This window comes from Lathyrus oleraceus, chromosome 4 (genome assembly GCF_024323335.1).
Source record: "Lathyrus oleraceus cultivar Zhongwan6 chromosome 4, CAAS_Psat_ZW6_1.0, whole genome shotgun sequence".
Classification (NCBI taxonomy): domain Eukaryota; kingdom Viridiplantae; phylum Streptophyta; class Magnoliopsida; order Fabales; family Fabaceae; genus Lathyrus; species Lathyrus oleraceus.
In genome coordinates this window covers 350,771,093-350,915,271 of record NC_066582.1, presented here as the reverse complement: position 1 = coordinate 350,915,271, position 144,179 = coordinate 350,771,093, and the positions used below count along the sequence as shown (strand labels likewise).

General features: G+C 39.3%; 1 protein-coding gene across 1 annotated transcript; it reads right to left on the bottom strand.

Annotated features, from left to right (window-relative positions):
• Positions 1 to 41,427: 41,427 nt before the first annotated feature.
• On the bottom strand, positions 41,428 to 44,016 carry LOC127137392 (uncharacterized). Its single transcript, XM_051063859.1, has 3 exons — positions 43,962 to 44,016; positions 43,873 to 43,878; positions 41,428 to 42,314 (listed from the first exon to the last, which is right to left on the bottom strand). The coding sequence occupies exons 1-3, from the start codon at positions 44,014 to 44,016 to the stop codon at positions 41,428 to 41,430; spliced, it is 948 nt and encodes a 315-aa protein (XP_050919816.1).
• Positions 44,017 to 144,179: the final 100,163 nt, after the last annotated feature.

The following is a 144,179-nucleotide window of genomic DNA, read 5'->3' as shown; positions in this document are numbered from 1 at the left end:
CATTTGAACCTCTGTGTTTTTTGACCTTCGCCGGAGCTCACCGAAGAAGACGGTGGCGCTGTGTCGCATACGCGAAAAACAACCGGCGGGAAAAAGACACAGAGCCGCCACCGTGCGTTATTCATCCCAAAGGAGGGAAAGGAAACGCTCGAAGTAACCTTGGAAAGGAAATGGTCTTACGACCAGAGATTGCAAGGATCGGGAGTCGGTTACGCAAGGGGAAGGTATTAGCACCCCCTCACGTCCGTCGTACTCGACGGGATCCACGCTCAGAAAAATAGAATAAGGTTGCTGAATAACTGCTCAAAAACTGCACACACACTGGAATGAAACACAGATGAACAAAGACGGAGAAAGCGGACTCGGCAGGATGTCGCATCCTGGGCCTACGTAGTTTGTCAGAAACAAACATCAGAGTCGACGTAGTTCGGGGAACGGGAAACGTGCTCGCTAGGACGTCGCATCCTATGCATACGTATCTTCTCTAACCAGAGTAAGAATCAGAGCACTCGTAGCTCAACTAACGCACGCCGAAACAAAACACTGAAAAAGACGCTGAGACGTCAGAGCAAACACACAACTGGAAACAGAATGCCAATGGCTGGTCTTACATCTGACTCCGAACAAACAAATGCAAATAGGAAACCGAATGCCAATCGCTGGACTTACATCAGACTCCGAACAAAGAAACGCAAACAGGAAACCGAATGCCAATCGTTGGACTTACATCAGACTCCGAACAAACAAACACCAACAGGAAACCGAAGGCCAATCGCTGGACTTACATCAGACTCCAAACACACACACAAAGCAGAAGGGTCTCGATTGCAACCAGGGCAAGAGAAAAGGAAGGTCTCGATCGCAACGAGGGCGAGAGACAAGGATTAATGTTAGTCGTCAGTCAAACTCGACAAGACATCGCATCTCGTGCCTACGTATCTCATATGGGCATGAGAATCAGAGTTGTCGTAGTTCGGCTAAACTATTTCTATTTGTTTTGTGTTTTTTAGGTGAACAACGTCACTACGTAATATATCGGATGCTCGACCTTGGGAGACTTACTCCCCTGTAGTAGAAGGAGTTAACGTGCCCTTAAGAGAAGGTAATGTTTGTTTGTGTTTTAGGAAAGCTCACGCAAGAAAGGAAGTCCTAGACGAAGGAACCGTGCTACCTTAATTGACATGCAAACGAGACTATGCGAAGTCTAGCAAACCTAGGGGATACAACCACACCACACAAACACATACAGCATGAAGTAAACACACCAACAAGGGGGCTCAAACATCAAAGGTGAGGCTTTAGTCAAGGGGTCATATCAACCTCGACAAACAAGCCGGCACTGGAAGGGTATCTGAGGCTCTTAACCACTGACATTGACCGTCAGGGTGAGCAGATGAAAGGTAATGAGGATAAGACTTCATAGCTCTTAACCCGGGCCTGGGTGAGCTTCAATCAAAGAAGGTGTGGGGGTCCAGAATGTGGAACCCTACTCCACTTGACTGACTCTATATACAAGGATCTTGGGTTAGGTTCAAGAGCCTTAGCACGTGGTGCGAGCTTAATGAACGACTCAAACGATTAGCAGGGGACTGACTGCTAGTCCCTTCTATCTGCCAATTGCCTCTTCACTTAGGAGGACTTGAAGTACATGGCACAAAAGTAAACAAACACAGTCATTGCCTCTTAAGGAGGACTTCAGCCAAATGCCTGCCAAACAGAAACGACAGGGCTTCCAGACTACATAAAGTTAGAGGATGATTACCTAGGTGGTATGCCAACCACAAGCAAAGCAAATCAACTCAAGCAATGAGTTAAAGCGACTAAAGTACCTGTAAGAAAGTCAAACAAGTCAATATTCACATTCAGACAAATCAGGCAGACAGTCAACGGTGTTATAACCAATATGTACATAATGCAAGCCAACAAGCAAACAACCCAAGTGAGTTCATCACCAAGGAACCTACAACACAACCAAGGTCAGTGTATAAAGTAATTTGCATCTCAAGTCATGAGATCAACCTCAACCATTAGGACTAGAGGCTTGAACCTGAAATACAAAGCTCAAAAGATGAGTACAAACCACTAGTCCAAGACTAGGGTCAAAGGCAAAGCAAAAAGTCAAAACAGCAACCAATGTTCAACATGAAGCATATTTATTCAAGTAAGAACATGTCCTAAAAAGGACCAAACTCAAATCACAAGGCAAATCCATCAACCAATCATGATAAGGCAAAGGCAATCACAATGCACATAATTGGACTTCAAGAATCAAAATTCCATATTAAAACAGAAATGAATCAAACAATCATGAAAATTTTTATGTGCATACAACATGTCAAACACATTCATCATGCCAAAAATTAGGATCAGAGAAGCTCAATTGATATGGCAATGAAAATGAACAAGTATAACATCAAATTGTGTGACACACATTGTCACACCATACATTCATGTGCCTAAAACAGAGATGGAAAATGATAAAAAGTCACAACCAAGCCTCAACAATTATGCAACATGTTGGGAATCAGCATACCAAATTTCAAATCAATTGGCCAATGTATGAGCATTTCACAATAGAATGAATGAAGCATGTCACATTTGCATACATGTTCAAATAACAATTCACCATCCAAAATCCAGAAATGATAAAATCAGGAAAATCACACCACAAAATAATAGACATCTCACTGAACATGTAGCAAAAAATTGGAAGTGATTTGGATTAATTTTCAATTTTTTATGAATTTTTGAAATTGGATGAAAATATGTGAATTAATGAATAAAGCACATGATAAAATGGAGGGAAATGGAAATGTTTGAAACGAATTTGAAAATGTGCAGCCAGACAGAATCGAACCACGTTCACATAAAAGATAAGAGCGCTGAAACAAATAAATTCCAAAGTGCAACCGCTGGGAATCGAAGGGAGTATGGAACCAAAACGCATCACTTCATTAATTGAAGTGACGTCCACATCAGCAGTCTAAGTACATGTGGAATTGGTCAAAGAAGCGAGGTCCAATAGTTTGGACAGCGGGCAAAGGCGTGGCAGCTGACTCAGGAAACCCTAGGACTCAAACTAGAAGGCGGAGCAAGCGGTGGTTTCCACCGTCTTCTTCATAGAGACGGTGGAGCTACAGTGAACATGCAACGATTTTTTTCCAGAAAACAGTAATGCATACATCATTGGAAAGGTTATTCAACCAGGAGCATGGATCCATGGTTTATTTGGTCTAAATCTCAAAGAATAATGCAAATCGATCAAAAACATATTTCACACACAAAACTTCAAATCAACATAACTCAACCAAATCTCAACCAATTTTCATGAAATTTATATCAGAATTTTCAGCATGAAAAGCTCTACCTAAACATGGCAATGGTTTGAAGAATTAAGAGATTCGAAATTGGACCAACCTGAACTTGCAGTGACCAAAACAGTAGGTTCAAGCTTCTTCCAGTTCCAGTTCTCCTTCCTCAACCTTGCTATGAAGTCTAGGACACGATTTGATGCTTCAATTGGCTTGGATCTTGCTGAAACTCAAAGCTCCATGTTCATGTTCATGTATGGATTTGCTTGATTCTTCACCAATTTCTTCAAATCAATGCTTGAATCTTACCAAATGATGATCAAGGAACAAGAATATGCAATAAAAATCAAGTGTTATGTGAAGAATTTTTGAATTTGGATTGAGAGAAAAATTGGAGGGAGAATGTGATTCTAGATTTAGAATGTGTTAGAATGAAATTTCTGTTATGATTAAGCCTTTATACCATCTCCTAATTACTTTGCTAATGATACTTAGGCTTGGCTAATGAAATTTTAATGCAAAATAAGGTGTAGTGCAAAATTGGAAAATTCACCCTATGCATGGCAAATATGAACGTGAACAGTAGCATGCATGGTCCAATTACACTTAAAATCATCTTATGAACATGATGGAATGGTTAAAAAACTTGTAGCATCAACCAATTTCAAATTAATGATTTTCCCTCCAAAATGGGCATGCATGGCCAAATGATCATGTAAATAAATTCCATGCAATGCAATGAGGGTTTTGGAAAATATAGGTCATGACAAGAAATATGCAAAAAGAGGGACTCAATTTGGAGTTTTGAATCAAAAGTTAAGGCATTTTGAAGTTTCAAGCACACTTGGCAATGATTTGATCATAACTCCTTAACCATTCATCAGATGCTCATGATCTTGGACTTTTTGGAAATGGGAGAGAAAGATCTTCAACTTTAATGTTGGACAAAATTTCATTTGAAGCTTTTTTGATGTTGGAAAGTCAAGTTGAAAGTGGTCCAAAAACTTGCCATTTTTGGAAACTTGAAATTACACGTCACTTTCCATTTTGGGAAACTTTTGATCTGGCTTCAAAATCTTAAATGTAGATGTTTGACATGATGAATAAACCTCTTTTGGACATGAATGAAGTGTCTCAAACCATTTCTCCACCTCATAACCCTCAGTTGACTTTCAGTTGACTTTTAGGGCCCCCAGATGACTTGAACATGTACTGATGACTTTTGAGCCTCCAACACTTGGTACAATAGCTTCAAAATGAACCTTGATTCATATAAGCTCTCTAGACTTCTCATGTGGCTTTCATCTCAAGGAAATGCTTGGTCTCTTTGCACAGATAAATCCTCTTGATGCCAGTTCTTATTGATATGAGGTGCAATGCAATATGCAATGTTAATGTAATGTTAATGATCTAAAAAATGAAAATGTATGCATGAATGAGGGGTGCAAATTTGAGGTGCTACAGCTGCCCCTATTCAATCAACTGGGAACCTAAATGGATGAGAGCATTGGCTGTCAGACCTTCAAGGTACACAGGGATTGAATACCAAAAGAACCTGGAATTTGCACTCTGCGGGGGATGAACAAAGAAACAGTCGACTTGATATACACTGATATCAAGGAAAGCGGGGCCATTTACCGATGGCGGCTTGTGGAACAGTCGACTTGATATACACTGATATCAAGGAAGCGAGGCCATTTACCGATGGCGGCTTGAACAGTCGACTTGATATACACTGATATCAAGGAAAGCGGGGCCATTTACTGATGGCGGCTTCGACTGGGGAGGAACAAAATGTTTACAACTGGAACCAGACAAGACGTTTACCGACGACTCTACTAGGGATTTTGATATTCATCAAAGAAAGACTACACGACCAGACATTTACCGATGATTGGAAAAAAAGATACACAACCAGACGGCAACGGACGAATGGGAAAAACTCGACGTTTATCGACATCGAAAGATGATGTTTACCGACACCAAAAGAAAGTACGACAAGACATTTACCGATGATTGGAAAAAAGATACACAACCAGACGTCAATGACGAGTGGGAAAAACTCGACGTTTACCGACATCGAAAGATGATGTTTACCGACACCAAAAGAAAGGACGACCAGACATTTACCGATGACTGGGAAAAAGATACACAACCAGACGTCAATGGACGAATGGGAAAAAACTCGACGTTTACCGACATCGAAAGATGATGTTTACCGACACCAAAAGAAAGGACGACCAGATATTTACCGATGACTGGAAAAAAGATACACAACCAGACGTCAATGGACGAATGGGAAAAAACTCGACGTTTACCAACATCGAAAGATGATGTTTACCGACACAAAAAGAAAGGACGACCAGACATTTACCGATGACTGGGAAAAAGATACACAACCAGACGTCAATGGGCGAATGGGAAAAAACTCGACGTTTACCGACATCGAAAGATGATGTTTACCGACACCAAAAGAAAGGACGACCAGACATTTACCGATGACTGGGAAAAAGATACACAACCAGACGTCAATGGACGAATGGGAAAAAACTCGACATTTACCGACATCGAAAGATGATGTTTATCGACACCAAAAGAAAGGACGACCAGACATTTACCGATGACTGGGAAAAAGATACACAACCAGACGTCAATGGACGAATGGGAAAAAACTCGACGTTTACCGACATCGAAAGATGATGTTTACCGACACCAAAAGAAAGGACGACTAGACATTTACCGATGACTGGGAAAAAGATACACAATCAGACGTCAATGGACGAATGGGAAAAAACTCGACGTTTACCGACATCGAAAGATGATGTTTACCGACACCAAAAGAAAGGACGACCAGACATTTACCGATGACTGGGAAAAAGATACACAACCAGACGTCAATGGACGAATGGGAAAAAACTCGACGTTTACCGACATCGAAAGATGATGTTTACCGACACCAAAAGAAAGGACGACCAGACATTTACCGATGACTGGGAAAAAGATACACAACCAGACGTCAATGGACGAATGGGAAAAAACTCGACGTTTACCGACATCGAAAGATGATGTTTACCGACACCAAAATAAAGGACGACTAAACATTTACCGATGACTGGGAAAAAGATACACAACCAGACGTCAATGGACGAATGGGAAGAGAAACCACGACCAGACGTCAACGGACGAATGGGAAGAGAAACCACGACCAGAGGTAAACGGACGAATGGGAACAGACTCGATGTTGACGGACATCGAAAGATGATGTCTACTGACACCAACAGAAAGGAGACCCACACGGGGATCAACACAACACCTACTACATATGCCAAAACAAGGCAGACGCTTGCCGTGGACTACGCTGGGGAGTCAAGCTTTTCTTCCACGGACGAGTGAGGAAATAAACCTCTCTGGGGATTACTAATCCTGAATGCTGTCAAGAGCAACTGCAGCAAATGTGCCATACAGATGTTGAACAATGACCCACTGGGATATGATCCAAGCCTGCAAGATGCAAGGGGAGGAAAACTCCTGCTGGGAAAGCAAGTGGTCACTCTGCTGAGCACACGATTCTGATTCGGTCTTCCAACTCTGTGGGGAGACATAACAATTCTGCTGCGGATACTTACTGATCTGACATTCTTAGAACGGCAGAGAAACCAACTCAACTGGGGAGTCACTTGTTGGGAAAGCAGCAACCTTCCAACCATGCTAGGGAAACCAATTCTGCAATCAACCCAGACGACCCAACGTCACGATGCTAAACTCCTCAGAATAACATCACCGACCAGCTCAACCAATTCTTGAATGGTAACCAAGGCTTAGGGATAGTTTATGCTTGCAATGCTGATGCATGAGTTTTACAGCGTAATGCTCCATACTCATGGAAATGCTACGCAATTAATGATGCAATATGCTATGCTTATCTAAATGATGAATGCATAAAAAAATGTCCCCTTTAGGGACAACACTGGGGAGCTCGAGGAACTCTGTTGAGGAACTCAATATTACTCCACTCTCCACCTTGCTGGGGAATAGCACTGCTGCTGGGTAAAGGATAATCCTCACAGGGGATGATCTCCACTGAACCCGATCCGTTTGGGGACTTCGCTGGGGAAGACAACCAACACACACCCGCTGGGGAAACATCAACCTTTCAGCCTTGCTGGGGAAACGCCCCTCTCAACCTTGCTAGGGACCACAGCAAACTCCAGACCTGGCTGGGGGGACTGCAAACTCAACCCTGCTGGGGATTACAGCACTTCAGACCTGGCTGCTGAGGAACAATCTACCCACTGATACCTCTGCTGGGGATATGGCAACTTTCAGGATCGCTGGGGACCCTAACAGTCCTCAGACTTGCTGGGGAAACACTCTTCTCGACCCTGCTGGGGAAGATAACCAAGCTCAGGCCCGGTTGCCGAGGAAACACTGATCTCGAATCCGTTGGGGAGATAACGACCTCGAACTCGCTGGGGAGATACGACCTATTTAACACAGAACGCCCGTCGATTCGTCGAACACTGGCATTCACCATCCAACCACAGTGTAAACTTTCCACTTTTGAGACCTCCCAGTCTCATATGGTCTCTTCTGATTCATCTCCTTGTATTCTCGGCTTCTCTAGGCTTCGAGACAATCGATCTCCTCAAATTCGGGCCAACTCTCTAGTCCTCAGACTTTGAAGAGTCTTCTTGATTACCCTCTAGGATCGTTGTCATTCTTTCGCCGTCTTTTCACCGTTCCTCAATCCCTTGCCCCTGATCGGACTCTGCGGGGATCTCTTGTCAAAATGCTTCACATCACAACCTGCAAGTGAGTGGAAATATCTAACAACACCTGCAAAAGAGATCGTCAGATAAAAACGTGCCCCAGGCGTGCCAATATTTCAACACCTAGGTCACTCAGGCTTCCGAATAAGATTTCACGTCTTCAATCTCGTAAACATGCATCGGAAGGGACCTCTATGTTTTAAAATGCAAAGATTCTTTATCAAAATAAACGGATGTTTTTGCAATCAAAGCGGTAATGAAAACAAAAACCAAAATTATTTGACTGAACATGCATTTATTGATTGAACCAAAAGTGGCTTGTAACTGAACAACACAAAGGAAGCAATCCCTGAAAAGAGGTAATTGCGCACAAAAGGAAAAATCTATCCTAATGGCAATGTGAAACCGCGATCTCATCGAGTTCCAACCCGGTTACACCCTATATGTCCTAAAGACTCTCCGCACTTTCTTCCTTCTAAACAAGACGCTTCCGACTGATCTTTGCCGGAGATTATCCAGGTGTCATAACCAAAGTACCAATGATCATGCTGGACGCAGTTGTTCGTTTCAATCCCTCTTTTGCCTGGACCGCCCTTTCGGGTTTTCAGTCCACCGAGATACCCTTTTTTGCCCAAGCCGCCCTTGTGGGGTTTTCGACTTGCTGGGTGTACAGTTTTTTTCTTGTTATCCCTAATTTTTGCCCGAACCTTTTCATTCATTTTTTTTGGTTCGCCGGGATGCCTCTTTTTGCCTGGACTCTTTTATTCTTTTCGTCCAGCGGGTCAATTTTTATGAAGTATCTTTTAACTGCGTCCGCATTTTCAGGGGATAGGAAACCCTCACCATCCATGGTCGTCAACAACAAGGCTCTGCCAGAGAAAACCTTCTTGACCACGAATGGGAATTCATGATTGGGTGTCCACTTGCCCCTACGATCGTTCTGAGGAGGAAGGATCCTTTTCAACACCACGTCTCCCACATGATGCCCACGAGGTCGCACCTCTCGGTCAAAAGCACGTTTCGTTCACTGGGTACAACTGCCCAGGACAAATAACTGCCAGCCTCTTTTTCTCAATTAGGCTTAACTCTTCATACCGAGTACTTACCCACTCAGCCTTTTCCAATTTCACATCCATCAGGACTTCTCACTGACGGAATCTGAACCTCAACTGGCAACACGGCCTCTATCCCATACGCAAGTGAGAAAAGCGTTGCTCAGTAAATGTACGCGTCGAGGTTTGGTACCCAGGGTACAAGCTTCATACTCAGCCACCATTGTTGGTGCATTCAAATGCTAGCCGGGCAGCAAAAGGACCGTGGGATCCCCTTTGGCCGAACCAATGCAACACCAACTCTACTTTCATTCATGCTAACGACCCCATCAAACATCAGAATCCGTTCGGATTCAGGGTCAGGCCCCTCCTCCGGGATCGGTTCCTCACAATCTTTCGATTTGAGAAACATGATGTCCTCATCAGGGAATTCAAACTTCATTGGTTGATAATCCTCAACGGGTTGCTGGACGAGGTAATCAGATAGTACACTCCCCTTTATTGCTTTCTGAGAGGTATATTGAACATTGTATTCTGTCAAAATCATTTGCCACCTCGCAACCCATCCGGTCAATGCTGGCTTTTCAAAGATGTACTTGATCGGATCCATCTTGGAAATCCACAAAGTGGTATAAACCAGCATTACTGTCTCAGTCGGCGAGCAGCCTATGCCAAAGTACAACAAGTTTTCTCGAGTAGTGAATATATTAGGCTTGGCTAATGAAATTTCTAGATTTAGAATGTGTTAGAATGAAATTTCTGTTATGATTAAGCCTTTATACCATCTCCTAATTACTTTGCTAATGATACTTAGGCTTGGCTAATGAAATTTTAATGCAAAATAAGGTGTAGTGCAAAATTGGAAAATTCACCCTATGCATGGCAAATATGAACGTGAACAGTAGCATGCATGGTCCAATTACACTTAAAATCATCTTATGAACATGATGGAATGGTTAAAAAACTTGTAGCATCAACCAATTTCAAATTAATGATTTTCCCTCCAAAATGGGCATGCATGGCCAAATGATCATGTAAATAAATTCCATGCAATGCAATGAGGGTTTTGGAAAATATAGGTCATGACAAGAAATATGCAAAAAGAGGGACTCAATTTGGAGTTTTGAATCAAAAGTTAAGGCATTTTGAAGTTTCAAGCACACTTGGCAATGATTTGATCATAACTCCTTAACCATTCATCAGATGCTCATGATCTTGGACTTTTTGGAAATGGGAGAGAAAGATATTCAACTTTAATGTTGGACAAAATTTCATTTGAAGCTTTTTTGATGTTGGAAAGTCAAGTTGAAAGTGGTCCAAAAACTTGCCATTTTTGGAAACTTGAAATTACAGGTCACTTTCCATTTTGGGAAACTTTTGATCTGGCTTCAAAATCTTCAATGTAGATGTTTGACATGATGAATAAACCTCTTTTGGACATGAATGAAGTGTCTCAAACCATTTCTCCACCTCATAGCCCTCAGTTGACTTTCAGTTGACTTTTAGGGCCCCCAGATGACTTGAACATGTACTGATGACTTTTGAGCCTCCAACACTTGGTACAATAGCTTCAAAATGAACCTTGATTCATATAAGCTCTCTAGAATTCTCATGTGGCTTTCATCTCAAGGAAATGCTTGGTCTCTTTGCACAAATGAATCCTCTTGATGCCAGTTCTTATTGATATGAGGTGCAATGCAATATGCAATGTTAATGACCTAAAAAAATGAAAATGTATGCATGAATGGGGGGGGGGGGGTGCAAATTTGAGGTGCTACACGTTGGCCACCGTCTTATTGCCAAAATGATTGTGAGCCATTGATCTCAATCTCCAGATCTAATCTCCACGCTCCATTCTTATGACTTTTTTAAATACCATGTGTAGTTGCATTGACCGTGGAACATGTTGGACGCGCGCCTCTGGATGCTTGGATCTGCCAGCTCAATTAATGAGCTCAGATCCAAGGGCTCACGCTTTTTGCCATTTTTTAATTCTGATTTTATTTTCTATTTCATTTTTTAATTCCATTTTATTTCTAAAATCCATATCTCTTTTATTATTGGTCCAAAAAATATGGGACTAATTGCCTGATTTCTCTTTTAATTTCTAGTTTCTAAAAATGATTCTTAATATTTTTTATTTTATCATTTGCTATTTTTTAAATAATTTTCTCTTTTCTGGTTATTTTTAATTCATTTTAAATAGTTTTTGATATTCAAAAAATACAAAAATATTTTTCTAACCTCTTTGAATGATGATGGATCTATGAAAAATATTCTCATCAATTTATTAATTGATTTGAGATTTATTTGAGATTTTAGTTCAATTAGGTTATTTTTATTCATTTTTAATTGATAAAAATAGTTTCTGACTTTTAAAAATGCTGAAATTTTTTGTCAAACTTTGTTTGACTATGTTGAACTTGGGATAATTCACTTGGACTTTTTAAAGTTGATTTGAAGTGAATTTGAAGTTTGACCTTTCTTTAATATTTTAATTCAAGTTTATTATCAAATATTAAAATGCCAAAAAATATTTTGTTTATTTCTTGACTTCCAATCTTCATCCCATTTCTATTTTTATGGTTTGACCTTGATCTTCCCTATCTTTGGTCAACATTTATGGATTGGTATATTCCTTTTCATTTGATGCATTTTATTTTCTTCATTTCCATTATCCATCTTCTTCTTCTTTTTCTTCTCCTTCTTTTCTATTTGATCAATGAGTTAAAGGTTGATAAGTTAGCATTGATTAGGGATGTTTAATCTTCCTTGATTCAAATCTAATTCATCTTGATCAAATGATCAAGTGAATGGCTTTGCATTAAGGATAGGTTGCTTCTTAAATCATGCAAAGGACTTAAACCAACACAAGATCATTTCTCTTCCTCTTTTTGGCATGGCAAGTTGTTGGAACTTGGTTCACTAATCAAGACTTCTAACTTGTGTTGTTGCCTACATTATTATTGACCGGCCTCAGATAGTTGTGACTTCTACATAAGTCCAATTACGATTGCTTAACATAGCGCTAAATTTGCCTTATGGCACACTAACTACTAACATTAACCATTAACAATTAACATTTACTTTTTGCTCTTTACTTTTATGAAATTTACTATTCTTGTACATATTATTCATTTGCTTTTTCCTTTGCTCATTTGAGCACATGTTTATGTTAATGCAATTTGCCTTTTGCTCACTTGAGCACATAATTGTGTATATATTATTGTGCTTGTGCTTTTGCTTTGATTATTGTGGACCAAAATGCAAAGAAATGGACAAATGGACTTAGTTTCTAGGACTTTCCCTATGCAAAGTGGAGTAAAAGGATCTTAATGTGAAGATGGATTAAAAGGACCAAACCTCTAAACTCACTCTTGTCCATTCTTGATTTGTTTCATAAAACTTTTGATGTGTGTGCTCTTGTGCTAGGGAATCCTATGAGAGCTCAAATTGAAGAACCATTGCCATGTTCATCCAAAGTGAGAGATACAAGATGCATTGAGGATCTCTTAAGAGACTTGTTTGATTGTTGCTTGAGCTTACTATTATTTTGCTTGCATATTCCAAAGGATGGGAGCTACTTGGATCATCAATATGATCTCAAGAGAGGAACTCCATTTGTGGTCTTGTTTCTTATCCCTTATCTCTTATATGATTAGGACCTTAGCCATTCTTCTTCTTCCCTCCACTCTAACCCAAGCCAAAACTTTTGTGCAAACATTTAACACTTCTTTTTCAAACATTAGAAACCTAAGCCTTATGCTTTTGATTTTTCAAACATACTTTTCATAACACTTATTTTGAATTGAACTTCTAAGACAACTTTGACCATATTTTGTACATACTTTTCATTGGTAAATATAACCCACTCAAATGTCTTTTTGTGGTTTCAATGGCCACTTTCTTAAGCAAATTTTTCATAACCTTTAGCTATTAGGTTTGAGTCATCCTTGAGGTAGATGTAATACTCACCTATATCCTTAGTGATGGACAATGAGTCTTCCATGCTTATTATAAGGTTAACCCCTCACTAGCATGTTGAAGCTATCCTCACATGGTGGATTTGTGGTTTTAGGTTGAGTTTTCTCCCTTGGATAACAAAAGACCTTAAGGCTTTTGGACCAATCAATTCACCAACTCATTTTTTAGATTTTTACCCCGAACTATGAGGTTTTGATCCTAATCTTTTTTAAGATGGTACGTAGGCAATGGGTTTATCCATCCAAACACAAATTGTAAATAAACTTGTACATTCTCTTCTCATCTCTTCAATCATGTTTGCACAAACAAATTTTCACAAAAAATACCAACCTTACAACAAGTATGAAAAGGGCTCCCTACGAGTACCTAAGATGTTTTGGGTGCTTAAAACCTTCCCATTGCATAACCAACCCCCTTACCCAGATCTCTGACATTTTTACTAGTTTTTGATTCGATAAAACTTTTAGGTTTTTGTTCGCTTTCTAACCATTCCTTTGGATAAATAGAAGTGCGGTGGCGACTCGACTTGTATGGTTTACCTTGGATTTAGTCAATATCTCTAATGGTAACGAATACCCCGCTACACCACCCATTGCGGATACTCGGAGGTAACAAGAAAACCAATGTCAATCTGCTTCTGCACTTCCTCTTTGATCTTCACTACCATATCAGGACGAGTTCTTCTCAACTTTTGCTTGACCGGCGGGCATTCTGGCTTCAACGGTAATCCATGCTCCACAATCTAAGAATCCAACCCAGGCATATCTTGATAGGACCAAGCAAACATCAGAATAATCTCGAAGAAGATCAATCAACCCATTCTTAGCTTGTGGACACAGTTGAGACCCAATCTTGACTTCTTTCGCATCATCTTCGGAACCCAAGTTGACTAGTTCAACCTGCTCTTCAAACGGCTGAATGGCTTTTTCCTCGTGCTCAAGTAAACAAGATAATTCATCAGATACTTCTTCATTATCAATCTCTTCCTCAGCTTCAAACACAGGGAAATCAAAGTTTAGAGAGGGAGTATGATCATTGTATTCAATGGGTTTGAGAACCAACCTGCATAATGATTTGATATTTTGATTTTAGAGAAGTGGAGTGCGAACAAATATTATGCAGATGGAAGATTATTATTTATTTATGTTTTTTTTTGTGATTACCATTTAAAAAAAATAAAAAAGTAAAAATAAAACATCATAGATGTGGATAAATAAAATTGTATTTTATTGATGATAATAATAAAAATGCCCAACAATGTTCACTTCTCCCTTAGGCATAGGAGAAGGATTTTTCTTAAAACAATAGAAAACAAATTACTTAGAGCGATGAATAATAGTAGGGACATCAACAACAACCCAATTGTTGCAAGTATGGCCGCATGTCACAAAGTTGTTGCAAGCTTCGTCTTCATCACCACTGTCCTCAATAATGGCAGCTGAGTGTTGATCATTCCCATGAATGAACCCTTCACTGTGGAAAATCAGTTGCATAACTTTGACTTTGGCGTTGAACGACCCTGGTTGAAATCCCAATCCGGCTCTGTTCTTGTTCTCGGTAATCTCTGTAACACCCCGATAAAATAAGATAATTATTTAATTTAAGTTAATATTATATTTATTAATTTAATTAAATAATTTAGAATATTATTGGATTTTATTATTGGAATATATAAGTTGGAATAAGAAAAAGAGTTTCATTTGGTAAAGAGGGTTTTCACGTGAAAACAGAGAAGCGGCAGAGAAGTGGAGAAAGGGCAAAGAGGAAGAGCAAGAGAACGAAGGTTGGAGAAGAGAAAAGCTTGAAGCTAAAGGATTGCCGGATTAACTCAGGTAAGGGGGGTTTATCGTCGTTTAATGGGTATTATGGGTTAACATGTAATGGGTAGTGATAAGCCGTTGATTTGACCCTAATTGGATTATGAATGTTGAAAAATTGTGATGAATAGATGATGTGAAAACTGTAATTGAATCTGTATTTGGGTTAGTTGTGATTTTCCGAACGTATAGCTTTTTACGGAGTCGGAATCGGAGGTCCGAAAGTCCTCCAACGGTGGAAAATGCGGAGAATTCTGCGTCCGTTTCGCTGTTAGCGCAGGGACAACTTTCTGTCTTGCGTTAACCGGTTAACCCAGGGCGTTAACCGGTTAACACTGTTTTGAATTATGGAAAAAATTGCTGTCTGTCCTGTGTTAACCGGTTAACCCAGGGCGTTAACCGGTTAACACTGTTGAGTTTTGTCAGAAAGCGTGTTCTGTCCTGCGTTAACCGGTTAACCCAGGGCGTTAATCGGTTAACACTGTTGAGTTTTGCCAGAAAGCGTGTTCTGTCCTGCGTTAACCGGTTAACCCAGGGCGTTAACCGGTTAACACTGTTGAGTTTTGCCAGAAAGCGTGTTCTGTCCTGTGTTAACCGGTTAACCCAGGGCGTTAACCGGTTAACACTGTTGAAAAGTCGGAAAATTGGTATTTAAATGTTGTGTACATATTTGATGGTTGGCCTATATCGGTGTGTGATATAGTAGGGATCATTTCCCGTTGTTTTGAGTAGTATAGGTATTAGTAGAGGGTGCTAATACTGTGATTGACTTATTTGGCATGACATGATATGATTATGTGATAAATATGCTGATGATGTGTGAAAATATGCATAATGTTGTGAATGTATATATTATGTATGTAATTGTGGATGGACTGTTTTATGGCTTAGAGTGTGAGCATATGTCCATTGTGGATCGTTGTTGATGGTTGTATGCTAGGTGATTTAGCATGCATAGTGTGGCCTTTATGGTGGTAGCTAATTCCCATGGTGAGGAATTAGTGAGTTAGTCATTGTGGACTGTTGTTGATGTTTGCATGCTAGGTGATTTAGCGTGCATAGCATAGCCCTTGGGGTGGTAGCTAATTCCCATGGTGAGGAATTAGTGAGTGAGTCACTAGGTCTCAAATGAGTGGGACTAGTGAGCTTGGTAGCCGTACCTGGATTTGGTCGGTGAGGTTGAACTATGTGTTCACGAATAGTCGGTACCGCATGCATGGAGTCTCATTGCATAATGTATGTATGGCGTATAATATGAATGGATGTGTTCCAATATTATACGTGTGTTTTGTGGTTGTGTTGAGTATGAGTATGAGTATGAGTATGATTATGAGTTTATGTTGCCGTTGCTGAATGTGTGATATGATTAGGGTGATGAAATGTGTTAATTTACTTAACATTACATGATATTTTATAATGCTTATTATATCGATTGAGGAACTCACCCTTACAACTATTTTTCAGGTAACGAGCAGTGATTGAGTAGGAGCTAGTACTTGGAGTCTAGTGTAGTTCCTTAGTGGGTCATGCTCTGGTAGATGTAACATCGGGAAGGGATGTTTTAATTGTTTTATTGTTGGTTGTTGAACCAGTTTACATGTAATGTGTTACATGTTTTGTATGATTGATTTGATTTCTATCCGCTGCGAATTATGCAATGTTTATTTTGATTAAATAAAGAGCATGACAGTTATTTTGGTGAATGGTGTGAAGTGATTGTGTGACACCCTTAATTGCATATCTACTCTGATATATATTTGTTGTTTTAATTAAATATTTGGGGTATTTTAGAAGGGTGTTACATTAGTGGTATCAGAGCATAGTCGGTCGAGTCGAGTCGTAATTATTCTGTTTCCCCTGTACGTGATAGGTGTTGTGTAACCCTATCAGTACTTATTGTTTTATCTTGTTGGGTTCTCAGAATAGAGATGGCTGGAAGAGGTAGAGACGATGCTGCGATTGCTGAGGCTCTGGGTATGCTAGCTGGAGTACTTGGAGGGAATCCGAATGTTGTGGGAATGGGAGCTGCTCGTCAACTGAGTGAGTTCCAGAAGAACAATCCTCCAATGTTCAAGGGAGCATACGATCCAGATGGTGCTCATAAGTGGTTGAAGGAAATCGAGAGGATCTTCCGAGTGACTGAGTGTGCCGATAACCAGAAGGTCAGGTTCGGTACGCATATGCTGTCAGAGGAAGCAGATGATTGGTGGGTTGCTACCCGCTCTGAGTTGGAAGCTGCTGGGGATGCTGAGATCACTTGGGCTGTGTTCAGAGAGAGATTCCTGAGGAAGTACTTTCCAGAAGATGTCAGAGGAAAGAAAGAGATAGAGTTCTTAGAATTGAAGCAGGGTAACAGGTCTGTTACTGAGTATGCTGCTAAGTTCACAGAGCTGTCGAAATATTACACTCCCTATGATGAGGCTACTGGGGAATTTTCGAAATGTGTGAAGTTTGAGAACGGGTTACGTCCCGAGATCAAGCAGGCTATTGGGTATCAGCGGATCAGAGTGTTCTCTGACTTGGTTGACTGTTGCAGGATTTTCGAACAGGATACCAAGGCCAGAGCGGAGAGCTATCAGCAGAGGGTTGATTGGAAAGGCAAGAATCAGAATGATCGTGGAAAACCGTATGCAGCTGGCAAAGGTTTCCAGAGGCAGAGTGGAATGAAGAGGCCTAGTGGGGGAGACTCCAGTGCTCCTACTAAGTGTTACAGGTGTGGTCAGGCTGGACATCGTATCCATGAGTGTACCAGTATTGAGAAGAAGTGTTTCAAGTGTGGAAAAGGTGGTCACTTGGCTGCAGAGTGCCGGTTGAAGACTGTGACTTGTTTCAACTGTGGAGAGGTGGGTCATATCAGTCCACAGTGTCCTAAGCCGAAGAGAGAGAACCAGTCGGGAGGCAAGGTCTTTGCTTTATCGGGTTCTGAGACTTCTGCAGATGATCGTTTGATCCGAGGTACATGTTATATTAATGGCTTTCCTCTTGTAGCTATTATTGACACCGGTGCGACTCATTCCTTTATATCTTTGGATTGTGCTGTGAAACTTAAATTAGAGATATCTGAGATGCATGGAAGTATGGTGATTGATACTCCTGCGAAGGGTTCAGTGACTACTACTTCAGTTTGTTTGAATTGTCCTTTGAGTATTTTTGGTAGAGACTTTGGGATGGACCTTGTGTGTCTTCCACTAGTGCAGATTGATGTTATCCTGGGTATGAACTGGTTGGTGTTTAACCGAGTTTATATCAACTGTTTTGATAAGACTGTGATCTTTCCTGAGATTGAGGAAGGAAAGAGTTTGTTTTTATCAGCAAGGCAGGTGAATGAGGCAGTAGCAGATGGGGCAGAGTTGTTTATGCTGTTAGCGACTTTGGAGGCTAAAGATAAACTGGTGATTTGCGATCTAGCCGTGGTGTGTGATTTTCCTGATGTGTTTCCTGAAGAAGTGAATGAATTACCGCCAGAGCGTGAAGTTGAGTTCTCGATTGATTTGGTACCTGGTACTAGGCCGATATCGATGGCTCTGTACCGTATGTCTGCTGTTGAGTTAACTGAATTGAAGAGTCAGCTGGAAGATCTGTTGGATAAGAAATTTATTCGTCCGAGTGTGTCACCGTGGGGTGCAACAGTGTTATTGGTTAAGAAGAAAGAAGGTACTATGAGGTTGTGTGTGGACTACAGGCAACTGAATAAAGTGACGATCAAGAATCGGTATCCTTTGCCGAGGATTGATGATTTGATGGATCAGTTGGTTGGTGCGAGTGTGTTAAGCAAAATAGATTTGAGATCGGGGTATCATCAGATACGTGTGAAAACTGAGGATATTCAGAAGACTGCTTTCAGAACAAGGTATGGACACTATGAGTATTTTGTAATGCCTTTTGGTGTGACTAATGCGCCTGGAGTATTTATGGAGTATATGAATAGGATTTTCCATCCGTACCTAGACAAGTTTGTTGTGGTATTTATTGACGATATTTTGGTGTATTCGAAATCTGAAGAAGAGCATGCTGAACATTTGAGAGTGGTTTTAGGGGTTCTACGAGAAAAGAAGTTATTTGCTAAACTCTCTAAGTGTGAATTTTGGTTAGAAGAAGTTAGTTTTCTTGGTCATGTGATTTCAAGAGGTGGTGTTGCTGTTGATCCTTCTAAGATAGAAGCGGTATCTAAGTGGGAAGCTCCTAAGTCTGTTGCTGAGATTCGAAGTTTCCTTGGTTTGGCAGGTTATTATAGGAAATTCATTGAGGGATTTTCTAAGTTGGCGTTACCGTTGACGATGTTGACTAGAAAGGGGCAAGCGTTTGTTTGGGACTCAAAATGTGAAGAAGGTTTCCAAGAGTTAAAGAGAAGGTTAACTACTGCTCCTATTCTGATATTACCAAGGCCGTCAGAACCATTTGAGGTTTACTGTGATGCTTCATTGTTGGGTTTGGGTGGTGTGTTGATGCAGAATAAGCAGGTTGTAGCTTATGCTTCGAGACAACTGAAGGTTCATGAGAGGAACTATCCGACACACGATTTAGAGTTGGCAGCTGTGGTGTTTGTTCTGAAGTTATGGAGGCATTACTTGTACGGGTCAAGATTTGAGGTTTTCAGTGACCATAAAAGTTTAAAGTATTTGTTTGATCAGAAAGAGCTGAATATGAGACAGAGGAGATGGTTAGAGTTTCTGAAGGATTATGACTTTGGTTTGAATTACCATCCGGGTAAAGCAAACGTAGTGGCTGATGCATTGAGTCGGAAATCATTGCATATGTCTATGTTAATGGTTAAGGAATTGGATTTAATTGAGCAGTTTAGAGACTTGAGTTTGGTGTGTGAGAGTACTCACAATAGTGTTAAATTGGGAATGTTGAAGTTAACGAGTGGTATTCTGGATGAGATTAGAGAGGGTCAGAAATCCGATGTGCTTTTGGTTGATAAGTTGACTCTAGTGAATCAAGGTCAAGGTGGTGAATTCAGAGTTGATGAGAATGGTGTTTTGAAATTTGGTAATCGGGTGTGTATTCCGAATGTTACCGAACTTAAGAAGAGTATTCTTGAGGAAGGACATCGTAGTGGCCTGAGTATTCATCCTGGAGCTACGAAGATGTATCATGATTTGAAAAAGTTATTTTGGTGGCCGGGAATGAAAAGAGAAATTGCGAGTTTTGTTTATTCTTGTTTGACTTGTCAGAAGTCAAAGATTGAGCATCAGAAGCCGTCTGGGCTAATGCAACCGTTGGCTATTCCAGAGTGGAAGTGGGATAGTATCAGTATGGATTTTGTTTCGGGTTTACCGAGGACGATTAAGAATTTTGAAGCTATTTGGGTGATTGTTGACAGATTGACAAAATCGGCTCATTTCATTCCAATCAGAATGGATTATCCGTTAGAGAGATTTGCTGAATTGTATATTGAGAAAATTGTAAGTTTGCATGGTATTCCGTCGAGTATTGTTTCGGACAGAGATCCTAGATTTACATCGAAGTTCTGGGAAGGTTTGCAGAGGGCTATGGGAACTAAGCTGAGATTGAGTTCTGCATATCATCCGCAGACTGATGGTCAGACTGAGAGGACGATTCAGTCACTAGAGGATCTTTTGAGGGCTTGTGTTTTGGAAAAGGGAGGTGCTTGGGATTGTTATTTACCTTTGATTGAGTTTACCTACAACAATAGTTTTCATTCGAGCATTGGTATGGCACCGTTTGAAGCTTTGTATGGTAGGAGATGTCGGACACCTTTATGTTGGTATGAGTCCGGTGAGAGTGCTGTGGTTGGACCGGAGATTGTTCAACAAACTACGGAAAAGATTAAGATGATTCAGGAGAAGATGAGAATTGCTCAGAGTCGTCAGAAGAGTTATCACGACAAGAGGAGGAAGTCACTTGAGTTTCAAGAGGGAGATCATGTGTTTCTTCGCGTTACTCCGATAACTGGGGTTGGTCGAGCTTTGAAGTCGAAGAAGTTGACATCTCGATTTATTGGTCCTTATCAGATTTTGGAGAGGATAGGGGAGGTAGCCTATCGTATCGCTTTACCGCCGTCACTTGCGAATTTGCATGAGGTTTTTCATGTGTCTCAGTTGAGGAGGTACATTCCTGATCCGTCGCATGTGGTCCAAGTAGATGATGTACAGGTGAGAGATAACCTGACTGTTGAAACATCACCTATGAGGATCGAGGATCGAGAATTGAAGCAGTTGCGGGGTAAAGAGATTGTTTTGGTAAAGGTAGCTTGGGGAGGACCAGCAGGTGGCAATGTGACTTGGGAACTTGAGAGTCAGATGAAGGAGTCTTATCCCGAGTTATTCGCTTGAGGTATGTTTTCGAGGACGAAAACTCTTTTAGTGGGGGAGAGTTGTAACACCCCGATAAAATAAGATAATTATTTAATTTAAGTTAATATTATATTTATTAATTTAATTAAATAATTTAGAATATTATTGGATTTTATTATTGGAATATATAAGTTGGAATAAGAAAAAGAGTTTCATTTGGTAAAGAGGGTTTTCACGTGAAAACAGAGAAGCGGCAGAGAAGTGGAGAAAGGGCAAAGAGGAAGAGCAAGAGAACGAAGGTTGGAGAAGAGAAAAGCTTGAAGCTAAAGGATTGCCGGATTAACTCAGGTAAGGGGGGTTTATCGTCGTTTAATGGGTATTATGGGTTAACATGTAATGGGTAGTGATAAGCCGTTGATTTGACCCTAATTGGATTATGAATGTTGAAAAATTGTGATGAATAGATGATGTGAAAACTGTAATTGAATCTGTATTTGGGTTAGTTGTGATTTTCCGAACGTATAGCTTTTTACGGAGTCGGAATCGGAGGTCCGAAAGTCCTCCAACGGTGGAAAATGCGGAGAATTCTGCGTCCGTTTCGCTGTTAGCGCAGGGACAACTTTCTGTCTTGCGTTAACCGGTTAACCCAGGGCGTTAACCGGTTAACACTGTTTTGAATTATGGAAAAAATTGCTGTCTGTCCTGTGTTAACCGGTTAACCCAGGGCGTTAACCGGTTAACACTGTTGAGTTTTGCCATAAAGCGTGTTCTGTCCTGCGTTAACCGGTTAACCCAGGGCGTTAACCGGTTAACACTGTTGAGTTTTGCCAGAAAGCGTGTTCTGTCCTGCGTTAACCGGTTAACCCAGGGCGTTAACCGGTTAACACTGTTGAGTTTTGCCAGAAAGCGTGTTCTGTCCTGCGTTAACCGGTTAACCCAGGGCGTTAACCGGTTAACACTGTTGAAAAGTGGGAAAATTGGTATTTAAATGTTGTGTACATATTTGATGGTTGGCCTATATCGGTGTGTGATATAGTAGGGATCATTTCCCGTTGTTTTGAGTAGTATAGGTATTAGTAGAGGGTGCTAATACTGTGATTGACTTATTTGGCATGACATGATATGATTATGTGATCAATATGCTGATGATGTGTGAAAATATGCATAATGTTGTGAATGTATATATTATGTATGTAATTGTGGATGGACTGTTTTATGGCTTAGAGTGTGAGCATATGTCCATTGTGGATCGTTGTTGATGGTTTTATGCTAGGTGATTTAGCATGCATAGTGTGGCCTTTATGGTGGTAGCTAATTCCCATGGTGAGGAATTAGTGAGTTAGTCATTGTGGATTGTTGTTGATGTTTGCATGCTAGGTGATTTAGCGTGCATAGCATAGCCCTTGGGGTGGTAGCTAATTCCCATGGTGAGGAATTAGTGAGTGAGTCACTAGGTCTCAAATGAGTGGGACTAGTGAGCTTGGTAGCCGTACCTGGATTTGGTCGGTGAGGTTGAACTATGTGTTCACGAATAGTCGGTACCGCATGCATGGAGTCTCATTGCATAATGTATGTATGGCGTATAATATGAATGGATGTGTTCCAATATTATACGTGTGTTTTGTGGTTGTGTTGAGTATGAGTATGAGTATGAGTATGATAATGAGTTTATGTTGCCGTTGCTGAATGTGTGATATGATTAGGGTGATGAAATGTGTTAATTTACTTAACATTACATGATATTTTATAATGCTTATTATATCGATTGAGGAACTCACCCTTACAACTATTTTTCAGGTAACAAGCAGTGATTGAGTAGGAGCTAGTACTTGGAGTCTAGTGTAGTTCCTTAGTGGGTCATGCTCTGGTAGATGTAACATCGGGAAGGGATGTCTTAATTGTTTTATTGTTGGTTGTTGAACCAGTTTACATGTAATGTGTTACATGTTTTGCATGATTGATTTGATTTCTATCCGCTGCGAATTATGCAATGTTTATTTTGATTAAATAAAGAGCATGACAGTTATTTTGGTGAATGGTGTGAAGTGATTGTGTGACACCCTTAATTGCATATCTACTCTGATATATATTTGTTGTTTTAATTAAATATTTGGGGTATTTTAGAAGGGTGTTACAATCTCCACCACACGGCCCCACTAATCAATGTTGCCAGCCTGAATAGCCTCTTGTGCATCCTTCATAGAAGACATGGGCGCCCCTGTTTTCTTCATTTCATCAGCAACATACAAGGCTTGGAACGACGTTCCAACCTCCTCCTCAGCATCAACATACATGAAATATGACAAATGAATCACCAACAATGCCTTCTCTCCACCAACAACGACAAGCTTGCCATTCTTCACAAATTTCATCTTCTGGTGTAGAGTAGACGTCACTGCTCCAACTTCATGAATCCATGGCCTTCCTAACAAACAGTTATAGGCGAAGTGGATATCCAATACCTGGAAAGTAATCTGGAAATCACTCAGACCTATCTTCACTGGAAGGTCCACTTTACCAATGACAGTTTTACGCGAACTGCCGAACGCTTTGACAACCACGCCACTATACCTCATCGGGGCGCCTTGATAAGAGAGTCTTGACAAAGTTGATTTCAGAAGCACATTCAAAGATGACCCAGTTTCAACCAACACATTGGACAGAGCGTCCTCCTTACAATTCACTGAAATATGCAATGCCAAATTGTGATTTCTGCCTTCCTCAGGAAGCTCTTCATAACAAAAGCTCAGACTATTACAAGAAGTAATATTGGAAACTATGTGGTTAAACTGATCCACGGTAACATCATGCTCAACATAAGCATGCTCCAACACTTTCTGCAATGCCTCCCTATGTGCTTCAGAATTCATCAGTAATGATAGCACAAAGATTTTTGATGGAGTCTGGAGCAGCTGCTCTACAACATTGAACTCACTTCTTTTTATTAACTTCAACACCTCTTCATCATCGTTACTCTTCAACTTGCTGAACTCACCAGACTGACACGTTAGAGCACTAACTGGATTTGCTACTGGAATCTCTACTTTCTTACTTGTTGTCACATCTTCTACTACTTTTGGGAAAACTGGACTGAATACCCGACAACTACGGGTCACCTTTGCAATATCGACAATATTCACCACTGAATCTGCGACTGGTAGAGGAACCTCTTGAACATCTTCAATCATTATGGCATTATACTGATATGGCACAACTTTATCAGATGAGTAGGGGACAGGGCCCGCTAACCGTATAACCAACGACGATACCGATCTATTGACATTGTTGCTGCTACTACTATCAAATTGAATGACTAACCGCTCAGGGGTCTTGAATACATGCACAATCACATTAACATCACCTATATCCCTCGACTGTTGAATCTGGATTACATTCTCATCCATCAACTTCTGGATATCCCTCTTGACAACCATACATCCACGAGGGTCCACGCTACAGATTACACAACCATCATGGTCATGTTCACATTCACTGATCAAACACAAGGTTCTATGCATTTCCACCAACGACGTATGGATACGTCTCTTATCGAATACTCGGAAATTCCCTGGACAACCGTCCACCATGTTGATAGTAGCATTACCATGAGCAGGCAATGGATTAACTTTCACATTTGGCACTTTGTCCTCAAAGGACACCATACCACTCTTCACAAGCTTTTGAACTTCATATTTCAATGGATATCAGTTTTCTATGTCATGGCTAGGGGCTCCCTAGTGAAAAGTACAGTGTAAATCAGGTTTGAACCACCATGGTAGTGGCTCAGAGATTTGCGGAGGATTTCTTGAGAACCAATGATGGGTACAATTCTGCATATGTCATAGGAATATGGTCAAAAGAGACCTTCTTCCTCTCAAAGTTGTTGATGATGATGATTGTTGTTGTTGTAGTTGGTTCTTTGTCGCGGTTTTTGATGTTATTGTTGTTGAATTGGAACTGATTGATTAGAATTGTTGGAAAAAACCAGAATTACTAAAGAAACTTGATGTTGATGTTGACGAGGTTGAGAACTCTTTCTGACATGAGGCCTCCTCTACCTCGTCACTGACACTGAATTAGTCTATCCTTCCTTCCTCTTAGAGAAACTCCTACCGTACTTCTTAGTGGATGATGCTTCTTTCTTTGACAGACGTCCTTCACGGACTCCTTCCTCTAGACTCATCCCCATATTTACCATTTCGGTAAAGTCATTGGAGGAACTTGCAATCATACGTTCGTAATAAAATGAACTCAGTGTCTTCAAGAAGATTTTTGTCATTTCCTTCTCCTCAAGAGGTGGACTTATTTGGACAACCAACTCTCTCCATCTCTGGGTATACTCTTTGAATGTCTCCTTATCTTTCTGAGATATTGACCTCAACTGGTCTCTATCAGGTGCCATATCTATATTATACTTATACTACTTGACAAAGGCCTCACCTAAGTCGTTAAAAGTACGAATGCTTGCACTGTCCAACCCCATATACCATCTTAAAGCATCTCAAGTCAAACTGTCTTCGAAATAGTGATTCAACAACTGATCATTATCGGTCTGAATAAACATCTTCCTGGCATACATCACACGATGGCTTAGTGAGCAAGTGTTCCCTTTGTACTTTTCAAAGTATGGGACATTGAACTTCATCGGGATTTTAACATTGGGGACCAAGCAGAGTTCAACAACACTCTTCCCAAACAAGTCTTTCCCTCTCAGAGTCTTCAACTCTTTATGCAACTCGAGGAATTGATCTTTCATTTCATCCATCTTCTCATACACATCTAGACCCTCAGACGACTTAGAGTGGTAGATAGTGTCCTCAACACGAGGTGGAGTGTGACCAACCGAAGGTGGCACTGACATGACCAGGCTAGATTCCGACATAGAAACAAATGTGGGTGCATACACTTCTGACACAAAATTTGGTGGCACTCCCCAAGGGAATCCAACAGGCATGGATTGACTGGTAGCAGCAATCAGAACCGTTGAGGCAGCAACCTTAAAAATGACAGTTCTTTGAGGAGGAGGAGTTGCAGGAGTTGGTGAAGACTGATTCTGTGCAGCAATGACAAATTCCATCAGCACCGTTAATTTGGCGATCTCGTCCTTCAGATCTCGGTTCTCTTGCTCTAGATGCTCCATGATTCTCGGGTGATTAGTGCGAGTATTGTATCGGTGAGTCAGCTTGGCTGATGCACAGAAGAAGAACTGATAAGACATCTGGCGAAAGAAAAACCTGTTATGCAAATGATGCATGAAATGCAATGTTTTTAATTGTTTTTATTTTCAAGGAACACATGAAGTCCTATTTGCAAATATAATAACAATAACAATAATTCAATTGACCATAAAATTTAGAAGGATTACACTGAGTAGAATTTCAGAAACCAAACTACAAATACAAGAGAAAAGGAAACTATCATCCTAAGGGTCCCTAGCAAATGCGCCAGATGATCAAGCTATGGGTGCATAGTTCCTTCGGATGCGTCAAATCTCGGACTCAATGGATATCTTCATCTGATCCTTCTCAAGAACTAGCTGATCAACAATCTTCTTCCAAGCACCGGAAGGTTGAGGCATACTAGAGGAAGGTAGAACCTCTGGCTCTCTCTGCCTCTTCACTGCTTGGTCTTCAAGAATCTCAATAAGCGCAGCCTTGTCTTTCGACTCAAGTTGCCACTCTTCATGCTTTCGGCTCAAAGCATGGAACCGTTCTTCCCACATATCTTTCTCTTGCTTTATCTTGGCAATTGAGTCTTCCGACTTCTCTACATGTTGATTAGGGAGAGTTGATGGCTCAACCATAACCACAGACATAGGTGTCATACCCCAATTTTGTCCAGGCATTTTTTTTTTAAATTTTCATAAATTAGAATTCATTTTCAATTTGCATCATATGAATAGCATGAAATGCATTTCATCATGAATAAACATCAGTCAAAATATATTATTGAAATACAGACAAATTGGTTAAATCATTTCTCAAATGCATGCAAAATCAGCGGGTAAAAAGTTTCAAAATTAAACTCACAGAAGCCAGTATTATTAATCTACGGTTCGCGTAGTTTAACTTGGTGTGCTCATTATATTTTTCAGCGACTCTTTCAGTTTCATTTTGATCCGTCTGAACCTTTTAACCGATGATAAATTATTTTAGAATTAAAAGAAACGCTGTATTTTTCCAATAAGTATATTTCACGTTGATCATTTTAGTGCATCCGATTTAATTTTTCGAGTGAATTTTGTACCCGACTTTTATCCATCATTGATCCATCTATTTTTACCTTTTAGCCGAAATAATCATTTGAATTAATTAGAATTAATTGGGTGATTAACTCGACTTATTTTAAGCAGTTAATTTTATTTTCAATTTAATTGCTATTCAAAATAACAAAAGATGATAGAAAGCATTTGCATTGGATTCTCCTTTCACACATTCTTCAACCACGTGACAGAGTTCCTCTACCCATTAGGAGAGTGACACGCGTCCCTTAAGGGTGGGGGGATTGTAGAACGTGGCAACTTGATGATTCCACTCATAACGGATCCCACTTCTCTCTCCAATAGAAAGAAAGGACAACTGACATCCACTATCATACAAAATACAAGGGGGGCAACTAGTAGAGGGGGAAGAAAAAGAGAATTGGCTGTGGGAGCTGATAACAGCTCATACGGATACCAAAAAAGAAGAAAAACCTCTTCTTCTCCCAAAAATGGAACTCTCTCTCTCTCCAAAAGTAAAGAAAAGAAAACGAAAATGAAAAATTGAGGGAACAACATTTTCTTCTTTCCAAGGAAAAAAAGTTTTCCTCTTCTTCTCCACAGCGCTACTAAATTCCAACAAAACACCATCCGCCTCCAACTACCTCAAAACTCCATCAAATACCGCCACCGCATCAGCTACCATAAACCCTCTGTCAACGCCGTCACCACACGTGCGTCTCTCTTCCCACCTCGCCTTCTCCACCACGAACAATCCAAAACTGACCCACAACCTTCATCCACCAACTTCGACGGATACCACCCACAACAACAACTACCATCCACCGTCCTTTCTAACCTACTCTCCACCTCACATCCCCCACAAAATGATCTTCGATGATGACATAACACTTTCGTCCAAAGCCTTTGCCTCACCACCGCGAACTTAACCTTTCACCCTTCTTCTTCGCTGCTTTCCGCAGACGAACGCATCGCGCCAACATTCTCCTTTCGCCTCCCTTAAGACCTTCGTCATCCCTCACAAACTTCCTTCGACGAACTCCTTTTATCGCGATCCGTGCCGACCTCCGTCTCACACCGGACACCCCCCATTACTCTTTCCTCTTCAACAACCACCACTTTGACAACCACTGCATCGTCGTCAAATATCTCTCTGCACCGCCGAAAAAGTGTCTGTAACTCTGCCGTCATAACCACCATATTGCAGTCGATATATCGCTTTCTTCAAACCTCTTTATGTTCGTTTTCCATCATCTTGCTTGATGTGTTGATTATTTATGGGATTGAGAGAGAATATTGTTCTTTGTTGTTTCTTCGAATTTGAGAGAAAAGATGAGAGAGACGAGCTTGCATGTTATTTAGATTTTCTTTTCAAAATCTTTCTTTCATTTTTAATGTTTATTTTCATTTTAGTTAAAATAACCATTGTGTTTTGTAAAATAGCTATTGAAAATTAGAACTCAGTTTTTTTACATACAAAGTTAATATCTTTTTATCATCCATCCAGTCATGTTTTATTCTACCGGTCTATTTTGGGATATTATCATGTTTGTTTCTTGCTAATGATGTTTATTGGAGTTCTGGTTGGCACGGTTAAGCGAACTCTAGGTCCTGGATCGAATTGGTGTTAACCAATGTGGTGAATCAAATCATCACTATTATATTTCCATGTAAATTTTCAAGTTTATAAATAGATTTTAGGTTGTTGTTTGATATCGTTGCATCTTTAAATCAGACTTGGTACTACGGATACGACTATTTTTATGCCGATATGCCGTCAAAATTCAAATACATTAATCGAACATTTTCACCGCGTTACGATCCTGCGTATGACACTACTCATATTGTCATTTCGCCCTAACTGGTTCTTGAGCACAATTTGTAACCGATTCTATTCAATTTTGTAAATCAACATTATCACATTTTTTCATTCTTTTAATTAAATTCATTAATCAATTAAAATTTTGCTTAATTAGTTAATTACTATTAATTAATTTTAATTAACATGATTATTTGGCTTGAATAAATAATTTTGATAATTAATCTTAATTAAGTTAATTAATCGATTCAATCAAACTTTAATTAATTAATTTAGTTAATTAAATATTGATTGATTTATTTCACTCCAATTCATCATCAATTCAATCCAATTTCAAATTAAAATCACACAATGCTTGATTTAACATCCAGTCCATTTTCCACACCCTTATAAGCCGATTGCTTTAAGCATCGCCATCGACCTCACATAGCTTACTCTTGGACTTTCTTACAATGAGACCTATTTGATTTTAACTAATCGATTAGATGATTGATTCACTAATTAAAATCCAATTTATCTACAAACACCAATTCAAACCTCGGTCCAACACCAAATAATTTTTCTTAAAACATATTAATTCTAATAAATTCAAGTTCAAAATATTTAATTAATATACTCTTGAAAACTATTTAAATTGATTTTGGATGAAAAGGAGAATAGTGAGCATCCACTTCACTATCTCTCGATTGTTCGAATAATTGGCGTTCGCCATATTGCTCGAATTTTTGTCATTCAATTAAAACCCAATTAAAACTTTACCAAATTCAAATCATCTTCTCATTAATATGATTTCTAAAACTTTTCAATTTAAACTTCAGATGATAAAAGGATGGGAGGCGTTCGCCTCACCATCTCTCAAATAATTAAATGATTAGCGCTCGCCATATTGCTCAAATTATTGACTTTCGATTAAAACACGCTAAGTAAATTTGGATAAGGGAATAAGTGGCGCATGCCTCATTATTCTTTGAATAAGCAAGTGGGAGGCACACACCTCACTACTGCGCATATTCAAATTCCGCAAACAAACTTTCAATAATAATTTAAACGAAAAAGGAAATAAGAGGTGCTCGCCTTATTATTCCTCGAAAGAATTGAACGATTGGTGTGCACCACATTGCTCAATCTTTTGTCGTTCTTCAAAAATGTCTTAAACACATTAAATCTATATGTCTTCGCCCCCGAGCGATCAAAACCAGTTAAATAAAATATCTAACATATCAATTCAACTTGTCACCCCCGTGTGACCAAAACTCTTTTTAAAAAAAATGTTGTTAATCCTTTCTAATGCGCACAACAAACTAGTGCTTAAGCCTCCGCCGAGAGTAGACAAGCCAACATTTAGCCTTTAGAACGCGATCTAAATAGCCGTTCATTAAAAGACACCAACCAACCGTAGTTCCCCGAACTACGAATGCTATGATTTCCTTATTGCACCATAAGGATACGTAGGCACGAGATTGCGAGATCTTGGTGAGCACACTAATAAAAAACCTCCCTTTTCCCCCCTTCTGAGGTTTCCATCCATCTCTATTTTTAATCCTTTATTCACTCGAAGAAAACAAACAAAATAAGCTAACATTCAAATCGCAAATTAGACTAAAAGGTTCCCATTGAGTACAACGGACATGAGGGGTGCTAATACCTTCCCCTTGTGTAATCGACTCCCGAACCCGAACATGGTTGCGACGACCATTATTCTATTTTCAAAAGGTTTTATCGATATTTTCCTATTCCTTCATTGGAATAAATAAAGTTCGGCGGCGACTCTGTTCGAACATAATATTTTCCGCGTCCATCGTGAGGGATTGTATTTTTTTTCGAGGTGCGACAATAGGTCTTTCACAGGCGTACGACACGACATCTTCATCTCAAAAGCTCTCTTCTTCACCCAAATAGTGTAAGCTTCCAAAGATACACAGTTGCACGGACTAAGCTTGGATCTTCCTTTCCTATGCATATTATCCCAAGCATGTATCATACTTTTCTTCAAATATTGGGGATCTTTACCCTCTTAATAGAAAATACCTTCTAACTGAGTGTTATTAGGTTTATCTCTCAAGGGGAACCCAAGTTGACGATGAGCCAAAGCAGGGTTATAGTTGATTCCTCCTTGTGGACTAATGAGAGACACATTAAAGAACTCACGGCAACTATCAATAATATCCAAGCTACCCAATACAGAATCATACCAAACAATATCATCATTAGTGAGAGACATAAGTCTCTGAGACCACCGTAGACATTGTCGATTTTCCAAGTAAGCAGGTGCCTGAGACAAGTGTGAAATAAACCACTTGTATAGAAGAGGAACATAACACACAATAGTCCCACCACCTTTAGAATTCCTCAAATGCAAAGAGAAACACATGTCACCCAACAGAGTAGGAACATGATTTCCAATCAAGAAGATTCTAATGGCGTTAACATCAACAAAATCGTCAATGTTAGGGAACAAATCTAAACCATAAATGAGTAATACAAAGATGGCTTCAAAAGCATCCATGCTACCGACTTGAGCAAAGATAGTAGATTTACCAATGAGGAACTCAAAAGTCAACCCAAGAATACCTCATTTCTTCACCAAATAAGCATCAATCTCAGATTTCTTCAGATGAAGAGCTTCAGCTATGATATGATATCTGGGAATCTCCTCCAATCCACTAAAAGGTACCTTGTCAAATACGGGTATTCCCAGGAGATGGACATACTCCTCTAACATAGGCACAAGCTGATAATCGGGAAAAGTGAAGCACCAGTAAAGAGGACATAAAATTGAACCAAAACACTCAAAAGTCCTTCAACCACATCAGCAGATAATACAGACAAAAGCTTGCCATGACGTTGCTTGAAGTCCAAGGGATCTAGTACAAATGAGGACAACTTCCTTAACTCTTTCAAATCAGGACATCTGAAGTTGTACTTCCTAGTGTTCCTTCGTCCACAATCCATGGTCTGAAAATATTTGCAAATAAGACCTCGGTTCCTTGAAATTTTATTTTTCTGTGATGAATGCCATGATGCGCATGTATGCATGAATGCAACAATCACACACGAGGTATCACACACTAGGCAAACATAAACAAAGATCAAGGGATGGATCGAGTCATCATCAAGATCAATAATCCATTTTGGTGGATTAGGGTTTTCACCTTATCAACACCCAAGTTCCATTGATATTAACAAGACTTGATCCGATCAACCAAGAATCAAAGGGTTTGTTGTGAGTCACGAGCATGGAGCCACGTTAAGAACCATCCCAATGGAGTGTACTAAGGATAAAAACTTGTAGATCATGTTATAAAAAGTTCCCAGAGTTTTAATCCCATCTATTAGATATTATAGGTTATGATGACTGACTCATCAACCCATAATATTCTCAGGAGAAACTCGTCTGAGTATAGTATCACGTAACAACTGTTATCAGGTCTACACCTGAACAGTCTCCACACTACGTCCTAAATAGGCCAAGTTGGGTTAAATGTTCTACGGTCCTCAGCTTCTTGGACCCCAAATCAGAAAAAGTAATGCCTATCCACAAATAACTTATGTGACATCAGTAACTCCAAAAGGGTCTCCACTGAGTAGATGGGTCTCAAGCCAACTTGTTAAGGACTACTCCACATAAGTTGAACATGACTATACTATCCTTCTATCTTAATTGCACTCAAGTTAGGGTTAGAACTTATCTCACCACTCAGAGATCACCAAGCACAACAAACATATTACATCATACAAACAAATATACAAACATTAAATATACAAATACATACACATAACAAAGTAGGTTAAACCCACTAAGGACTACTCCCCAGCAGAGTCACCATTAATTTCTGTAGCGGTATATTCATGACAATCAAGCTATGGATAAACTTGACGTCAATAAAACCAGAGTCGCCATCGCGCTTTTATTGTTTCCAAAGGAAAAGGGAAAAGTACGAACAAAACCCAAAGATAAGAAGTTTTCAAATCAAAACTAATAAAATGCCAGAGATTATAGGTAAGGGGGTTGGTTACACAGAGGGAAGATGTTAGCACCAAAGTGTCCTAGGTACTCCCAGGGAGCCCTTTTTTATGTGTGCATATGTGTTTGGTATAAAAGATGTTTGAGAAAAATAGAGTGTGGGGATGAGAAAATAATTCATTGATTATATTTTTGTGTTTGACAAAACCTTCGGTCTTGTGCCTACGTACCAACATAAAAATGAGGGATCAAAACCTCGTAGTTCGTGGTAAAAATTTCAAAGTTGGTGAATTGCTTTTAACAAAAGGATTAGTGAGAAAGGCACAAAGGGACACAAGTTTGAATGAAATTATTAGTTCTTTTTGTCTTTTTTGAAATTTTAAGTCAATATGATTCAGTTTATTTACAAATTTGATTTTAGAAAGAGTTTGAAAATTCAATGGCATAAGGCCAAAGTTTCTAATCATTAAAATAAAGTCTAAGACTACAATCACATGCAGAGAAGTTTTGAAAATTGGGGGGGGGGGGGGGGATTTTGAAATTTAAGAAGTGGAAGGAGATGATGAGACTACCCTAAGCACAAACTTAAAAGTTAAGAGTTGAAACAATCTGACCAATGAGATGTAATCCAACTGACAAGAATGTCATATAGAAACCCACTTTCCCTTGGACTTTAATCAAGCAATAATCAATAAAGCCATTAGCAATATCCATACATTATGAAGATTAAGGAACCAAATAAATATAGCCACATCCAAACAAGAAATCCAAAAGCTAGTCGTCTTCTTTGTCTTCTTATGTATCAGACTAAATATTCCTTGATCAGCTCAGAGCAAAGCATCAGGCACAAGATCAAAATAACAATTAAGCACAAAGATAGAGTAGCAGATGAATTCAAACAAATCCCAAGGCTTGCATCATATGGAGGCTCAGTTCACAATAACTCAGTCTCAGAATGTTGGCATTGGCCAAGTCCTTTTGCATAGGGAATGTTGCCTAAATCTAATTTCAAGAGTTCAGGTCAAGATCAACAGTCCACCAGACGTTTTTTCGTTTTTTTTGTTGTTATTAGGTGTTTTAAGGTCCTAATACCACAAACAAAGTCAAAACACATAAAAAAATATATACAATCACAAGATATGGCTCAAATGAGCAAAGTGAAGATGACATAAACATAAACAAGTTAAATGAAATGTAAATGGCAATAAATGATAAATGACTGAAATTTAAATTGCATAAAGTAAATGACTTGAAAGTAAAGCAATATTAACAAGAATTAGTCAAATGTTAGTCAAAAGTTAGTCAAGTGTTAGTGGTGTTAGAGGTGATTTTTAATTGATTAAGTCATTCATTGGAGAACACTCAATCATTCATTCACAAGTATGAATCCTTAAACCAAGACATCTTCCATGATAAGGGCTCCAACTTGGATAATTCAACAAGTATGCCACTAGCTCCCATGAAAGGAAAAAAGGTCAAGTCTCCACAAAATGCCATGAAAAATGGGAGACTTACAATCTCACTTACTATAATGCTATGCCTTAAGGGTCAAATTTAGCTCTATGTTAAGCAATCGTAATTAGACTTATGTAGAAGTCACAACTATCTAAGGCCGGGAAATAAAAATTTAGGTGTTAATGCATGTTAGAGATTTGGTATGAAGAACCAAACTCCTAAAACATACCACACGCTAAAAGAAAGAAAAATCAAGAGGGAGGGATCTATCTCAGTCATACTTGTATTGGTTCATCTGACACAAGGTCATTGATGAACCAATTATCCTTAAGACATTAGATATTTCATTGGTCAAACGAGGGAATGGGAAAGAATAGGGATGAAGATGAAGAGGGAGGGGAAGATAGAAACACAAATTGACCAAGGGATGGACTTTCATCAAATCAAAACCATCTATTCATTTTGGAAGATGAAATATACATTTCATCAATCCCCTAAATCCAATGGTTTTGATCCAACAAAAGTCAAATCAACATTGACCAAGGCCCAAACAGAAAGTCAAACATCACAAGACCATAAAAATGGCTCAACATAATTTTTAAACAGTTAAACAATTAAAAATACAATTAAAAGTGAATTAAAATACATTTTAATTTGGTCAAAACCTAAAATCCCTTCAAAACACCAAATAAATGGCCAAGGGATTTATCATAGGTCAAAAAAGGTCAAAGGACGTTAGACAAAAAATTCACAATTTTTGAGAAGTCAGAAGTATTTTTAAACAATTAAAAATATGCACAAAAATATTTAATTCATGAAAAATATCAAAATTAATCCAAAAAATGATTTTAATTCAGAACATGGAAGAGAAAAATATTTATAGATTTTTGGTGAAAGTCCCATATTTTTTGGATTAATAATGAAATTTCTATGAATTAAATAAAACAAAGCAATTAAAAGTAAATTCAGAAAATAAAAGGAAATTCGAAAACACGAGGGCCATCAGATCTCCCTCATTAATTGAGGTGGCAAATCTGATGGCCAAACGCATATCATCCACCATAGTCCACAGTCAACGCACATGTACAAGTGGTATTCAAAAGCAATGGCTCAGATTAAAATTTTCAAACATGATCAGATGGCCAGGAAGCATACCAACACACCACCGGAGTTAGCGCTCCGGTTATCTTCTTCAGTGAACCTCATCGGACTGGTCCAACTTCATCTCAATAAAAAATGAAAAACAAGGACACCATTTCAAATAGAAAATGCTCATGATCTCAAATCTGACCTCAATTTTCTCTAATTCCAAGTATATCAAAAGATACAGGGATTTGAATTTTGAGGATCATGAACTGAGTTGCTTCGATTTAACCTCAAAGCAACTCAATCTTGTTGCCTACATTGGTAGGACTTCATCCAACCAAAAATCAAAGAGAATGGTGAAGAATTGAGAGAGAATCGAAGAGATGAATTTCTGAAAAATCACCTTCGAGGGAGCTTGAATCTTGCTTCTAATTAGCATTGGCTTGACTTCAAATGCTTGCAGGAAGTGAAATGGATCAAGGAAGGGCTTGGATTCTCGGAGTTTCAACTTCAAAACTTAAGTGAAATTGAAACTTGATTTTCAATTGAAAACCTTTAAGTTTATCCTCTAATGGCAAGGGTTAGGATTACAGGTTCAAAGCTTGGGCAAGGTGTCCTCAATTCCGAGCATGAGAGGTCTTATTTATAGGCTATGCATTTGCTTTCCACACACTTTATTCAAAATGCCAAAAATAGAAATCTCACTTGCATGGATGCATGGGCGTGGGATAGGCCCATAAAATGATGCCAAATGATCCTTAATTCTATGTTATTGAACCTGAAATGATGTCACATAGCCATGCATAAAGGAAATGAATGTTGAACATAAATCTTACCAAATGGAACCTTGTGAAGAAATCATGCGCAAGTCCCTTAATTTTTGGCCAAATGAGGTGATCTTGGACATTTTGGAAAGGTGAGATCAAGGGGAACAACTTTAATGTTGAAAACGTTCCCATTTGAATCTTGGATAATGATTAATTTTGAGGTGGAATTTTGGGAAATCAAACATAATTAAAATTTTTCTAAGTCCTAAGTCAAATGTTCACTTCGTCCACCTTGAACAACTTTTGCTATAGGCTTCAAATGGAAAATGTTCCTTCACCAAAGTTGTATATTTTTCAAACCTTTTAAATTTAGTCACAAATTTGACCTCATTTAGATTTGGCATGAAGGACTTGTGCATTTTAGAAGTTGAGGAAATTCTCTTGTTCAATGGTAATGACCCAAAGTGACCTATAACGTTTCCTCTTGGCACATGCATTTTCAAGTTGAATTTTAAGTTACTCAAAGAATAAAAGTTGTATAGAACATCTTGAATTTGATCATGAAACTTGAATGGACTTCATATCATAAATATTGAGCAAGTTATGGTTCTTGAAAGTTGACCTCCTTACTAGGGTTCAGACAAAATGAGCTATAATCTTTCACCATAAAAAATGACTTTCAAAGAAAAACTAGATCTTTAATTCAACATGAAAGTTGTTTGTAATTTAATAAGGAGTAACTTTTATCTTATAATAATTTTTATATGACAAAAATTGTAGGAGATAGGGTCTAGGGAACCACAGTTTTGACCAGTTGACTTTCTCTGGTCAACCACCATGAACCAACTTGCAAACTTGAAGTTCTCTTGATATCTTGGACCTATGTAGGATTATATATGTATAATATTATGTAATATGAAGTATCCATTGAAATATTTGATCAAATGATGAAGAAACTTGCTGAGGAAGTCACACAAGGTACCTAGATGAATTTGGGCTTCCAAGGCAAACAAGCTTCAAACTCTTAATGAATTCTTGATCAAAATGATAAATGAAGATCATGGTGATCCATATATGATTTCTAGAACCAATGTGAACCATATTTTGATTAGTTTCCTTGCATTGAGGGTCTCAAACCCTAGTTATAAGCTTGATGAGGCCTTGGTGGATGCACACACTACCTACAAAAGAAGTAAAACTATACATAGACATATTTTTGGAATTTTGGTTAGTAAACAAAGAAAATAAAGTATGATACAATCAAATGTGCTTGGTGACCTCTCCCAATACAAACCCAATGAATGAGGGGGTAAGGAGGATGCCAAGGTGTGATCCCAAAGCCAATGCATATGATGAGATAGCATGAGGGATCTTAGGGTCAAAATTGGGTTCTTACAAGACCCACATATCGTTTCCTCTGAGTATCATCTCTGAACACAACGTGCATGTCAACGAAACTCTGCATCCTGAAAAACAAGGTTAGTGAAGAATGCTATCGAGGGCGATGGAATCTGAAACCTGAAATGTAAATAACATATAAGTCAGTCCTATTAAGCACATAATAAATAATAAATAATTCACCTTTTCGACATTAATAAATACTGATGCATGAATAACAAAAAAATAGAAAGGGCCATGGGTTGTCTCTCACACATCGCTTGTTTAACGTCGTTAGCTCGATGATTAAGTGGTTTACATAGTAGATGTAACTATTGGTGGTTCGATCATAGTATGACCAGAGTAGTAGGTAGGGATGTCGCCTCTGTGATAAAATTTTAATCTTTGTCCGTTCACTATAAAAGGACTACACGAATGATCACAAATTTCTATTCCCCCAGATTTTAGGACTTTGGTGACCTCATAAGGGCCAGTCCATCTTGAGCATGATTTACCAGGAAATAATTGCAATCTAGATTTAAAGAGAAGTACGGGGTCACCTACGTTAAATTATTTTTTAACTATCTTTTTGTCATGTCATGCTTTGGTTCTTTCTTTATAGATGATGGCATTTTCGTAAGCATTTTGACGTAGTTCTTCTAATTTATGGATGTCTAGAATGTGTTTTTCACCGGCTGCTAAGTAGTCCATATTAAGAGCTTTTATGGCCCAATAAGCTTTATGTTCTAGCTCAAATGGTAGGTGGCAAGATTTTCCGTAAACCAATTGATAAGGGGTTGTTCCTATAGGGATTTTGAATGCGGTCCTGTAAGCCCACAATGCTTCTTATAATCTTAGGGACCAATCTTTCCGGGATATCGAAATAGTTTTCTCTAAGATTTGTTTAATCTCCCTATTTGATACTTCCACATGAGCACTGGTCTGCAGATGGTAAGGTGTTGCTACTTTGTGTTTTACTCCATATTTATTTAAAAGGTTATTAAATATTCTCGATATGAAATGTGATCCTCCTTCGCTTATAACGAGGCGAGACACTCCAAATCTAGGAAATATGTAATTTTAAAATAATTTGATGACTATGTGAGTGTCGTTTGTGGGTGAAGCTACAACTTCGATCCACTTAGACACGTAGTGAACGGCTACTAAAATGTACTTATTTTCCATCGAATATGGAAAAGGTCCCATAAAATCTATTCCCCAGACATCGAAGAGTTCTATTTCTTGGATATTTTTCAAAGGCATTTCATCGCGTCTTGAGGCGTTCCCAGTGCGTTGACACCGGCCACATCTGACAATATAGGTATGGACGTCGTGCCATAATGTTGGTAAAACACGGCCTGCTTGGAGTATTTTGGCGCAAGTCTTAGACGTGCCCGCATGTCCACCGTATGGTGCAGAGTGACATTATTTGATTATATTCTCTACTTCCTCTTCAGGGACACAACGATGAAATATACCGTATGTGCCTCTCTTGAATAGGAGGGGATCATCCCAATAGAAGTGTTTTATGTCGTGAAAGAACCTCTTCTTCTGTTGGTAATTAAGGTTGGGGGGTATGATATCGGCGACTAGGTAGTTTACAAAGTCGGCATACAAGGTAGGTTTGTTAATACAAGAGATTTTTCAATGTCTGGTTTTAAATAAGAGTCTAGGGCATCATAATTATTGGTTCTAATTTCCATATAAGTCTGTCATAGGTACATTCATCATTTATTGGGATAAGATTCGATTTTAGGTATTTGAGCCTCGAGAGGTGGTCAACAACCATGTTCTCGGTGCCTTTCTTATCACGAATCTCTAGATCAAATTTTTGTAGCAAAAGGGTCCAGAGAAGGAGTCTAGGCTTAGTGTCCTTTTTGCTTAATAAATATTGGATGGTGGAGTGATCAATGTAAACTATGATTTTAGCTCTGACTAAATAAGATCGGAATTTATCGATGGCGAAAATAATGGCGAGGAGTTCTTTTTTGGTTATGGCATAATTAAGTTGTGCAACATCTAATGTCCTACTAGCGTAGTAAATTACATGAAGTTTTTTTATCTTTCCTTTTCCCTAACACAACACTCATAGCGTAATCAATTGCATTGCACATGATTTCGAAAGGTTGGCTCCAATCGGGCGGTTGCATAATAGGTGCAGAGATTAGTGCTTGTTTAAGGTGTTTTAAAGCTTGTAGGCACTTATCGTCGAAAATGAATTCAACGTCTTTCATTAGAAGATTTGTTAAAGGTTTTGTTATTCTTGGAGAAGTCCTTAACGAAGCGTCGGTAGAAACTGGTGTGTCCAAGGAAACTTTGGATCTCTCTAATTGTCTTAGGTGGTTGGAGGTTTTCTATAACCTTTATTTTAGCCTTATCAACTTTAATACCTCTCTCAGATACTATGTGTCCTAACACTATTCCTTCGATGACCATAAAATGACATTTCTCCCAATTTAGAACGAGATTGACTTCCACACATCGTTCCAGATTTTTCTCAAGGTTAGTTAAACAGTTTTAAAACTGGATCCACGTACCGAGAAATCATCCATGAAAACCTCCATGATATCGTCGAGGAAATCTGTGAAGATTGACATCATAGAGCATTAAAAGGTAGTTAGGACGTTGCATAGTCCGAATGACATTCGTCGATAGGCAAATGTTCCATATGGGCATGTAAAGGTTGTTTTCTCTTGATCATCGGGGTGAATGAGAATTTGGAAAAATCCTGAGTATCCCTCTAAATAGCAAAACTAAGAAGGTCTTGCTAGGCGTTCAAGCCTTTGGTCTATGAACGAGAGCGGCAAATGGTATTTCCTAGTTACTTTATTAAGTTTTCTATAATCAATACACATACGCCAACCGCTTTCTATGTGTTTAGCTACTTGTTCTCCTTTTTTGTTTTGTACTACTGTGACACCTCCCTTTTTAGGTACCACATGTACAGGGCTTACCCACTTACTATCGGAGATTTGGTATATTATTCCAGCCTCTAGTAGCTTCAACACTTCTCTTTTTACCATGTCACTTAGTATAGGATTTATCCTTCTTTGATGTTCTCTAGAGGGTTTATAATCTTCCTCCAGCATAATCCGGTGCATACACACGGACAAACTTATCCCTTTGAGATTATAAATGTTATATCCTAGAGTTGTGGGATATTTTCTTAAAACATCTAAGAGTTAATTTGTTTCATCACCATTTAAGGTGGCACTTACTATGATGGGATGATTTTGTTCTTCATCCAAAAACTCGTATCTTAGATTCTTAGATAGCTCCTTAATATCTATTGATGGTTTCTTAGGACATGGCATATGGTTTGGGGTGAGTGCTAAGCATTCGTGAAGCCTGTCATCTATATAAGGGTCTTTAGATTCGCCGCCCTCCATTATGGGGGTTAAAGGTAATTTAATTGTTTCAACAGGGTCTTCTTGGTCTAACGCTCTTATGTATTTGTTGACGATGTCGATGACATAATATGAGTTGTCTATGGATGGTGCTTTTAAGAATTTTGATAATATAAATTCTACTTTTTCATCACCTACATCAAAATTCATTTTTCCTCTCTTGACATCTATTATAGCCCCAGTTGTTGATAAGAAGGATTAGAAGGATAGGGATTTTGTCGTCTTCTTTAATGTCCATGACAACAAAATCTATAGGAATATAAAGTTGGTCAATCCTAACTGTGATGTCTTCTAAAATGCCTATTGGATACTTAACGGATCTATCGGCTAATTGAAGGGACATTCTAGTCAATTGCATTTCTCCTAGGTTTAACCTATTACAAACGGCTAAAGGCATTAAGCTCACGCTGGCTCCTAAGACCAGGAGTGATTTATCGATAACATGATTTCCTAAAACACAAGGTATAGAAAAACTTTGTGGATCTTTCTCCTTTTTAGCGAGTTTATTTTCAGCAATAGAATTGCATTCTAAGGGTTTATGATCATTAAGTCTTCGTTTGTTGGTTAGGACGTCCTTAAGGAACTTGGCGTAAGATGGTATTTGGGTGATCGCTTCGGTGAATGGAATCTCGACATGGAGTTTCTCAATCACTTTTACAAACTTTTTATATTGGTTGTCTAATTTGGTTTGCTTAAGTCTTTGCGGAAATGGGATTGGTGGTTTGTAAGGAGGGGGTGGTACGTAAGATTTAGTATCTTTTTCTCCTTCCTTATCTTTAACTTCTTCCTCTTTTTGTTTCTCAGGTTCTACTAGTTCCTCTACTTGTTTCTCGGGTGTGGTCACAACATTTTTCTTGGGGAGGGGGGTTTCTGGTTTATTCAACTTAGGGTTTACGGGTTCATCGTAAGTAGTTCCACTCCATAGGGAAATTACGTTAGCATGCCCCTTGGGGTTAGGTTGAGGTTGTCCAGAAATTGTCCTCCTGGTGTAGTTTGAGTAGCTTGTTGCTGTGCCATTTGAGATATCTGGTTTTCAAGAATTTTGTTGTGGGTAATTACAGAATTGAGCTTGGTGCCCAATTGTGTAATTAGTCCATTTATATTAATGTTTTGGTTCATGAATTCCTTATTTTGTTGATTCTGGGTTGTGATGAAGCTCTCCACCATTTTCTCAAAGTTTGACTTTGGTGTAGCGGTAAATTCGTGACCATCAAGCTATGGATAAACTTGACATCAGTAAAACCAGAGTCGCCACCGCACTTTTATTGTTTCCAAAGGAAAAGGGAAAAGTACAAACAAAACCCAAAGATAAGAAGTTTTCAAATCAAAACTAATAAAATGCCAAAGATTACAGGTAAGGGGGTTGGTTACATAGAGGGAAGGTGTTAGCATCCTGTTGTACCCCTAAATTTTCCCTCCCCTATCTCACCTATGCATCCAATCACTAGATCAGGAGATGACTTGCATACATTCATAATTCATCCCCATGCATCATTCCTCATGGATTCAGAAGAAGCTTGGGCCCATAAAGCTAGGGCTCACACAGGTATCAAAGTCCAAAGGCATGGGTTGATCACATCATCAGTATAAGGAATGTGAAACCCTAATGAGGTTAGTGTAGGCTTGATTTCAACAAAGGTGTGGCCAATCTTCTAGGGTCTTCAAAGCCCTAATTACTCAAGACATGATCTCATGAAGCTTCCCTAGCCCTTGTCTGGGTTTTCAAAACCCTGATGTAAGAGGATTGATGATTGGAACTTATAACTTAATGCAAGGGGCTTGCTTGAGGGGTAAGCCTCAGGGAAATCCTAATCTGGGAGAGGATGAATCAGATAAACTTGGTGTCCCAATTGTGCATTCATGACCCTTCAACCCTTTGTCAGTTTTGCTTGGCTTAACCATCCGTGGGGCATGTTTTGGTCCTAATTCCTTGATACTCTCCATATGGTGGAGGATACGCCTTTGGTCCTGATTCCTTGTGCTTCAAGCCATTTTGTTGGTCATGCCATTGTTACATGGACACAATGTCAAAACCCTAATCTTATGGTATTACTTGATGGCTTTGTTCATGTACATCATCAGTCATAACACAACAACATCATCATAGCATGTCTAACAGCTAACATAAAGCCATAATGACAAAGTTCATGAGCAGACTTGCAGTCTTTTGAAGAACCAATCCACTACAGCAGCAGAGTGAGGCACATTTGGTTCAGAGCAAGAAGCATTAGTCACCTCTCATATCCATATTCAACATGTTGCATAAACATAGCAAGGCATGTCAACAGAATACCTACAACATTCCCCCACTGGCCATTGATGCAGGTTTAGGGAAGAGCAACATAAGGTTGTCCAACATCACTCAATCTCCATGGCCAACTCAAGAGGTTATGACAGCCTAGTTAGGGGACACAATGCAGTCCACCATCACCAGTTATTTGCATTGGTTTGCAGCACAAGGTGCATCAACCATGGTATCATGGACAAACCTGGCATTAAACTGGAGCAGGTTGGTAAAAGGCCAAGAGCATAATGCAAGACACATATAAACCAAACCACACATCATGGTCCAATCTAGCCTAACCTAAACCTGCAACACATCACAAAAGCTAACAACAGGTATAATATTCACAAGTTAAATCCAATTTGAAACCAATAGCATGGAAAGCTAACCTTTAGTTCCAACCTTGACATCATCAACAACATCAAACCAATAGTGCCCAACCATATGCCAAGCTCAATCCATCACATAACCTGCTCAGACCAACACCAAATGCCTAAATTCTAATGGCCTACCTCATCCTTCAACCAAAACCAAACATGTCCTGCAACATGTGGAAAAGACCAACCTGGTTATGCTGAATGAACCATGACCAAAGCCAAGCCTGCATTAACAGTTCAACAGTTATCATTCAAGACAGTATAACAGCATCACAAACCACCATACAAAACCAGTCAACTGAACCTACACTTGAGCTTTTGCAGACAATGGAAAACAGGGATATGTGGTGACCAACATAGACAAAACCTGTAAAGCCAGAGTACAATGAAATCAGACATGGAATTGGCAAGGCTAAAGGATCATAAGATTCAATACAATAAGACTTGTCATGCTGAAACATAACCATTAACCTACCAAACTGATGCAGCATGTGAAGCACTGTGTAGCGGGGTATTCGTTACCTTTAGATTTATTGACTAAATCAAAATTAAATCATACAAATCGAGTCACCACCGCACTTCTATTTATCCAAAGGAAAGGTTAGAAAGCGAACAAAAACCAAGAAGTTTTATCGAATCAAAAACTAATAAAAATATCAGAGATCGGGGTAAGGGGGTTAGTTATGCAATGGGAAGGTTTTAAGCACCCAAAACATCCTAGGTACTCCTAGGGAGCCCTTTTCACAATTTGTTGTAAGGTAGGTTGGTATTTGTGAAAAATTATTTGTGCAAACATGATTGGGGGGATGAGAGAAGAATGTACAAATTATTTACAATTTTGTGTTTGAATGGATAAACCCATTACCTACGTACCATCTTAAAAAATATTAGGATCAAAACCTCGTAGTTCAGGGTAAAAATCTCAAAACAAGTTGGTGAATTGATTGGTCCAAAAGCCTTAACGTCTTTTGTTATCCAAGGGAGAAAACTCAACCTAAAACCACAAATCCACCATGTGAGGATAGCTTCAACATGCTAGTGAGGGGTTAACCCTATAATAAGCATGGAAGACTCATTGTCCATCACTAAGGATATAGGTGAGTATTATATCAACCTCAAGGATAACTCAAACCTAATAGCTAAGGTTTATGAAAAGCTTTGGCAAGAAGTGGCCATTGAAACCACAAAAACATTTGAATGAGTTATATTTACCAATGAAAAGTATTCACAAAATATGGTCAAAGTTGACTTAGGATTCAATTCAAAATAAGTGTTATGAAAATAAAGTTTGAAAAATCAAAAGCATAGTGCTTAGGTTTCTAATATTTGGAAACAAATGTTAATGTTTGCACAAAAGTTTTGACTTGGCTTAGAGTGGAGGGAAGAAGAAGAATGGCTAAGTCCTAAGCATACAAGAGGTGAAGGAAGAGAAGTAAAACCACAATGGAGTTCCCTTCTTGAGATCATAGTGATGAACCAAGTAGCTCCCATCCTTTGGAATAAGCAGGCAAATAAGCAAATACTCAAGCAATCAAGCACACAATCAAACAAGATCCTAGGAATATTCCAATGGCTTTTGTATCTCTCACTTTGGATGCTCATGACAATGGTTCTTCAATTAGGCTCAAGTTGGAATCCCTAGCACAAGAACACACACATTAAAAAGTTCCACAATGCAAACAAAGAATGGACAAGAGTGAGTTTAGAGATTAGGTCATTTCAAAGTCTTCAACATTAAGCATTCTAAAGGCATGAGGCCTAGTTGCGCTTTGACATTTATAGCACTCTAAAGGCATGAGGCCTAGTTGCTCTTTGACTCCATTTTGCATAGGGAATGTCCTAAAGTCTAAGTCCTTTTGTCCATTTGCATTTGGTTCACAACAATCAAAACAAAACACAAGCACAATAGTATATACACAATTATGTGCTCAAGTGAGCAAAAGGAAAATTACATTAACATAAACATGAGCTCAAATGAGCAAAGGGCAAAAGAAAATGAATAATATGTACAAGAATATTAAATTTGCATTAATGTAAAGTGCAAGAATTAAAAGTTAATGGTCAATAGTTAGAGTTAGTGTGCCATAAGGCGATTTAGCGTTATGTTAAGCAATCGTAAGTGGACTAGTGTAGTAGTCACACCTATCTGAGGTCGGTCAATCAAAATATAGGCAACAAACACAAGTTAGAGACCTTGACTAGTAAGCCAAGCTCCTACAACTTGCCATGCCAAAAGAAAATGAGAATGATCTTGTATTGATTTAGGTTTTTTGCTTGATTAAGAAGCAACCTATCCTTAATGCAAAGCCATTCACTTGATCTTTGATCAAGATGAATTAGATTTGAGTCAAGGAAGGTTAAACCTCCTATACATCAAGGCTAACCACCAATATTTAACTCATTGATCAAAAAGAAAAAGATGAAGAAGAAGATGAATAAGAATGTACATTAATGGAATTCAAATGAAGTAAGTAAAGTGCATTGACCAAAGATAATTAGAATCAAAGTCAAACACTAGTAAACAGAAGCAAAATGAAACTTAGAAGTTAAGAAACAAATAAAATATTTTTGGTATTTTTCAAAATTAAAATAATACTTGGATTAAAATAAACAATTTAAGGTTAAACTTCAAATCCATTTCAAATCAACTTTGAAAAATCCAAATGGATCATCCCAAGTTCAACAAGGTCAAACAAAGTTTGACAAAAAATTTCAGCATTTTTAGAAACCAGAAACTATTTTACATCAATTAAAAATGAATAAAAAATCACCTAATTGAACTAAAATCTCAAATAAATCTCAAATCAATTAATAAATTGATGAGAATATTTTTCATAGATCTATCATCATTCAAAGAGGTTAAGAAAATATTTTTGTATTTTTTGAATATCAGAAACTATTTAAAATGAATTAAAAATAACCAGAAAAGAGAAAATTCACAAAAATATCAAATGATAAAATAAAAAATATTAAAAATCATTTTTAGAAACTAGAAATTAAAAGGGAAATAATGCAATTGGTCCCATATTTTTTGGAATTAAAATGAGAGAGTTATGATTTTTTGAAATAGAAGGAAATAAAAGAAAATAAAAGAAATAATAATCAGAAAATGAAAAATGGGAAAATATCTGGTGCGTTGGATCCAGTCTCATTAATTGAGCTGACACATCCAAAGGCTATCAGCGCGCGCTCACCAAATGCCTTAGTCAACTAAGACACACGGGGCATTAAATAAAGTCATAAGAATGAGAGGCTCTGATTAGATCTGGAAAACAAATCCAAGTGTCCATGTTCAATCTAGCAAATGGACGGTGGTGTACACCACCGTCTTCTCCGGCGAGCCCAGGGATTCTGGCCAAAGTTGCAGACAACCAAAACTTAACCAAATGAAGCGATCCTCATATCATTGGAAAGCTGGGGTGATGTACATCACCCCTGTACCATTGGTTTTCCTTCTAGATCTCCATAGGAAGAGAAATCAGAAGAGGAAAATAATGGAGTTCAAACTGAATTTGGTGATTTTGCAAAATTAAAAGCACAATTCAAATGCCTCTGATGAGAGGACTTCAGTCAAACCAATAAACACAAGAAACAAGCAAGAATCAATGAGTTTCGAAGAAAAAAAGTTTGGACATCCACCTCTGAAATGTAGATCTATGGAGCACAATTCTTCACAGCTCTTGATTGCAGTTCACTCTTGAGATGGAAAGGAGATGAGGCTAAGGAATTTGAGTCCAAAGAACAACCTGAGATGTTAAAATTTGGATCTGAAAATTGAAAGTGAAAGAGAGAAATTCCTTTAGGTGAGGTTATGGATTCAATTTTGCAACATCTAAGGCGCCTTCAGGTTGAAGAATGATGAAGCTGAGCTCATGTATTTATAGCAAGGCAAGGTGGAAGCATGGAAAAATCATGTGCATGAGTGAAGAGGGCCTCCATGCATGGACCTGTACAGGCGCATGGAGGGCCCAAATTCAATACCAAATGAGTATTCAGGTGTAAAAAAAGTGAATTGGACGTGTACATGCAATTGATTTGGAGTGTGTATGAAGTTTTCAAATGGTTTCCATAATTGTACCAAAATTTTCTCCTCTTCGAAACTAGGCCTTACCAAAATGAAACATGGCCTTATGGGTAATGGTTGGAAAGGTCTTTACATTAGGATCAATTGTTATGTTGAACAAAAATTTATTTGGAATTGGGAAATTAGTGAAAATTGGTCATAAATTTCAAGGTGCAAAACATGTGCATGTGAAAATTTCTAAAATGGACCAACTTCAAGCCCTTATGTTTCAATGATGCAGGTTCCAAATGACAAACCTTCAACACCAAAGTTGTAGGTCCTTTGAAGACAATCAATTTGGACTTAATATTTTCATCATTTGGATTTTTGATGAGAAAGTTATGGGCACTTGAAGTTGGACTTTTTCACATTTCAATGCCTTTGGTCCAAAGTGACCTATAATGTTTTGCATTATCACATGTATTTATTTTAGGATTATGAAAATTTGTTTAAAATAACAAATGAAGTAGACATCTTAAACTTTCCAATGAATTTGATCCCACCTCAAAATCATAAAAAATGAGTGAGTTATGTCTTTGGGAAGTTGACCCAAAATTAGGGTTTCAGTCAAAATGACCTATAATGTTTTGAAATGGATGATGACCTTCCAAGCTTCAAATAAATTTTTGATGAACATGAAAGTTGTTCATATGGTTCTTAAGAACATTGTTTCTCTTGGAGTCATCTCCATTTGACAAACACATTAAAAGTTAGGTCTCAGTGTATTTCAAAATAGTCAGATGAATTGACTGATCAACTTCTCAAGTCTAAACCTCAAATCTTGATGAATTGATGATTGAGGACACTCAAACAAGCTAAAATATGCATGAAATGATGAGTTAAAGAACTTCCCTTGATTGTATTTGATCATGGGCTGAGGTTGCTTCATGAGGAAGGCACAGTTGATGAATAGTTGAATTAGGGTTTCCTTGGGAAACAAGCCTCAAGACCTTTGGTTTACTTTGATCAAATTGACACATTGAGATACTTGGGAGGAATTATTGATGAATGAGAGCTTTGTGAACCATTTTCATGCTTGCTTTCCACTTCATCTGGCCACATCAATGAGCATAGGGTCTCATAGGAGCCTCAGATCTTATGATTGCTCAAGCTACAAAACAAAAGATGTTAGTGACATATTTTTGTGCTTTTGGTTAGTAAACAAAATAAGAAAAGCAATAATATACAATTCAAGAATGCTTGGTGGTCTCAAACCAACTCACAATTCCCACCCAAAGGTTAAGAAACCAAGATGCTATGATCCTTGAGGCAAGTGCAATGTGCAATGATATGATGCCATGAGGGATCTTAGGGTCAAAATTAGGGTCTTACAGATGCCCCTATTTAAGGTCATTCTAGCCGGAGAAGTGAAGGTTAAAATCTTCGTCTCGACGAGGTAGAATGGGCTTAACTAATAACAAAGAGATGAATTTTGGTCCCTAAGAGACCTCATGATGCAAATGTATGTATGCAAAAGGTAATACTCTGTGGAGATATGTGTCCACAAAGGAAAAGACATCAGGAGAAACTGAAAATCCATATGAGTAATACACTCATAAATGGGACGGAGACTCTGGGGAGTAAAAGGAATAAAATGTGTGAGCAGGTCACGACTTAAAACTTGGTGAGAGACACGAGAGGGATTCCATGAAAATAAATCAATGGAAAGACTCGAGCTGACGCAAAGATGCATGTATTGGGGAATATGCCAATATAGCAAAACTGTCCATAAAGGACACTTCAGACTCAGGCTGGGAAAAAAATCCACTAAGGGACTCCGATGGGGAAAGTCTAAAGAGGACTCAGCTGAGGAAACAAATGAGGTATTACCGGTTACTGGGTAATAAGCTCAAAGAGACATGTGATCAAATACCAGTATAAGGGTGGGAGAACAACACGCTCGGGGATAATGAATATCTAAGATCGGTATAAGGGTGAGAGATATCAATCATCCACAACATCTGAGGAAGACCTAAAGAGGTATATTTCAACTCAGGAGATTCTGACTCTACAGGGGATAAAAATTCGTAATAGGGAGCAGAAGGGAAGGAACACCAGGGATACCGGTTACTGGGCATATAATAGGTGACCAACTAGGCGTGAATTGAGGAATGTTTCCAAAACACTCATCATCCGAAAGGAGGGCTGAAAAAGCAAACTCGGTTATAGGATGGACATTTGATTCCATAAGGAAATACGAATCTTACTCGACTGGGGAAGAAAAAGACTTCGATCGAAGAGCGCGTGAGATATATTATCTATTACCGTTAGAACGTAGATAACATACTCGCTTGGAAGATTATCCACAACCGGTTACTGGGTTAATAAAGGATAAATTGACCAAAAAGAAAGGACACCGGGATACCGGATACTGGGTATAAAATGATGACCAATCAAAGGGGAGAAACAATCATTACCAACAAAAGGGGTAAATGAAAGATGACTCGCCGGGGATACATTGCTTTATCAGAGCAATTATCCAAGAGATATATCACCGGTTACTGGGAGATACACTCAAAATGAAGGAATATCAATACTGAATATTGGATAAAGATAACCGTCAAAGAGGGGATTACATCTACCGGTTACTGGGTAGAAAACCACAGAAGAGAGTAACCGTCATCGGTTAGGATGAAAAAAATCAAGGGTTAACTCTGTAAGGGGATAAAAATGGGGTTTACAGCTACCGGTATGAAGGTAGAAAACCACAGAAATAGGACTTACAACTACCGGTCAATGGGTAGAAGGCCACAGATTCCGTCGGGGAAAAGATGGACAATTACTGGTTACTCAGCAATCATTCATCTAAACTACGAGGAAGCACAAAGGGAAATAACAAGAGTAGTCAATCTAGGATCGAACTAGAGAGACACATTGAACAAGACTCAACCTAGTGAGGACATAACTCAGGGGAGTAACTCTGTCCCAATACATGTTTTGGGAGGAAACTGAAATAACAATCATCCACGAGGATATAACTCAGTGGGAAATGTAGAAGAAAGGGGTAGACATTTTCTGCCTATGGGGATGACTCTATATGGAGAGATCAAACACCAACATCTGCTTGGGGAAATATATATCACCAAATAGCAGGAGATAACAAACAAAGATATATGGCAAAGAATGCAACATGAATATTTGAATGTTATAATTATGCATGTATACGCGTAGTTTATGTATGATTAATGCTGACAAACAGACATATCTAACACAAACAGGTCCAAGAATCAATGGACAAACATCCGGTACTACGTTCAAAAGAGAAAGCCAGACCCACTGGGAAACTCCCAATCTGATGGGGGCGATAGATACCAGGAAACACTAATCTCTGCAGGGGAACAAAGGCCAATGCTGAGAATTAAAATATAGTCATTTCCGAGAACAAAGACTACCGCTAGGGAGACAAACAGGATCACCGAGAATCAGAGATTACTGTTGGGGATAAGCAAGGGATCACAATCACCAAAGCTGGGGATCTTCCAACAGTATGCAGAGATAAGGATAAGACCATTCAGAGAAGAAATCTACTGGGGATCTTCATCAGGAAGTGATGTATAATTTTGTGGGGGACAACCACAAAACAGAAGCACACCCAACAAAATTCACTTCCGAACACGGAAGGAAGAATCTCTGTTAAGGAGAAGGAGAAACAGTCACTCCGCTGGGGGAAAGAATTAACATATCTTCCTCAGAAGTTCCAACGCCAAACTGCAATTAGGTAAAGTCTCGGCTGGGAAGCTAAACACGGATAAAATCCACCGTAGAAGCAACTCTACTGGGGAAATCATCAAGGAGAGAGACGAGACTCTGTGGGGAATAACCACCAATTAAAAGTTCCAAAACCTACATATTTCCTCGTACTGCTGGAGAAATTATCTCTGTCGAGGAGAAGAGAAACACCGCTCTGCTGGGGATAGAAAAATACACATTTTCATCACCCACTATGCTCAGGAGGAATCAACAAACAGGTTCTGATCAGACAACTCCACTGGGGAAACACTGCTGATGACCGTACTGGGGAGTTAAATGGGATCAACTCTGCTGAGGATGAACAAAGCCAATCTTGCTGGAGATTAATGTAGGCGAGTCCACAGGGGGTAAGCTACAAACCAAATGTTGAGAATTCCACTCATGCTGGGAATTTCCTGCTCACTCTGCGGGAGAAATCCAATCTGAATGAGGGACGACCAACTTCCTCGAAAAGATAGCATGTCAATTTATCAATTTATAAGGGATTTTAGGTCAATCCACACAAGGGATGACAACCATATAATTGATAACACAAATGCTAGATCCAGCCTCAATTAGGGAGCTAGAAAACTGAGACCAAACTCCAAACCTTCTGGGGATTTGGTGGGATGTTAGAGATATACTCCTCCAAAAAAAAATAGGACCAAAGCTCTAGACTCTCTGGGGATTTGGTGATGCATGATCTTCTTCTGCGCTCGCGGAGGAGACAACCTGAAAGATAATGAAGAGGACACAAGTATGCTGGGAATATGAACAAATGTCTTACCCTTTTGGAAATCATACTATCCTTGGGAGAGCACTGAAGACGTCCCAATTATCTTTTTTGTCATTGTGAATGTTCACTTTATTTAAAAACAGTTTATGAAAATTTTATTTATTTAAAACAATGATATTTATCAATCAAAACATGCAAATATTTGTTGAACAGAAACAAATAAGAGTGCAAAGAATTGGATAAAGGCTCAAATTTATTTGATGGAATGGTAGTCTGCAAATGGAAAGACTATATGGATCTTTACAAGTTTCAAATTGGTGATATATATTGGAAAAGGGATACATTGAACATAATGACAATTTCTCCACCAACTCTGAATCCAATGTATTTGAAGCTTCAGTTGACGATGACTGAGCGAAATCCCTTGACAGATGACAGTTGTAGAACAAACCCTTGTCCGGATGCAGTTACTTGCCAAATCCCTAATTTTTGCCTAGATTGCCCCAGGGTGAGGTACTCAATCTAGCGGGATACATATATTCATTTTTTATGTCTCTAACTTTTGCCTGGATCGCCCTTTCGGGTTTTCAATCCACCGAGACGCTCATTTTGCCTAAGCCGCCCTTTTGGGTTTTCAACTTAGCGAGCTATTCTATTTTTATTTTAGGCGAAGTATTTCTTGACTGCATCTGAATTCACAGGACGAGTGAAATCCTCCCCATCCATAGTTGTAAGTATCAAAGCACCGCCTGAAAAGGCTCTCTTAACAACATATGGACCTTCATAGTTTGGAGTCCACTTGCCCCTGGAATCGGGCGCGAAAGACAAAACTTTCTTGAGCACAAGGTCACCTTCTCGGAACACACGAGGCTTGACCTTCTTATCAAAGGCTTTCTTCATCCTTTGCTGATACAACTGACCATGACACATGGCAGTTAATCTCTTCTCTTCAATTAAGTTCAGCTGGTCATAACGACTCTGAACCCATTCAGCCTCAGTCAACTTGGCTTCTATCAAGACCCTCATTGATGGGATCTCAACCTCCATGGGGAGTAAAACCTCTATTCCATATACAAGGGAGAAAGGGGTTGCCTCTGTCGAAGTGCAGACTGATGTACGATAGCCATGCAAAGAAAATGGCAGCATCTCATGCCAATCTTTGTACGTAACAACCATCTTCTAGATAATCTTCTTGATGTTTTTGTTAGCAGCTTAAACAACCCCATTCATCTTGGGTCTGTAAGGAGAAGAATTATGATGTGCTATCTTGAACTAGCTACACAACTCTTTCATCATCTTATTATTCAAGTTAGATCCATTGTCAGTAATGATCTTGTCGGGCACACCATATCGGCATATGAGTTGATTCTTGATAAACTTCACAACCACCTGCCTGGTTACGTTTGCATATGACGCTGCTTCCACCCACTTGGTGAAGTAATCAATTGCTACGAGAATAAATCTGTGACCATTGGACGCTTTCGGCTCTATCATGCCAATCATGTCAATCCCCCACATGGAGAAAGGCCATGGTGATGAAATCACATTCAGAAGTGTCGGAGGAATATGAATCTTATCCGCATAAATATGACACTTATGGCATTTCTTCACATATTTGCAGCAATCAAACTCCATTGTCAACCAATAGTAGCCCGCTCTTAACATCTTCTTTGCCATGGCATGTCCATTGGAATGAGTACCAAATGAACCTTCATGGACTTCAGTCATCAACAAGTCTGCTTCGTGTCTATCCACGCATCTGAGAAGAACCATGTCAAAATTCCTCTTATAAAGCACATCGCCATTGAGGTAGAAACTGCCAGATAATCTCCTCAAAGTCTTCTTATCTTTAACAGATGCCCCAGGCGGGTAAATCTGACTCTGAAGAAAACATTTGATATCATAATACCATGGCTTATAATCCTTCACTCCTTCTACTGCAAATACATGAGTTGGTCTATCCAAGCGCATCACAATGATATTGGGAACCTCATTCCAGAGTCTCACCATAATCATAGAAGCAAGTGTAGCAAGCACATCTGCCATCTGATTCTCGTCTCGAGGAATATGGTGGAAGTCAACCTCAGTAAAGAAAGTTGAAATCCTCCTTGCATAATCTCTATATGGGATGAGACCAGGCTGATTCGTCTCCCATTCACCCTTAATCTGGTTAGCAACAAGGGCCGAATCACCATAAACATCAAGATGTTTGATCCTAAGATCAATACATTCTTCCAAACCCATAATACAGGCCTCATACTCCGCCATATTATTCGTGCATTTGAATGTTAGCCTTGCTGTAAAAGGAAAATGTGTGCCCTGAGGAGTAATAATCACTGCCCCAATACCATTTCCATACTGATTTACAGCGCCATCAAACACCATGCTCCATCGGGAACCAAGCTCTGGCCCTTCGTCGAGCGTAGGCTCATTGCAATCTTTCATTTTCAAATACAGAATCTCCTCATCTGGGAAGTCGTACTGAACTGACTGATAATCCTCAATTGGTTGATGTGCCAAGTGGTCAGCCAAGATACTACCTTTAATAGCCTTCTTAACTCGATACTCGATATTATACTCAGACGACAACATCTGCCAACAGGCAATCCTCCTAGTTAAAGCAGGCTTCTCAAAGATATATTTGATTGGATCCATTTTGGATATCAACCAAGTCATATGATTCAACATATACTGGCGTAAGCGCTTAGCAGCCCAAGTCAAAGCACAACATGTTTTCTCAAGCATCGAGTATCGAGACTCACAATCAATAAACTTCTTACTCAGGTAGTAGATAGCATATTCTTTCTTCCCTGATTCATCTTGCTGACCAAGGACACAACCCATAGAGTCTTCAAGAACTGTCAGATACATAATCAAGGGTCTCCCTTCCACAGGCGGAGACAGAATTGGAGGCTCGGACAGATACTCTTTAATACTGTCAAAGGCCTTCTGGCAATCCTCGGTCCAATCATGACACTGATCTTTCCGGAGGAGATTAAATATTGGTGCATATGTGGCAGTCGTGTGGGATATAAACCGAGAAATATAATTCAAGCGGCCAAGAAAACCTCGGACTTGCTTCTCAGTTTTGGGCGTAGGCATCTCTTGTATTGCTTTGACCTTGGAAAGGTCAACTTAAATACCTCTCTCGCTGACAATAAAGCCCAATAACTTGCCGGAACAGACTCCAAATGTACACTTGTTCGGATTCAGACGAAGCTTATACTTCCTCAAACGCTGAAAAAGCTTCAACAAGTGCTCTACATGTTCAACTTCCGTTCTTGACTTCGCAATCATATCATCAACATATACCTCGATCTCTTTGTGCATCATATCATGACACAAGGTAGTCATAGCTCGTTGATACGTGGCTCCGACGTTCTTCAAACCGAAGGGCATCACTCGATAACAGAATGTTCCCCAAGGTGTGATGAATGTTGTCTTCTCCATATCCTCGGGTGCCATTTTAATCTGGTTATATCCGGAAAATCCGTCCATAAACGAGAAGACATTGAATTTAGGTGTATTATCTACCAACATATCAATATGTGGTAGAGGAAAATCATCTTTCGGACTAGCTTTATTCAAGTCTCTATAGTCCACACACATTCAGACTTTTCCATCTTTCTTAAGCACGGGCACAATATTGGCCACCCATTGAGGATATGTAGAAGTCACCAGAAACCCCACATCAATTTGCTTATGAACTTCTTCTTTGATCTTCATTGCCATATCAGGATGAGTTCTTCTGAGCTTCTGCTTCACAGACACGCACTCAGGCTTCAAAGGCAGGAAATGTTGCATGATATCAGTATCCAGACCAGGCATGTCTTCATATGACCAGGCAAAAACGTCGACGTATTCTCGTAGTAACTCAATCAAACCCTTCTTCACAGATTCTTCCAGGAGTGCCCCAATCTTCACTTCTCGAACACAATCTTCAGACCCCAAGTTGATTGTTTCCAGATTCTCAATATGCGGCTGAATGATCTTCTCTTCATGCTCAAGTAGACGAGTAATCTTCATCAGGAATCTCTTCAACATCATCTTCCTCCGCCTCAAATATAGGGAACTCAAAGTTGGGAGATGGTGTTGGATCATTATAATCAATGGGTTTGATCAACCTGCATAATGATTTGGGATATAAAAGAGATTTTAGAATTTAAACAAGGCAAATCATTATGCAGATGAAAAGATTGATTTTATTCTATTTTTAGGGTTTTATGTGATCACCAATTTCATGCAAAAAAAGCAAAAAGTGAAAATAATTGGAAAAACAAACATTTAACATGAATTATTGAATGAAATATCATTGTATTTATGGGCCAACAATGTCATCACTTCTCCTTTTGGCATGGGAGAAGGGTTTTTAAACAAAAATGAACATTACGTTGACTTATGGACAACTGTTGGAACATCAACAACGACCGAGTTATTGCAGACCCCTCTAGGGATGACAAAGTTGCCAGAATCTTCCTCTGCATCCTCTTCCATAACAGCAACAACTTCCTGGTCCTCAACCGTGTGGATAAAACCACCACTCTGAAACAGCCCAAGTTTTTTGAAAGTGCCTGAAGAATACCCTATGCCAGCCCGGGATTTATTGTCTTCCAGCTTGATCATTTGTCCTAAACCAGTAGTTGCGGTATGCTCAATGGCCAACTTCGCATCATTGTAGGATGCAAATGAATAAGTTCCTTTCTTAAAAGGCTCAGCAATAGACAAAGCTTGGAACGGCGTCCCAACTTCGTCCTCAGCATCAATATAAGAAAAGGAAGATAGATGGCTAACCAGGAGAGCCTTCTCTCCCCCTACTACCACCAACTTTTTGTTCTTGATGAACTTCAACTTTTGGTGTAGGGTGGATGTCACGGCGTCTGCCTCGTGAATCCATGGTCTGCCCAACAAACAGTTATATGATGGGTGAATATCCATGACCTGAAAAGTGATATGGAAATCACTTGGTCCAATCTTGACTGGGAGTTCAACCTCGCCAATCATAGTCTTGCGCGATCCATCAAAAGCTTTTACGACCACTCCACTCTGCCTCATGGGAGGCCCCTGGTATGAAAGTCTAGCCAGAGTGGACTTTGGCAACACATTCAACGATGATCCAGTGTCTACCAGCACATTAGACATGGCATCATCTTTACAGTTCATGGAGATGTGAAGTGCCAAATTGTGGTCTCTTCCCTCCTCGGGGAGATCAACATCACAGAAACTCAGATTGTTACAAGCAGTAATGTTTGCAACAATACTATCGAATTGTTCTATGGTGACGTCATGATCTACATACGTCACGTCCAACACCTTCTGCAGAGCTTCTCGGTGTGGCTCAAAGTTCATTAACAAAGATAGCACATAGATCTTTGATGGCGTTTGTAGAAGCTGATCTACGACATTGTATTCACTCCTCTTGATGAGCCTTAACATCTCATCATAGTCCTCTTTCATCATGCCATTTAGGCCAGCAGGGACAAAAGTTTTAACAGCGGCGACAGGTCTATTAACAGCAAGTGCCGGATTCGGAGAATTGGAAGAGTTTCCCACAGGACGAACGACACTATCAGCAACATCAACCCTTCTGGTGTCAGTCTGGGGTTTCCGCGGAGCCGAGAAAATGCGACCACTATGGGTCAGGCCGCTGACATCAGCGATATTAACAATAGAGGTGGAGGGTAGAGGCATCTCCTTCCCATCTTCCAATGCCACAACATTATAATGATAGGGAACAACCTTGTCAGAAGAATATGGCACAGGGCCAGCTGGCTTGATTATGAGAGTAGGAGAGCCTTCTGCTTGCTGCCATCATACCGGATGACAACAGGCTCGGGGATCCTGAATACTGGCGATATCACATTGACTTCATCATCCTCATCGTGATTCTGAAGTATTTCAATTACACCTTCATCAAACATTTCTTGGATGTCTTTTCTGACCTGACGACATCACCTCTCATTGACAGTACAAACACGGCATTTGTCATGGTCATGCTCATAATGATTGTATTCACACAACAATCTGTGCATCTCGACCAAAGATTGTCGGATATGGGTGACATATCAGACCTTATATTTGCCAGGGCAACCCTGGACCATGTTGACAGCAGATTTCCCATGCTCGGGCAATGGGTTCTTCTTGACATTAGGACCTACGTCCTCGAAAAACAATATACCGCTCCTTACAAGGTCTTGAACCTTGGTCTTCAGCGGGTAGCAGTTCTCCACATCATGTCCGGGAGCACCGGAATGATAAACACAATGAAGATCTGGCTTATACCACCACTGAGGGTTGGTAGGTATAGCCGGTGGGTCACGTGGAGTGATCAGTTTCCTTTCTATCAAAGAAGGATATAGCTCTGCATAGTTCATGGGAATAGGATCAAAACTGACCCTCTTCCTATCATAGCTTGTACTGGTCTGATTATTGTTTCGAGGTTGGTAGGCCTGCTGTTGAGGATGGTGCTATTGTTGTTGATATTGTTGGTGTTGCTATTGCTGGTTCTGATTGTGATGCTGATATTGCTGATTTTCTCTGAAAACAGGTGCTATATGAGCCACCTGGTGTTGGTTACCGACGGGACGCACGGTCTTCCTCTTCATAGAGGGTCTTCTGGATTTGACATGGGAGGTTACAACATGTGCCTCACCATCTTTCTTCTTCCCAAACGCCCCATAACGCTTGGCAGAAGAGCCTTCTTCTCTAGTCAGGCACCCTTCCCTGACTCCTTCTTCCAGACGCATCCCCATATTCACCATCTCAGTGAAGTCAGAAGGAGCACTAACAATAATCCGCTGATAGTAGAATGAGCTCAATGTCTTCAGAAATATCTTGGTCATCTCTTTCTCTTCCAGCGGAGGCACAATCTATGCAACTAATTCTCGCCACCTCTGGGCGTACTCCTTGAACGTTTCCTTGTCCTTCTGGGACATGGCCCTCAATTGATCCCTATAGGGAGCCATATCCACGTTATATTTGTATTGCTTGACAAAGGCTTCACCAAGATCGTTGAAGGAACGGATGTTCACGCTGTCCAAACCCGTGTACCATCTCAGGGCGGCACCGGACAGGTTGTCCTAGAAATAATGAATGAGGAGCTGATCATTGTCGGTCTGAGTCGACATCTTTCTTGCATACATGACCAAGTGGCTGAGAGGACAAGTATTTCCCTTGTACTTTTCAAAGTCAGGTACTTTGAATTTTAAAGGGATCTTGACATTGGGTACCAAGCAAAACTCAACAATAGACTTGCCAAAGAGGTCCTTCCCTCAGAGAGTTTTGAGTTCCTTGCGAAGCTCAAGGAACTGATCGTTCATAGCGTCCATCTTTTCATACACGTCTGAGCCCTCAGATGGCTCAGAGTGATAAATGGTGTCGTCTTCTCTTGGCATAGTATGCACGACCGGAGGTGGCACAGCAAGGACCAGGCTAGATACCGGCAGAGAAGCAAACATTGGGGCGAGACCCTCAAGAACAAAATTCGCGGGCATCCCCCAGGGAAACCCGGCTGGGATAGCAGTTGGCGCGAAATAGGCATTGGCAGCAGGCACTGTTGAAGAGGCAATCTTAGAAATGTCCGTCCTCTAGGGAGGAGTTGAAGGCGTTGGAGACGACTGGCCTTGGGCGGCCATGAAAGACTCCATCAGGGCAGTCAATCTGTCCGCTTCCTCCTTCAGCTCCCTGTTCTCTTGTTCAAGGTGATCCATCAGTCTTGAAGAGTTGGCTCTGGTGTAGTACCGGTGAGTCAGCTTGTCTTCAAAATAAATGAAGAACACAGAGTTAGACCATTGAATCAAGAAGCCTGGAGCAAAACCTGCTTATGCACATGATGCATGGAATGCTTGTGCATATGATTTATTATTTTAATCAGAGGAACTTTAGAGTCCTATTTGCAAATATTGAAAATATCAATCATTTAGACATATATGGAAATATCATATCAATAATATCTGATAAAAATGTTACACCAAAGAAGTACAGTCTTGGTAACCAAATAATATAATACAAGAGAGAAGGAAAATGAACATCTTATGGAACCCTAGAAACAATCGTCCAAAGCTCTCGAGATCGGAAGATAAGCTGCACGAAGCCTTTTCACCTCTCTCTCATAGGCTGCCTCCATATCTGCCTTCTCTTTGGCGAGTCGATCATACTTCCTCTTCCAAAACTTGGAAGACTGAGGAAGAAGAGAAGTCACCACATCATCAGGCTCGTCGATAACCTGATGATCAAGAAACTCTATCAATGCATCCTTATCTCTAAGCTACTGAAGTAGCTCCTTTCGCTCACGGATCCAAGCACGTGAACGGTCTTCGTCTCTCAACTCCTCTACTCCTTGGTCAGGGAGGGTTGAAGGCCCAACCATAACCAAAGGTGTAGGTCTCGGATACTCATAAGGCATAAGGTACTCGGAAGCTCTCCTCCTCACCCACGAGGTATAGGGTTCCAAATCAATACAGTTCTTCGGACTAAGCTCTTTCCTTCCCTTCCTATGGATCTTGTGCCAAGCGTGGACCATCCTGCCCTTCAAGCCTTGGGGATCTTTACCCTCTTGAAAGAACACACCTTCTAACAGAATGTTATTGGGTTTATCCTTTAAGGGGAACCCAAGCTGACGATGTGCTAATACGGGGTTGTAGTTATTCCCACCACATGTACCAAGAAGAGGCACATTGGAGAATTCACCACAAGAGTCAATAATCTGCACACCATCGTATACACGGTTGTACCAACAGATATCATCATTAGTGAGAGACATAAGCCTCGTGGACCACCGTAGACATCCTTTGTTCTCCTTGAAGGAGACCGTCTGTGGCAAGTGCGAAATAAACCACTTGTACACCAGAGGCAAACAGCACACAATGGTACCACCACCCTTTGCATTCCTCATATGCAAAGAGAAATAAGTGTCACCCAACAGAGTAGGAACAAGATTAAGAGTAGATAAAATCCTAATAGCGTTCACATCCACAAACTTGTCGATGTTGGGGAATAACACTAGCCCATAGATGAGAAGTACAAATATGGCCTCAAAGGCGTCCTCACTCATGGCCTTCCCATACAAAGTAGCTTGAGCAATGAGGAACTCATAAGGGAGACCTTGAATTCCACCTTTGGTATTCATATGAGCACCAACCAGAGATTCATCTATATGCAACATATCAGCAATCTCTTGAGAAGTAGGAACCCTCTCCAAGCCACTAAACAGCAACTGATCTAGAATAGGTATACCCACAAGATATGCATACTCCTCAAGCGTAGGAAAAAGTTGGAAATCCGGGAATGTGAAGCAACGGTACAGGGGATCATAGAACTGCACCAACACACTCATCAGACCTTCATCCACCTGAGTAGCAAGAATAGACAGAAGTTTCCCATGACGAGCCTTGAACTCCAAGGGGTCTAATACATAGGATGTCAAACTCCTTAACTCTTTCAAGTCGGGTTGTCTGAAACTGTACTTCTTTGTATTCCTTCTTTGTCTATCCATGTCTTTTAAAATTTGCAAATAGACCTCTTAAGTTCCTTGAATATTTTCTCATTATTGATGATATGGGTGCAAATGAATGCATGGATGCAATAATCACACTCAAGGATCAAGAAAAGCACACCACACAAAGGTCATGGGATGGATCAAGTTATCCTTAATATCAATCATCCATTTTGGTGGATTATGGTTTACACCTTATCAACACCCAAGTTCCATTGATATTAAGGATACACAAGAATGGATCAACCATGAATCAAGGGTTTGTTGCAAGTCACGACCATGGAGTCTCGGTTAAGAACCACCCAAAGGGAGTGTACTAGGGTTAAACCTGCCAATCATGTTCTACAAGAGGTTCCCATAGTTATCATCCCATCTTTCGGATATTATTGGACAAACGACTACTCGTATTCCAAAAATATTCTCAAGAGAGACTCTTATGAGTGTAGTATCGCGTAACCATCGTATCAAATCTTACACTTGAACGACCTTCGCACTACATCCTAAAAAAATCGGCCAAGATGGGCTTGGTAAACTAAGGTCTTTGGCTTCTAAGGTCTATATTGGAATGAGTAATGCCTAACCACGACTACTCGTGTGACATTTTTGATCCCAACATGACCTCCACCAAGTGAATGGGCTTGCAAGTCAACTTGCTAAGGAATAACTCCACACAAGTTGACAAGACTATGCCATTCTCCTATCCTAAGTGCACTCGAGTTCGGGTATAGAACTCATCTCACAAAGATCACCAAGCATACAAGCAATTAATACATCAAGCAATTCATACATTACAAACAATACAGTAATCCCAAATTGCACGAAAATATGTCACAAAATAATATACACAATACAATACAATAAATGTGAAAAGTAGGCAAAATCCACTAGGCAATTGTTCATCCCCAGCAGAGTCGCCACTTTTCTGTAGCGGGGTATTCGTTACATTTAGATTTATTGACTAAATCAAAAGTAAATCATACAAATCGAGTCGCCACCGCACTTCTATTGATTCCCATTCAGTCATTCTCGACTGAAGTTCTAAGCATAGCAGAATTCAAAGTTGTTAGGGAGAATAGTCATCATTGTATTTCAATACAGTCATTTTCCATGTACTTACCATTTTCCAACTTTGTAATGATCCATGGAGTCACGCCCTTTTACGGACTACCATTCTATCAATAAAATTTAAGCCTTTTGCCCATTTGTTTGATGTTCTTATCTTGTTTCAGTTTATGAAATTTCATTTATTTTTTATAATAATTTTTGAAACAAAAGATATATAAACAATCATGTTTTTGAAATTTAAAAAAATATTTTCCTCGATTTGTGAATGTCAAAGAGGAATGTCAACAGTGATCTCAAGGTTTGTAAGATCTTGAAGAGCGGAACTTAGTGTTCTCCTAAAGACAGGATTTTCCTTATGAATGTATCCAGACTCATTAGTTCCTACAACAAAGATTGTGGTAATGGTAGAATCTCCAGTGAAGTCGCCAACAGGTCTTCGTAACAGAGTTTGTTCGGATGTTTCTTATCCCCGACAAACCTTTCCCCCCTCAGAATGGAGTTCATGCTATTAGAAGGATTTAAGCCTTGTATCAGGATTTAACTCCTTTGATGGGTTATGATCATTCATCGTATGGTTTGCTTCAGTTGAATCCCTAGCAAGATCTCCAATAGCATTTCCACCTTGTTGAGATTAGCCTAGTATCCAGTTGTACTGCATTATCAGTCTAAACCTTTGTGCCTCTTTTGTCATCATATCCATACACATATTGATACACATATTCATACGCATATGCATAGCATCATGGTCTTTATTCGTGCATCTTGCATTTCTTGGTGCCTTCCTCGCTCTCTGGTGTTTTTCTCCCTATAGAGTGTGTGCGTCCTCTCTCCAATAGAGTGTCAACCTTAAGTAGAAAGAACTTATCCTTTCTAATTCCCCATGGAGTTTGATCCTCGTGGAGGGTTTTATTTCAGTTTTCCTTTCCAGTTCATTATCTGGATGGAATTATTCCCCATTTGAGTTTATTTCCTCATTGGATTGAATCCTGTTTGAGTGTTTCTCTCCAGTTCATTCCTCGGTTAAACTTTGGTCCCTAGAGCTTATTACCTTTGTTAAGCTATCACTTGGTTGATAATTAGGTAATATTTCTTTTTACCTCTAGTTGCTTACCTTGTTAAGTATCACTTGGCTGATAATTGGTAATCTTTTCTTTTGGGCTTATTACCTTTGTTAAGTTATCACTTGGCTGGTGGTTAGGTAATATTCCTTTTACCTTTGGTTGGTTACCTTGTTAAGTTATCACTTGGTTGGTAGTTGGTAATCTTTTCTTGTTGGGCTTATTACCTTGCTAAGTTATCACTTGGTTGATAGCTAGGTAATTTCTCCCCCTACTTGAAACCCAATTTAACCCCCCCTTTATTGTGTTTCTTGAACCTTTATACCTTTCATACAACATACACCCATAGAAGAGTAATCTCCCTCTTACCTTGTATTTCCAGCAAATTAAGCTTTAAGCTCCTCAACAATTGCATTTTTCTTTCCAGACCCTATGTTGCCACTCTTGCCTCTTTTCTCTTATTCCAAAATAATATGTATTGTAAAAGTTTCGACCCTCACCTTTTTCTATTTAAACTAAAACTTAACTCCCCTAAATTAGGTTATTCTCTTATTACCCTCAATTTACTCCCATATTCATTATCTTTCCCCTACTCCTCTTGCTAACTTCTAATTTTTTTATTCTAATTTTAAATGAAATTTTCCTCCCAATAACATTATTTTTAATCATTCTTCTCAACTTAAATTAATTAAAGTTAATCTAATTAATTTCTACCATTTGCTTAACTCTCTCTAACACCCACCAAGACACATATATTCACCAATTATTCAAACAAAACATATAAATTAGTTTAAATAATAAAATAGAACAAAATTAAATTAAATTAAATAATTTAATTTAATTTGGGGTGTTACAGTATTCCTGGCGGAAAAAACACTCGAATGATTGTTCAAAATTACACGGGCATAAAGTTTTACTAGAGAGTTACAAATGATTCTAACTATAATAATATAGGAGATGAAAGGAGTTCCAAGTTCTAGGTTTAAGTGGTCCTTCAAGCTTCTGCAACTTGTGCGTTCCATGAGGGAGTTTCTAGTATATATTATATGGTTCTTCCTAGTTAGGCTACAACTTTCCTTTCTAAGCGGGTATGACTACTTCCTTTATCACTAAGTTTAACTCCTTCATCTCCCCTAGCTTTACCTTAGAGTTATATCTTCTTACGGCCCTGCATTGGCAACAAACTCTAGTATATGGGCATCTTCTTGTAGCTTGTCGATCAGCTTCGTCGCACACTTCAAGCCTATCTTTTTTGCTTCTTTGTTTAAATGGGTTCGCTGCTATAATGGTGTCTCGATCTTGACGGGCAACATTATGTCCACCCCATAAACCATGGAAAACGGAGTTTCCTTGGTAATGGATTGTGGCATGGTGTGGTACGACCATAATATCTCATGGAGTAGTTCCGCCCATAGACCTTTGGTGTTATCCAGTTTCTTCTTGAGTCCTTTGAGAATTACCTCGTTTGTTTATTTGGCCTGGCCGTTGGCTTGGGGGTGTACCGCAGACACGAGTTTTATTTGCACACCCAATTCTTTACAGAATCTTGTGACCATGGTGATGGAGAACTGGGTCCTATTGTCCGAGATAATGGCTAGGGAGGATGTATCGGCACATAAACCTCTGCTAGTAAAAATGTTGTACCCTCTTTGCAGTGATCTTAGCCACCTCCTCCACCTCTATCGATTTGGTGAATTAGTTTACACCCACTATCAAAAATTTCATTGGCCTGGTATCAGGGGAACAGGCTCATGATATCCACGCCTCATTGGTAGAATGGCCAGGGCGAGGTCATTGACTAGAGAGGCTTTATTGGGGTGTGGTTAAGGTCAACATGCATCTGGCATTGATCGCACTTTATGACGAAGGCGATACTATCTTTCATAAGTTTAGGCCAGTAATACCTTGCTCTTAATAGCTTGTGAGCAAGAGACCTTCTGGCGATGTGGCTGCTGTAGACCCTTATAAACTTTTGCAAGTGCTAAGGAGATATCATCCTCACCCATGCATCTCGGCATGGAAGCATCCTTCCCTATTCTATAAATTTTTCCTAAGAATAGAGTGTACTTGGTGGATTTGTTGATGTAAGCCCTAGAGGCCAATACTTTTGCTACTTGTATCGAATTATTTATTAATAATAAAAGACTTTTTCTTTATTATGTTTGTTTAAAAAAGTCCCTAGAATAGATAGTCCGTTTAATGTATCAAGTGTGACTTAATCATGAGATCACATTAAACATAAGGACACTATTCTTAAAGTATTCGTAGTCGACCTTTATTGTGAAGTGGGATAACATTAAAGCATTAAGACTATTATGTATATAGACTGATGATCATATCTCATGGATCATGGATAAGGAGTTATCAATTCTTCAAACATAGGTATGAATATTAAGAGTAATATTTATACTGGATTGGCCCGCTATGAGAATACTATATAGAATGTTATGAAAAGTGTCATAAGTTATTCTCATGGTGATAATGGTGTATACCACCTGTAACACCCCGATAAAAATAAGCTAATTATTTAATTTAAGTTAATATTATATTTATTAATTTAATTAAATAATTGGAATTTTGGAATATTATTATTATTATTATTGGAATAATAATTATTGGAAAATATATATAAGTTGGGAATAAAGAAAAAGAGTCTCATTTGGTAAAGAAGGTTTTTACGTGAAAAACAGAGAAGCGGCTGAAAGGAGGAAAAAGGGCAAAGAGGAAGAGCTAGAGAGCAAGGGTTGAAGAACGGAAAATCTTGAAGCTCAAAGTTGCCGGATTAACTCAGGTAAGGGGGGTTTATCGTCGTTTAATGGGTATTATGGGTTAACATGTAATGGGTAGTGATAAGCCATTGATTTGACCCTAATTGGGATGTTGAATGCTGAAAAGTTGTGTTGGATAAGTTGTATTAAAGATGTAATTGAATCGGTATTTGTGTGAGTGGTAATTTTCCGAAAACGTAGCTTTTTACGGAATTGGAATCGGAGGTCCGGAAGTCCTCCAACGGCGGAAAATGCAGAGAATTCTGCATTCTGCTTTGTGTTAGCGCAGGAATAGCTTTCTGTCTTGCGTTAACCGGTTAACCCAGGGTGTTAACCGGTTAACACTGTTATAAATTGTGAAAAACTGTTGTTTTGTCTGCGTTAACCGGTTAACCCAGGGCGTTAACCGGTTAACACTGTTGCGTTTTGCCAGAAAGTGTGTTCTGTGTTGCGTTAACCGGTTAACCCAGGGCGTTAACCGGTTAACACTGTTGAAAAGTGGGAAAATTGGTATTTTAATGTTGTGAACATAATTGGAGATTGGCCTATATCGGTGTGTGATATAGTAGGGATTATTTTCCCGTTGTTTTGAGTAGGATAGGTATTAGTAGCGTGTGCTAATACTGTGATTGAATTATTTGGCATGACATGATATAATTATGTGATAAATATGCTGATGATGTGTGAAAATATGCATAATGTTGGGAATGTATGTATTATGCATGTGTTGGTGAATGGACTGTTTTATGGCTTAGAGTGTGAGCATATGTCCATTGTGGATTGTTGTTGATGATGTTGCATTGCTAGGTGAATTAGCATGCATATTGTGGCCTTTATGGTGGTAGCTAATTCCCATGGTGAAGAATTAGTGAGTAAATCATTGTAGATTGTTGTTGATGTTTGCATGCTAGGTGATTAGCGTGCATAGCATAGCCCTTGGGGTGGTAGCTAATTCCCATGGTGAGGAATTAGTGAGTGAGTCACTAGGTCTCAAATGAGTGGGACTAGTGGGCTTGGTAGCCGTATCTGGATTTGATCGGTGAGGTTGAACTATATGTTCACGAATAGTCGGTACCGCATGCATGGAGTCTCATTGCATAATGTATGTATGGCGTATAATATGAATGGATGTATTCCAATATTATACGTGTGTTTGTGTTGGCATTGAGTATGAGTATGAATTGTGTTGGTATTGAGTATGATATTTGAGTTGATGTGCCGTTACTGAATGTGTGATGTGATTAGGGTGATTAATGTGTTAAATTACTTAACATGACATGATATTTTATAATGCTTGTTATATCGATTGAGGAACTCACCCTTACAACTATTTTTCAGGTAACGAGCTGTGATTGAGTAGAAGCTAGTGCTTGGAGTCTAGTGTAGTCTCCTTAGTGGGTCATGCTCTGGTAGATGTAACATCAGGATGGGATGTTTTAAATGTTTTATTGTTGGTTGTGAACCATTTTACATGTAATGTGTTACATGTTTTGAATGATCGATTTGATCTCTATCCGCTGCGTATTGTGCAATACTTTATGTTTTGAGTTAAATAACGAGCATGACTAAATATTATGGTGAATGGTGTGAAATGATTGTGTGACACCCTTAATTGCATATTTACTCTGATATGTATATTGTTATTTTAATTAATTATTTGGGGTAGTTTAGAAGGGTGTTACACCACCCTTTGACCTGAAACCACTATGGACCCTAGATGTAGAGTCGAGTGCCTTATTGCTGATTAAACATTGTTCGTAACTGGATGACCATAAAGACAGTTGATGAGTACTCCACGAAGCATGCTAAGGGACATGAGTAACCTAGATGGAATTTGCCCATCCTACATAACATGATAAATGTCTATGGGCCCAATATTGATCTGGACAAGGATGACACGGTCTATGCCTTGTGTTCAATATAGACATAAGGGAAAAAGGGTAATTATACACATACGTATTATCACAAAAAGGATTTGTCATATCACATGACATTTTCATGTATTGGGTAGCAGTGATGTGTTGCTAGATACCGCTCACTGTTTATTATGTTAAATATGTGATTTAATATAATTGCTAATGTCCCGAAAACCTACAGGGTCACACACAAAAAGACAGATTGATGAGAGATAGAGTAACTAAGGACACCGTAATGTATGGTGCACTTAAGTGAGTTGTAGAACATCGTAAGGTACGATGTACTTAAGTAGAATACGAAATATGGTAAGGCACCACACTCTTAAGTGATTTTGGCATATCATAAGATATGGGCCACATACACTTAAGTGGGCTTTTTAGCTTGCAGCCCTCACAAGTGGTTATATAAATAGAACCCTTGTGCAGAAGCATTTGTGCAGTTGTAATTTCGTTTCTCTCTCTCTCTCTCTCTCTCTCTCACACACACACACACACACACATACACACACACTCAAAGCCTTCATTCGTAGCAGCTAGTACTGAGATTGAAGGAATTCATTCGTGTGGACTGAGTAGAGGCGTTGTCACCATTCAACGTTCGTGATCGCTCCGTAGATTTGCATCAAAGGTTTCAATCGCCACAAGAGGTAACAACTCTATCACTGATCATGCCCATTCGTAAGGATCACTAAAGGAGAATTTTTTTTAAATTCCACTGCGTTTTGGATTGCTCTTCTCCTTCAGTGGCATCAGAGCCACTTACAAAACCATGCATCTAATAGCTGTTTATTTTCTGTATTTTCTGTATTAATACGATTAAAAGCCAGAATTAATCAAAGAATAAACGAGTAATTAAATTTGGCATCATGTGTGTACGATTTGGATGATTGATGTTGACTATGCTTCGGAATCCGATGTTAGTATGGTGAAGCAGCGAATACATTGATCGTCCATAGGTTACACAATTGAGATCGATCAAGTTATATATATATATATATATATGTATGATATAAGTAATCCTGATGCAAAATACGATATATATGATATAATATTTCTGTTTCCTTCATTCAAACACTTAATGGTTGTTTTCCTTTGAGCGATCAATGGTCATTTTCTTCTTGATCTAACATTAGTATGGTGAAGCAATGATGTGTTGATCAATCATACTGAATTAACAATCGAGGTGTGTTTGACGGTCTGAAATTGGTGCATTAAGGTTCATGACGGCACAAGGGTTGTGTTGTTAAAGAGTTATGCGATTAGGGTTATGACTGTGCAGGAGTTGTGCTTTAAAGTATCAAGTGTTGATGCGAAAAACGACGTCGATTTCAAATGAATTATTCATTAAAGTGTTGACCGGGCAGCGGAACCCCCAGCTAACTCTGCGTAGTGTGATCGGTCGCCGAAATTTAATTTGGTTTTAATTAATTAACAGAATTTAAATTAATAATAATAATGTGTTTATTATTATTGTCTTGTGGTGATCGGTTATGACCTTAGTTTTCCTTTATTTTGTTTTGGGATTTTAAAATACGACCTGCGTGTCGTGCCTCTCTTTTAATCTCTTAATGTAACTTCCTTTCTCATCTCACTCCCTCATATATAAAATGATTTTCTTTTATGTAATGTAATATTATGAAGAAAGAGAAGAATACAATATCAAAGGAGGACAACCTTGAAGATCTTACTTGGAGAAGCTTAGATCGTTATTAGGTTAGCTTAGGTTCTCTCATTGGCTTGGGAGAACAATTGCGCTAGGGGCCATAACTGTTTCATTATGTATGTTGATGCTTGTGAATGTATGTTGATGCATGTGAGAGACGATTTATATGATAAATAAGCCGGTGAGATCAAAATAATTGCAAATTCCCTCAAATTAAATATTAAGTTTATGTTTTCCAAGTTTTAGCACTCATCAAGACTAGTATCGAATAATGTAGGTTTCTCCTACTCGAGGTGCATATTCTATATTAGTAAGGTGCAATGGGATAATTATAATATCCAATTGCTAAAACAATGGGTCAAACTTACTAAACAAATTATAATAAGATTATATATGTTTAGAAGCAAGAGTTGGAAATGATCCATGTGATGGATTGGAATAAGGAGTTATTCACCCAACTAAAATATTCGAGAGTTGTATTAGATACAATTGGAAGGAGTTCTTACCTAAATAACCTAGTTTTGTGTAATCCTCCTACGCTGACTTAAAACAAAGTGAAATGTGGATCTCGATCCACTAGAAAATCTTCCAACGGGATTTTCTGAATCAAATGGTGAGGGTCATTTGTTTTGAGTAAAATAGTGGGAGCATATTTAATTAAAGGCCTAATTAAATATGTTATTGATACTTATATTTTCATTATTTTCATGTAGATTACCATGACAACAAACACCTTTAACAACATTTTGCGATCAATCCTTGATAAGGAAAAATTGTCTGGGACAAATTTTTTGGATTGGCACCGAAATATAAGGATTGTCCTCAAACATGATAGAAAGATGTATGTCTTAAAGAAACCTGTTCCTGAAGAGGAACCTCCTAGTTCTGCAGCTAAGGCAGAAAAAGATGCTTATAAGAAGCATGTCGATAATGCCAATGAAACTGCTTGCCTCATGCTAGCTACCATGAACTCGGAGTTGTAAAAGCAATATGAGAACATGGCAGCGTTCGATATGATCGAACACCTGAAGATGCTCTATCAAGAGCAAGCAAGGCATGAAAGGTTTGAAGTTTCAAAAGCCATTTTTCAAGGCAAGTTAGTTGAGGGATCCCTTGTAGGTCCACATGTGCTCAAGATGATTGGGTATGTGGAGAACCTTGAGAGGTTGGGTTTTCCCCTCGGAAAGAAACTTGCGACTGATTTGATCTTGCAATTGTTGCCAGATAGATTAAGCCAATTTGTCCTTAATTTCAATATGAATGATATGGATAAATCTCTTCCTGAACTGCTAGCCATGTTAAGAACTACTGAGCAGAATCTGAAGTCAAAAGGGAAGTCCATTCTGATTATCGGAAATGGAAAGAGACAGAACAAAAGACCCACCAAGCAGGGTGATAAAGGGAAATGCAAGTAAGTTTCCAAACCCAAACCCATTTCTCCTGCTTTGAAGCCTGGTGGAGGCATAGCAAAGGAAGGCACCTGCTTCCGTTGTGGTAAGACCGGACACCGGAAGAGAAACTGCCCAAAGTACCTGGAAGATAAGAAGAATGGAGTAGATACCTCAACTTCAGGTATTTTTGTTATTGAAATTAATTTATCTACTTCTGCATCATGGGTATTAAATATTGGATGCGGTTCTCACATTTGTACCAATGTGCAGGGGCTAAACGGGAGCAGAGATTTGGTAAAAGGTGAAGTTGACCTACGAGTTGGCAATGGAGCAAAGATTGTTGCTTTAGTCGTAGGAACTTATGTATTGACTTTACCTAGTGGTTTAATAATTCAGTTAGAGAACTATTATTATGTACCTGCAATTAGCAGGAATATTATTTCCGTTTCTTGTTTAGACAAGTTTGGTTTTTCATTTATAATAAAGAACAATTGTTGCTCCATTTATTTGAATGATATATTCTATGCTACTGCACAAATAAACAATGGACTATATGTCCTTGATCTTGAAATGCCTATTTATAATATTAATACTAAAAGGATGAAACCTAATGAGTTAAATCCAACTTACCTTTGGCATTGTCGATTAGGCCACATAAATGAGAAACACATTTCCAAACTCCATAAAGATGGACTCTTGGACTCTTTTGATTATGAATTATATGAGACATGCATATCTTGTTTAATTGGAAAGATGACAAAGTCTCCATTCACAGGAAAAGGTGAAAGAGCTAATGATCTTTTGTCCCTCATACATACTGATGTATGTTGACCACTGAACATACCAGCCAAAGGAGGTTTTCAGTACTTCATCACATTTACTGATGATTTCAGTAGATATGGTTATGTGTATTTAATGAAACACAAATCAAAGTCCTTTGAAAAGTTCAAGGAATTCAAGAATGAAGTACAAAACCAACTAGGTAAGAATATTAAAACTCTTCAATCAGATCGAGGTGGTGAGTATTTAAGCCTAGACTTTGATGATCATCTTAAAGAGTGTGGGATCCTATCCAAACTTACTCCTCCTGGAACACCCCAATGGAACGGTGTATCTGAGAGAAGAAATCGAACCTTGTTAGACATGGTCCGATCCATGATGAGTCACGTCGATCTTCCAAACTCCTTTTGGGGACATGCACTATTGACAGCAGCTTACACAATTAACCGTGTTCCATCCAAAAAGGTTGAGAAGACACCATATGAGATATGGAGTGGTAAGAAACCACATATGTCTTACATGAAGATTTGGGGTTGCGAAGTTTATGTGAAACGACAAATTTCAACTAAGCTTGAGCCCAAATCTGACAAATGCTTATTTATGGGGTATCCTAAAGAAACAAGAGGGTATTACTTCTACAATCCTTCTAAGGGCAAAGTGTTTGTCGCTCGAACTGGAGTTTTCTTAGAAAAGGATTTTATTTCCAAAGGAATCAGTGGGAGGAAAGTAGAGCTTGAGGAAATTCAAGAATCACAAAGCATTGATACACCTATGGAGGAATTAGAGCAGGAAACACAAGTAGTTGTGGAAGAGCAACCTGCTCAAGTAGAAAAAGACCAACGTAGGTCAAGCAGGATACGTCACCTACCTGAGAGATATGGATATCTCATAACTGATCAAGGTGATGTATTACTCATGGATCAAGATGAGCCTATGACCTACCAAGAGGCCATAACTGATCCTGAGTCTGAGAAATGGCTAGAAGCCATGAAATCTGAAATGGATTCCATGTACACAAACCAAGTTTGGACTTTGGTAGAGCCTCCTGTAGGAATCAACCCTATAGGATGCAAATGGGTCTTCAAAAAGAAGACTGACATGGATGGTAAGGTACATACTTATAAGGCAAGACTGGTTGCAAAAGGATATAAACAAATTCATGGTGTTGACTATGATGAAACCTTTTCACCAATTGCAATGCTTAAATCTGTTTGGATTTTACTTGCTATCACTGCATATCATGATTATGAAATATGGTAGATGGATGTCAAAACTTCTTTCCTTAATAGGAATATTCTTGAGGATGTGTACATGACACAACATGAAGGATTTGACATACCAGAAGAAGCCCAAAAGATATGTAAGTTACAAAGATCAATCTATGGATTGAAGCAAGCTTCCGGAAGCTGGAATCTTTGTTTTGATGAAATAATAAAACAATATGGATTCATCAAGAATGAAGATAAGCCTTATGTCTACAAGAAGGTTAGTGGGAGCATGATCTTTTTCTTGGTATTATATGTAGATGACACATTACTTATTGGAAACGATGTCCCTACCCTGCAACAAGTAAAGTCTTGGTTGGGGAAATTATTTTCTATGAAGGACCTAGGTGAAGCAACCTATATATTAGGAATCAGGATCTACAGAGATAGATCACAAAAACTGCTTGGCCTAAGTCAAAGTACATACATAGACAAAGTATTGAGACACTTTAATATCCATGATTCCAAGAAACGATTCATACCTATGCAACATGGCTTGTGTCTATCAAAAACACAACCCCCTTCAACTAAGGAAGAAAAGGCTTGCATGAATAAGATTCCATATGCATCTGCAATAGGATCTATCATGTATGTCATGTTATGTACTCGACCAATGTCTCGTATGCTTTAAGTGAAACGAGTAGGTACCAATCTGATCCCGGTGATGCTCATTGGGTAGTTGTCAAGAATATCCTTAAGTATTTGAGAAGGACTAAGGACTCATTCTTGATATATGGAGGTCAGGAAGAGCTTACTGTAATTGGATACACCGATGCTAGCTTCCAGATAGATAAGGATGACTTTAGATCGCAATCTGGTTTGTGTTTTTCTTAAACGGTGGCGCTGTGAGCTGGAAAAGTTCAAAGCAAGACACATTTGTTGATTCTACAACTGAGGCCGAGTATATTGTTGCCTCAAGTGCAGCAAAGGAAGCTGTTTAGATCAAAAAGTTCATTAGTGAACTTGGCAAAGTTCCTAGCATTGTGGATCCCATTAATCTCTATTGTGATAACAATGGTGCTATCGCACAAGCTAAGGAGCCTAGATCTCACCAACGATCCAAACACATACTTAGGCGTTATCACCTCATTCGAGAGATAATAGATAAAGGAGATGTGAAAATATGTAGAGTACCTACACTTGACAATATTGTTGACCCACTGGCAAAGCCTCTTGCACAGCAGAAGCATGATGTCCATACTAGATCTATGGGCATTAGGGGTATGCCTGATTGGCTCTAGTGCTAGTGGGAGATTATTGACGTAAGCCCTAAAGGCCAATACTTTTGGTACTTGTATTGAGTTATTTATTAATAGTAAAAATCTTTTTCTTTATTATGTTTGTTTAATAAAGTCCCTAGAATAGCTAGTCTGTTTAATGTATCAAGTGTGACTTAATCATGAGATCACATTAAACATAAGGACATTATTCTTAAAGTATCTGTAGTCGAGCTTTATTGTGAAATGGGATAACATTAAAGCATTAAGACTATTATGTATATAGACTGATGATCACATCTCATGGATCATGGATAAGGAGTTATCAAGTCTTAAACATAGGTATGAATATTAAGAGTAATATTTATACTGGATTGACCCGCTATGAGAATACTATATAGAATGTTATGCAAAATGTCATAAGTTATTCTCATGGTGCCCTTCGACCTGAAACCACTATGGACCCTAGATGTAGATTCGAGTGCCTTATTGTTGATCAAACGTTGTCCGTAATTGGATGACCATAAAGACAATTGATGGGTACTCCACGAAGCATGCTGAGGGATATGAGTGACCTAGATGGAATTTGCCCATCCTGCATAATAGGATAAATGTCTATGGGCCCAATATTGAACTGGACAAGGATAACACGATTTATGCCTTGTGTTCAATATAGACATAAAGGCAAAAGGGTAATTGTACACATAAGTATTATCACAAAAAGGATTTGTCAGATCACATGACATTTTCGTGTCTTGGGTAGCAGTGATGTGTTGCTAGATACCGCTCACTGTTTATTATGTTAAATATGTGATTTAATATAATTGCTAATGTCCCGAAAACCTACAGGGTCACACACAAAAGGACAGATTGATGAGAGATAGAGTAACTAAGGAACACCGTAAGGTACGGTGCACTTAAGTGAGTTGTAGAACATCGTAAGGTACGGTGTAGTTAAGTAGAATACGAAATATGGTAAGGTACCACGCGCTTAAGTGATTTTTGCATATCATAAGATATGGGCCACATACACTTAAGTGGACTTTTTAGCTTGCAGCTCACACAAGTGGTTATATAAATAGAACCCTTGTGCAGAAGCATTTGTGTAGTTGTAATTTCGTTTCTCTCTCTCTCTCTCTCTCTCTCTCTCTCTCTCTCTCTATCTATCTCTATCTCTCTCTCTCAAAGGCTTCATCCGTAGCAGCTAGCACTGAGATTGAAGGAATCCGTTCGTGCGGACTGAGTAGAGGCGTTGTCACCATTCAACGTTCGTGATCGCTCGGTAGATCTGCATCAAAGGTTTCAATTTCCACAAGAGGTAACGATTCTATCACTGATCATGCACATTCATAAGGATCGCTAAAGGAGAGATTTTTTTAAATTCCGCTGTGTTTTGGATCGCTCTTCTCCTTCTGGATTTTCTTCTAATATTTCTAGTCTCTCCCTCATATGGAGGGAGTTTGCTGACTGTAGGTAGTGTAGTATGGGCAACATCCAACTAGATTTGGGAATGAGTTCTAAGGAGTATGTTTCCTCTACCTTGATGTTGAGGGAGGTGAGGGTTTCCTGTATAACCATCCTACTAAACCCCACAACTTTTAAGGTGGCTAGTTTAGACAATAGATCTTCCCTAATGTTTTATTCTCAGGGGACATTTTCTACTTCAAAAGAGAGAATCACGAGGATATGTTTTATACCTTATGTATATATTTTAACAGTTGGGGCTATTTGGCTTGATATTGTTCTGATACATGGTTGGTGACTAGTTGAGTGTCACTCTTGGCTTTTAATCTGGTGGCTCCCATTTCTAAGGCGAAGATCATACAGGTGATGAGAGCCTTGTACTCCGCTTGATTGTTACTGGCCATGAACTCGAACTTAAATGTCTTATTAATAATTATGTCACTCAGACCCTCGAGCACTATTCTAGCACATCTTCCTTTTACGTTGGAGATGTCATCCATAGATAGCGCCCACTCAAAAGGGGGCTCTTCGTTGATGGACAAGCTGAATTCGGCTACAAAGTCAACCATAGCTTGAGATTTGATTCTCCCCCTTTGAATGTACTGGATGTCGTATTTTGAGAGCTCAATTGACCAGGTCGGGCTTCTCCAATACTTGTTGGACAGGGTAGTTTTTTTACCAGGATGGTGTGCCCCTTGAAGTAAGGCCTAAGCTTTCTTAATGCAGTAATAATGACTAACGTTAGCTTTTCAGTCTTCTAGTAGCGCGTCTCAACGTCCTTGAACACTTTATTTACGAAGTACACATGTCTTTTTGCGTTGTCTATTTCTTGGATGAGGACTGAGCGCATCGCCCGCTCAGTAACTGAGAGGTATTATAGGTCTACAAGTGCACATAAATATCATAGTAATATAAAAAATGTCGAACCCACATTGACCAATGTCAACCTACCGTTATCTATTGCTACTATGTAAATCTAAGGTTGTGGATAATAGTTTTGGTATGGAAAAGAAAGAACTAAGTTGTTTAAAAATCAATTAAGAGACGGGAGATCGGAATGTGGCTCTCATCAACCAATAGCACCCGCGAAGTCATTAATTATAATTAATTTGGGATAGTATTTTCTTATAGAAAATGGATCAATTTTTAAGGGGTCGTTCTCTTTTCCGCAGTCGAAACCGAGTTTTAGTATAAAATCTATATTGCTCGCATTCGTGTGTCCAACATGTTAAAGTGTAATACTCTTTTTGGAAATTAATGGATTTTAAACTTGAAAAGTTGTTTAAGTGGAAATTTTATTTTAAAGGTACTACCAGCTTTCGCATGTCTAATACCAGATTTTAAGCGCATAAACGCCCATTTTCACGTTTCTATTTATGTTCTTAAAATCACCTTTTTGAAAATTATTATTTTTCCTAATCAACTAAAAAATGCTTTCACAGTGTTAATAATAAAAAATCCAGTTTTTCCTAAGTCAGATACAAGTTTTGTTCTTTCGAATCATAATTGGTATCTCTAAGTTACTACTTTCGTAGTACATAAATAATTTAAAACATAAATTAATTTAACCCATTAAACAAATCCCATTTAATTATAATTTTTACGACTTATTGCGAGCACTATCGATACGAAGATCCTCACATTCCGAGATCGACAAAATTAGTTGGACATGTTTGAAATGAATACACTATGGTAATTAAAATTCATACTAAACATACTTAATAAAATAATAATAAAATAGACACATGCAATTGAAACAATATAGAAAAAATAGTAAAGTGGAATCTGTTATGATAGCAGTAAATACGTAATAATATAAAGAGAATGCTCCAAACTGGTACAAATGAATGATGAGTAAATATTACGAAAATATAATTCCGGCAAGATTAAACTATGAACGATCCAAATACATACTAGAAATTCCTAAATTCTGACTCTAAGTTGCAGAAATCTCTCAGTGTGAGAAAATATCTTCTTTTACAAAAGTAAATTTTTGCCTAAAATAAAATTCTAAAAACTTGGATATCGAAAACTAAACTAAAGAGTCCTATTTATAGTTAATAAATTCGTACTAGAGTGTCATAAATCATGTAGGAGTAATGGAGATAATGGTGGAAAACTGAATTTGTTGAGTCTGGAAACATGGCTGAAAAATTGGCCATTAACACCATGACGAGCGTCATGGTGATGACGACCCGTATGCCATGAGTCAGAGGGGATGACAAATGCCATCCATATGACTACCTACCCATCATCTAGATGGCACACAAGTTCTTCAACTTTTATCCTTTTGTTGTGACAGGCTTTATGTTGCCACGTCATGATGGGCGTCATGTTGGCAGTAGACTCGTTATCACAGTGCCAAAAGCTTTTTTTTGCTCACATTTTTGTCATTTTGCACCGCTTTCTCGCACGAACACTCCTATAATTAAAATACCTGAAACATACACCAAGTACCAACATAAAACCATGAAAATGAAGAGAAAATGACATAAAATTACATGTGAATCGAGTCAGGAATGCGACACTTTTCCGAGTTATCAAATCCCCTTACACTTGAACCATTGTCTGTCCTCAAGTAAGTCAACTAGCATATATAACAATTAAGGGCATTGTGACAACACATACGTGGCTATAAAAATCGGTTCGACTAAAAATGACTCGATAGGTACTAGTGTCGACACCAAGGGTATTGTGACAACACAAACCACTTTCGCGCTCACAAGTCTCCCTCATGAGCATACTAGTTCAAACCATGCATATGGATCAAAGTCTAGTTTTCATATTCGTTTTATCCTCTTTTGTTCGGGACAGTCACATTAAGGACCTTTATCTTTCACACAACATGGTAGCCATTTTGTTAGTGATTATGATCAATACATCTTATTTGATTTTGCACAATTTTTTTTTCAAAGATGTATTTTTTTATTTTGAAAGTTCAACCACTTGTTAGGCTAAATGACCGGGTGAGGATCACCTAACTTAATAAACTCAGTATTCCCATTTTATTCATTTTTTAGCAACAAATCATTCATTTATTATTCGTCGACCGACCTGTAACACCCCAGGTTTTGAATGGTTATTTTATGTGTCTATTCGTGATTTAATTTTATGTTAATTTATTTATTATGTGTGATAATTGAATTAATATGGGTGTTAGGGGTGTATGACCTTGAGGTGGGGTAGTAGAGAGTAAGAAGAGGTTAGTGGAATTTATTTTGAATAATTAGAGTTTATTTTAATAATTAAAATAATACTATTTTATGATATTTGTTTAATTAAAATAAGAGAATAGAAAGTCGGTGCCAATAATGGGAATTATGAGAATTGGAAGGGAGGAAGTAGAAGGAGTGATAAGAGTTTGGGGTCAAAATTATCATTATTAGAAGATTAACCTAATGATATAAATTGAGGGCGCAACCTAGTTTAAAGAGTTTTGCTATCAGTACGTACAAACTTTGGGAAAGAGATAAATAGGCTTTTAGGCAAAGGGAGAACTTGGAATTTTGGGTGAGAGAAGAAAATTCAAAGTAGTTCATATTCAAATTGCTTGCTAGGAATTATTTTAAGGGGGGAATGGATTCAATAATGGGTATATGCTTAATGGATAAAGTTGAGGAGTCCTTAACCTCCAATAGGTTTGCATAATTGTGCATGTTTGGTTGTCCTTGCATGTGAATATGAAATTTGACAATCAATTGGTGTTGTAATCTGTTTTTTATGATGAAATTTATGTACATGTGTGTGGGGTACTTTCTGTTTTGATGTGTCAATATGTTTTCACCATTGGTTAATTTTGAAGGTTTTCGGAATCATGATAAAAATGGTGAATAATTGATGAATATGCTTGCTAATTGATATATATATATATATAGGTTGTGTGATGTTAATATGTTGATTATCTATTGTTTTCTGATCGATTTGAGTACCTGGAATAAAAAATTGGAGTTATGATATGAACTACATAGCAGAACCGAAGTTATGCATTCTGCAAGTTGATGGCGGGCGCCATCAGCATGACGGGCGCCACGATAATGACAGGTAAGCCGTAATGAAGTCCATGCTCAATTTCGGATATAGTAATCATGCAGGTGACGTGTTTTGGTTTTGATTTCGATGGCGGGCGCCATGCCCATGATGGGTAACCCACCATGAGCCTTAAGTAGGTGTAAATACATGTTTTGATGATGATAAATGGCAAATTTCAAATCTTTGACTTTTGTAGATGTTTTGAGCACTGTTAGGCTCTATTAATTGTTGTTTAGAATGATGTTTGGTATGATTTATGATTAAATATAATTTAATCAAATTTATAGGTTATTTGATGAATATTGGATATGTGCTCGCTTGATGATGTTGTGTTAATTGAAGTGGGTTATGATGATGATGATGATGATGTGTGAATTGATGTGAGTTGTGATAATGATGGGATGTTGTATGGGCATGAATTATGTCATTGAATGATGAGATATGCATGGTGATTATTTTGGTGAATAGTTTGGTGATAATGTATGTTGTTGAGAGTCATGCATCATGGTGTACGGATTTTGATCCAGTTTTTGGTGTGCTCTGGTCTGGTGGTATGGATCGGGAGTGAGTAGCTAATTCAAATAAGGAATTGGTGAAGTGTTACCTTTGGTGATGGTCACAATTTTGGTGTGCTCTGGTCCTATGGTGGGGATTGGGAGCGAGTAGCCAGTTCTATGCGGGAGTTGGTGAACCGTTACATATGGTGATGGTAATGATTTGGTGTGTTATGGTCCTATGGTGGGGATCGTGAGCGAGGTGAACCAGAGTGTTCATGAATGGTACCACATGCATATGCATCGAGTTTCATACTTGAGTCGTATTGGATAAATGACTTGGATGCGTAATTATGATTGTGTATGGTGTTGTTTTCGGTGTGAGAATATTGTTAAAAAGTGATGTGGTATGTTTGTGCTTGAATGTGTAGATATCTGTAACTCTACCTTGTAGTTTATGTTGTTTATATTGTTGATGTGAATTCTCACCCCCTTTGCTTTCATGTTATCCCTCATGGACACCAATTCTCATTGGAGTTTATTTCCCCTTAGTGTTTATTATTTAGCTTAGTAGGTTATGCTCTGATCATGTAACATCGGGGTTGAGAATGCTTGTTTTAATTATTATGGAGAATTTTGTTTTGATCTTGAGAATTAAGTGATTTCGTTTTATTTGGAGAACAAACAAGTTATTTTGAAGAGTATTTTTATAATTATTTTTGCTGCTATTTGAATAATTGTTTAAGTAGTTCGTTGATGTAACACTTTAAATCCCGTATGATTCTTTTATATAAGTATCAGGGTTAGGGTGTTATATAGTGGTATCATAGCAGGTCGGTCGGTCTGGCCAGGTTTTTGTAATTTTGTTTGTTCCCTAGTACGCGACATGCGTGTGAAACACTGTCGGTGCTTATTTTCTTTTCTAACCGCTTACCTGCAGGATCGGGATTGAAACAAGTGGGGGAGAAACTTCAGCTTCTCTGAGATGTTACATGTGTAGAGTATTGATTTGTCGTGTTGTTGTTTGCAATAGTGTAGGTTGTTGAATGATTCAGTGTTGTTCTTGAGGTTTTCGAAGAGGAAGACTCGAAGTTCAAAACTGCTAAGTGTGTGAAGAGATTGAATTTGGAAGTGTTTACTATGAATGGTAGAATGGTCATTGATACCACAACTAATGGTTCAATAACTACTTCATTGGTGTATTTGAAGTGCCACTGACTATTTATGGTAAGAGTTTTATGATGGACCTAGTATGTCTATAGTTGAGTCAACTTGATGTTATCCTTGGAATGAGGTGGTTGGAGTTCAACCGTGTTCATATCAACTATTTTTCCAAGACCGTGATGTTTCCATAGTTGGGAGGAGATTGAGAGTTGATGTTTGTATTTGTTAAGAAAGTAGAAGAATTCTTGAAGGATAAGGCACATGTGTTTGCTAAGTTGTTGCTTTGGGAATCGATAGTAAAGAAGTGAGGGAAGAGATGTTGGTTGTGTATGATTTTCTCAAAGTGTTTCCAGATGATATTAGTCATTTTTCGCCGGAGTACGAAGTTGAGTTTACTATAGTGTCGCAGATGGAAAAATGACAGAGTCGCCACCATCCTTTATTTGTTCCTAAGGAACAGGGAAATAATGATAAAACCTATAGACTAAGGGTGAAATGCTAGGTTTGGGAGTCGGTTAAGTAAGGGGAAGGTGTTAGGTACCCCTTATCCCCATTTTATTCAATGGGATCCTCCTCTAATTCTAGGGTTAGTGTGTGTTTCTAAGGTGTTCACTTGATTACTGATTAGTTATTAATTATTTACTATATTCACCATAAATATCTTATTTGAATTAATGAGAGACCCAAAAAAGATTTTTTATAATCATACTCACTAGAGTTTATAACTTTATGCCTATGTACCTCCGCGTTAGGCGAATTATCAGAGTACATAAGTTCTTCTTAAAAATGTTGGTTGGTTGGTTGCTTTTATCCCTTAAAAATCCCCATGCATCAGGGGCGGAGAAACGATCGAGTTTAAGAAAATGCATCAATAAACTAGGATAGAGGACTTATAGTTTGAAGTGAGTTTAAATTGATTTTGTCTCTTTATCACTTGCAAAAAATAGTATTTAATTTATTTAAGAAAATAAATTAAGAGTCATAATTAGGTATTAGTGTAATACCCTAAAATTTACCCTTTATTTTTCCTGAAAGCATGAGATTATGTTTTACACTTCATTAGCATCATACTAGGTCATACTCATTGCATACTACATTAGTGACTTGGGAATCAGGTTTTTGATTGATCACTCCTTGACAGAAGGAGTCCACACAAAGCAAGATTGAGAATTGAACTTCATTTTCTAAATATACAAGTCTCAAGGATCTCAGGGGGGTCTAGTTATCTTATTATGGTCCTCAGTTCATCAGAGAAGGGTTCAGAGCTATCAGAGTGTTCATATGGATTTAATCAGGAAATTAGGGTTTCATGGCTACCTGCAACAGGCAATGTTTGGTGGGAAGTATAGGATCTCATCCATATCATGATTGGAGAGGTATCTTGGCCTAGGAAGATTCACAATTATCTCAGAAAGATCCATTGGCAAGCAATGCAATCAGTTCCCGATCATTTTTGCCCTAAAATTAGGGTTTGGTATAAAAGCAGTTTATTTCTGATTCTTTGGGTGAAACTCTTTTCCATGGCCCTCCGTATGTCCACAAGGGTCTACATACAAAAAATCAGCTCTTTATTTGAGCTAGAAGTACTTCAATTGGTCACTGGAATCGGGAATCAGACAGTTTGGGAAAAGTCAACTGTGGGGCCAGAAAAGTCAACTCCTGACATTTTGAGAGTGGAATCTCAAAACCCATGCCTAGGGGATCCTACATGTGAAATTTGATCAAGGTTGGATCATGGATTCATCATTTAATCAGGAATTGGAGAAGTTACTTAATTTGGAAATGGTTGACTTTCCATTTAGGGCAAGTTTTCATGATTGTTGCACTCACTTTAAGCCCATTTTCCATCAGGATAAAAGTTCCATTTGAAACTTTCTCCAACCTGAAAGTTTTTCCTCTTGTTCCAAGCTTTCTATAAATATAAAGTTTTCTCCATTTGGATCAAGATTGAGAAAGTTATGCTTAGTCAAAGTGAGACATTTTCTTGCAGATTTTAGGCCAATTTTCTTCAAAGTCAAATTTTGTCAAGATCTTCAAAGTTGGATCAAGATTGAGAAAGTTATGCTTAGTCTCAAAATCTTCAAAGTTTGTCAAGACTTCTTGGCCAGTTTTCTTGCACTTCAAGGAACCAATTGAAAATGTTTTCTTCATAACAATTATACCTTGCCATGTACTCTTTCACCTCCTTTTGGAATCATCTCATTTGGATCCATGGTTTGAGAGATACATTCACCTAAAGTGGGCACCATGACTTGATTCTCTAGGCAGATTTTAGGCCAAACTGGCCCAACCATTTTGCAATGTTGAGACATGACCTTGAGGGCCATTTTTCACCTTCTTCCATTCATCATTTCCATTCATGCTCAACATGAAAGATGCTATGCTCCATGAGATCTTTCCACTGTTTGCATCATCTCATCATTTGGTGACTTGATCATCAAGTTACATGGCCTTAAAGTCACCCCTTTGGACTTTTTTCTTGCCAAACCAAACAGACCAAAATTATGTTGCACAAACCAGCCCACATTTTTGTTACCTCATTTGGCCATGCATCTTTTTTCCACTCACTTAAACTTTTCCAAAATAAGTAACTTTCTAACACCACCTCACTTTGCATCATTTGTTCATAAACCAAAACATGGATTTCTGAGCCCATTAAGACACTTGACCCACCATATTTAAGCACTAAAACCCTAAATTTGAAGGCAAGGAATTGTGATTTCGTTGCAAGCAAGGAAGGAGGCCATTAAGATCATATTCCATTTTTCTCTTCAAGCTTTTGAGTTGAAATTTTTTGAAGCACTGAAGCACCATTCTTCTTCCATTCTCTCCACAACCTAAGAGGCAGTGAACCAAGATTCCACTAGGTAATCATCTTACTCCATGGCTATTTGTTTTGCTCATTATTATGCTTGATACATCCATGCCATTACCATGCTCATCACCATTACCATGCTGTTTACCATGCTCATCATCATTACCATGCTAGTTATGATATGCCTATCTCTGAAGTCCTCAATATGAGGCATTATTCATGTTGCTTGATTTGTGTTTATTTCTGCTCATATTCGTGGCCATGTGGACATCTTGTTGACAATATTTCTCCATGTTTAAGCCATCATTTCACTCAAACCAAGTTACCATGTTAATTTACACATTCCATACTTGAGTTCTGGATTTTATTTCGTGTCATTTGGTGCATCATGGTGGTTGCATATTTTTGTGGAAGTTTGAAGAAATCCACTGTATTTTCGTGTTTGCATGGCGCTAAGGTTTAACATGGAGAAGACGACGGTGTGTCATCTTATGAACCATTGGATCCAAGGTTTATGTTTTAATCCTGGCCGCTAGCTTATTTTTGTCCTGTAGTCACTTATGGAACGTGACCGGTTGATAATGTTGACATGAATTATTTTATTAAATTGTTATTTCATGTTGTCACGTTGGTTTAATAATTGCTTGGACTGGGCTTTCGCCACTTACTTTCCACGCCCCCCTTTGTAAGGTCCATCAGCGCTTCATATTTTCCAGCTCAATTAATTGCTAATGCACCCCCTTCCATTTTCATGTTCATTTTTTAATTCTTATTTTTATTCTGTTTTGATTTTAACTAATAAAAAATATTTTCTTTGTTCATAAAAATGTCCAAAAATATTTTTCACATTTCTTGATGCCTTATTTAATTTTATTTAATTTTTATTTTCGTATTTATTTAATGTTAATATTTTATTTTAATTATTCTTTCCAAGTGGTTCATTTTAACACACATTTAACTCTTGATTTTATTTTCATGACTTAAAATTCTTTTTAGCTTTTGATTTTTGGGATGAAGGTTGACCACTGTCCCATGGTCAACCTGACCTTTTCTTGGAATTTTATTTCCCATTTTTCAATTTATTTGATAATTAGTTTGATTGGTTGACTTTTGGTTTGACTTCTATTTTATTTCAATAAATTCATGTACCAATTTTCATTATTTTTGAAATCGTTTTGGGGGATGATGATGTCCTGACCCCACCTCATTTATTTTAACTTCTCATAATTTTCTTGATTAATTTACTATTTATTTGATAATTATTAAGTTGATTTGAATTTTCAGTTGACTTCTTTATGATCGATGTTTGACTTAGGGATTGCTTAAGGCAATTGAAGAGATCTTTTGATCCTCCCTTGTTCATCTTATATGCCATGTATTAGAGGCCTTTCATCTTGATTTTATTTGATCCTCACCTCATTTCTTGATTTAATTATTCAGTGGACCCTTCTTGTGCATCTTTTCATCTGTCTGATTCATCTGTTATCTGTTATACTTGTTTCCTTGATCCATGCTTTCTATTGCTTGATTGTTTAACATGTTCATACTTCCCATACCTTGTTTAATGCTCCCTATATCATTCTCTCATTCTTTGATTTGATTATGTACTTGTTTACTTATCTAATTTGATTGATAATTGTTGCCTACTTGTATGATGATTGAGGCATATATTCTTATTGTTTGATAACTGTTGCCTACTTGTATGATGTATGAGGCATATATTTTTATTGTTTGATTGCTATGAACAATCCCCATTCATAACAAATGTACCCCTCTCCCATGAAGTGTATAATGTTTATTCTTTCATTCTTTATTCATCTGTTAATATAAGAATTAAAACGAACATCCGATAATCATTTCAAAACAAGATCAAAAGCTCGATCCAACATCGAGTAATCATTTTCAAAACTTAACAGAACCAGCACGCATTCATCCATCCTCTTGTAAGTCGATCGCTTCATGCATCGCCATCTACCTGTAAGTCGATTGCTTCATGCATCGCCATCTACCTGTAAGTCGATTGCTTCATGCATCGCCATCTACCTGTAAGTCGATTGCCTCAGGCATCACCATCTACCCTTATCCGTGGCTCCTCTCCTTGCTCCATCCGTTGACTTTTGTTCTGTTTAGGTAGCACCCATTAGGTAGAACCCTTTATATGATAACATAGGTAGAATTCCCTTATTTCTTTGCATGCTAACATTAGGTAGATGTTCCCCTCTGTAAATCCTAACACATAGGTCCACATTGCATGACAACTCTAGGGCAAAGCTTCCCCACTTTTAGACCTTCCGTGCGTCTCCGATCTTGGGGCATGTCAATCCGTTCTATTGCAGAGAGGTAACTGCCTAAGACTCGATTCAGCGAGCTGCGACACCTACTGCTAGGATGTGAACACATTGCCCACTTTCCTTTGACACAACTGGTGTCCTCTTTTGTAAGACCATGTTCAAATGGCAATCCTTTCGCCCTAGTTAGGCGAACTACAACAACTCTGATTCTCATGTTCATATGAGATACGTAGGCACGAGATGCGATGTCTTGCCGAGTTTTTGAATGACGACTAACAATTAATCCTTGCTTTCTTTCGCCCTTGTTGCGATTCTTTTCTCTCTCCCTCGTTGCGATCGATACCTTCCCTTTCTCTTGCTCTAGTTGCAATCAAGACCCTTGTTCCCATAGTTAGTTGAACTACGTTTTGCTCTGATTCTCATTCCAGATGAGATACGTAGGCGTAAGACGCAATGTCATACCGAGCCCACATCTCTTTAACCCATAGGTAGCCGAGCTACGAAGATTTGATTCTCATACTTAGATGAGATATGTAGGCAGTGGATGCGACATCCTTGCGAGTCTGATCCGCTGTCGCACGCGGATCAAAACGAGTAGTTTTTCAAAAATGTAGTTTAACGACAAATTGACTTAAATATCGTTCTTAAGGATTCTTGTTTAACTAATCTACCGATAGAACAAAAAGGGGGGGGGGGGTTTGGTTGGTTTAGATTCGAAAAGTGATTTTTAAAAGTGATTATAAAATAAGCTGACACGAACCAACCTACTGCATCATCTTCCGACTTATCATTGATTCTTATAAAATTCTAAATCCCTAACGGGTCTGCTCCTATTCGATTACAATTACCATTAACAAGCGCAAAGGAAATTATGCGAGTAATATTCCCAAATTCCGAATTAGGCAAACAGATTAAAATTTATTGGGAATTAAGCAGATGCAACTTGATCGTTCGTGATAAAATAAAAGCTATGTTAACACGAAATTGATTCAGGATCATCATTCATCAATCGAATTTAAGGATTCTATCCTATAGCAACAATTAGATTAAGCAAATAATTGGAATTATAAGAAGAATTCAAAGGAAACAAATTGGAATTAATAAAAACCTCAAAGCGGATTCTGAATTACAGCAGGTTGATTCAAAAGGGATTAGTTCTCCATAGTTATCTTGCTAGCTCTCAAAGAATCGTACATGAACAGAAAAACGTAACCCTGTTTTTGGCTGCCTAACCTAGGTAAAAACACCCAAACCCGTTTCACAACTCAACCAGGTCAAATGCACGATCCAGGCCCAATACAACTAACCCAGACAAAATAAAAAAATAATGAAGCAGCTTCAACGAAATTTCTGGCCCTGCTACAATCTGATTCAGCTCTCGACTTCTGAATAAAAGTTGTAGATCTTTTTCTTAGCTTTCCATCGACTGGTAGCACGTCTCAATCCGATACTCCTAGCTCAAGATATGATTTTTCTCGCGAAAGCTGCTAATGCTGAAAATTAAATACGAAAATTAAATAAGTGCAAAAATAAAATAAATTATGAAAACACATTAAAACATAAAAACAATCAAAGCAAACCGAAGAAATGCTTAAGTACAAACATGGAAGAACGTGCATCAAAATGCATTGATCAATTTACCCCACACTTGAACTTTTTCACTCCGAGCAAAATGAAAAACAAAACAAAACACAGACACATCAACGATTACTCATTCTAGGCTACAAGTTATCTTCGGTTAAGTTTGCTTCGATAGGTACTAATCTTGCATACTAAGGACATTGTAAGAACACTAATCCACAGTTATGCAGACATAAACCTCCTGAATACACAAATCAACTCGAATCATGTTATTATATTAAAGCCTAACTTACTCATCCTTCTTTGGCTCTTTTTCATTCAGGCGCAATCACATTAAGCCCGTTATCTCCACACACTCATAGCAAGGCGACCGGTTAGTGACTCTGATCCTTTTCTGCACGGGGTTCTGGTACTTAAGTGGCATCACCCTTTGCTTACTCAATTGTAGTTGCGGGGGATCAAACCGTAATCCGCCCTACCAAGTTCAGCACCAGAACCCACTGAACCAACTACAAAAGAGTCTTATTTCCAACTTTTTTTGAAGGTTCTACAACCGTTGGGTTAAGTGATCGGGTGAGGGTCACCAAACTTAGAAGGTGCATTCCTTTATTTTTTTCTTTTTTTTTCTTCCGGAACACTCACTTATATTCATCGGCTTCCCTGCGTAGAGTGTGTGAGATGGTGCTAAATGCTAAAATAAACTACTCAAGAGCTGTCAGAGGATGAGAATGTAAGGCTAAAACATAATAAAAATTCAACTCAATTTCCATATGCAGGAGACTTACGGTGTTAAAACAATACCGATCTTGTGAATTTTTCCCAAGTCTTCGCAAACTCGACTCAAAACTACCTATAGCCTAAAACTTTCAAGAAGATGCATTTTTTTTTATTTTTTTAATGACTAAAAAAAAAACACTAACAAAAACAAAGAAAACACACGATTCCCTCCCCCATACTTAAACTAAGCATTGCCCTCAATGAAAGGACTTTACTAATAAAGTAGAGAGAAGGAAAGAAAGACTCCCTGATCAAGTTGCAGTGTAGTCAGGCGCTTCCAAAGAAAGCTCCTCTATGCTGACATCTTCAGGCACCGAACTTGCATGGAATAACTTCAGACGCTTCCCGTTAACCTTGAAGATTTTGTCAGTACCTGCACTTTTTATTTCTACTGCACCATGAGGCAAAACATTAGTAACAACAAAGGGGCCAATCCATTTGGATCGAAGTTTCACAGCCATAAGCTTAAGGCGGGAGTTAAATAATAAAACTTGTTGGCCCTCAGAAAATTCCTTCCTAGAAATCATCTTATCATGGAAGTGCTTAGTTTTCTCTTTATAAATCCTAGAGCTTTCATAAGCCTCTAATCTAAGCTCTTCCAACTGTTGTAATTGGAGTTTTCTTTCAATACCTGCTTGTTGCATCTCCAAATTACAACTTTTCACCGCCCAATAAGCACGGTGTTCTATCTCAACAGGAAGATGACATGCCTTACCAAAAACAAGTCGATAAGGAGACATCCCAATCGGTGTCTTGAAAGCGGTTCTTTGAGCCCAAAGTGCGTCTTCTAGACAACGGCTCCAGTCCTTCCTGTTTGGCTGCACCATTTTCTCTAAAACCTGTTTGATCTCCCTGTTTGAGATCTCATCTTACCCATTAGTTTGTGGGTGATAAGCAGTAGAGACTCTGTGCACAACTCCATACTTCCGGAGTAAAGCTTCCATGGTGCGATTACAGAAATGAGTGCCTTGATCACTGATGATAGCTCGCGGTATTCCAAACCTGCAAAAAATATTAGACCTGACAAAATCTGCAACAACTCTAGAATCATTAGTCCTAGTGAGGATAACTTCCACCCACTTTGAAATATAATCAACAGCAAGCAAAATGTAAAGAAAACCAAATGATACAGGAAAGGGACCCATGAAGTCGATTCCCCATACATCAAATACCTCACAGAAAAGCATAAGCTGCTGAGGCATTTCACTCTTGCGAGTGATGTTTGTACCTGCTATCTGGCACTCTTTACAAGTGTGGTAAGTCTCATAAGTATCCTTAAAAACAGTTGGCCAATAGAAACCTGAATCAAGGACCTTTCTTGCCGTCCTTTGAGGACCAAAGTGTCCGCCGACTTGAGATGCATGAGAAAAATTCAAAATAGATTCAATCTCATTGTCGGGGACACATCTCCTGATTACCTGATCACTACCAAACTTCCATAGATATGGATCATCCCAAACATAATATTTGGCATCACTCTTGAGTTTATGAACCTGTGATCTCGATGCACCTGTAGGAAAAACACCAGCAACAAGAAAATTAACAATGTCAGCAAACCAAGGTGTACTCCCATGCAAAACAAACAACTGCTCATCAGGAAAGTCATCCTGAATAGGAAAAGGATCTTCATTTCTCTCTATCCTGCTCAAGTGATCAGCCACTAAGTTCTCAGCTCCACTTTTGTCTTTAATCTCAACATTAAACTCTTGGAGCAACAACATCCATCAAATCAATCTCGGTTTTGCATCCGGCTTCTTCAGCAAGTACTTTAAATCTGCATGGTCAGTAAAAACAACAATCTTGGAACCTAGCAAATAAGATCTGAATTTATCAAGAGCAAAAACAATAGCTAGCAGTTCTTTTTCAGTGGTAGTGTAATTTGACTGTGCAGAATCTAAAGTCCTAGAAGCATAGTAAATAACATGGGCATCCTTGTCAACTCTTTGTGCAAGGACAACCCCAACAACATAATTAGAAGCATCACACATAAGCTCAAACGGGAGGGTCCAGTCAGGGGGCTGGATTATGGGAGCGGAAGTCAATGCTTTCTTCAAGAAGTCAAACGCTTGTTTGCACTTGTCATCGAAGCTGAAAGTGATGTCATTCTTCAACAAGTTTGACAGCGGAAGAGCTATCTTGCTGAAATCCTTGATGAAACGCCTGTAAAAACCTACATGACCAAGAAAAGAACGAATCTCGCGAACGCAAGAAGGGTAAGGCAGTGTAGAAATTACATCAATCTAAGCAGGGTCAACAGAAATTCCTTTTTCAGAAATAATGTGACCAAGAACAATTTCCCGCTCAACCATAAAATGACATTTTTCATAATTAAAAACAAGGTTAGTCTCGATGCATCTTTCTAAAATCAAGGTTAAACTGTTCAAGCATGCATCAAAAGAGGAACCATAGACAGTGAAATCATCCATAAAAACCACCATGCAATTTTCGATAAAATCAGAAAAAATGCTAATCATGCATCGCTGGAAAGTGCCAGGAGCATTGCAAAGACCAAAAGGCATCCTCCTGTAAGCAAAAGTACCGAAAGGACAAGTAAAAGTCGTCTTCTCTTGATCCTCTGGTGCAATATAAATCTGAAAATAACCTGAAAAACCATCAAGAAAACAATAGTGTGATTTACCAGCTAACCATTCAAGCATTTGGTCAATGAACGGTAAAGGTAAATGATCCTTTCTCGTAGCCTGGTTCAATCTCCTGTAATCAATACAAACTCTCCAGCTGTTCTAAACTCTAGCGGGAACAAGTTCATTCTTTTCATTTTTCACCACTGTAAGTCCAGATTTCTTAGGTACAACCTGCACTGGGCTTACCCACTTACTGTCAGAGATAGGATAAATTATACCTGCTTGCAAGAGTTTGGTTACCTCTTTCTTCACAACATCAAGAATCAAAGGATTAAGCCTCCTTTGGGGCTGCCTTACTGTTTTGGATCCATCCTCAAGTAGAATCCTGTCCATGCACATCGATGGACTAATACCTGGAAGGTCGGCTAATGTCCACCCGATTGCCTTCTTATGCTTCTTCAAAACCTGCAAAAGTTTGTGTTTTTGATCAAAATCAAGGTTAGAAGAGATAATAACAGGGAATTTCTCATTACTCTCCAAGTAAGCATATTTCAGGTTCTTAGGGAGCTCTTTTAGCTCTAAGGACGGGGGCTGCTCGGTGGATGGAATGCTTGGGGCAGCTGGGATGTCAAGAGCATCAACTGCAAAAACAGGTTTATTGGTAACAACTTCACCTATAGGAAATGTATCAGCCTGCAAGGCAGCATCAATCTCAGCATAGGCAACACAAACGTTAGTGTCAGTACAATCAGAACATGAATAAATATCATCAAAACCAGAGAGAGATGGAAAATCAAGTGCAAATAGTTCAGAACTAGCGTCATCGACTAATTCAGAAATCAGCTCAATATGAAAAACGGAATGCTCCTCCACAGGGTGTTTCATGGCATCAAAAATGTTAAATTTTGCGACAATGTCACCAAATTCCATGGACATATTTCCATCGTCAACATCAATTTTTGTCTTCGCCGTTTTCATGAACGGTCTGCCTAAAATGATGGGAGCTCTGCTTGTCTTGGTTTCTCCTTCCATGTCTAGAATATAGAAATCTGCAGGAAAAATCAAATCGTTAACTTGAACAAGAACATCTTCGACTACCCCGACGGGTCGAGCGTTGCTCCTGTTTGCCAATTGAATGATTAAACCTGTATGCTGCAAAGGACCAAGACAAAGGTCATTATAAACAGAAGTAGGCATAACATTAATTCCCGCTCCCAAATCAAGCATGCAATTCTCAAATTTACTATCCCCGATGGTACAAGGAATAGCAAATGTTCCCGGATCCTTCTGCTTTTGTGGCAGAACCTGAGTAGTGAGGGTTGAAACATTTTGCTCGCCTACAATCTGTTTGGATGATTGTTTGGGCTGAATAAAGGCAGCAATATTTCGTCCTAAGTTTACTCTTTCACTTCCATTAATCCTCCTCTTGTTGGTACACAAATCTTTCAGAAACATTGCATACTTAGGAACCTGCTTAATAATATCAAGTAGCGGAATGTTTATCGCAACCTTTCGGAAAACATCCAGTATCTCTCTTTCTTTGTCTCCCTCCTTAATTCTTTTATTTTTCAGAACTCTATGTGGGAAGGGGACTGGTGGCCCATACTCCTTTTCTTTAATTTTTTCAGTTTCGACCACAACAGAAGAAGGAGAAGAAAGTTCAGCTGGGTGAGGCTCAGAAGGAGAAAGTTCAGAAGTTACCTCAATGATTTTTTTATTTTTTTCAGGGGCTGGTTCTGTAACTTTTCCGGATCTCAAAGAAATTGCGCTCACATTAGCATTAGGACCATTCGGATTGACAACTGTCTGGGCTGGAAGTTGGTTCGAACCTTGAGCTTGCATGTTATTTATTTGAGTAGCAAGTTGTCCCATCTGTGTGTTCAAGGTCTGAATGCTAGCATCGGTCCTTTGTTGGAACTGGAGGTTATTCACAGCCATTTTCTTTACAAGATCCTCCAAGGATGGTCCGAAAGGTGCAGGGGCAGCCACTTGAGGTGAGTTCTGTTGTTGGCTGGTTTGCGGGTTTCCATATCGAAGGTTAGGATGGTTCCTCCAATTGGGATGGTATTTGTTGGTGGACAGGTCAGGAGTGTTGTTGTACCTGTTTTAATTGTAAAGGTTGGCTGCATAAGCTTGTGGCAGCTCAGTAATGGACTCGTCTCTCAGAATAGGACAAGTATTGGTCGGGTGCTCAGAAGAAGTACAAATGCCACACAAAGTTGTTGTTTGAGGTTTTTCTACTGTCAGCTGTTTGACTAAGGCAGTGAGTTTGTCAATTCTGGTCTTTAAAGCTTTGTTGGAAGAAACTTGAATTTGTCTCTAGTGTGGAACTGTTGAGAATTAAGAGACATATTTTCAATAAGGGCTTTGGCAGCAACTGGAGTTTTATCGACTAATGCTCCACCACTAGCAGCATCAAGAATGTTCCTGTCCATCGGTAACAACCCCTCATAAAAGTATTGGATGAGGAGTTGCTCAGTGATCTGGTGTTGAGGGCAGCTAGATACCAAGTGCTTGAATCTCTCCCAATACTTGGTCAGCGACTCATTGCCTTGTCTAACACCACAAATCTCCTTTCTTATTGAGGCAGCTCTGGAGGCAGGAAAATATCTTTCCAAGAACACTTTTTTCAGGGCTGTCCAACTTGCTATTGAGTTTGGCTCGAGATAATAAATCCAATCCTTTGCTACACCCTGCAATGAAAAAGGAAAAGCTCGAAGTTTGATGTGATCTTCGGTGATCCCTTCAGGATTCAATGGTGTAGAACACACCACCTGGAACTCTTTCAAATGCTTGTGTGGATCTTCACCTGCAAGACCACTAAACTTTGGCAACAAGTGTATTAAACCCGATTTTAGTTCAAAAGGAACAGCAGCAGCATCATATTCAATACACAAACCATTGTAATTCACATCAGTAGCAGCTAACTGCCTTAAGGTTCTATTATCAGCCATTGCAAAATCAAGTTCAGAATCCGAAGCAAACAAGTTATGCAAATAGTCAGACTCAGAATCAGACTCAATTGTGGGTGGTGAACTATTGGTAGCCTGGACTGTTCTACGTTGTGTGTGCAAAGTTCTCTTTATTTCAGGATCAAAAGCAACAATTTCAGAATAGCGAGACCTAGTAGCCAGGACTAACGGAACATCAATGCAGCAATAGTAAAAAAAAAACAAACACAAAGAAAGAAATCGATCAAAAATAATTCAAAAAAATAAACTGACACCGAAATTAATCTAATGACTTAAAAATATAATTTTGAGATATTTTTCGATTTTTTTCGAGACGGTGAAAACAGTAAATAATTGCTTAAAAATAGAAAAATGATGAATTTTGGATTTTTAAACAGACACAATTTCTCAAAAACCGACTTTTTTATGATTTGGACTCTAAAACGCGAGTTGGACGAAACTGCGAGGAAACTAGGACCTATACGCTTAGACACTAAACCTATGACTCTAAAAATGATTAAAAGAAACAAGAATCCCCGGCAACGGCGCCAATTTGATCCGCTGTCGCACGCGGATCAAAACGAGTAGTTTTTCAAAAATGTAGTTTAACGACAAATTGACTCAAATATCGTTCTCAAGGATTCTTGTTTAATTAATCGACCGATAGAACAAAAGGGGGGGGGGGTTGGTTGGTTTAGATTCGAAAAAGTGATTTTTAAAAGTGATGATAAAATAAGCTGACACGAACCAACCTACTGCGTCATCTTCCGACTTATCATTGATTCTTATAAAATTCCAAATCCCTAACGGGTCTGCTCCTATTCGATTACAATTACCATTAACAAGCGTAAAGGAAATTATACGAGTAATATTCCCAAATTCTGAATTAAGCAAACGGATTAAAAACTATTGCGAATTAAGCAGACGCAACTTGATCGTTCGTGATAAAATAAAAGTTATGTTAACACGAAATTTATTCGGGATCATCATTCATCAATCCAATTTAAGGATTCTATCCTATAGCAACAATTAGATTAAGCAAATAATTGGAATTATAAGAAGAATTCAAAGGAAACAAATTGGAATTAATAAAAACCTCAAAGCGGATTCTAAATTACAGCAGGTTGATTCAAAAGGGATTAGTTCTCCATAGTCATCTTGCTAGCCCTCAAAGAATCGTACATGAACAGAAAAACGTAACCATGTTTTTGGCTGCCTAACCTAGGTAAAAACACCCAAACCCATTTCACAACTCAACCAGGTCAAATGTACGATCCAGGCCCAATACAACTAACCCAAACAAAATAAAAAAATAATGCAGCAGCTTCAACGAAATTTATGGCCCTACTACACTCTGATTCAGCTCTCGACTTCTGAACCAAAGTTGTAGATCTTTTTCTTAGCTTTCCATCGACTGGTAGCACGTCTCAGTCCGATACTCCTAGCCCAAGATATGATTTTTCTCGCGAAAACTGCTAATGCTGAAAATTAAATACGAAAATTAAATAAGTGCAAAAATAAAATAAATTATGAAAACACATTAAAACATAAAAATAATCAAAGCAAATCCAAGAAATGCTTAAGTACAAACATGGAATAACGTGCATCAAAATGCACTGATCAGAGTCATTTTCTTTTAACCTTCTTTTAGCAGATAGTACCTTAGATATACCTGCACCCTTTAGACTAGAATAAGAGTGGATCCCGTAGAGTACTACGGATGCGTAGCGGTGCTAATACCTTCCCTCCACATAACCGACTCCCGAACCCAAGATTTGGTTGCGAGACCTTGTCTTTTCCTTTCTTCAGGTTTTCTTCGATCGTTTCCTTTTCCTCCTTTGGGATAAATAACGAACGGTGGCGACTCTTCTATTTCTTTTTCCCGTCGGTTGTTTTTTTCGCACGTTGCGACAACTGGCGACTCTGCTGGGGACCCGATTTCCCTATGCGAGTCCCTCCTAGATTTTGTGAGTTTCTTGTTTGTTGGGTGTTTATTCTTTTGTACAGTTATTTACTTCCAGCATTTATCTGCTTTATCTTATTGCATTGTGTACATATGATTGTTGTATCTGTTGGATCTGTTGGGTTGGTTGTTTGTTGGGGTGGGTTGTTCTATGAGAGATAAGCCCACTACCCAGGCTTGAGCGTACACACAGGTTTTAGAGTGGATAGTCATGAGGCTTGCGTATCATGTTGCTACGTTAAGTCGTTCGTGAGACCCGCACCCAGACGAGGTTTCTTTTGGATATATTCTGTCCTACGGGTGTTCCGTAACGATAGAATGTTCCTTTAGAAATCATCAACTCTGGTGACCATTTCCCGAGGACTCAGTCGAGGCCATTCCTCCGAGACGCGGTTATGTTAGCTCTGGTGGGCGCATTCTCGCTGCTCAATCCGAGGACCCCGAGGCTGGGAACTTGCTTTTTGGATGTCCTGTTGAGGGGAGTCAGTGGAGGTCTTTTGCTCGTAATAATGCCAAACCTTCAGTGGTAAACGTATTATTCTCGACTGAAGGGCTGGAAGTTGACAAACTTTTGTTCTTAGAACCTACCAGTGAGGGGCGGGCTAAATTCAGGAAACCTTAACCTTCAACCAACCCGGTTTTCTGGTATTCTTGTTGGAGCAGAGCTTTGATCTCTTATATGTTCCTCAGTGGTTTTCTTTTTGGACAGTGCGACCTGACAGTTGTTCAAGCAGATACAACAATCCTGATTCCCATGTCACTACATTGCATCACATCATTTTTCATTCATATCATTTAACACATGTTTATCTATTCCCGAGGGTTTATATCTTCTTCTTGATTCTAGTCGGGGTTTTCTGGTTCTCCTAAGATGGATATTGGCAGAAAAAGACATATCGCCTACAAGTTTCCTATGGTTTGTTTGGATCCCATTCAACAGTTGATGAAGTTAATGGATCATGATTCTCTAGAAAGATTCCGGAATGATTACGGGTTGATTCTAAGTTTCGTTACGGTTCTCTCCAAAGATCAACACGATGCTCTCTTTACATTGCTGCAGTTCTATGACCCTCCATTGAGGTGTTTTAAATTCCCAGATTATATCTTGGTCCCTACTTTGGAGGAGGTTGCCAGTTTTCTCAGAGTTCCTATCAAGTCATAGTTGCTATTCTACAGTTTTGAGTTTCTGCCCGATTTTAGCATGGTTGCTTCAGCCACATATTTGGGGAAATCAATCTTGGAGTCTAATATGGGTCAGAAAGGAGGAGTCAGTGGTTTTCATTTGAGTTTCTTAGTGGGAAAAGCCAAGAAGAAGCTTGAAGATGGTGATCGGAGGTGTTTCAATACTGTGTTGGCTCTTTGTGTATACGGGATTGTCCTGTTCCCTAATGTTGCAAAATTTGTGGACGTAGACGCAATACGCCTCTTTGTGTGGGGAAATCCAGTGCCGACTTTGCTGGGAGATTTCTTTCATTCAGTGCATCACAGGAATGAGAATAGAAAAGGAGGAGTGGTGAATTGTTGTGCACCCTTGTTTCATAAGTGGTTCAGTTCTCACCTACCCAAGTCGGGAGCGTTCGTTGATTTCAAGGACTCGTTGAGTTGGTCGAAGAGGTTGATGGGGATAAGAGCTAAAGATATTTCTTGGTGGTCTGACCAGAACTTGCTTCGGGCAGATATTATTCACAGCTGCGGGAACTTCCTGAATGTGCCACTGGTAGGAAGAAGAGGAGGAATCAACTATAATCCTTCTCTAGCAGTCAAACAGTTTGGGTATGCTTTAAAAACTCCGCCTTTGAAAAAAGATGTGGAAGAATCTCTGTTTTTCCATTCTTCATCTGATCTGAGTGTATCCCAGAAGGAAGCTGAGGCCTGGCTCAAGGTGATCAAGAGAGGAAGGATTGTGCTTGGAAAGGGGGATTGCAGGACTTATCCTCAATATGAAGATTGGCTTCGGAGAAGAGTCGAAGAGTTTAGTCTGCCCTTTCCTATTGAAGAACCTTTGTATCCACCTACTCCTGAGCAGTCAACAATGGTGAGCCGAGAGGAGTATGACAAATTAAAGAATACCATGGAGGAGCTTCAAACTGAAAACTCAGAGTTGAGTGTGAAGTTGCAAGACGTTATGCATCTCTACCATGAGGCAGAATATCAGAAGGGGGAAGCTGTCAAATTGCAAGAGGAAACGGAAAAGAAATTGGCTGTGGAGGTGAACTTCTTCAGGGAGACTGACAAAGCCTTGGGATAATCCAGTTCTGAGTTGAGGCGAGTCAAGCAGCAGTTAACAAATGCCTGTGGTAAGTTAGTTGGGTGGCAAGAACAGTGGGATGAATTTTTAGCTTCTCGGAAGCCAAAAGAGGAGGAGACGGTGGCCCAATTGACTGGTCAGATGGAGAAGTTGAAGACTCTGCTGAAGGAGAAGAACAATGAGCTCCTGGGTGCCCGTACAACCAATGGTTACATCACAGATCAACTCGGCAAGGCTCAAGAACAGATTGAAGAACTCAAAGTGTTGGAGGGTTTGAAGAAATCTAGACTTGAAGAGGTATTCAGGGAGGATGATGGGGATTATTACATAGAGAACATCAAAGAACTGGATGGGATTATTTACAAGAGGAATTTGCTTATCCGGCATTTGACAGAATCTCCAGATCATCCTGACACGGTGGCACTGCTGGCTGAAGTTAGGAGCAGTCCTTATGGGTTGTATACAGGAGGCTGATTCCTGATTTTTGTTCCTCCTTTTACTTGTTGTGTTTCTTTGTTGCTTTGTAGTGATGATCCACATGCCGGTTGTGGAGATCCTCTTTTGATGTACTGTTGGCTAAGGCCTTTCTCTTTGAACTCATTTGTATGACGGTTTTTCTTTATTGCATCTTGGTCTCCGAAGTTTATCCACTGCTTGATCTTCTTACACTGTTTATCTATTGAGAGACTGGAATCAAGGGGTAGAATACCCTTTGGAGTTGATAAACATGTCATTGCATTTGCATATTCATTAGCATGTCTTGCATAACAAGTACCGTCACAGTGTTCTCATTTTGTTTGGTATTCCACTAGCAGGATAGTTGACTCAGGCATTCACCGATACGGTACCCGAAGAAATCAACAAAGAGCAATGGAAGGTCTACAAGCAGAGCTCGCTGAGATGAGGATTCGCATTAATTAGTTAATGGAAGTGGTCCAAGGAGTGGCTCAGGGACAGCAGGAGCTTAGATTGTTGGTACAAAGGAATCCCTTTACTACTCAACTGGAGGTTGTGGCTAATCCTCCTGCTGGAGAGGCTAATGGACCTAATGGACTGGGGCCTATCCCGATCCCACGTGTCAACCTTGATCAACAACCCATCCATGATGATCAGGAGGATCAGTTCCCCCTGCTTCAGGAGGACTTTGGCATGGGCCATGGTATGGACCCTATGTTTCGGAGACTGGAAGAGAGGTTGAAAGCTGTGGAAGGGCAGAATGCTCTTGGTGTGGATGTTGCTGACTTGAGGATGGTCCCAGGTGTGAGAGTTCCACCAAAGTTCAGAGTCCCAGTTTTCGATAAATACAATGGCAACTCTTGCCCGAAGACTCACGTACAAGCTTACTTCTGCAAGATGGTTGCGTATTCCGATGATGAGAAGCTGCTCATGTACTTCTTCCAGGACAGCCTAGCTGGGGCATCCTTGGAGTGGTATATAAGGCTGGACAGGGCCCATATTCGCTGCTGGAGAGACTTGGCTAAGGCCTTTGTGAAGCAATATCAGTACAATGCGGATATGGAACCTGATAGGACTCAACTCCAGAATCTGTCTCTCAAGAGCAATGAGTGCTTCAAAGAGTATGTTCAACGCTGGAGAGAGATGACTTCCCGTGTTCAGCCTCCGATGTTGGAAAAAGAGATGGACAACATGTTTATGAACACACTGCCTGGATCTTATTTGGAGCGTCTGGTGGGTTGCAACGCCTCGAATTTTGCTGATGTGGTCTTTACCGGTGAGAGGGTGGAGAACTACTTGAAGACGTGTAAGATCCAAAATGGGGTTGGATCATCTTCGGGGTCAAAGAAGCCGTTCTTAGGAGGACAGAAGAGGAGAGAAGGGGATGCAAATGTTGTGTCTTCTTATCAGAGCAGAGGTAACCGAAGGATCGGTTTTTAGAATTACCATCAGCAACCTTATGTTGCAGCTGTAACCATTCCGGCTGCAGCACCAGTGCAATAACAACAACCTCAACGTCAACAAAATCAATACCAACAACTACAGGGTAACAGACCTGCTTATCAACAGAGACAGAGGATGACGGATAGGTGTTTTGACACTCTTCCGATGTCGTACGCCCAATTGCTTCCCAACCTTCAGCAGTTGCAACTTGTGCAGTTACGCACTTTGGCTCCTCCTATTGGCAGGCTTCCAGTGGGTTATGACGCCAATGCTAGGTGTGAGTTCCACTCTGGGGCACCTGGCCACACTATTGAGAACTGCAAAGCTTTTAAGCACGTAGTTCAGGACCTTATTGACTCAAAGGCCATTAACTTTGCGCCGGCTCCTAATGTTGTCAACAATCCTATGCCGCAGCATGGTGGAGCAAATGTTAACATGGTTGAAGGAGAAGTCAAATTAGTCAAGGAGGTGTTGAAGCTGAAGACTCCGCTGTTAGAAATCAAAGAATACTTGCTAAAGGCAGATGTTTTCCCCGGTTGTAGGAGCGGTTGTTTGGGTTGTGTTGCACAGAGTGGGGGTTGTGTGAAGCTGCAGCAGGGTATCCAGGCCTTGCTTGACGATGGTGTCCTTCAAGCTGAAGACCTATCTGCCCAAAGGTCTGTTGAAGGGGTTGTTGAGAATGCAGATGTTGATCCTCTCTTTCCTGAAGATGTTGAAGAATTTACAAATGTTGTTCCTGCTGATTTTGTAATTCCCAATGATGTAATTAATTTTTCTGATGTTGTTGCTGATATTCCAAACATTGTGCTTGATTCTGATGTACTTGTTGAACTTAATTCCGATGTTTCGGATGTTTGTACTTCAATAAATAAGATTTCTGAGTATGACTGTGACGTTGCCACTATCACAATTTTCTACCCGACCGCTCAGATCAGTGTGCCAGTAGCACAACCGGTACCACCAGTGCGACCGCATCAATCCACTATGACCATCACGACCCTTGGTCCTTTACCTTTCACCAGCGAAAGGGCCATTCCTTGGCATTACGGGGGGAGTGTGTACACGCACGATCATAGAGTGGAGCAGCCACTGAAAGTAGAAGAGGTGCAAGATCAGAAGTCTGAACTTGGAGTTGAGGTAAAAGATCCCGCAGTGGACAATGTTGGTGGAATCGGGCGATTCACCAGAAGTGGTAGACTGTTCTCACCACCGGTTATCCAACCTGATAGTGCTGACGCCGCGGCGAAGGCCAAAGGCAAGCAAGTTGTGAATGAGGGTACCTCTGCACCACAGGCTGGCTCTCTGAGCCTGCTTTTGTGAAGGATGGGGACGAGCTCTTGAGGATCATAAGGAAAAGCGACTACAAGGTAGTCGATCAGTTGATTTAGACGTCGTCTAAGATATCTATTCTCTCACTCCTGCTGTGTTCGGAGGCACACAGGAAGGCACTTCTGAAGGTCCTTAATGCTGCGTATGTGCCTCCGGAGATCTCAGTGAACCAACTAGAAGGGATCGTTGCAAATGTTCATGCAAGCAACGGGTTGGGTTTTACTGATTCTGACTTGACGCCAGTTGGACGCGATCATAACAAGGCTTTGCACATTTCGATAGAGTGTAAACACACTGTGCTATCCCATGTTCTGGTGGATACAGGTTCCTCTCTCAATGTGCTACCCAAGAGATCCCTATCAAGTTTAGATGTAGAAGGTTTGATCTTGAAGCCTTCCGATCTTGTGGTGAGAGCCTTTAATGGTTCTAAGAGGTCGGTGTTCGGAGAGGTAGAATTGCCAATTCAGATTGGATCACAAACCTTCAACACCGTCTTCTATGCGATGGATATCAGTCCTTCGTATAGCTGCTTGCTGGGTCGTCCTTGGATCCATAATGCCAAGGCAGTCTCCTCGACCTTGCATCAGAAGATCAAGTTCCCGGTCAACGAAAGAATTATCACTGTCTGTGGTGAGGAGGATATTCTGGTCAGTCACCTGTCTACATTCAAGTACGTAGAGGTAGAAGGTGAGATTCATGAGACCCTGTGTCAGGCCTTTGAGGCAGTTCAAGTCAAGGATGCAGCTCCAGTGGAAGAGGTTAAAGCAGGTGCCTCTATTTCATCCTTCAGGAAGGCACATGCCTTGGTAAATTCAGGTTTTGCTCCTGGTTGGGGACGTCCGGTGGATTTACCTGTAAAGGAAGACAAGTTTGGGATTGGGTATCAGCCAACATTGACTTCTACAACTTCAACGCCTCAGACTCGTCAGGGGCCGATTACTTTCTCCAGTGCTGGCATCATTCAGTACGGCCAGGTCTCTGCAATCAACAAAGAAGAGGAGGATAGTGATTGCGACATTGACAACTGGGTGCGTCCAAGGGTCCCGGGTGAAGTTCTCCACAATTGGTCTTCTGAAGAGATTATCCAAGTCACTCTTCTTGAAGAGTAATTTTCCTTGTTTATTTGTGCATATCCAAGTCTTACATTCCGCCCAGGGCGTAATGACTCATTGTAGGGCTCATCTATGTGAATACCTGCATTTTTAATCATAAATAAAGGACGTCTTTTTGCATTCAAATATTTTGTTCACTGTCTTCCTATTTTTGAAGTTTTCAAAAATCAAAAAATATTTGGCAATGTTTTGTTTAGTTTTCACTCCTTGTTCACACTCATAAGCACATACCATCACTCATGCAGATGCACGTCACCGGATCCTATTGATAACAGTTCTGCTATGGCTCGCCTCGACTTTGAAAATCCAATCTTTCAAGCTGAAGAAGAGGGTGATGAAGACTGTGAACTCCTTGAGGAATTTGCCAGGTTGTTAAAACAGGAGGAAAGGGTCATTCAACTGCATCAAGAGTCTATTGAAGTGATTAATCTCGGCACCGAGGACGTCAAGAGAGAAATCAAGTTAGGGGCTGCTTTGGAAGATAATGTGAAGAAGGGGCTGATTGAATTGCTGCAAGAGTATGTTGACATCTTCGCTTGGTCTTATCAGGACATGCCAGGGCTCGATACAGACATTGTGGTACACCGTTTTCCTCTCAAAGAGGATTGTCCTCCGGTCAAAAAGAAGCTCAGAAGAACAAGACCAGAGATGGCTGTCAAGATAAAGGAAGAAGTGCAAAAACAGTTGGATGCAGGATTTCTAGTGGTTACAAATTATCCACCATGGGTTGCAAATATCATTCCAGTACCTAAGAAAGACGGAAAGGTACGGATGTGTGTTGACTACCGGGATCTGAACAGAGCTAGTCCTAAAGATGATTTCCCATTACCTTACATTGACGTTTTGGTGGATAACACGGCTCAGGTCTCGGTATTCTCCTTTATGGATGGCTTTCCTGGCTACAATCAAATTAAGATGGCACCAGAAGACATGGAAAAGACAACTTTCATAACCCCATGGGGCACCTTCTGCTACAAGGTGATGTCGTTTGGTCTGAAAAATGCTGGGGCAACATATCAACGAGCTATGGTAACTCTTTTCCATGATATGATTCATCATGAAATCGAGGTTTATGTTGATGATATGATTGCCAAATCTCAGACGGAAGAAGAACATTTGGTGAATTTGCAGAAACTATTTGAGCGTTTGAGGAAATTCAAGCTGAGGCTTAATCCAAACAAGTGTACTTTCGGGGTGAGATCTGGAAAACTGCTGGGTTTTATTGTTAGTGAAAGAGGGATCGAGGTGGATCCTGCCAAAGTGAAAGCAGTACAAGAAATGCCTGAGCCAAGAACGGAAAAACAAGTCCGTGGTTTCTTAGGGAGGTTGAACTACATTGCAAGGTTCATCTCTCATCTAACAACCACGTGTGAGCCAATATTCAAATTGCTAAGAAAAGACCAGGCTATCAGGTGGAATGATGATTGCCAAAGGGTTTTCGAAAAAATAAAAGAGTATTTGAAAAGACATGTGCACTTGCATGGGCTGCTAAGCGATTGAGACAATACATGCTGACTCACACAACCTTACTGATCTCCAAAATGGATCCAGTCAAGTATATATTTGAGAAGCCAACTCTCACCGGAAGGGTTGCTCGTTGGCAAATGATACTGACAGAGTACGACATCCAGTATACATCCCAGAAAGCCATCAAAGGGAGTATTCTGTCAGACTATCTTGCTCAGCAGCCGATTGATGACTATGAGCCGATGAAGTTTGATTTTCCGGACGAAGACATCATGTTCCTCAAGATGAAAGACTGTGAAGAGCCAGTTGTTCAGGAGGGACCTGATCTAGATGAAAAGTGGACTTTAATGTCTGATGGGGCCGTCAATGCCAAAGGAAGTGGAATTGGTGTTGTCATTACCACTCTGAAAGGTGCCCACATGCCTTTCACCGCTCGTCTGACTTTTGAGTGCACCAATAATGAAGCTGAGTATGAGGCTTGTATCTTGGGTATTGAGCAAGCCATTGATTTGAGAATCAAGACTCTGGATATCTTTGGAGATTCAACTCTAGTGATCAATCAAGTAAATGGTGATTGGAACACTCTCCAGCCTAATTTGGTCCCCTACAGAGATTACACGAGAAGACTGTTGACTTTCTTCACAACAGTAAAGCTGTATCATATACCCCGCGATGAGAACCAGATGGCAGATGCTCTTGCTACTCTTTCCTCCACGATCAAAGTGATTCGTTGGAACTATGTTCCCAGGTGTAAGACCCCAATTTTGACCCTAAGATCCCTCATGGCATCATAACATTGCATTTGCATAGCCTCAAGGATCATGAGCATCTTGGTTCCCTTTGCCTTTGGGTGGGACTCCTTGTGATTGGTTTGAGATCACCAAGCATGCTTGAATTATACATCATTGTTTCTCTTACTTTTGCTTACTAAAAAATAAAAAAATAAAAAAAGAAAAAAAAAATAAAATAAAAAGAAAAACGAAAAAAAGAAAAAAAGAAAAAAAAAGAAACAAAAAAGAAAAAAAACGAAAAAAAATAAAAATAAAAAATAAAATAAAATAAAAAAATAAATAAAATATAACAAAAAAATTTTTGGACTTGGGCCTCTCTCATTTGAGCCCACAGGTCCACCAAAACCAGGTTATAAATTCAGAGTTTCAGTGAAACAAAAGGACATGCCATTTCTATTACCCTGGCAGGAAAAAGAAAGTGAGAGAAGAGCTAACAGAGTTCATAGCAACCTCCAGAGGCTGAAGGGAACTCATCGGCAAAGAACCAATTCCCTCTCATATAAACCCTCAGATTGCTCTGCAAACCTCACGGGTGCAACTCAATTTCAATCGATCCTCCCCAATCAGGTATGCCCTATTTCCACTACTTTATACTTTCAACCTGAAATTTTTTGATACCCTTTTAATGTGTGTGTTTGACAAGAGGTTTATGCCTCCTGCCCTTGGTTGCTTTTTGTGAGCTTTTTTGTGAATTTTAATGGCATGATTCATGTGGTTACATTTTGATTTGGGGGCAACTCTTGATTACCCTATCTTGTTTCTCTAACCTGTTTGTTGAGTTTTTTTGTGAGGGCTCACATGACTCTTGCAGAGATGGCCTGGTGTTCCACTTTATTTGTGGGGATACCCCCTGGAGGTTTATTTCGATTACTTGTGCTTAATGGCTTGAGATATTTGTTTGTGACTGCTTATTCCAAAGGATGGGAGCTACTTGGATCATCAATATGATCTCAAGAGGGGAACTCCTAATGTGGTTTTATTTTCTTTTCCCTTATCTCTTGTATGTTTAGGAATTTAACCCTTCCTTTTTTTCCCCATTCTAACCCAAGCCAAAACTTTTTGTGCAAACAATAACTTTTGTTTTCAACATTAGAAACCTAAGCCTTATGCTTTTGATTTTCAAAACTTATTTTTCATAACACTTATTCTGAATTGAACCTTTTAATCCACTTTAACCATATTTTTGTAAATACTTTTAATTGGTAAATATAACCCATTCAAATACTTTTTGTGGTTTCAATGGCCACCTTCTTAATCAAACCCTTTTTTTATAAACCATTAGCTATTAGGTTTGAGTTATCCTTGAGGTAGATATAATACTCACCTTTATCCTTAGTGATGGACAATGAGTTTTCCATGCTTATTATAGGGTTAACCCCTCACTAGCATGTTGAAGCTATCCTCACATGGTGGATTTGTGGTTTTAGGTTGAGTTTTCTCCCTTTGATAACAAAAGACCTTAAGGTTTTTGGACCAATCAATTCACCAACCTTTTTTTGAATTTGTTTACCCCGAACTACGAGGTTTTGATCCTAATCTTTTTTTAAGATGGTACGTAGGCAATGGGTTCATCCATTCAAACACAAAATGTAAATAAATTTGTATATTCTTTTCTCATCCCTTCAATCATGTTTGCACAAATAAATTTTCACAAAAAAAAAAACAACAACCTTACAACAAATGTGAAAAGGGCTCCCTAGGAGTACCTAGGATGCTTTGGGTGCCTAACACCTTCCCATTGCATAACCAACCCCCTTACCCAGATCTCTGACATTTTTACTAGTTTTTGATTCGATAAAACTTTTAGGTTTTTGTTCGCTTTCTAACCATTCCTTTGGATAAATAGAAGTGCGGTGGCGACTCGACTTGTATGATTTACCTTGGATTTAGTCAATATCTCCAATGGTAACGAATACCCCGCTACACCAGGATCGATGTTATGCGCCTTGATAGGGCCGCATATGTGTTTGCTGCTGAACTGGTAGTTGATGACAAGCCCTGGTATCACGACATCAAGTGCTTTATGAAGAATCAAAAGTACCCTGCAGGGGCATCCAAAAATGATAGAAAGACTTTTAGAAGATTGGCAGGCAGTTTCTTCTGGAACAAAGACGATGTGCTGTATAAGAGGAACTTCAACATGGTTCTGCTCAGATGCGTGGATAGACCCGAAGCGGACATGTTAATGCAGGAAGTTCATGAAGGATCCTTCGGTACTCATGACGGCGGACATGCAATGGCTAAGAAATTGTTGAGAGCGGGTTATTACTGGATGACCATGGAATCTGACTGTTTCAAATATGCTCGGAAGTGTCATAAATGCCAGATTTATGCTGATAAGGTGCATGTGCCGCCAAATCCTCTGAATGTGATGTCTTCGCCGTGGCAGTTTGCTATGTGGCGCATTGATATGATTGGAATGATTGAGCCGAATGCTTCCAATGGGCATCGTTTCATCCTTGTTGCTATCGACTATTTCACCAAGTGGGTCGAAGCAGCGTCATTTACGAAGGTCACCAGACATGTGGTTGCCTGATTCATTAAGAAAGAAATCATTTGTCGTTATGGGATTCCCGAAAGGATCATTACTGATAATGGTTCTAATCTCAATAACAAAATGATGAAGGAGTTGTGCAAGAACTTCAACATTCAGCATCACAACTCTTCCCCTTATCGTCCTAAGATGAACGGTGTTGTTAAGGCAGCAAATAAGAACATAAAGAAGATTGTGTAGAAGATGGTCGTTACGTATAGAGATTGGCATGAGATGCTACCCTTCGCCTTGCATGGGTACCGCACTTCAGTACGTACATCGACCGGGGAAACCCCTTACTCCCTTGTGTATGGTATGGAAGCAGTCCTACCTGTTGAAGTGGAGATTCCTTCTCTAAGAGTCCTGCTGGATGTTGAGTTAGACGAAGCTGAATGGATTCAGACAAGGTTCAATGAGTTGAGTCTTATCGAAGAGAAGCGAATGACAGCCATTTGTCATGGGCAGTTGTATCAATGTCGGATGAAGAGAGCCTTTGATCAGAAAGTGCGTCCTCGTTGCTTCCAAGTCGGAGATTTGGTGTTGAAAATGTTCCTTCCTCCTCAGACAAATCACAGGGGCAAGTGGACTCCTAACTATGATGGACCATATATTGTCACCAAGATTTTTGATGGTGGAGCCTTAATGCTTGCAATTATGCATGGTGAAGACTTCGCTTCCCCTGTGAACTCAGACGCAGTTAAAAAATACTTCACATAAAATAGACCCGCTGGACAATAAAAAGAATAGTCCAGGAAAAAAATGGGCATCCCGGCGAACCAAGAAAATGAAAAAAGGTTCGGGCAAAAGTTAGGGATTAAAAATGAAAAGATTGTACACCCGGTAAGCTGAAAACCTGAAAAGGAAACTTAGGCAAAAATTGGTATCCCGGTGGATCGAAAACCCGAAAGGGCGATCCAGGAAAAAGTTAGGGATTAAGCAAACGACTGTGTTCTGAGTAGTTCTGAATCTCATCTCGTGTCGATAACTGGAAACTTCCGAAGGATAGGAAACAATCCAATCACCTTTTTCAGAAAGCGGATCATTTGGAGGATCTTGAAGACGAGTGAGTCATAGCGGAATTGGAACCCGATAGAAATCCATTTCACATTGTCATTAGATTAATTTCTGTTTTTATCTTTTATGCAATTACCTATTTCCAGGGATTGCTTCCTGATGTAAGTGCCTATTCAGAGGCCATTCAATCAATAAAACCATGTTATTCAGTATATCTCTGTATTCATTTTCATTTTACTATTTTGTTTGCAAAAATGACGTCCGAATTTTTGATAAACATTGCATCATGAAACATAAGAGCTTTACAGGTACATGCTTAATAAACATTTAAAATTACTGTAAATTTTAAGTGCTTTGGATCGTCTATTCAGAACAGGTACACTCGGGGCATTTCCTTAATGTTCCCAGCAGATGATCGCAAATGTTTTTCTTCAATAGTTGGTATTTGGTATCTTATCCCTGCAAAGTTGGTCAAAGCATTGGATTCTTCAATCCCCAACAGGTTCTCACTACTGTATTTCCCCAAGCATCTGTTTCAGATTATACACTCCCCAGTAGAGTCGACAGTGTCAGACTGTATATCCCCAGCGGAGTTGACAGTGCTAGACTATATCTTCCCAGCAGAAGCGGCTACTCCTCAGAGTTTGGTCCAAATCGATGATCTCGACGCTAGACCCATGGTCTCTTTCCTTGAAGCAGAATCTCGGTATCGTATCAGTGTTTGCTTCCCCTGTTGAGTCGTCTCTCTCGCAGATTATGGTTGCCAGAACCACTATCCTTTTCCTCAGCAACAGGCTTTCAGTGCCATTCTCTCCCCAGTCAGAGTCTCGGTATTTTTTTATTGCCAGAACACCCCGTGGCCGGTCATTTCCCCATAAAGTTCATTGTGCTGTGTATCTCCAACAACATTGCCAGGTTCCAGAAGATTGTGATCATTTCCCCAGCAGATTTCTTTGCCTCGACTTGGTGTTCTCTCTAGCCTAGCATTTCGCATCCCTGCATGTAGAATCATATCGCATTGCATCCTCCCAAATCGCGTAGCATTTCCATTTTCATGGAGCATTACGCCATTGAAAAATTCAAACATACGCATGTAAAGCATAAGGCATTCTTGGTATCCCAAGTGATAAGCCAGAAGTTTGTTTCTAGTATTCAGACTGAAGATTGTTCATGACTTATCCTTTATTATTCCCAGCAGGGGTCATTGGCCCACGCGCCGCCTCCATTATCATTTTCCCTATTTCTGCCGATGCTGACAGGCATGCAAGTTTTCGGTATTCAGACCGAAGTGGCATTCAGGCCAGTTTCCGGTATTCAGACTGAAGTGGCATTCAGGCCAGTTTTCTGATGTTCAGATCGAAGAAGTTTCCGACATTCAGGCCAATTTCCGGTATTCAGACCGAAGTGGCATTCAGGCCAGTTTTCCGATGTTCAGATCGAAGAAGTTTCTGACGTTCAGGTCGATGTAACTTGTGGCATTCAGGCCAGTTCCCGGTATCCAGACCGAAGTGGCACTCAGGCCAGTTTTCCGATGTTCAGATCGAAGAAGTTTCCGACGTTCAGGTCGACGCAACTTGTGGCATTCAGGCCAGTTTTCGGTATTCAGACCAAAGTGGCCTTCAGGCCAGTTTTCCGATGTTCAGATCGAAGAAGTTTCTGACGTTCAGGTCGACGCAACTTGTGGCATTCAGGCCAGTTTCCGGTATCCAGACCGAAGTGGCATTCAGGCTAGTTTTCCGATGTTCAGATCGAAGAAGTTTCCGACATTCAGGTTGATGCAACTTGTGGCATTTAGGCCAGTTTCCGGTATCCAGACAGAAGTGGCATTCAGGCCAGTTTTCCGATGTTCAGATCGAAGAAGTTTTCGACGTTTAGGTCGACGCAGCTTGTGGAGTTCAAGCCAGTTTTCCGGTATTCAGACCGAAGTGGCATTCAGGCCAGTTGTCCGATGTTCAGATCGAAGAAGTTTCTGACGTTCAGGTTGATGCAACTTGTGGCATTCAGGCCAGTTTCTGGTATTCAGACCGAAGTGGCATTCAAGCCTGTTTTCCGATGTTCAGATCGAAGAAGTTTCCGACGTTCAGGTCGACACAACTTGTGGCATTCAGGCCTATTTCCGGTATTTAGACCGAAGTGGATTTCAGGCCAATTTCCGGTATTCAGACCGAAGTGGCATTCAGGCCAGTTTTTTCAATGTTCAGATCGAAGAAGTTTCCGACGTTCAGGTCGATGCAACTTGTGGCATTCAGGCCAATTTCCGGTGTTCAGACCGAAGTGGCATTCAGGCCAGTTTTCCGGTATTCAGACCGAAGTGGCGCTCAAGCCAGTTTCCCGGTGTTCAGACCGATGTTTGATAATCTCGTATCTTCCGATGCTCAGATCAGAGTCATTTCCAGTATTAAGATTGATGAGCGACATCCAGGCCATAGTTATTTCTGTGTTACCATTTATTTTGGTATTCAGGCTAATATTCTTTTTCGGTGTTCAAACTGACTCTCACCGTACCTGACGGATTCTTTTTTCAAGACCACCTCTTTGCCGATTCTGACAGGCATTATTACTTCATTTTTCATTTTTCACTTCAGTGTAAATTTTCGGGCTTTTATCGTATTCAATCCCTTGATACCTCGAAAGTGCGAAAGCCGTTGCTATCTTCCTTTCGAGTTTCCAGTTGATTGAATAGGGGCAGCTGTAATACCCCAAAATTTACCCTTCATTTTTCCTGGAAGCATGGGATTATGTTTTACACTTCATTAGCATCATACTAGGTCATACTCATTGCATACTACATTAGTGACTTGGGAATCAGGTTTTTGATTGATCACTCCTTGACAGAAGGAGTCCACATAAAGAAATATTGAGAATTGGACTTCATTTTCTAAATATACAAGTCTCAAGGGTCTCAGGGGGGTCCAAGTATCTTATTATGGTCCTCAGTTTATTAGAGAAGGGTTCAGAGCTATCAGAGTGTTCATCTGGATTTAATCAGGAAATTAGGGTTTCATGGCTACCTGCAACAAGCAATGTTTGGTGGGAAGTAGAGGAGCTCATCCATATCATGATTGGAGAGGTATCTTGGCCTAGGAAGATTCACAATTATCTCAGAAAGATCATTGGCAAGCAGTGCAATCAGTTCTCGATCATTTTTGCCCTAAAATTAGGGTTTGGTATAAAATCAGTTTATTTTTGATTCTTTAGGTGAAACTCTTTTCCATGGCCCTCCATATGTCCACAAGGGTCTACATACAAAAAATCAGCTCTTTATTTGAGCCAGAAGTACTTCAATTGGTCACTGGAATCGGGAATCAGACAGTTTGGGAAAAGTCAACGGTGGGGCCATAAAAGTCAACTCCTGACATTTTGAGAGTGGAATCTCAAAATCCATGCCTTGGGGATCCTACATTTGAAATTTGATCAAGTTTGGATCATGGATTCATCATTTAATCAGGAATTGGAGAAGTTACTTAATTTGGAAATGGTTGACTTTCCATTTAGGGCAAGTTTTCATGATTGTTGCACTCACTTTAAGCCTATTTTCCATCAGGATAAAAGCTCCATTTGAAACTTTCTCCAACCTGAAAGTTGTTCCTCTTTTTCTAAGATTTCTATAAATATAAAGTTTGCTCCATTTGGATCAAGATTGAGAAAGTTATGCTTAGTCAAAGTGAGACATTTTTTTAGGACACTTAGAAAAATTTCTAAGTCTCAAAATTTTCAAAGTTTATCAAGACTTCTTGGCCAGTTTTCTTGCACTTCAAGGCACCAATTGAAAATGTTTTCTTCACAACAATTATACCTTGCCATGTACTCTTTCACCTCCTTTTGGAATCATCTCATTTGGATCCATGGTTTGAGAGATACATTCACCTAAAGTGGGCATCATGACTTGATTCTCTAGGCAGATTTTAGGCCAAACTGGCCCAACCATTTTGCAATGTTGAGACATGACCTTGAGGGCCATTTTTCACCTTCTTCCATTCATCATTTCCATTCATGCTCAACATGAAAGATTCTATGCTCCATGAGATCTTTCCACTGTTTGCATCATCTCATCATTTGGTGACTTGATCATCAAGTTACATGGCCTCAAAGTCACCCCTTTGGACTTTTTTCTTGCCAAACCAAACAGACCAAAATTATGCTGCACAAACCAGCCCACGTTTTTGTTACCTCATTTGGCCATGCATCTTTTTTCCACTCACTTAAACTTTGCCAAAATAAGTAACTTTCTAACACCACCTCACTTTGCATGATTTGTTCATAAACCAAAACATGGATTTCTGAGCCCATTAAGACACTTGACCCACCATATTTAAGCACTAAAACCCTAAATCTGAAGGCAAGGCATTGTGATTTCGTTGCAAGCAAGGAAGGAGGCCATTAAGATCAGATTCCATTTTTCTCTTCAAGCTTTTGAGTTGAAATTTTTTGAAGCACTAAAGCACCATTCTTCTTCCATTCTCTCCAGAACCAAGAGGCAGTGGACCAAGCTTCCACTAGGTAATCATCTTACTCCATGGCTATTTGTTTTGCTCATTATTATGCTTGATACATCCATGCCATTACCATGCTCATCACCATTACCATGTTGTTTACCATGCTCATCATCATTACCATGCTAGTTATGCTATGCTTGTCTCTGAAGTCCTCAGTATGAGGCATTGTTCATGTTGCTTGATTTGTGTTTATTTCTGCTCATATCCGTGGCCATGTGGACATCTTGTTGACAATATTTCTCCATGTTTAAGCCATCATTTCACTCAAACCAAGTTACCATGTTAATCTACACAATCCATACTTGAGTTCTGGATTTTATTTCGTGTCATTCGATGCATCATGGTGGTTGCATTTTGTTGTGGAAGTTTGAAGAAATCCACTGTATTTTCGTGTTTGCATGGCGCTAGGGTTTGACATGGAGAAGACGATGATGTGTCATCTTATGAACCACTGGATCCAAGGCTTATGTTTTAATCCTGGCCGCTAGCTTATTTTTGTCCTGTAGTCACTTATGGAACGTGACCGGTTGATAATGTTGACATGAATTATTTTATTAAATTGTTATTTCATGTTATCATGTTGGTTTAATAATTGCTTGGACTGGGCTTTCGCCACTTACTTTCCACGCCCCCCTTTGCAAGGCCCATCAGCGCTTCATATTTTCCAGTTCAATTAGTTGCTAATGCACCCCTTTCATTTTCATGTTCATTTTTTAATTGTTATTTTTATTCTGTTTTGATTTTAACTAATAAAAAATATTTTCTTTTTTCATAAAAATGTCCAAAAATATTTTTCACATTTCTTGATGCCTTATTTAATTTTATTTTATTTTTATTTTTGTATTTATTTAATGTTAATATTTTATTTTAATTATTCTTTCCAAGTGGTTCATTTTAACACGCATTTAACTCTTGATTTTATTTTCATGACTTAAAATTCTTTTTAACTTTTGATTTTTGGGATGAAGGTTGACCACTGTCCCATGGTCAACCTGACCTTTTCTTGGAATTTTATTTCCCATTTTTCAATTTATTTGATAATTAGTTTGATTGGTTGACTTTTGGTTTGACTTCTGTTTTATTTCAATAAATTCATGTACCAATTTTCATTATTTTTGAAATCTTTTTGGGGGATGATGATGTCCTGACCCCACCTCATTAGGTTTAATTTTTCATTATTTTCTTGATTAATTTTCTATTTATTTGATAATTATTAAGTTGACTTGAATTTTCAGTTGACTTCTTTATGATCGATGTTTGACTTAGGGATTACTTATGGCAATCGAAGAGATCTTTTGATCCTCCCTTGTTCATCTCATATTCCATGTATTAGAGGCCTTTCATCTTGATTTTATTTGATCCTCACCTCATTTCTTGATTTAATTATTCAGTGGACCCTTCTTGTGCATATTTTCATTTGTCTGATTCATCTGTTATCTGTTATACTTGTTTCCTTCATCCATGCTTTCTATTGCTTGATTGTTTAACATGTTCATACTTCCCATACCTTGTTTAATGCTCCTTATATCATTCTCTTATTCTTTGATTTGATTATATACCTGTTTACTTATCTAATTTGATTGATAATTGTTGCCTACTTGTATGATGATTGAGGCATATATTCTTATTGTTTGATAACTGTTGCCTACTTGTATGATGTATGAGGCATATATTTTTATTGTTTGATTGCTATGAACAATCCCCATTCATAACAAATGTACCCCTCTCCCATGAAGTGTATAATGTTTATTCTTTCATTCTTTATTCATCTGTTAATACAAGAATTAAAATGAACATCCGATAATCATTTCAAAACAAGATCAAAAGCTCGATCCAACATCGAGTAATCATTTTCAAAACTTAACAGAACCAGCAGGCATTCATCCATCCTCTTGTAAGTAGATCGCTTCATGCATCGCCATCTACCTGTAAGTCGATCGCTTCATGCATCGCCATCTACCTGTAAGTCGATTGCCTCAGGCATCGCCATTTACCCTTATCCGTGGCTCCTCTCCTTGCTCTATCCGTCGACTTTTCTTCCGTTTAGGTAGCACCCATTAGGTAGAACCCTTTGTATGATAACATAGGTAGAATTCCCTTATTTCTTTGCATGCTAACATTAGGTAGATGTTCCCCTCTGTAAATCCTAACACATAGGTCCACATTGCATGACAACTCTAGGGCAGAGCTTCCCCACTTTTAGACCTTCCGTGCGTCTCCGATCTTGTGGCATGTCAATCCGTTCTATTGCAAAGAGGTAACTGCCTAAGACTCGATTCAGCGAGCTGCGACACCTACTGCTAGGACGTGAACACATTGCCCGCTTTCCTTTGACACAGCTGGTGTCCTCTTTCGTAAGACCATGTTTAGATGGCAATCCTTTCGCCCTAGTTAGGCGAACTACGACAACTCTGATTCTCATGTTCAGATGAGATACGTAAGCACGAGATGCGATGTCTTGCCGAGTTTTTGACTGACGACTAACAACTAATCCTTGCTTTCTTTCGCCCTTGTTGTGATTCTTTTCTCTCTCCCTCGTTGCGATCGAGACCTTCCCTTTCTCTTGCCCTAGTTGCAATCGAGACCCTTGTTCCCGTAGTTAGTTGAACTACGTTTTACTCTGATTCTCATTCTAGATGAGATACGTAGGCATAAGACGCGATGTCTTACCGAGCACACTTCTCTTTAACCCATAGGTAGATGAGCTACGAAGACTCTGATTCTCATACTCAGATGAGATACGTAGGCAGTGGATGCGACGTCCTTGTGAGTCATTTTCTTTTAACCTTCTTTTAGCAGATAGTACCTTAGATATACCTGCACCCTTTAGACTAGAACAACAAGAGTGGATCCTGTAGAGTACTACGGATGCGTAGGGGTGCTAATACCATCCCTTCGCATAACCGACTCCCAAACCCAAGATTTGGTTGTGAGACCTTGTCTTTTCCTTTCTTCAGGTTTTCTTCGATCGTTTCCTTTCCCTCATTTGGGATAAATAACGAACGGTGGCGACTCTTCTGTTTCTTTTCCTCGCCGGTTGTTTTTTTTCGCCTAGTTGCGACAATTAGACATAATTCTTTATCTCAATTTTATCCCCGATTTAACCCTTGAAAACTTTAGAGTTTTATCCCACATTGTATCCCATGTTTTTGTCCCACTAGATTTGAAAATATAATTTAATTTAATTGATAAAACTAAATTAAATTAGATGTAATAATATATACCCCCTATCCCGATTTTATCCCATAAAACACTAGATTTATCCCTGATTTTGTCCCTTGTTTTTCTCATTAAATTAACCCTAATAATATAAATGCCTAATTAATTAAATATGAATATTATAATTAATAGAATTAACCCTAATTTATTTATTCAATTTTAAATCCTAAACCCTAAACGAAATAATTAAATAATTATTAATTTAATTCTAAAAATTAAATAATTAATTAGTTGGATTACTTATAAAGTTTTTTAAGTTAGTCAAAAATTAATAGAATTAATAAGTTAAAAAACAAATGGGGGGTATGGTTTGAACCGAGTTAGTAATTGGGCCATTAGGGGGGGTGTTAACAGTTGTAGCGGGGTATTCGTTACCTTTAGATTTATTGACTAAATCAAAAGTAAATCATACAATTCGAGTCGCCACCACACTTCTATTTATCCAAAGGAAAGGTTAGAAAGCGAACAAAAACTGAGAAGTTTTATCAAATAAAAAACTAATAAAAATGTCAGAGATCTGAGTAAGGGGGTTGGTTATGCAATGAGAAGGTTTTAAGCACCCAAAACATCCTTAGTACTCTAAGGGAGCCCTTTTCACAATTGTTGTAAGGTAGGTTGGTATTTGTGAAAATTATTTATGCAAATATGATTGGGGAGATGAGAGAAGAATGTAAAAATTATTTACAATTTTGTGTTTGAATGGATAAATCCATTGCCTACGTACCATCTTAAAAAAAAGATTAGGATCAAAACCTCGTAGTTCGGGGTAAAAATCTCAAAACAAGTTGGTGAATTGATTGGTCAAAAGCCTTAAGGTCTTTTGTTATCAAAGGGAGAAAACGCAGCCTAAAACCACAAATCCACCATGTGAGGAGAGCTTCAACATGCTAGTGAGGGGTTAACCCTATAATAAGCATGGAAGACTTATAGTCCATCACTAAGGATATAGGTGAGTATTATATCAACCTCAAGGATAACTCAAACCTAATAGCTAATGTTTATGAAAAGCTTTGGCAAAAGTGGCCATTGAAACCACATAAACAATTGAGTGAGTTGTATTTACCAATGAAAAGTATTTACAAAGTAAGGTCAAAGTTGACTTAGGATTCAATTCAAAATAAGTGTTATGAAAAGAAGTTTGAAAACTCAAAAGCATAATGCTTAGGTTTCTAATTTTGAAAACAATGTTAATGTTTGCACAAAAGTTTGGCTTGGGTTAGAGTGGAGGGAAGAAGAAGAATGGCTAAGGTCCTAAACATGCAAAGATGAAGGAAGAGAAATAAAACCACAATGGAGTTCCCTTCTTGAGATCATAGTGATGATCCAAGTTGTTCCCTTTCCTTTGGAATAGCAAGCAATAAGCAAATAACTCAAGCAATCAAGCACACAATCAATCAAGCTCCTAGGAATCTTCTAATGGCTTTTGTATCTCTCAGTTTGGATGCTCATGATAATGGTTCTTCTACTTGGCAAGTTTGGGATCCCTAGCACAAGAACACACAAATCAAAAAGTTCCATAATGCAATAGAAAGAATGAACAAGAGTGAGTTTAGAATTAGGTCCTTCCAAAGTTGCCTTCAAGATTAAGCATTCTAAAGGCATGAGGCCTAGTTGCTCTTTGACATTTTCTTCTTTTATAGCATTCTAAAGGCATGAGGCCTAGTTGCTCTTTGATTCCATTTTTTGCATAGGTAAGGTCCTAAAAACTAAGTCCTTTTGTCCATTTGCATTTAGTTCACACAAACAAAAACAACACAAGCACAATAGTATATACACAATAATGTGCTCAAGTGAGCAAAAGGCAAATTGCATTAACATAAATATGAGCTCAAATGAGCAAAGGGGAAAAGAAAATGAAATAATGTACAAGAATATTAAATTGCATTAAAGTAAATTGCAAGAATTAAATGACTTGAATTAAGAGTTAATGATTAGTAGTTAGTGTTAGTGTGCCATAAGGCAATTTAGCGCTATGTTAAGCAATCGTAAGTGGACTAATGTAGTAGTCACACCTATCTGAGGCCGGTCAATAAAACTATAGGCAACAAACACAAGTTAGAGACCATGACTAGTAAGCCAAGCTCCTACAACTTGCCATGCCAAAAGAAAAGAAGAATGATCTTGTATTGATTTAGGTTTTTTGCTTGACCAAGAAGCAGCCTATCCTTAATGCAAAGCCATTCACTTGATCTTTGATCAAGATGAATTAGATTTGAACCAAGGAAGGTTAAGCCTCTCATATGTCAAGGCTAACCACCAATCTTTAACTCATTCATCAAAAAGAAAAAAAGATGAAGAAGAAGATGAATAAGAATGTACATAAATTGAAATTCAAATGAAATAAGCAAAGCACATTGATAAAAAATGAAATGAATTAACATCAATCAATGGTAAACAGAAGCAAGATGAAGTTTAGAAGTCAAGAAATGAATCAAATATTTTTGGTATTTTTGAGAATTAAAACAATACTTGAGTTAAAATAAACAATTAAAGGTCAAACTTCAAATCCATTTCAAATCAACTTGAAAAAGTCCAAATGGATCATCCTAAGTTCAACAAGGTCAAACAAAGTTTGACAAAAATTTTCAGCATTTTTAGAAACCAGAAACTAATTTTAAACAATTAAAAATGAATAAAAATAACCTAATTGAACTAAAATCTCAAATAAATCTCAAATCAATTAATAAATTGATGAGAATATTTTTCATAGATTCATCATCATTCAAAGAGGATAAGAAAATATTTTTGCTTTTTTTGAATATTGGAAACTATTTAAAATGAATTAAAAATAACCAGAAAAGAAAAAATTCACAAAAAATATCAAATGACAAAATAAAAAATATTAAAAATCATTTTCAGAAACTAGAATTAAAAAGGGAAATAATGCAATTGGTCTCATATTTTTTTGACTTAAAATGAAAGAGTTATGAATTTTTGAAATAAAATGAAATAAAAGAAAATAGAATAAAAAAATCAAAAAATGGAAAAAGCCTGGCACGTTAGATCTGATCTCATTAAATGACATGGCACATCCAAAGGTGGAGAGACGCGCGTGTATGAAAGGCTTTAGTCAACTGAGAAACATAATGCATTAAAAATAGTCATAACATTACATGGCCCTGATTCAATTTGGAAATCACAATCAACGGCCTAGATTTAAACTGGCAAGGTGGACGATGGTGTACACCACCGTCTTCTCCGGCGAGCATGTTAGCTGTAACACCCCAATAAAAAATAAGATAATTATTTGATTTAAATTAATATTATATTTATTAATTTAATTAAATAATTGGAATTATAGAATTATTATTATTATTATTTTGGAATAATAATTATTGGAAAATATATAAGTGTGAAATAAGGAAAAAGAATCCCATTTGGTAAAAAGAGTTTTACGTGAAACAGAGAAGCGGCTGAAAAGTGGAAAGTGGAGAAAGGGCAAAGAGGAAGAGCAAGGGCAAAGGTTGGAGAAGAGAAAAACTTGGAGCTCAAAGATTTGCCGGATTAATCAGGTAAGGGGGGTTTATCGTCGTTTAATGGGTATTATGGGTTAGCATGTAATGGGTAGTGATAAACCGTTGAATTGACCCTAATTGGGATTTGGAATGCTGAGAAATTGTGATGAATAAGTTGTGTGAAAACTGTAATTGAATCGATAATGGTGTGTGTCGTAAATTGCTGGACGTGTAGCTTTTTACGGAATTGGAATCGGAGGTCCGGAAGTCCTCCAACGGCGGAAAATGCGGAGAATTCTGCATTCTGCTTTGTGTTAGCGCAGGAACAGCTTTCTGTCTTGCGTTAACCGGTTAACCCAGGGTGTTAACCGGTTAACACTGTTATAAATTGTGAAAAATTGTTGTTCTGTCTGCGTTAACCGGTTAACCCAGGGCGTTAACCGGTTAACACTGTTGCGTTTTGCCAGAAAGTGTGTTCTGTGTTGCGTTAACCGGTTAACCCAGGGCGTTAACCGGTTAACACTGTCAAAAAGTGGAAAAATGGATATTTTAAATGTTATGTGTATGTGTGATGGTTGGCCTATATCGGTGTGTGATATAGTAGGGATTATTCCCGTTGTTTTGAGCAGTATAGGTATTAGTAGAGTGTGCTAATACTGTGATGAATTATTTTGACACGATATGATGTTTTGATGAATGTGTTGATGATGTATGATGGTATGCATAATGCTATGAGTGTATATATTATGCATGTGTTTGTGAATGGACTATTTTATGGCTTAGAGTGTGAGCATATGTCCATTGTGGATTATTGTTGATGATGTTGCATTGCTAGGTGAATTAGCATGCATATTGTGGCCTTTATGGTGGTAGCTAATTCCCATGGTGAGGGATTAGTGATGTTAGTCATTTTGGACTGTTGTTGATGTTTGCATGCTAGGTGATTAGCGTGCATAGCATGGCCCTTGGGGTGGTAGCTAATTCCCATGGTGAGGAATTAGTGATGTGAGTCACTAGGTCTCAAATGAGTGGGACTAGTGAGCTTGGTAGCCGTACCTGGATTTGGTCGGTGAAGTTGAACTATATGTTCACGAATAGTCGGTACCGCATGCATGGAGTCTCATTGCATAATGTATGTGTTGCGTATAATATGAATGGATGTGTTCCAATAGTATACGTGTGTTTTGATGTTGTGTTGAGTATGATTGTGACGATGAGTTGATATGCCGTTACCGAATGTGTGATATAATTAGGGTGATTAATGTGTTATTTACTTAGCATTACATGATATTTTATAATGCTTATTATATCGATTGAGGAACTCACCCTTACAACTATTTTTCAGGTAACGAGCAGTGATTGAGTAGAAGCTAGTGCTTGGAGTCTAGTGTAGTTCCTTAGTGGGTCATGCTCTGATAGATGTAACATCGGGACGGGATGTTTTACCTTGTTGAATAATTTTACATGGAATGTGTTACATGTTTTGAATGATCGATTTGATCTCTATCCGCTGCGTATTATACGAATGTTTTATTTGATAAATAAATGAGCATGACAAGCTACTTTGATGAATGGTGTGAAATTGTTTGTGTGACACCCTTAACTGCATAATTACTCTGATTTATATATGTTGTTTTAATTAAATATTTGGGGTCTTTTAGAAGGGTGTTACATTAGTGGTATCAGAGCATAGTCGGTCGAGTCGAGTCGTAATTATTCTGTTTTCGCTGTACGGGATAGGTGTTGTGTAACCCTATCAGTACTTATTGTTTTAGCTTGTTGGGTTTTCAGAATAGAGATGGCTGGAAGAGGTAGAGATGATGCTGCGATCGCTGAGGCTCTGGGTATGCTGGCTGGAGTACTTGGGGGAAATCCGAATGTTGTGGGAATGGGAGCTGCTCGTCAACTGAGTGAGTTCCAGAAGAACAATCCTCCAATGTTCAAGGGAGCATACGATCTAGATGGCGCTCAGAAGTGGTTGAAGGAGATCGAGAGAATCTTCCGAGTGACTGAGTGTGCCGATAACCAGAAGGTCAGGTTCGGTACGCATATGCTGTCAGAAGAAGCAGATGATTGGTGGGTTGCTACCCGCACTGAGTTGGAATCTGCTGGGAATACTGAAATCACTTGGGCTGTGTTCAGAGAGAGATTCCTGAGGAAGTACTTTCCAGAAGATGTCAGAGGAAAGAAAGAGATAGAGTTCTTAGAATTGAAGCAGGGTAACAAGTCTGTTACTGAGTATGCTGCTAAGTTCACAGAGCTGTCAAAGTATTACACTCCCTATGATGAGGCTACTGGGGAATTTTCAAAATGTGTGAAGTTTGAGAACGGGTTACGTCCCGAGATCAAGCAGGCTATTGGGTATCAGCGGATTAGAGTGTTTTCCGATTTGGTTGACTGTTGCAGGATTTTTGAACAGGATACCAAGGCTAGAGCAGAGAGCTATCAGCAAAGGGTTGATAGGAAAGGCAAGAATCAGAATGATCGTGGGGAGCCGTATGCAGTTGGCAAAGGTTTCCAGAGACAGAGTGGAATGAAGAGGCCTAGTGGGGGAGACTCTAGTGCCCCTGCTAAGTGTTACAGATGTGGTCAGGCTGGACATCGTTTCCATGAGTGTGCTAGTGTTGAGAAGAAGTGTTTCAAGTGTGGCAAAGGTGGTCATTTGGCTGCAGAGTGCCGGTTGAAGACTGTGACTTGTTTCAACTGTGGAGAGGTGGGTCATATCAGCCCACAGTGTCCTAAGTCGAAGAAAGAGAATCAGTCGGGAGGAAAGGTCTTTGCTTTATCGGGTTCCGAGACTTCTGCAGATGATCGTTTGATCCGAGGTACGTGTTATATTAAGGGCTTTCCTCTTGTAGTTATTATTGACACAGGTGCGACTCATTCCTTTATATCTTTGGATTGTGCTGTGAAACTTAAGTTAGAGATATCTGAGATGTTGGGTAGTATGGTGATTGATACTCCTGCGAAGGGTTCAGTGACTACTACTTCAGTTTGTTGTGGTGTTTATTGATGATATTTTGGTGTATTCGAAATCTGAAGAAGAGCATGCTGAGCATTTGAGGGTGGTTTTAGGAGTTCTACGAGAAAAGAAGTTATTTGCTAAGCTGTCTAAGTGTGAATTTTGGTTAGAAGAGGTTAGTTTTCTTGGTCATGTGATTTCAAGAGATGGTGTTGCTGTTGATCCTTCTAAGATAGAAGCGGTATCTAAGTGGGAAGCTCCGAAGTCAGTTTCGGAGATAAGGAGTTTTCTTGGTTTGGCTGGTTATTATAGGAAATTCATTGAGGGATTTTCTAAGTTGGCGTTACCGTTGACGATGTTGACTAGAAAGGGGCAAGCGTTTGTTTGGGACTCAAAGTGTGAAGAAGGTTTCCAAGAGTTAAAGAGAAGGTTAACTACTGCTCCTATTCTGATATTACCGAGTTCGTCAGAACTATTTGAGGTTTACTGTGATGCTTCTTTGTTGGGTTTGGGTGGTGTGTTGATGCAGAATAAGCAGGTTATAGCTTATGCTTCGAGACAGCTGAGGGTTCATGAGAGGAACTATCCGACGCACGATTTAGAGTTGGCAGCCGTGGTATTTGTTCTGAAGTTATGGAGGCATTACTTGTACGGGTCAAGATTTGAGGTTTTCAATGACCATAAGAGTTTAAAGTATTTGTTTGATCAGAAAGAGCTGAATATGAGACAGAGGAGATGGTTAGAGTTTCTGAAGGATTATGACTTTGGTTTGAATTACCATCCGGGTAAAGCAAACATAGTGGCTGATGCATTGAGTCGGAAATCATTGCATATGTCTATGTTAATGGTTAAGGAATTGGATTTAATTGAGCAGTTTAGAGACTTGAGTTTGGTGTGTGAGAGTACTCACAATAGTGTTAAATTGGGAATGTTGAAGTTAACGAGTGGTATTCTGGATGAGATTCGAGAGGGTCAGAAATCTGATATGCTTTTGGTTGATAAGTTGACTCTAGTGAATCAAGTTCAAGGTGGTGAATTCAGAGTTGATGAGAATGGTGTTTTGAAATTTGGTAATCGGGTGTGTATTCCGGATGTTACCGAACTTAAAAAGAGTATTCTTGAGGAAGGACATCGTAGTGGCCTGAGTATTCATCCTGGGGCTACAAAGATGTATCATGATTTGAAAAAGTTATTTTGGTGGCCGGGAATGAAAAGAGAAATTGCGAGTTTTGTTTATTCTTGTTTGACTTGTCAGAAGTCAAAGATTGAGCATCAGAAGCCGTCTGGGCTAATGCAACCGTTGGCTATTCCAGAGTGGAAGTGGGATAGTATCAGTATGGATTTTGTTTCTGGTTTACCGAGGACAATTAAGAATTTTGAAGCTATTTGGGTGATTGTTGACAGATTGACAAAATCGGCTCATTTCATTCCGATCAGAATGGATTATTCGTTAGAGAGATTAGCTGAATTGTATATTGAGAAAATTGTAAGTTTGCATGGTATTCCGTCGAGTATTGTTTCGGACAGAGATCCTAGATTTACATCGAAGTTCTGGGAAGGTTTGCAGAAGGCTTTGGGAACTAAGCTGAGATTGAGTTCTGCATATCATCCGCAGACTGATGGTCAGACTGAGAGGACGATTCAGTCATTAGAGGATCTTTTGAGAGCTTGTGTTTTGGAAAAGGGAGGTGCTTGGGATTGTTATTTGCCTTTGATTGAGTTTACCTACAACAATAGTTTTCATTCGAGCATTGGTATGGCACCGTTTGAAGCTTTGTATGGTAGAAGATGTCGGACGCCTCTATGTTGGTATGAGTCCGGTGAGAGTGCTGTGGTTGGACCGGAGATTGTTCAACAAACTACGGAAAAGATTAAGATGATTCAGGAGAAGATGAGAATTGCTCAGAGTCGTCAGAAGAGTTATCACGACAAGAGGAGAAAGTCACTTGAGTTTCAAGAGGGAGATCATGTGTTTCTTCGTGTTACTCCGATAACTGGGGTTGGTCGAGCTTTGAAGTCGAAGAAGTTGACACCTCGATTTATTGGTCCTTATCAGATTTTGGAGAGGATAGCGGAGGTAGCCTATCGTATCGCTTTACCGCCGTCACTTGCGAATTTGCATGAGGTGTTTCATGTGTCTCAGTTGAGGAGGTACATTCCTGATCCGTCGCATGTAGTCCAAGTAGATGATGTACAGGTGAGAGATAACCTGACTGTTGAAACATCACCTATGAGGATCGAGGATCGAGAGTTGAAGCAGTTGCGGGGTAAAGAGATTGCTTTGGTAAAGGTAGCTTGGGGAGGACCAGCAGGTGGCAATGTGACTTGGGAACTTGAGAGTCAGATGAAGGAATCTTATCCTGAATTATTCGCTTGAGGTATGTTTTCGAGGACGAAAACTCTTTTAGTAGGGGAGAGTTGTAACACCCCAATAAAAAATAAGATAATTATTTGATTTAAATTAATATTATATTTATTAATTTAATTAAATAATTGGAATTATAGAATTATTATTATTATTATTTTGGAATAATAATTATTGGAAAATATATAAGTGTGAAATAAGGAAAAAGAATCCCATTTGGTAAAAAGAGTTTTACGTGAAACAGAGAAGCGGCTGAAAAGTGGAAAGTGGAGAAAGGGCAAAGAGGAAGAGCAAGGGCAAAGGTTGGAGAAGAGAAAAACTTGGAGCTCAAAGATTTGCCGGATTAATCAGGTAAGGGGGGTTTATCGTCGTTTAATGGGTATTATGGGTTAGCATGTAATGGGTAGTGATAAACCGTTGAATTGACCCTAATTGGGATTTGGAATGCTGAGAAATTGTGATGAATAAGTTGTGTGAAAACTGTAATTGAATCGATAATGGTGTGTGTCGTAAATTGCTGGACGTGTAGCTTTTTACGGAATTGGAATCGGAGGTCCGGAAGTCCTCCAACGGCGGAAAATGCGGAGAATTCTGCATTCTGCTTTGTGTTAGCGCAGAAACAGCTTTCTGTCTTGCGTTAACCGGTTAACCCAGGGTGTTAACCGGTTAACACTGTTATAAATTGTGAAAAATTGTTGTTCTGTCTGCGTTAACCGGTTAACCCAGGGCGTTAACCGGTTAACACTGTTGCGTTTTGCCAGAAAGTGTGTTCTGTGTTGCGTTAACCGGTTAACCCAGGGCGTTAACCGGTTAACACTGTCAAAAAGTGGAAAAATGGATATTTTAAATGTTATGTGTATGTGTGATGGTTGGCCTATATCGGTGTGTGATATAGTAGGGATTATTCCCGTTGTTTTGAGCAGTATAGGTATTAGTAGAGTGTGCTAATACTGTGATGAATTATTTTGACACGATATGATGTTTTGATGAATGTGTTGATGATGTATGATGGTATGCATAATGCTATGAGTGTATATATTATGCATGTGTTTGTGAATGGACTATTTTATGGCTTAGAGTGTGAGCATATGTCCATTGTGGATTATTGTTGATGATGTTGCATTGCTAGGTGAATTAGCATGCATATTGTGGCCTTTATGGTGGTAGCTAATTCCCATGGTGAGGGATTAGTGATGTTAGTCATTTTGGACTGTTGTTGATGTTTGCATGCTAGGTGATTAGCGTGCATAGCATGGCCCTTGGGGTGGTAGCTAATTCCCATGGTGAGGAATTAGTGATGTGAGTCACTAGGTCTCAAATGAGTGGGACTAGTGAGCTTGGTAGCCGTACCTGGATTTGGTCGGTGAAGTTGAACTATATGTTCACGAATAGTCGGTACCGCATGCATGGAGTCTCATTGCATAATGTATGTGTTGCGTATAATATGAATGGATGTGTTCCAATAGTATACGTGTGTTTTGATGTTGTGTTGAGTATGATTGTGACGACGAGTTGATATGCCGTTACCGAATGTGTGATATAATTAGGGTGATTAATGTGTTATTTACTTAGCATTACATGATATTTTATAATGCTTATTATATCGATTGAGGAACTCACCCTTACAACTATTTTTCAGGTAACGAGCAGTGATTGAGTAGAAGCTAGTGCTTGGAGTCTAGTGTAGTTCCTTAGTGGGTCATGCTCTGATAGATGTAACATCGGGACGGGATGTTTTACCTTGTTGAATAATTTTACATGGAATGTGTTACATGTTTTGAATGATCGATTTGATCTCTATCCGCTGCGTATTATGCGAATGTTTTATTTGATAAATAAATGAGCATGACAAGCTACTTTGATGAATGGTGTGAAATTGTTTGTGTGACACCCTTAACTGCATAATTACTCTGATTTATATATGTTGTTTTAATTAAATATTTGGGGTCTTTTAGAAGGGTGTTACATTAGCTCCGGTGACACTTGCAGGTTTTAAAAAGTTGATGAAAACACGCGATCCTCATATCATTAGAAAGTTGGGGTGATGTACATCACCCCTGTGCCATTGGTTTTCACTCTAGACTCTCATAGAAAGAGAAATCAAAGATGGAAAATTATGGAGTTCAAACTGAACTTGATGGATTTATGAATTTAAGTACACCAATCAATTGCCTCTTATGAGAGGACTTCAGAGGAGCCAACAAACACAAGAAATGAGCAAGATCCAGTGTGATTCGAATGAAAATAGTTTGAACAACAACCTTTGAAGTGCAACTCTATGAAGCATGATCCTTCCCAATTCTTGATAGCAGTGTGTTCTTGAGATGGGAATAGAGCTAGGCTAAGGAATTATAGTTCAATAATCAACCAAGAAAGTTGAAAATTGAAACTGAAAAATTGAAATGAAATGCAAAATTCCTTTAGGTGAGGTGTGGGGATTCACTTCTGCAGCATGTAAGGCGCTTTAAGGTTGGTTTAGAATGAAGCTGAGCACATGTATTTATAGTGAAGCATGATGCAAGCAAGGTGAAATTCGTGTGTGCATGAAATGAGGGCCTCCATGCATGGCCCTGTACAAGCGCATGGGAGGCCCAAATGCAATGGCAATTGAGTATTCAGATGTAAGCAAGATGAATTGGACGTGCAATTTTAATGGAATTGGCTTGTGGACAAATATTTGACATGGTTTCCATAAATGCATATAAATCTTTACCTCTTCGGAAATGCCTCTTACCAAAATGAAACATGGCCTTGTGGGTAATGGTTGGAAAGTTCTTGACATGAGGAACAATTGTTATGTGGAACAAAAATCCATTTGGAGTTGGGAAATTAATGAAAACTGACCATGAAGTTCCATGTACAAAACATGTGTATGAGAATTTTGCCAAAATGGACCAACTTCAAGCCCTTCTGTTTCAGTGATGTAAGCCTCAAATGACAAAACCTTAAACATAAAAGTTGTATATCTTTTCAAGACAATCAATTTGAACTCAAAGTTTACATCATTTGGATTTTTGATGATAAAGTTATGGGCACTTGAAGTTAGACTTTTTCACATTTCAATGACTTTGGTCCAAAGTGACCTATAATGTTTTGTATTATCACATGCGTTTCTTTTAGGATTATGAACATTTGTTCAACATAACAAATAAATTAGACATCTTAAACTTTCCAATGAATTTGATTCCACCTAAAAATCATGAAAAATGAGTGAGTTATGTCCTTGGGAAGTTGACCTAAAATTAGGGTTTTAGTCAAAATGACCTATAATGTATTGAAATGAATGATGACCTTCCAAACTTAAAATAAATTTTTGATGAACATGGAAGTTGTTAATATGGTTATTAAGAACGTTGTTTCTCTTGGGGTCATCCTCATTTGACAAACACATCAAAAGTTAGGTCTCAGTGGATTTCAAAATAGTCAGATGAATTGAGTGATCAACTTCTCAAGTCCAAACTTCAAATATTGATGAATTGATGATTGAGGACACTCAAATAAGCTCAAATATGCATGAAATGATGAATTAAATAACTTCCCTTAATTATATTTGATCATGGGTTGAGGTTGTTTCATGAGCAAGGCACAGTTAATGTACAGTTGAATTAGGGTTTCCTTGGGAAACAAGCCTCAAGCCCTTTGGTTCATCTTGATCAAATTGACAAATTGAGACACTTGGGAGGAATATATGATGAATGAGAGCTTTGTGAACCATTGTCATGCTTGCTTTCAACTTCATCTGGCCATTCTTTGAGCATAGGGGCCTCCTAGGAGCCTTGGATCACATGATTGCTCAAGCTACAAAACAAAAGATGTTAGTGACATATTTTTATGCTTTTGGTTAGTAAACAAAATAAGAAAAAGCAATAATATACAATTCAAGCATGCTTGGTGGTCTCAAATCAACTCTCACAAGTCCCACCCTAGGGCTAAGGAGCCAAGATGCTATGATCCTTGAGGCAAATGCAATGTGCAATGATATGATGCCATGAGGGATCTTAGGGTCAAAAATTAGGGTCTTACAGATGCCCTTATTTAAGGTCATTCTAGACGGAGATATGAAGGTTAAAATCTTCGTCTCGACGAGGTAGAATGGGCTTAAATAATAACAAAGAGACGAATTTTGGTCCCTAAGAGACCTCATGATGCAAATGTATGTATGCAAAAGGTAATACTCTATGGGGATATATGTCCACAAAGAATAAAAGAAGTCAGGAGAAACTGAAAATCCATATGAGTAATACACTCATAAATGGGACAGAGACTCTAGGGACTTAACTGGGGAATAGAAGGGATAAAATGCGTGAGCAGGTAACGACTTAAAACTTGCTGAGAGACACGAAGGGATTCCATGAAAATAAATCAATGGAAAGACTCGAGTTGACGTAAAGATACATGTATTGGGGAATATGTTGATACAGCAAGCTATCCATAAAGGATACATCGGAAAAAATCCAGACTTAGATGGGGAAAACCCGCTAAGGGACTCAGGCTGGGAAAGTCCACAAAGGACTCAGCTGAGGGAGAAACAAAATAAGGTATTACCGATTATTGGGTAATAAGCTCAAAGAGACATGTGATCAAAACGCCGGTATAAGGCTGAGAGAACAACAAACTTAAGGAGAAAGAATATCTAAGACCGGTATAAGGGTGAGAGATATCAATCATCCAAAACATCTGAGGAAAACCTAAAAAGGTATATTTCAACTCAGGAAAATCTGACTCCACAGGGGACAAAAAAGTCATAATTGGGAGCAGAAAGGAAGGAACACCAGGGATACCGGTTACTGGGCATATAATAGGTGACCAACCAGGCGTGAATTGGGAATAGTTCCAAGACACTCATCATCCAAAAGGAGGGATGAAAAAGCAAACTCGATTACAGGATGGGCATTCGATTCCATAAGGAAATAAGAATCTTACTCAACTAGGGAAGAAAATAGACTTCGACTGAAGAGCGCATGAGATATATTATCTATTACCATCAGAACATAGATAACATACTCGCATGAAAGATTATCAACAACCGGCTACTGGGTTAATAAGGGATAAATCGACCGAAAAGAAATGACAATCGGGGTAGCGACTACTGGGTATAAAATGATGACCAATCAAAGGGGATAAATAATCATTACCAAACAAGGGTAAATGAAAGATGACTCGCTGGGGATAAATTGCTTTATCAGAGCAATTATCCAAGAGATATATCACCGGTTACTGGGAGATATACTCAAAAGGTGAAGGAATATCAATACCGAATATTGGATAAAGATGACTGTCAAAGAAGGGATTACATCTACCGGTTACTGGGTAGAAAACCACAGAAGAGAGTAACTGTCATCGGTTAGGATGAACAAAAACAAGGTTAACTCTACAAGGGGACAAAATGGGGTTTACAACTACCGGTTACTGGGTAGAAAACCACATAAATAGGACTTACAACTACCGGTTACTAAGTAGATGGCCATAGACTCCGCCGGGGAAAAGATGGACAATTACTGGTTATTGAGAAATCATTCATCTAAACTACGGGGAAGTGCAAATGGAAATAACAAGAGAAGTCAATCTAGGAACGAACTAGAGAGACACAATGAACAAGACTTAACCCAATGAGGATATAACTCAGGGGAGTAATTCCATCTCAATACATATTTTGGGAGGAAATAGAAATAATAATCATCCATGAGGACATAACTCAGTGGGGAATATGGAAGAAAGGATAGACACTTTCTGCCTATGGGGCTGACTCTATGTGGGGAGATCAGACACCAACATCTACTTTGGGGAAAATATATATCACCAAATAGCAGGAGATAACAAACAAAGATATATGGAAAAGAATGCAATATGAATATCTGAATGTTATAATTATGCATGTTTATGCTTTCTTTATGTATGATTAATGCTGACAAACAGACATATCTAACACAAACATGTCCAAGAATCAATGGACAGACATCCGGTACTACATATCGAAAGAGAAAGCCAGGCCCACAGGAGAAAATCCAGTCTGATGGGACAACTAAAACCAAGAAACACTGATCTCTGCAGGGATCAAGGCCAATGCTAAGGATCAAATAGAGTCACTGCCGAGAACAAAGACTACTACTAGGGAACAAACAGGATCACCGGGGATCAGGGACCGCTGTCGGGAATAAGCAAGGGATCACAATCACCAAAGCTGGGGACCTTCTAACAGTATGCAGAGACCAGGATAAGATCAGTCAGAGAAGCAACTACTGGGGATCTTATCAGGAAGTGATGTAGAATTATGTGGGGGACAACCACCAAATAGAAGCACATCCAACAATATTCACTATTAATCACGAAAGGAAATATCTCTACTAAGGAGAAGGAGAACCAGTCACTTCGCTGGGGAAGGAATCAACACATCTTCCTCAGAAGTTCCAACGCCAAACTGAAATCAGGCAAAGTCTTAGCTGGGAAGCTAAGCACGGATAAGATCCGTCGTAGAAGCAACTCTACTAGGGAAATTATCAAGGAGAGAAATGAAACTCTGTGGGGAATAACCACCAATCAAAAGTTCCAAAACCAACATATATTCCTCGTACTGCTTGATAAACAAATCTCTGCCGAGGAGAAGAGAAACACAACTCCGCTGGGGATAGAAAATAAACATTTTCATCACCCGCTCTGCTCGGGAGGAATCAACAAACAGGCTCTGATCAGACAACTCTACTGGGGAAACACTGTTGAGGATTAAATCGGGGATAACCTGTAGGCAATCAGCTGGAGATAACCTGCTGGTGACCGTACTGTGGAGTTTAATGGGATCAACCCCGCTGAGGATGATCAAAAGGCAAATCTGCTGGAGATCAATGTAGGCGAATCAACCGGGGATAAGCTACAAACCAACTGTTCACGAGAGGAGTTTCTGCTTACTTTGCGGAGGATTTCCAATCTGAATGAGGGAAAACCAACATCCTCAAAAAGATAGCATACCTATTTATCAATCTATAAGGGATTTTAGGTTAATCCACACAAGGGATGACAACCATATAATTGATAACACAGATGCTAGATCCAACCTCACTAGGAGCAAGAAGATTAAGACCAAACTCCAGATTCTCAGGGGATCTGAGTGGAGTTAGAAATATACTTCTCTAAACAAATCAGGACCAAAGCTCCAGACTCTCTAGGGAATTTGGTGATGCGTAATCTTCTTCTGTGCTTGCGGAGGAGACGACCTGAGGGATAATGAAGAGGATATAAATATGCTAGGAATAATGAACAAATGTCTTACCCTTTTTGAGATCATACTATCCTTGGGAGAGTACTGAGGATATCCCAATTACCCTTTCAGTCATTGTGAATGTTCACTTTGCTTAAAAACAATTTATGAAAACTTTATTTGAGACAATGATATTTATCAAATAAAACATGCAAACATATGTTGAAATAGAAACAAATAAGAGTGCAAAGAATTGGATAAAGGCTCAAATTTATTTGATGGAATGGTAGTCTGCAAATGGCAAGACTCCATGGATCTTTACAAATTTGAAATTGGTGATATATATTGGAAAAGGGCTACATTGAACATAATGACCATTTCTCCACCAACTCTGAATCCAATGTATCTGAAGCTTCAGTCGCGATGACTGAGCGAGAATCTTTGACGGAAGACGGTTGAAAAACAAAGTCTTGTCAGGATGCAGTTACTTTCCAAATCCCTAATTTTTGCCTAGATTTCCCCAGGGTGAGGTACTCAATCTAGCGGGATACATGTTCATTTTTTTTGTCTCTAACTTTTGCCTGGATCTCCCTTTTGGGTTTCCAATCCACCGAGACGCTCATTTTTTCCTAAGTCTCCCTTTCGGGTTTTCAAATTAGCGAGCTATTCTGTTTTTATTTTAGGAGAAGTATTTCTTGACTACATCTGAATTCACAGGACGAGTGAAATCCTCCACATCCATAGTTGTAAGTATCAAAGCACCGCCTGAAAAGGCTCTCTTGACAATATATGGACCTTCATAGTTTGGAGTCCACTTGCCCCTGGAATCGGGTGCGAAAGACAAAACTTTATTGAGCACAAGGCCACCTTCTCAGAACGCATGAGGCTTGACCTTCCTATCAAAGGCTTTCTTCATCCTTTGCTGATATAACTGACCATGGCACATGGCAGTTAATCTTTTCTCTTCAATCAAGTTCAACTGGTCATAACGACTCTAGACCCATTCAACCTCAGTCAACTTGGCTTCCATCAAGACTCTCATTGATGGGATCTCAACCTCCACGGGGAGCACAACATCCATGCCATAAACAAGGGAGAAAGGGGTTGCCCCTGTTGAAGTGCGGGCAGATGTACGATATCCATGCAAAGCAAATGGCAGCATCTCATGCCAATCTTTGTACATAACAACCATCTTCTGGATAATCTTCTTAATGTTCTTGTTAGCAGCTTCAACAACCCCATTCATCTTGGGTCTATAAGGAGAAGAATTATGATGTACAATCTTGAACTCGCTACATAGCTCTTTCATCATCTTGTTGTTCAAGTTAGATCCATTATCAGTAATGATCTTGTCTGGCACACCATAACGGCATATGAGTTGATTCTTGATAAACTTCACAACCACCTTCCTGGTCACGTTTGCATATGACGTCGCTTCGACCCATTTCGTGAAGTAATGAATTGCTACGAGAATAAACCTGTGACCGTTGGATGCCTTTGGCTCTATCATGCCAATCATGTCAATTCCCCACATAGAGAAAGGCCATGGTGATGAAATCACATTCATAAGTGTCGGGGGAATATGAATCTTATCCGTATAAATCTGACATTTATGGCATTTCTTCACATATTTGCAGCAGTCAGACTCCATTGTCAGCCAATAGTAGCCTGCTCTCAACATCTTCTTAGCCATGGCATGTCCATTGGAATGAGTGCCAAATGAACCCTCATGGACTTCAGTCATCAACAGGTCTGCTTCGTGTTTATCCATGCATCTGAGCAGAACCATGTTAAAATTCCTCTTATAAAGGACATCGCCATTGAGGTAGAAACTGCCAGATAATCTCCTCAAAGTCTTCTTATCTTTAACAGATGCCCCAGGTGGGTAAATCTGACTCTGAATAAAACATTTGATATCATAATACCACAGCTTGTCATCTTTTACTTCTCCTACTGCAAATACATGAGTTGGTCTATCGAAGCGCATCACAGTAATATTGGGGACTTCATTCCAGAATTTCACCATAATCATCGAAGCAAGTGTAGTAAGTGCACCTGCTATCCGATTCTCATCTCGAGGAATATGATGGAAATCAACCTCAGTAAAGAAGGTTGAAATCCTCCCCGCATAATCTCTGTATAGGATGAGGCCAAGCTGATTCGTCTCCCATTCACCCTTAATCTGATTAACAACAAGGGCCGAATCACCATAAACATCCAGATGTTTGATCCTAAGATCAATATACTCTTCTAATCCCATAATACAGGCCTCATACTCTTCCATATTATTCGTGCATTTGAAAGTGAGCCTTGCTGTAAAAGGAAAATGTGTGCCCTGAGGAGTAATAATCATTGCCCCAATACCATTTCCATATTGATTTACAGCGCCATCGAACACCATGCCCCATCGGGAACCAGGCTATGGCCCTTCATCGAGCGTAGGCTCATCGCAATCTTTCATCTTCAAATACATAATTTCCTCATCTGGGAAGTCGTACTGAACTGACTGATAATCCTCAATTGGTTGATGTGCCAAGTGGTCAGCCAGGATACTACCTTTAATAGCCTTCTGAGCTCGATACTCAATATCATACTCAGACAACAACATCTGCCAATGGGAAATCCTCCAAGTTAAAGCAGGCTTCTCAAAGATATACTTGATTGGATCCATTTTGGATATCAACCAAGTCATATGATTCAACATATACTGGCGTAAGCGCTTAGCAGCCCAAGCCAAAGCACAACATGTCTTCTCAAGCATTGTGTATCGAGACTCACAATCAGTGAACTTCTTACTCAAATAGTAGATGGCATATTCTTTCTTCCCTGATTCATCTTGCTGACCCAGGACATAACCCATAGAGTCTTCAAGAACTGTCAAGTACATAATCAGGGGTCTCCCTTCCACAGGCGGAGACAGAACCAGAGGCTCAGATAAATACCCTTTGATACTGTCAAAGGCCTTATGGAAATCCACGGTCCAATCATGAAGCTGATCTTTTCGGAGGAGCTTGAATATAGGCGTGCATGTGGTAGTCATGTAAGATATAAATCTGGAAATATAATTCAAGCGGCCAAGAAAACCTCGGACTTGCTTCTCAGTTTTGGGCGCATGCATCTCTTGTATTGCTTTGACCTTGGCAGGATCAATCTCAATACCTCTTTCACTGACAATAAATCCCAATAACTTACCGGAACGGTCTCCAAATGTACGCTTGTTCGGATTTAGACGGAGTTTGTACTTCCTCAAACGCTGAAAAAGCTTCAACAAGTGCTCAACATGTTCAACTTCTATTTTCGACTTTGCAATCATATCATCAACATATACCTCGATCTCTTTGTTCATCATATCGTGAAACATGGTAGTCATAGCTCGTTGATACGTGGCTTTTGCGTTCTTCAAACCGAAGGGCATCACTCGATAAATGAATGTTCCCTAAGGTGTGATGGATGTTGTCTTCTCCATATCCTTGGATGCCATTTTGATCTGGTTATAACTGGAAAATCTTTCCATAAATGAGAAGACATTGAATTTAGCTGTATTGTCTACCAACATATCAATGTGTGGTAGAGGAAAATCATCTTTCAGACTAGCTTTATTCAAGTCTCTATAGTCCACACACATTTGGACTTTTCCATCTTTCTTAGGCACGGGCACAATATTGGCCACCCATTGAGGATATGTAGAAGTCACCAGAAACCCCTCATCAATTTGCTTCTGAACTTCTTCTTTAATCTTCACTGCCATATCAGGATGAGTTCTTCTGAGCTTTTTCTTCACAGGCACACACTCAGGCTTCAAAGGCAGGAAATGTTGCACGATATCAGTATCCAGACCAGGCATGTCTTCATATGACCAGGCAAAGACGTCGACATATTCTCGTAGCAACTCAATCAACCCCTTCTTTACAGACTCTTCAAGGAGTTCCCTAATCTTCACCTCACGAACACAATCTTCAGACCCCAAGTTGACTGTTTCCAGATTCTCAAGATGTGGCTGAATGATCTACTCTTCGTGCTCAAGTAGACGGGTAATCTCGTCAGGAATCTCTTCAACATCATCTTCTTTGGCCTTAAATACATGGAATTCAAAGTTGGGAGATGGTGTTGGATCATTATGTTCAATGGGTTTGATCAACCTGCATAATGATTTTGGATATAAAAGAGATTCTAGAATTCAAGCAAAGAAAATCATTATGTAGATGAAAAGATTGATTTTATTCTATTTTTAGGGTTTTATGGTGATCTCTAATTTCATGCAAAAAGCAAAAAGTGAAAATAATTTGGAAAAACAAACATTTAACATGAATTTATTGAATGAATGTCATTGTATCTATGGGCCAACAATGTCATCACTTCTCCTTTTGGCATGGGAGAAGGGTTTTTAAATAAAAATGAACATTACGTGGACTTATGGACAATTGTTGAAACATCAACAGCGACCCAATTATTGCAGACTCCTCCAGGGATAACAAAGTTGCCAGAATCTTCCTCTGCATCCTCTTCCACAACAGTAGCTTCCTGGTCTTCGACTGTGTGGATGAAACCACCACTCTGAAATAGACCGTGCTCGTTGAAAGTTCCTGAAGAGTACCCTATGCCAGCCCGGGACTTATTGTCTTCCAGCTTAATCATTTGTCCTAAACCAGTAGAAGCACCATGCTTAATGGCCAACTTTGCATCATTGTAGGACGCAAATAAAGAAGTTCCTTTATTAGAAGGCTCAACAATAGACAAAGCTTGGAACAGCGTCCCAACTTCGTCCTCAACATCAATATAAGAAAAGGAAGACATATGGATAACCAAGAAAGCCTTCTCTCCCCCTACCACCACCAACTTTTTGTTCTTCACGAACTTCAACTTTTGGTGTAGGGTGGATGTCACGGCGCCTGCCTCGTGAATCCATGGTCTGCCCAACAAACAGCTATATGATGGGTGGATATCCATGAACTGAAAAGTGACCTAGAAATCACTAGGTCCTATTTTGAGTGGGAGCTCAACCTCGCCAATCACTGTCTTGCGGGATCCATCAAAAGCTTTGACGACCACTCCACTCTGCCTCATGGGAGGCCCCTGATAAGAAAGTCTAGCCAGAGTGGATTTTGGAAACACATTCAGCAAGGATCCAGTGTCTACCAGCACATTAGACATGGCATCATCCTTACAGTTCATGGAGATGTGAAGTGTCAAATTGTGGTCTCTTCCCTCCTCGGGGAGACCAACATCACAGAAACTCAGGTTGTTACAAGTAGTAATGTTTGCAACAATGCTATCGAATTGTTCTATTGTGACATCATGATCTACATACGCCACGTCCAACACCTTCTACAAAGCTTCTCGATGTGGCTCAGAGTTCATTAACAAAGACAACACAAATATCTTTGAAGGCGTTTGTAGAAGCTTATCTATAATATTGTACTCACTCCTCTTGATGAGCCTTAGCATCTCATCACAGTCCTCTCTAATCATTCCATTCTGGCCAGCAAGGACAGGAGTTCTAACAGCATCGGCAGGTCTATTAACAGCAAGTGCCAGATTCAGGGAATTGGAAGAATTCCCAACAGGACGGGTGGCACTATCAGCAGCATCAGCTCTTCTGGTGTCAGTCTGGGGTTTCGGCGGTGCCGAGAAAACACGACCACTACGGGTCAAACCACTGACATCAGCAATGTTCACAATAGAAGTGGAGGGTAGAGGCACCTCTTTCCCATCTTCCAATACCAGAACATTATAACGATAGGGAACATCTTTGTTGGAAGAGTATTGAACAGGGCCGACTGGCTTAATTATGAGAGTAGGAGAAGCCTTCTGCTTGCTGCCATCATATCGGACGACAACTGGCTCAGGTATTCTGAATACAGGTGATATCACATTAACTTCAGCATCCTCATCACGATTCTGAAGTATCTCTATTACACCTTGATCCAGCATTTCTTGGATGTCTTTTCTGACTTAACGACATCCCCTCTCATTGACAGTGCAAACACGGAAACTGTCGTGGTCATGCTCGTAGTGATTGTATACACACAACAGTCTATGCATTTCGACCAAAGATTGTCGGATATGGATGACATATCGGACCTTATATTTGCCAGGGCAACCCTGAACCATGTTGACAGCAGATTTCCCATGCTCGGGCAATGGGTTTCTTCTTGACGTTAGGACCTACGTCCTCGAAAAACAATATACCGCTTCTAACAAGGTCTTGAACCTTGGTCTTCAACGGGTAGCAATTCTCCATATCATGTCCGGGAGCACCAGAATGATAACCGCAATGAAGCTCGGGATTATACCACCACTGAGGGTTGGTAGGTATAGTAGGTGGGTCACGTGGAGTGATCAGTTTCCTTTCAATTAAAGAAGGATATAGCTCTGCATAGGTCATTGGAATAGGATCAAAACTGACCCTCTTCCTATCATAGCTTGTACTGGTCTGATTGTTGTTTCGAGGCTGGTAGACCTGCTGTTGAGGACGATTCTGTTGTTGCTAATACTGCTGATGTTGTTGTTGCTGGTTTTGATTATGATGCTGATATTGCTGGTTTTCTCTGAAAACAGGTGCTATATGAGCCACTTGGTGCTGGTTACTGGCGGGACGCACAGTCTTCCTCTTCACAGAGGGTCTTCTGGATTTGATATGGGAGGTCACAACATGTGCCTCACCATCTTTCTTCTTTGCAAATGCCCCATAACGTTTGGCAGAAGAGCCTTCTTCTCTAGTCAGGCGCCCTTCCCTGACTCCTTTCTCTAGACGCATCCCCATATTCACCATCTCGGTGAAGTCAGAAGGAGCGCTAGCAATCATCTGCTCATAATAGAATAAACTCAAGGTCTTCAGGAAGATCTTGGTCATTTCCTTCTCTTCTAGCGGAGGCACAATCTGTGGAGCCAATTCTCGCCACCTCTGGGCATACTCCTTAAAAGTTTCCTTATCCTTCTGGGATATGGCCCTCAGTTGGTCCCTATCGGGAGCCATATCAACATTATATTTGTATTGCTTGACGAAGGTTTCGCCAAGGTCGTTGAAGGAGCGGATGTTCGCGCTGTCCAAAGCCATGTACCATCTCAGGGCGGCACCAGACAGGCTGTTCTGGAAATAGTGGATAAGGAGTTGATCGTTGTCGGTCTGAATCGAAATTTTACGTGCATACATAACCAAATGGCTGAGCGGGCAAGTTTTCCTTTGTACTTTTCAAAGTCAGGCACTTTGAATTTGACAGGAATCTTGACATTAGGAACAAGGTAAAGCTCAGTAGCAAATTTGCTAAAGAGGTCCTTCCCTCTGAGAGTTTTGAGTTCCTTGTGAAGCTCAAGGAATTGATCGTTCATAGCATCCATTTTCTCATACACGTTGGGGTCCTTAGACGGCTCAGAGTGGTAAATGGTGTCATCTACTCTCGGCAAAGTATGCACGACTGGAGGTGGCACATCAAGGACCGGGCTAGATGTCGGCAGCGAAGCAAAAGTTGGGGCGAGACCCTCTGGAGAAAAGTTCGCGGGCATCCCCCAGGGAAACCTGGCTGGCATAGCAGTAGGCGCAAAATGGGCACTAGCAGCAGGCACAGTTGAGGAAGCAATCTCATAAATCACTGTCCTCTAGGGAGGAGTTGAAGGCGTTGGAGAAGACTGGCTTTGGGCGGCCAAGAAAGACTCCACTTGAGTAGCAACGAGAGACAAGAATGAGAAATCCTCTTCAAGAACACCTGTAATGATGCAAGAATGATATGTGTATGATGCGTATGCTATGTTTTATCATTTCTCAGGTATTCAAGAGTCTCGTCTACCTTTGAAAAATGGCAACCTGCACTCGTAAGCGGAACATGAACAACAAAGAAGCAACATACACTGGACGGCAAGCAAAAGTGAAACATCAATAATCTCATCCATAGACATAAGAAATAAGGTTCATACAAACATAGTTCAAGCAAAGATTTAGTTCATCGGTGTAGAACAAGGAATCCCATCCAACAATCCTGGAGGTGATTCTCAAAATAAACAACAAGACAAACTAGGGAAGTCGTCCTTCAGGAATGAGAGTCTTCAAATACCGGCGCTGATCCATCAATCGGTCACACTCTGAACACTCAGGTAGAGGGGCGAGCTTCTCTTTCAGTTGCACCCTGAGTTCAACAACTTCCTCTCGGAAATGAGATGCACGAATGTCACTTCCTCTAAGCTGGCTCTCTGCTGCATGCCTCAGATCTACCTCTTTCTTCAACACAGTATCTTTGTCCTTAAGCTGTCTTTCCAAGTCTCGTATCTTCTTTTTGTAATTGGCTTCCGCTTTTTGTAATCTCAAGCGTTCATGGTGTTCTTCATCCAACATTGTTTCTATCTCATCATAGGACCTCTTTTTGTTTCTTGATCTACTAGAACTTTCGCCTTGCACTCCTTTGAGTTTATGAGCCAAATTCAGCCTATCAGCTCTTGCTTTGTAAAACTCCATTTGGATCTCTTGTTCATTTTCTTTCAACTGGCGATTCTCCATTAAGGCTTGTTTGTAATACTCAGCAGGCACACTCTCAGAAAGGATCAAAGGCGGTTGCTCCTGTAATGGTTCCATCCGTCATATGGTAGCAACAAAGTCCCAACTCTTTCCTTGACCCACTCAGTGTAAGCAGGCATAGCAATTGCAAACTTCCTCCCTAAAACAGATCCATCTTTTATACCAATATTCTCCCAAGCTTTTCCCACTTGCTCCAATCTTGCTGGATCACTCCGTTTCTCAAAGTACACATTTTCAGCTATCTCGACATCTTGCGGTCTTTCATTCATGACAAAACCCAACTGACGGAGAGAAAGAACCGGGTTGTAGTTGATGCAACCCCTAGTTCCTATGAGTTGAACATTGCGAAACTCTCCACAACTCATAATGACGTTGCGCACATTAATCCTATAAGCTTGCCACTTGATATCATAAGATGTGAGCGATGTGATCCTCTGAGTCTATTTGTGAGTATTCTGAGTATCCATAAACGGTCCATTGGTTGGTAGAAAAGACAAGAACCACTTGAGTAGCAACGGGAGACAACACCTGATAGCTCCACACTTACCATGCCTGCTTTGTATCGCATAATAGGTGCCAGCCAACAAGGTAGGTGTAGCACCTCAAATTTTAACCCCCCATTTGTACATTCATTTCATTTTTAGGTCATTAACATGACATAGTACATTGCATTTCATCAGTCAAAACTGGTCAGGAGGATTCATCTGTGCAAGAAAGGCAAGGTTTTTCATGAGATAAAGGCCCTATGGGTGTTCCAATGAGCTCATGTGAACCCAAGGTTCACTTTGAAGCAAATTGACCAAGTGTTAGAGGCTCAAAGTCCACAGTGCAGTTTCAGGTCATCTGGGGCCCATAAAAGTCAACTGAGGGCTAGGAGATGGAGAAATGGTTTGGGACACTTCATTCATGTCCAAAAGAGGTTTATTCAACATGTCAAACATCTACCTTGAAGATTTTGAAGCCAGATCAAAAGTTTCCCAAAATGGAAAGTGACTTGTAATTTCAAGTTTCCAAAAATGGCAAGTTTTTGGACCAACTTCAACATGACTTTCCAACATCAAAGAAGCTTCAAATGAAATTTTGTCCAACATGAAAGTTGAAGATCTTTCTCTCCCATTTCCAAAAAGTCCAAGATCATGAATTTATAATGAATGGTTGAGAAGTTATGATCAGATCATTGCAAAGTATGCTTGAAACTTCAAATGGCCATATCTTTTGAACCAAAACTCCAATTTGAGTGCTCCTTTTTGCATAATTCTCCTCATGACATGAATTTTCAAAATACCTCATCATATTGCATGAAATTTGGACATATGATCATTTGCTCATTCATGAATTTTTTGAAGGAAAATTGCCAAAATCAAAATTGGTTGATCACATGCATATATTTCCAATTCTAATGTGTGCATGGAGTGATTTTAAATGAATTTGGGCCCTTGGTGTGTACTGTTCACGTGGCCATTTCATGCATGAAGTGAAAATGCAAATTGGTGCATACACCTTATATCCTTCTAATCTCATTTAGCTTTGGCCTAATCATGATTTCAGGTTAATTAGCAGGACATATATAAGGTTAATTATAACTGCATTGCACATAACACGCAGTTTCAGATCTAGAATTTGAGTTTTGATCCAAAATTTCTCTCACAAAGAACTTCAGAATTCCACGCATAAACACCATTTGTCTTGGTAAATTGTTGATCCTGGTGAAGTTTAGAGTAAGAATCAAGTGCTACTTTGTCCAATTCGTGCCAGATTCATGCATGCTTGAAGCTTGAAGGTGTTGATGGCAATTTCAAATAAAGCTGGATCTACATGTTTCAAAGCCTCAAATTCTTCATCAATCATCACTACAAGTATTCAGAAGGAGATTTGGATCATTTGGAGCTTTGGATCGTGCAAAATTAGAACCTGATCTTCAAGAGGTGAGTTTTTCGACCTTCATAATTCTCCAATTCATGTGTATATTTATGTAGATCTCTCTTCACTGATGATTCTGAGCTAAAAATCACATGAAATGATGCATTATTGAGTGAAATATGTGTGATTGAAGTTTTCATGTCAAATATGTTTGTGGTCGATTTGCATAATATAGGATGTTTTAGCATGAATTGACCATGGATTATTGATGTACATTGCATGAACTTTGATTTGGTATGCTTTTTGTTGAAATCTGGAGATTTCTGGAAAATCTGGAAATTCGTTCATGAACATTCATTATGTTTATCTTCATCTTCATGAGGAAGATGAAGATCTTCATGGTAGCGACAGATTAGTGACGGATTAGCGTCCAAATTTGTCTGGCTAGGGTTTTCAGGCAAAACGGTTTCGTTTTGGCTTGGCGCGCGCTCATTTGAATCTGGACCAAGTTCGATTCCCAGCGTGTCCAC

Coding starts and splice junctions, on each gene's coding strand:
- LOC127137392 (XM_051063859.1), bottom strand. CDS start 44,016: ATGGTTGGGCACTATTGGTTTGATGTTGTTGATGATGTCAAGGTTGGA.